Below are 117336 nucleotides of genomic sequence, written 5' to 3'. Positions count from 1 at the left end.
CTTTCCGCACCTTTCCGCACCTTTCCGCACCTTTCCGCACCTTTCCGCACCTTTCCTTTCCGCACCTTTCCTTTCCTTTCCGCACCTTTCCTTTCCTTTCCGCACCTTTCCTTTCCTTTCCGCACCTTTCCTTTCCTTTCCGCACCTTTCCTTTCCTTTCCTTTCCTTTCCTTTCCTTTCCTTTCCTTTCCTTTCCTTTCCTTTCCTTTCCTTTCCTTTCCTTTCCTTTCCTTTCCTTTCCTTTCCTTTCCTTTCCTTTCCTTTCCTTTCCTTTCCTTTCCTTTCCTTTCCTTTCCTTTCCTTTCCTTTCCTTTCCTTTCCTTTCCTTTCCTTTCCTTTCCTTTCCTTTCCTTTCCTTTCCTTTCCTTTCCGCACCTTTCCGCACCTTTCCGCACCTTTCCGCACCTTTCCGCACCTTTCCGCACCTTTCCGCACCTTTCCGCACCTTTCCTTTCCGCACCTTTCCTTTCCTTTCCGCACCTTTCCTTTCCTTTCCTTTCCTTTCCGCACCTTTCCTTTCCTTTCCTTTCCGCACCTTTCCTTTCCTTTCCTTTCCGCACCTTTCCGCACCTTTCCTTTCCTTTCCGCACCTTTCCGCACCTTTCCTTTCCGCACCTTTCCTTTCCGCACCTTTCCTTTCCGCACCTTTCCGCACCTTCCCATTTTCTATAGACTAAACCTACATGTCACCTCCTCTGAGAGCTGCAGATATCCTTACAGGTGTTGGCTCAGAGATGAATTTGCTAATAAATATTATTCTGTTAATTATATATCTACCATGAGTTTTCCTAAAATACCAGATGCTGCCATGTAAACACCACAGTTATCTAGATAGGTTATCTCACACCCTGCCTCCCCCTCTTTCCCATTTGTCTCCATCTTGTGATGCCCCACATGCCCACGGATGCTGGCCATCCATCGCCCATGGATGCTTGGGACAACACAGCTCTGGAGCTGCAAGGTAGAAGGGGAGCTACTGGGTGCAACTCAGAAAAGAAATTATGCAACTCTTAGAAATTAATGATGATGTAGTAGCAAATAGGGCAAGATTGTTTTGAAACAGGAATTAATTATTATTGCATACTAAGCTGGATATGCATCCAGGTTGAGACGTACGGAGTGGGTGGGCTGCACTCAGCTGGGAGGAGCGGGGCAGGCAGCCAGCCCCAGACAATGTGTGTGTTTGTGTGCCTGGTGGCAAGCACATCCGTCACCCCCTTCGGAGAGTACTGCAAATGGGAGTGGGGTCTGCCAGATGGCAGACATCCGGAAAGGCACAAGGAAATAGCACAGCGTGACTGCATCGTGCGTGGCAGCAAGCACTCTGGGGCTGTCCACAGATGGAAATGTGCAAATCACAGCCCTGGGCAGAGCTCAGGGAACACTGACAAAGTCAGACCTCAACTCCCCAGACTCCTCTGAGAAACTGAAAAATCAGGATGACAGTCCAGATCAATCTCATCTTCTAAGGTTGTCCAGATCTGGAGAAAATGGCGTGCCTAGATGTGGCTGAGCTGATCTTGGTGCAGGGCACACAGAAGGGCTGTAGGAAGACAAACTGATTGACAGCTCATTAGTTCTGGAGCTAATTAGAGTCTGGATTAAAATATGAAGCATTTTTCTCTCTGTAAACCTGTCTATGCACTAGAAAGAATAAAATTCCAAAATGAGAAAGCACAAGGAATGCAAGTATGTTCCCTTTTCCACCCCCAGCCTCCTTTGCTAGTCACTCTCCCTCAGCAGCCACAGGATAAGGTATCCTAGAGCAGCTGAATGCCAATGTGGAATAGGGAGGGGAAATTTTTATGTAGCTGTTTTCTCAGTTGCATCATGCTACTGCTCCCAAAAAATAGAATTCCATGAAATGAAGACAAGAATGACTGGAATAAAGCTTTTTCTTTATTTATTTATTTTTTAATTTGGTTTTAGTTTGTTTTGAGTTTTTCATTGTGGGTTTTGTTTTTTTTCTGTACAGCATACAGTCTGTATTTAACTAAGTTTCTTGCTTCTTTACAAAACTTTTTTGTCTTTTTTTCCCTCTAAAAGCAGGCTGAGGAAATATCAACATGGGACTCGTGCCTGTGTCCTCCTCCCCTGCCAGGCCTGCCTCAGCTCAGCACAAAGGTGAGCAAGGATGAGCTGCAGCTCCCTGAGGAGAGGGTCCTTACCTGAGACTTCTAGCTTAAGCAACAAGCCTCTGTGCAACACGCTGAATGACTCCTCTGTGTGATAAATTGGGCCAGTTGTTTAGCTTCACATGTCCTTTAAGTCTTTTTCTTATCTCATACAAGCCCAAATAAGAGAAGGCTGAGACATCTGTCTCCATCCAAGCAAAACCAGATAGCTCAGAACAATTGATTTAATTTACAGCAAGAAACAAACGTGCTTAGACAAACCAGTAAATGTTTTTGAAGGCAGCTACTGATAAGTTTTTCTGAGTTCCACCTTATTCCAGAAACAAAAAGACCTTGCAGAAACACCATGATTTGGGTGTTGCTCTGTGCCATATTTTAATATCTTCTGTGCAGTAGCTCTTGAGACCACGTTGGGGTGTGTGTTTGTGTCAGAGATCGACAGAAAGGTGCTTTGTAAAGGTACAAGGCGCTCCCACACTGCCATGATATAATGGGTTGTTAGTGACTTGTCAGTTCATGTATTCAATTACTGTTATTACTATTATTTCTAAACTCTGGGGGTTTCTAAAATTGCTTTATATCAGATAATAAGTATACTCATTCTTCAGTTACACTAATTAGAGTTCTGAGCTTGATTCTGCCACCTCGATGGCTCCAAGAGACTGGTTACCATATGCACAAAGCTCTTAGCTCTTTTCCAAAAATAAATTACAACCTTAAAGTTTTAACTCTCAATGTCCCAAATACCATCTTTCCTACCTGTGGCTTTTCCATGGCTCATTCCTGTTATTTGTTTAGAGTTTCTCTCCCATCAAATGATGTGTCCTACAAAAAAATGAATCTTTTTGTCTGAAATAAAAGTGCAATCCCTAAGCAATATCCATCCTGTGACATGTTGTTGTAGAGCACATTTCTTTGAAACTTCCTGAGTGAACAGCTCCCATATTATCTTCTCCTGAGCCACTCTTGTATTTCCTCCCAGTTGTGTACACATTTCCTAGCCCCGGGAGGGGACACTGCTGACCATTGCCAGGCTACAGTCTGGAGCAGCCTAAAAATGCTGTGCATGCCCATCTAGCTGAAAACAAAGCTGGTGAGCAGTGTGTAGAGCTGAGAAAAATCCTGCTTTTAAATATTGCCTTAAAAAATATATATGAGTCTGGCCTAAAAAGAATCAAAGTAGCAGAGCAAGTCAGAGCAAAGAGAGGGGGGGATTCAATAGTGTGGCACTACTGCATGCAATAAAGCTTAATGTAGATTATTATACCAGAAAAAAAAGTTTTCCTGAAAATCTTATGGTATTCCACAGGACAGAGCTATAAAGGGGCATTGCAAAGGAAGAACAAACCAAAGAAAGAGAAAAAAAAAATCCAGACCACATGAAACCTTGTAAGATTGTCTACAAGGACTTGCATTAAAGTGGGTGTAAAAGAGACTAGGTTAACTAATAGAAGTGGCTGAAAAAATTTTAAAGCCTTGTTTAGGAGACTGCGTATGCATTTTATGGTCCAGCTCTTGTCTGCAGAATATCATTTTCTCAGAGAAAATCTAAATCTGCCTTCTTAATGACTGGAAGTTAAGTAGAGCCCAGAAACTGTGACATAAACAGCTCTATTTCATCAAGTTAACTGTCTTGCTTCTCATTAGACTATACTTGCATGTCATTCACTTCCCTGATTATCTTCTCACACAGAAATTTTCTGCTCTCCTATTGCCAGATGAAGCATATCATCTCAACTTCTTACAGTATGATCTTAAAGAAGCTGCTGCTGGATATGCATTATTATGCTCAAGTCACACCTTAGGTTTGCCATCAACCAAGTGCCTTCATATCCCAGGCCTGCTACAAAGCCTCTCTTTTTCTCAGCACTGATGGAGGGTTTCCTATCTGTGCAAAAGCTTGAATTGCTCACATAGCAAACACATCCTCCATGGAACCAGCAGCGTGGGGAGAGATGAAATGGGCCTCTGGGAGCTCAGGACTGAACCAAGCCTGGATGGCTGCCTGTGTGTGTTGGCACACAGGACACCTCACTCAGCTGGGGTCCAACCCCTGTGAACTGGTATGTGGCTTTACTAAAGATTAAGAAAGAGCCAAAAGGATTCTACCTTTAAACATACCATGGTTGGAACACAGTGGGATTATTTCAAGGAGAAAAAGATACAAATTTTCCTTTTTCAAAGACATTTCTTTGACATCTATTTGTAGCAAGTGCTTCCATCAACACTGAGACAGCTCCCCAACCTAACGTATCAATGGTCCACTTACTGCATAGAATCAATACATCCTCCTTTCTGAGGTACTTGGATGTATTAATAAAGCAAACAACAACCAAATCATAGAATTGAGCTCAAAACACTGCTCCTGGCTTGGTTTCTGCTGGGGCCACACTGTAGATGTGATGAACTCAGACCCTTTCCCTTGGTTTTTCACCTGCTGAGAACACATGTCTTGAGGTGCCAGAAATGCCAAAGAAGCTGTTTAAGTCTTCCTTGAAGGCTGCATCCCAAAATAAACGCCCTGTCTTCAGGAGAACATTACTCACTGCTGTTGAGGGAGATTTTAGGTGATTAAGATTCAATGAGTAATATGTTTGAAAATGCAATTTAGAAGTTTTTCAATCATTCATGAAAACCCTTTCGATGCAGAATAAAGCTTGATAATGTCTGTGATTGTGCCTTGACCTGATGAAAGATCTGAATGGAAACTTGTACAGTAGGTAATATTTATTCTGGCAGTGTGTCAGTAGGCAATGTCTACTGCTTTTATTGCTTTGTGGAATAAAAGTTTTGAATTTTGCTCAGTACTGAGCCATTTATTGTCTTGAAATTGGCAGCAGTAACACCCAGCTGGATGCTGGTATGTTTTGTGTTTGCGAACAGACTGATCCATGGGAAACAATCTAGCAGACAAATCAACTTCGTTATGAATTAAACAAAATCTTTACTTGGGTATGAGACATTTGAGCCTGAGGGAGCTATTATTTTGGAAAAGGCCCATAAAAGGACTTTTTAAGACAGGGACTTTGTGAGTCTTTATGATATTCTTAGACTGCCTTTAGTTATGACTTGCTTTGCATAACACAGTGGATTTTTGCAAAACAATAACTTCTATGTAAATGGTACTGGGGTCCAAAACTCTGAGATGAAAGTCAGAACAGTGACTCAGTGCCTGGCCAAACCAGTGAGATGCTTAAATTGTTCTTCTTCTGCCTGTCCCCGGGACAGGAACTGGCATTTCCTATCTGCATCTCTATTGCATAGCACTGAGAAAATCCTTCTTATAAGCAAAGACAGAGGTAGAAAATTTACCCAGAAATAACTGAGTGCTCAGTACCAGAACTAAGCATAGTATGAAGAGATAGCTCTGTGTGCTTAAGGCCAGTCCTATCAACTCTCACAGCCTTGTGAATGTCATGGGATCTAATGTTTTCTTAATTCCCCAGCTGATGATAATCAAGGAACCACATGATAACCTTGACTTCACTAACACAATGAAAAAAATCACACGTAAATAACTCACTTTGTGATTGCTGAGTAAATATGAAGCCAGCCTTAAATCCCGAAAGTAAATAAAATACCCTAATGGTAATTCTGACCCTTTATTCACTCTTCATGGGTTATCATTCCATTGCTTCTTCATGCTCCTGTAAGTCTTAGCATTCACCCCCAGTCAGCAACCTTTATGATTAATTTTTTGCCAGGCTGGGCCAGAGGAGATGTGACAAAGGGAGGAAACAGACACCATTTGTCCCCACAGCTGTGCACAGGCTGAGTGCCAGCAGTTGTAGCCTGGACACTCACAGGTGAGCAGCCTTGCACTGGCTTACATAAAACACCGACTGAAAACAGCTTAAGGCTGTTAATGCTGCTCTGAGCTGGCGCTGGCATAATAACCTTTCAGGGGCATTTTTAAATGGAAAAAAAAATAAAAGAATAACCAGGTTCAGTCTATAACCCATGTCAAAGAATATGCTGTGGGAAGGACTTTTGCCAATGATTTGGATGATACCATTTGCTCTCTTGTAGCACAACTTTCAGAGATGGGCAAGCAGATTCTTGTTAAGTGACTTTCTCTGGACTATGGTAAGCTTCAGAGACAAAGTTTCCTAATTCTTTCCTTGAATTCATATAGCTTTAGGATGTCGCTTAACCATAGCTTTTACCATGTTTCAGAGTTTGAATGCTTGATATTTTCAGGAAGAAATGTGAAAAAGAAAGAAAAACATAATAGTTTCCGATCATCAAATATTTTGAGTGAGTCATTCGCCTGCATCGCCAGATAAATGCAACAGGACATCCTGTGACCGTTGGGCAGTTTCTTTAACTTCTCCCTTTTTTTTCCCTACAATATAAATAGTGAGGTAGGAAAGAAAGTGTCAGTAGAGTCCTGTCTAGGTGTTCCTCTTTGCTTGGATTCTCTCCCACATCAGGAGAGGAAAGTCAGTCACCTCTGGGGTCACTACCTACACTGGTGCTGGGATATACTGATGGATTGTGGTCTGCTCCTGGTCAGCAGCAGGTAACTCAAAGGCAAAGCCTCCTGAATGAGTTCAGAGAAGCTGATGTTATTTCCCTGAGCCTTTTGCCTTGTGGAGGAAAGTCTTCACTGGAGCTCTTTTGGGAAAGACCTGGAAGGGGCATTTTCGTGCCGCCCGTCTTTTCTCTCACCCAAATTCAAGACTAATCATCCCCAGCTAAATTTTTAGGTCTTGCAGGCCCAGTGGAAGAATTTCTAAGAGATTTTACTAATTTCTTTTGGATGCCAGTAAAAGGATACAGATGGCCAGAATACCAATAAGAGTGATGTAACTGAAATCAAACAAATGCTGCTCCCAACAGAAGAAAGCAATAAATCATATTGATATATTTATTTAATATAAATATATATATTCAACACTATAATTCTGGTGTTCTGGATTGTTTGGAGAGTTGGCAAATTTAAAGAGACAGAAGAAAAAGCTGAATAATTGGCAAAATAAAATACTTCTTTCTACTCTATATGCAAGTACAAACAGAGCTTTGAACCTTAGATCTATAAAAAGCCAATCTGATCTTACGCAAAGGCCTTGGGGAAAAAAAAAAGTCTGATCCAAGGAAGATAAACATCTAGTTGGAAATCTTAGACTGAGCCTGAGAGATGGCTTGCATATGTGTGAGTATACATATATAATCACCAAAAATTAAGCAGACATCTTTATGTTGACAGATAAAGTGAGAGGGAATTAGTGGAGAGAGAACAAATCAATAAAGCACAACTTTCAGTAATAGTTCTTGGCAGAATTGGAGACATGACTTCACATGAAATAACTGGAATCTCCTGAAATTTATCTCTGTCCTTTTCCAAACTTTTTGCTCCTATGGCACTTAGAAGCTGAAAAAACTGGAATAGTCATGCATTAAAAAGGGTTTTATTTGATTTTTAATTGTCTTCTATCATATATTCCCTTCACATCATGTCAGGAAATGCTCTACTTTGTTTATACAGTACCTAGCACGGTGGTCTTCTATTGTGGCCACGGTTTCAATTAACCCCACTAATAATTACCAGGAACCAAATCTATCAATAAATAAGTCTCATAACTTCATGATCTGACAGTGAAATGAAGAAATACCGAAGTCTAACTTCCATCATGGATGTTTAATTGTGGCACTGTTCTTCCCCTCTCTCCCATACACACAGAGCTTCAGCAGGCAGAACAATAAAGATAAGGCTCCTTGGTTTCATTTGATATCTACAGCACCATTATCTTCAGGGTGAGAAGTTCCCCATAGTTCTTTTACACACGTCTCATCTGGATTTCTCCCACTCCCTCATTCTCTGAGTATTTTCCTGATCTGGTCACAGGTATGCTGGCAGCAGGCATTCTGTTCTTTGTATTGGCAAACTTTTTTTCCCCCATTTTTCAATCCCTGATTCTTTTCTTCTTCCAGTTTCATCTATTTCATAACAGTTTTTGTCAACAAAACACCTTCTACTCCCTATCTGCTTTCCACATCAGATTCATGCCTTAAGTCTAGACTGGAAGCCTTTAGGGCAGGGACTGTCTCTAGGTTAACATTTATATATGTTTACTTATCCTCAAAAAGCCCCAGCTTCAAACCTCGAAGTCCAATTAGAGTAACTAATATTGGTGTGGGGGAAAAGGTTTTAGCCTATTAATTCCAGGAACCACTCTAAACACTACTTTCTAGCCTTAACCAAAAGTTGAAGGTTACTATCCATTTCTTCCTGGCCCTCCTAACCCCTGAGCTCTTCATTCATCCAGCTTCAGGCCCTGCACCTTCTCTTGAGACTGTTCAAAACTAGTAGAGAGCTTTTTATTTCTCTCTTTTATTTGCAATAGCCTTCCTGAATAATTTGGGCATTCCTGGCTTTTCTTCAAATATTATCCGAACCATATCTTCCTCTTCTAATTGCTCTCACATGATTGTTTTCTACAGCCTTTGATTTAGCTGGCTTAGTAAAATATGCTACGAAAAAATGCCACAGGAAAAAAAGTGTTCCTTTCTCCCAGATGTTATTTGTATTTCTGTAATAGCTGGGAACTCTGTATATAGTTTACCCAGTAACCTGCTTTCAATGTTTGTTGTTGGTGATTGTGGTATCACTTTTCTATTACGTTCTTATCACCTAGTCTGGTGTAATCACTGTAATACTTTACTGCTCTTTGTACTTCAGAGCACACCTAATACTCCAGTTTAAAGTTGTACTTGTTTCCTTTATCTCTGATGACTGATACAGTTGAACCAGTTCACAGAAATAGTCTTTTCTGAGTAGTTAGTTGAAAAATTTTTGTTTAAATCATCCCAGGAAATAAATAGTGGAGCTGGGAAGTTTAAGTGTTTACAATTATGTTTATAATTTTGTGTATTTATTTTTGTAAAACCTGTTTCAATGTAACCCACTGTGGGATAATGTCAAAAAGTGTAACACTCACAAAGCATGTGCAGCAGCACGTTCAAAGGTGACATACTTGTTTTTGTATGAGGATTGAGTAATTCTCCACCTACTGCCTCTATCTAGCCTGCTTTGTCTGGCCAAAATGCATGTCTGTCAGAGAACTGGTGGATGGCTTACATGGAGGTCACACTGCCCCTTGCCTTTAGTATGGCACAAACCATCCTCAAGGTTTTGTTTTCAGGCAATGCAAGAGAATGACGAAGGAGCAAAGGAAGCTGCCTGTGCATGGCTTGGCTTTGCCCCAGTCTCCTGGGGCTGGAAGTCTGGCTGATGGAGCCTGCAGCTGCAGAGCAGGGATGTCCCAGGAGGTGACATGGTGTGGCCTCCCAGAAGTTGTGGCCTGTGCCTGGGGCTGCCTGAGGCTCTGGCAAATGCTGCATGACCACCCTGCACAGGAGTTTATTCCCAGCTGATGCACTCAGCCTCAGAGTGCTGCAGACAGCCGCTGTCAGAGGCAGGTGCACAGTGTGGTGGTCCTGGGCAAGTAGTTCTGACCACCCTGGAGCTGAGCTGAGGCATAGCCTTGCCTTCACCCACCCAGTCAGCTGAACAAGAACCATCAGACTCTCCTACAGACAGCTTTGTGCCTCGCAAACATCGGCCTCTGCCTCTCTTTGCCTTCACACCCTGCTGCAGTCCAGTGTGGCAGACACACTCCCCCTCTCTGTGAATTCACACGTACACAGGTAGCAGGAGCAGCCCTCAAACCACAGCCAAAATGCAATGAGTGGATTTATCTCACCACCTTGCTGACGAGGCCTGGCCACAGAGACGCAGGGACACAGGCTCTGTTCAGCTAAGTTCATCCTAGCTGGCAGCAGGGAGTGGGGCTGGCTGCCTGCCTCACTACGACAAAAGATGTCTGCATGTCCCTGACAGGAATTCTCCTCAAAACAGGCAGAGGATGAACAACAGTAGCCGTAAGAAGCAGTGTTTTCGCACACCAACAGTTTTAATGTTCCCAGGTTCAAGGTCACTTTGAGCAAAACTGTTCCCTCCCTGTCAATCTTCCTGTTTTAACCCTTTCCTCCCAAGTGCAACACCCAGGAAAGCAGTCTTGGAATGCTGAGTGAAGCTCACCTCCGTTGGCTGGGGGCTGTTTTTCCTCCCAGGCCTCCTCACATTTACACACTCCCCATTTGAAGGTCCAAAAAGTTTTGGGATCTCCTTGTCAGCTCCCTCCTGGCACATGCCACTGAAGTGTGGCTGTTTGGTGGTGAAGCCCTCTACACTACCAAGTTCCTCTTTCCTCTATTTGTCTCATGCAACCTGGCAGTTCCTTTGAGCACTGGGAATCCCATGGGATTTCTTCACAGAGATTTTCACCGTTTTTCTTTTTAAAGAAGTAGCCCATGCTGGTTCCTGTTTCTCCTCATTTGTAGTCTCCACTGTGCAGATAAGGGGGAAGCCACGAGATCAAAAGTAAATGGGCTGCTTAGTCCCTGGAGACTTTATCTGCTGTGCCTGAGGGATCTGTCATTTCAGTGACATTTCTAAGTGCCAAAATTAAATATTTTTATCACAGAGTCAATTAGGTTGGAAAAGACCTCTAAGATCATCAAGTCCAATCTTCTCATTCTAAGCAGTTTGTATTCTGGACCAATTATTTCACGAAACACCAGGTTTCTTTAAACATTCTTTTCACATAAAGAAACTTTGCACACCAGGTGTGCAAGGTTTCTTTATGTGTTTACAATTAATGAGCAGCCTTAACTTTGCTCTGCATGCCATAAAAGCAAGTTAATACCGCTGTTGGTAGTCAAAACTTGCCAAAACTGCTATTTATAACTCTCCTTTCAAAAAACAATATATTAGTGACTGCAGTCACCATGCAGTTCTCAGATATTTGCTACTTGGATTTTTGTTTATATGCAATTAAAATATTTATTTTAATTATACAATTATTTCAATTATTGTAATTTTGTCCTTTTTTCATACATTTTGCCTCATACACAGGACAAATGTGTCTAATATCTCTGTTGCTTTTGCGTCATTTCATCAAGATTTTGCTATTCTTGTCATTACATTATATTGGATGTTAAGAGCTATATTTCTAAATCTGGCTTTTAAATATCAAATAGCTGCACACAGTGGAAGTGCTGTCCTATGCAGACACTGGACACAGCATCAGGGTACAATTTCCACGGGTGGGCTCAACCTCATGGGCATCAAGTTGGGTGTGACTCTTCCATCAGATTTCTTCTTCAATAGATTTCTTCTAGTCACTATCTGCAGATCAGCAAAAAGCTAAAGCAACTTCTTCCCTTTCAAAGACAAGCAGGCATGGGAGACCATGATGGAAAATTGCAGAGTGGAAGGTGTGCACATGAATAAAAAGTGTGGTCTCACTTTGGGGCTAGGTGATGATGGCTGACCAGGTAGGAAAAAAACCTTGAATGGGGTGGGTTGAAGAGACACTTATTTGAGAAGAAAGCCTTAAGGAAACAGAGATTAACAGGTAAAAGACATTTAATGTTCAACTTCCCACTCAAATCAGGGCTAGGTTCAAAGTTGGATCAGGTTGCTGAGGGTCCTGTCTAGTATTTCTGAGTGATGGAGATCCTACAGGCTCTCTGGTCACATGTTGCTTTAACTATCCCCTTTGAAGAAATTACTTTTCCTTAGATCCATCTAGAATTTTTACAGCTGTAACTTTGGCATCTTATCAATTCATTCTGCACATCCAAAAACCTTCTTCCCTATGACATATCTTCAAGTAGCTGAAGACTAAAATTAGACCTTCAATCAGCCATTTCTTCTCCATGATGAACACAGGAGTCAGCTTTTCCTCATGCATCATTGTGATGCAGTTCTCTAACCATCTTTGTGGCCCTCTGCTGAACTAGCTCCACTCTGCAAATTTTTCACTGATGAGGAAGAGGTGAAAGATAATAGGGTAGGAGAAAAAGTAGGAGAATAAAGAGGACAAGGAGGGAAATCTTCAAAAAGCAAGGCCCAGAGCAACTAGGATACCACGTGCAAAAGAAAATAGAAGGTAGGAAGGCAGAAAAATAGCATGAGAAAAGTGGCCACATAGCTCCAGCTGTGCTCTGTAGTAGCTCTTTTACTAGATTACTAGAGCATCTCAAGATTTTTTTTCTAAAAGCTTTCATCAGAGAGAGCTGTTCTTCCATTGATTAATTTTAAAGGTTAGCATTGATGTGGTTTTCTCACAAAAATGGCTTACTTAAAGTGTAATTAATTTTGCAGTAGTGTGCATAAATTATGGACAATGTGAAGTAGGAGGTTATTCACATAAGATAATTGCCCAGAAAAGTGAGTGATACTGGTTTTTGCACTAGACTTGTTCTCTCAGAAACACTCATGTGACAAACAACCCCTAGATAGAGATGTAGGAGTGACAGCTAGTGATTCCCAGGTTCAGATTCCTTTATTTTTTTTATCACAGAAGGCATGTCCATGAACTTTCTGTGCAGCTACAATTCCCATTTGTTTTGAAGAATCCTCATCTTCTGGAAGCCACTCACAAAAGGGTCACCTGACAGTTTTTGCTCAAAATTGTCATCAGGGCTGTAGCTGTCACTAATAGAAATGTCTTCTACTGCTCTGGGACTACTTTGGACCTTTCCTCTGATCATGAGCTTGACAGATCAACTGGCTGTTGCTCATTGACCCCGTTACTGTAGCTGGCAGACATTGATTTGACACATCAGGGCAGGCAGGTTCTTTGGAGGCTGGGTAATATCAGTCCCTGACAATGCACTGCATTCATCCAGAGATGATAGCAAAGCAGAGCAACATTTGAGTAATGTCGTCAAGCAATGGGAAAACAGCCCCCATGATTTAAAATGTGTGCATGTTTGCCTTTTTAGAGGAAATATTTAGTGTATTACTCAGTCAATTAGATATTTTACATTTTCAGCAATACCTGCAAATTATGAATCACCTACCTCTGCTGTGAGTATTTTTTCCATTTAAAAAAAATCTTCCTGACTAATCTATTTGATTAGTCATCTAAGTAGATGTCAATAATTTTCCAAAACTGTGACCTATATTGAAATAATAATGTTATCAATACGGGATGGAATTTCACCAAAGGCAAGTCCTGCCTGACCAACCTTGTGACCTTCTAAGATGGAGTGACTACATCAGTGGACAAGGGAAGGATTACAGATGTCATTTATCTGCCATGGTCCCCCACAACCCCCTTCTCTCTAATTTAGAGAGAGATGGATTTGATTAGCTGGATAAAAAATCAACAGGACAGTTGCATCCAGAGGGTAGTGGTCAATGGCTCAAAGTGTCACTGGACATCAGTGACAAGTGAGGTCTGTATTGGGACCAGTGTTGTTTAATGTCTTCATTAATGACATAGACAAAAGGATTGAGTGCACCCACAGAAAATTTGCAGTGCAAAAGCAGTGCTGCTGACACACCTGAAGGACAGGATGCCATCCAGAGGGACCTGGACAATCTCAAATATGGGAATCTCAATTAAATGATGTTTAGTAAGACCAAGTTTTTGGTACTGCACCTGGGTCAGGGCAAACCCCTTCCTCAACACAGGCTGGGGGATGAACAGATCCAGAGCAGCTCTGCAAGAAGGACGTGGGGGTGCCGGTAGATGAGAGACTGGAAATGACCCAGCAATGTGCACTCAGCCCAGAAAGCCAAAGTGGCCAGCAGGAACAGGGAGGGGGTTCTGCCCCTCCACTCTGGTGAGACCCCACCTGGAACCCTGCATCCATCTCTGGAGTTCCCCTTAGGAAGGACACTGACCTGCTGGAGCAAGTCCAGAGGAGGCCACCAAGATAATTAGAGGGATGGAGCAGCTCTCCGATGAGGAAATGTAGAGAGAATTTTTATTTAGCCTGGAAAAGAAGAGGCTTGGGGGAGACCCAGTTGTGAACTTTCAGTATCTGAAGGGAGCCTGCAAGAGAGATGGAGAGGAGATGAAGGATCTTTTTTTCAAGAGCAAAAAGTGACAAGGTCAAGGAGGAATAACCAAACTGAAAGAGACCATGTTTAGCTTAGACATTAGGAAGAAATTCTTTTCTTGGGGGTGGCAAGGCAGTGGAACCGGTCACACATAGGAGTCACAGGAACCCCATCCCTGGAAGTCCTGCCCCAGGCTGAATGGAGCTCTGAGCAATCTGTTCTAGTGAAAAGTGTCCCTGCCCATGCCAGGGGGTTGAAACTTGATGATCTTTAAGGTCTTTTTCAACCCCAACCATTCTGTGATTCTATGGCTCTCTGAATCCAGCTGAACTCTTGGTGACAATATCCAAGGTGCTGGGAGTCCTTCAGTAGCTACACATCTTCTGGATGGTTCTGATACACTCCATTCCCTTTGTAGCTCCCAATTTAGTAGCCTTCCTGGGAGGTGAAAGACTTGGAAAACATATATTATCTTTTTTATTTTTTGAGCCCAAAATAATGTAGTTTTTCCTGTTTATTTTCACCAGCTTTATTTAGCACAAATGTAAAACTGGAAGAACAGTTTCTATGATAATTTATGTAGAAATTGAAACAAAATTAGAATCTACTGTGTATCATATTTTAGTTAAGAACATTCAAAATTGGGTTAATTCAGTTTATCTCTGGGACTGCACATTTCATAGACCACTCACAACTGCATCTGAAGAAATTTTGTTATAGAAAAGCAAATAGCAAATTAGCCATAATTATCATTAAGCCTAATGCATGCCTAATGCAATGTATACTTCTCTGTTGGTTTGGGGACTACACAGTGCACATCTGTGTTTCTATCTGTGAGTAAGCTTGACTTACTTCTGAGTACCAGGAAGCTAAAATTTAACCCTCTATGGGCAAGAGGGCTGCCTCAGCAGCAGCAGTGTGTGCACATGCATGGAACCTAATTTCAGGTTGCACCAATGACCTCGTGTTAGTAGTATAAACGGTTCAACTTGTTAATGAAAGTCATTAAATAAAATGTAATGTTACTGAATGGACCACAGGAAAAACATTGCCAATATGCTTCTCAATTTACTTCATATGGATGAAAATTAGTTTAAATAATCTGACATTTCTTAGCAGGCATGCCCTCTACAACAACAGCCTAATCACTCCACAGCTCAGTCTAAAGTTGCTTTTGACATTTGAGTTGTGTTTATAGTGCCACCCTTGCCTCCAAGGCTGTGGTCCAACACAACAGTAAACCTCACTTTAAATACTACTGGACCTACATTGCAGTAGCTGCCTAATACAAAACACTGCTCTGATACATACAGTGTAATGTTTTGATGCTTTAACTTTTTATCAATGAACTTTAAGCTGGCTTTAAATTAAGATGGTTGCAAGTATAAATTCAGCGGCTCTTTCACAGCTAGCACCATTCCAAGGTTCTGTTCAAATGCCGTGCTGTCTCTGCCCTGTTCAGGGACAGCCATCCTTGGATATCAGCTGCAAGCTTGCAGTTTTACTTGTGTTGGTCTCTAATGGTCTCATCTCTAATGGACACTTGCCAGTCAGATTTCTTTGTCATGGATCTTACCCTAGATTTCTGCCTTCCCTCACATCTTTTCTTTGCCTCAGCATTCTCACAGTCTGCTAATACAGCACCATCACTGACTCACAGTCAAGCCATAAACCTATGTAAGCCTTAAATACAGCTGGTGTTCCTCAGAAATCACCCCTTAGGCTGCACTATACAGAAACTGCGCACAGCTGAGCTGATCCAGCCAGGGCAGAAGCTGCTGGTCTAGACTTTCAAATAACCTTCGTAAAGTTTCATGACTTTTTTAGACAAGGAAAGGACAAGGATTACTTGTATTCACCTGCTGAACCAATTCAGATGACTGTGTCCAAAAACTGAACAGCAAGAACAGGGTGTGCATGGTAGCCAGTAAACTCAACATTGTGGCAGCAAGTGGGTGGTTGCAAGAAAGACTTGGCTGTGATACTAAACAGAGTATCCTAGGTCATCAAAGAGTGGATCCAAGTGACAAAACTCACATCCACTAGCATAGACTCAGAATAGATTGATAGCAACCACAGAGAATATCAGCAATTCCTACTTCCTCGGAATTTCCTGCTACCTCAGACTTACCCTTCCTGACTGCTTCATGTCTCATCCTAAACACTTCCACACCAGGCAACTTTACCCAAGGCTCAGCAGCTGCTAAGGAACAACTCCTACCACAGCAGGCAGTGCCAGCAGGAGACACTGCATGAACTACTCACTACAACCTGATCCAGGAAAAGAACTCTGGTAGTGCCCATCCTCCACACTCCATGTGTGTATGGAAATACAGCCTGTGTCCAGTTTTCTTCAAGATATGATTTTCTCTTTGTCTTTGCTTTTCAATTACTTTCCACTTTTGTTTCCAACCCAGACTGTTTTTTGGGGGCTCTGACAGAAGGGCTGGATGACATCAGAGATATCCAGGGCTAAAATTTCAAATATTCCAAAGTCTGGGGCAAAGAGCTGCAGAGCTGAAATGGATGGGATGGCACAGCTGGGATTCCAAAGCCACTAGGGCCCGTCTCCAAGAATAGGATACAAAGAGCTTCATGGGGAAACAAGAACTGGGAACAGGAAAGTCAGAGAAAAGATGATTTACTGCTCATGTCCGACATATGCATGATTTCAAGTTACAGCAAACAGCTGCCAACGTACACTCAACAGAAAACAATTAGCCAGGTTGTCCCTGACAACGTGACCCTCACAAATTTCACAGGAAATGATCAAGCTGCAGCTGGTGGAGGGACTGGCTGTAGTTCCACTTGTTACACTCCTACCCTGCCACCATCTGCTCTTTTGGCTCTCTGAGTTTTTGTGAAGGACACAGCCTGCAGATGGGAGCCTGGTTTGGAAGGGCAGTTCTGAAGCCCTCCAGCAGCCTTTTAGACATGCTGCGCAGCCATTTGGAAACCCCCACCCTGAGGTGGTAAAGCCAGAGGTCCTAGCAACAGCTAAGTTGCTGCTAAGTGCAAGAACAGGTAAGCAGGCTCATTCGAGATGAGGGTTATTCAGCAACTCTACTGCTCCAAATGGTCTCAGCAGCAGGTTTGTACATGGCATGGCTGCACAGCGTCAGACAGGCAGGAGATATGAATGATGTGAGTGCCATATGTCCTGCTAGACCAGCCAGCCTCACCTGACAACAGTAAAGTATCTGTAAAATGACCCACACTCAACATTCCTGATGGTGGAAAATTGTGCCAGGTCAGGAGACAGGGAATAAAGAGATCACCCCTATGAGGTTGCCCTTACAGGTAACACAGCCTTGCAACACATTTTCCATGTCCACAGAGAGTGCAGGCTGAGAATTTTATGGATTGCAGGTGTCACCTTCCCAAGCCCAAGGTGATGGGTAACGCACCAGAAAAAATTTAGGTGTTTCTAGGTTTCATGTAGCCAAGGCAACCTTCTTCTTGATGTTCGGAGTTGCTCCAGTGATAAGTACTTTCTGTCCCAGACAAGAGCTGCTCTCACAAACCCTGTGCAACAAGGGGAGGGGTTTGATAACTTCAATTGGTACCAATTGTTTACTCAGCGGTACCAGCTGTGACTTCATTAACTCAACGTCCACATGTTACCTGAAGCTCTGTGCTGTCCTGGAGGAAAATGAAAGCTGCATGTGGTCTATGGATGCTTCATACAGCTGTGTGTCTGTGATCAGCAATGGGATTACCTGCCCACTACTGCAGCTGTTCAAGGGCAACCTTGAGGGCACTGCCCTGCCCTTACACGGCAACAATGCTAACAATGGTTCAGTGCCTTTCCACAGGGAAATTTCCTGCAGCAAGTAGCTGATCCTGGGAAAGGAAAGCTACTCTTCAGCAACAGCCCACTGTGGAAAGTGCCCCCAGAAACACCATGCTGATCCTGAGCTAGCAATCTCTGTGGTGCAGGACCCGCAAGATGAAGGCTGACTGCCCGTCCAGGCTGGCAGCAGGAGGTGCAATGCCCTGAAGGCAAGGCAGAAAACAAACAAGCAAACCAAAATATCACCACTGTGTGATCTTGCTAAATTGAAATTATGACACACACCTGCTCCTGAATTAGCTTAAATCTGTTCTTTCAGGTAATTCAATATTTGAGATCACAGAACTGGGTACTAAATTAAGCATAAATTAAACACAGTCTTTATTAGTGTGGACAATCTCTTCAGACCAATGAGGATATCTGCAAATGGCCACATATCTTTAAAAGAGGAAATTCCTGGAATCACTGGTTGTCAGCTCAACCCTCTCACTGACCACCCAAATGAACTATGAAGAAACCATCAGTCCAGCTGCTTTTCTTGGCTCTGTAGGATGATATTCATAAGAACCACAACAACCCTTTATTTGAGCTGTCATTTCTACAGAAAGGCAATTGGGATATTCTGTAGAGTGCACATAGGCCATTTTCAGTCTCCATGAGAATACTCAGGGTGCTGTCCCACCGACACAACCTAGTTCATTGAATTTGTGGTTCTCAAACGGCTTCCAGTGTTGGACCTGCTTTGGCCCACTAAATAGCAACTTTTCCACTCACAGCCATGAAACAAGTGGAAACAAAATGGGAAAGACTTCTATGTATAAAAACAGGTAATGGCAGATGAACAAAATATTTTAAGTCAGCAAAGATGCAGAAGAAGCAGATTTTACTAACTTTCAGAATTAGGGGATCTCAAGGTAAATTTCTAATAATTTTTCTATCTGCTGTATTATTATGAGTTGTTCACAGAAACTGGAAGTAACAAGATGAAATTAAAAAGGCTGAATTGAGGATTTATGGGCAGAATTTATCAGTGTAATAAAATGCAAGTGGTTGTGCTTTAGGCAGACCACTGCCTCCAGGAAAGATGCCAGCTTTCCCAGCTTTAGCCTATTTAGTATGTGTATTGTTAATCTGAACACCGTGTCAAATGCAAGGATCTGTGCATTATTCCCCAAAGTGATTTTAAATATTTTCCAAAATTTTAATCACAAAATTAGTCAAGGTTATAAATTATTGTGTGATACATTTAAAATAATCATAACAGAATACCTTTAAAAACTAAGATTTTGTTTGTTTGTTTGTTTGTATTTATTTTTAGTGTCACAAAACTTAATTTTCCCAGGCTCCAAACTGGAAATGAGAACAGGAACTGATGAATATCCACATATAAGCTGCATTAACTTGTTGTGACATATTTGAAAATAAAATTAATTTTCTATATTTTTCTTTGAACAAAAGCAACCCATCTTTAGCACATGAAGAGCATATTTAGAATAAAATTTATAAATACTCTTCTAATAGGTCAACATGACTTTCTTTAAAATAGTAGGTTACAATAAGAAAGGAAATGATGAAAAAAATTAGTGCTAAAGAATATACTGCTTTTATTTTCTCCATCAACACTGAATGAAGAATGTCTGCATGACTTGTATCATATTTTTTATAATCCACTCTTTACTACCTGTTTAAAAATTGCAACATTATTATAAAGCATGCTGACAATATGCAATTTACTTAATGATAATGTCTTCAGGTAAAATTATGAGAAAAACAATAGTGATGGTGTAAGTGCTGGAACTTCTAAAGAAAAGACATTTTACTGTGTCTACTGTGCTTCCAAACCTCTGGCTCATACAAAACAGCCAGATGTCTACATGTTTTCATTTTAAATGTGTCTGTACTCTATCTTTCCCTGTGTTTTTTATAAAGAATTGAAAGCCTTGCAAATCTATTTTTGAACAAAGTGATCTTTTCCCTGCTTTCTCTTTAATTGAATGAACCTAGGTATTCCTTGGGATCTCCCTCAAATTATTTCCCTGGTTATGCCACTTATGCTTTACAGACTACTTTTTAGTCTTCTATTAATGCTCTGCTTTTGTATTCAAACACATTGCAGAAAGAGCTCAACAACAATGAGATTAAGGAATATATAAAATGTAGAGAGAAGTTTGTTGCCAGTTTTCATTGTCCATGACAAAGTTTGATTTACTGCCCAGAGTCACTGTTCCCTGCAGTTTGTGCCTCTTCATGCTCCCAAACACAACCTAACCAGGGCAGCAACAGCTGCCTACACAGGTAGGTAGAGGGATTGGTGTGGACTCTACAAGGCTCATTAAATCAGTAATTAACAGTGCCCAACCAAATATCATTGGTTAATAGACTCCTCTGAGTCTACTGACAAATTGTTCAACTCATTCCTGGCCCAGGCCACTTAGCACACTCAAAAAATATTCCAGAGCTGATCTGAAAGTGTACATGGTGTTGTGGTTTAACCCTGGCTGACAACTAAGTACCAGGCAGCTGCTCACTCACTGCCTCCTTCCCAACAGGATAGGGAGGAGACCAGGAAAAAAGTAAAAACTCAGGAGTTCACGTGAGAACAGTTTAATAATTGAAACAAAGTAAAAAAAGAATAATAGTAGTAGTAGTACTACTACTACTACTGCTACTAATAATAGTAGTAATGAAAAGGAGAGAGAGAGAAAGGAATAAAACCCAAGAAAAAACAAGTGTTTTCAAATAGAGTTGCTCACCACCCACTAATTGGTGCCCAGCCTACCCCCAAGATATGATCAGCCCTGTCCTGGCCAACTTCCCCAATATATAATAATATATATAAAAACTGGGCATGACAGTTTTGGAACATCCCTTTGGCCAGTTCAGGTCAGCTCCCTCCTGCCTTCTTGTGTACCTGTTCACCATTGGAGCATGGAAAACTGAAAAGGCTTTGACCTAGGGTAAGCATAAACAACTAAACTACAGTGTGTTACCAACATTATTCTCATACTAAATCCAAAACACTGTACTGCACCAGCTAGTAAGAAGAAAATGAGCTCTATCCCAGCAGAAAGCAGGACACATGGGCCAGTTTGGGGTAGTCCCCATGTTCTGGATGCCAAGAGCATGGACGTGGACTCCTACATTGCCAGCTGGCCTCCATATTGGAGCCCTGCTTTGCAGCCATGCTTAAATCAGCAGCAGAGACATTGTCTGGGAGTCAAATCTTCCCAAAGTGGGAAATCAATTTCTGGGCATGAACACTGGCTGGCTAAAGTGACTCACAGTCCTTCCTGCAAGGACTTCCCCTTCAGTGACAGGCTTGAAGTTCCAGTCTTGCCCCATTTTACACCATCCCCCAACTCTCTTGATCTGTGCACAAAGGTATTTAAAACATGATGAACAGCTGATCTACAGATGTAGTGAGGCTGGAATCAGCTTTTTTTCCCCTTTTGATGAATATATAATGAGAGAGAGAGTTCCTTTCCTGCTTATGCTTCCTTAAAGTAGATTTTGTACATGTTCTTCTTAAGAGTGAGAATAAGGATACATAAACCTATGACATTTCAAATTATACTAACCTGTCTTTTTTAAAAAAAAAATTATAAAGCACAGTGTATTTATTCTCCTCTAACCCTTCTTCATATTAATTCTTTTAGGGCAGACCTGATGAGTTTGTTCTATTACTAATTAACAATTGCACAGCAATAATAATACCTCTATTAAGGGTAATTCAGCGTCTCTTGTATTTTTCCAGATTACTCGCATTATAGATAAGATTGCGTTCTTCTAGACTTCTGGAATCTATTGTGCATTTATGAAATGAAATTTTATTTTCATCAATGCTTTGTTAGAAGAAGAATTTTAAACTCAGTGGAATACTTGATAATGGAATGAAGAAATAAAGAGGAAAGGGGGAAGAACTAGACAGATACGGGAGCTATGTACCATTTCTCAAAGAGAAAAGGTACAAGATCAGGGTGCTTCCCTATAGAGAAAAATGGAAACATGAGGTACTAACAGTGCTCTTCCAAACAGAAATAGCTCATTTTACATAAACTTTTGGAATCCAGATTTCCTACCAGAAGAAATCCCCAAACCCAAGACAATGTATATTTAGTCAGATCTTTCCTTTCTGCATAAACTTTTCATTGGGAAAAAGGTTGTTGTCTGGTTTTATTTTTATGTTTTATGTTATTTTTTACTATTGTTTTCATGAAATACCTTTACCTAAGTTGGAGGAAAAGAGAAAACATTTACCAACTTTTTATTAACAGAACTTGAGGAATTCCCTATTGTCTCACCCTACAATACTTTTAGAGGCTGGTCTGAGCATTTACGCAATATTATTTTAATCATTGATGGTACAATTCAAAGAAGATAGAAACAACTGCCCACTAGATTTTAGAGCTCCACAGATGCCCAGGGGCATCTGGGACTGATTAAGAAATGTAACAGATTATGGTCTCACTGCTTCTATGGACTGAGTCTTCTAGAGCATCAAGGCAGGGGCCTGTTCTGGAGCCAGGGATTGGAGATGGGATTGCAGCACACACCAAGGAGAGTGAAGTGATTGTGCCAGCTGCACATCACTGTGACTGGCCGGCCTTTGCATCAGCACCGGAGATCTGTGAGTCCTATGGACTTTAGGCAGGTTCTCCTCATAAACCCAACAGGGTGTGAGCTGCACTGAGCTTTTTTGAGCTCTTTGGGTGTCCTGTTAGAAGTCTTCACCAGCTCCCGAGTCCACTCCAACCCACAGTTAGGCCATACTGGTGGACTTTGAGAAATGTACAGAGGTGCTTTTGAGTGTCTTGCATCTTGTAACACTTTGACTGTTTCCCAAACTTGATCCATTATCTAAACACTTTCATATGGAAAGCTTAAATGTTTTTCATTTTTAATTCTGCCTTAGAAATCTCCGTGACCTGAACTCGCCCACGTGGTCTGGCAGTACACACATGACACCCTGACTCTAGTTCTTGCAAAGCTTTTCACCTGCATCCTCTGGTTGTTTTGTCCGTGCATTCATATTTCCTGTTTTGCTGACCTGGGAGATTTTTATTTCACTTTTCACCAGGCTAGTAAATCATTCTTGATAGAAAAGAAACATTGAAAGATAAGCTTACTTGTTCTTTGTTTCTCTCAACCAAGCCTCCAACGGACCTTAGAAGCTGCTTACAGCGGATTTTTGAAGTAAAGATGTTTTTTTGGCTGTCGGTGGAGCAAGACAGCCTTTTTTCTGCCTCTCAGACTTGGCAAAGACATGGTTTTATTTAGCTCTAAGTTCTAGAGATGGCTCGTTCTGAGGCAGTCCGGCGGGGCTGACCCCCCGACACCCCGGCTCGGGCTCCAGCCGGAGGAGCCGGGGCCGCCCCGCGCTGTCCCCGCTGTCCCCCGCATGCAAATGTTCCCCGGCAGCAGGAAGTGCCCGCGCTGGGAGCCAGCCGCGGCCGCGCCCCGCCCGCGCAGCGACAGCGGCGCAGCGAGAGCCGCGCTCCGGCCCCGCCGCCGGGACAGCCCGCTCCGCGCTCCGGCCTCACGCTGCGCCTCGCTCGCTGCCGCTCAGCTCGCGCACCCGGGAAAGTAAGTGCCTTCCCCCGGCGGCGGTCCCGGCTCGCCCCCCTTCTCCCGCGGCGTGCCGCGGGGCCCCCCCCGCCGCGCTGCCTCCCTGTGCGGTGAGGTGCGGGGCGGCGCGGTACGGAGCGGTGAGGTGCGGGGCGGTGCAGTGAGGTACGGAGCGGTGCGGGGCGGTGAGGTGAGGTGCGGGGCGGTGCGGTGCGGTGAGGTACGGAGCGGTGCGGTGAGGTACGGAGCGGTGCGGAGCGGTGCGGTGAGGGGCGGTGCGGTGAGGGGCGGTGCGGCGGGACCCGGCGCTGCCCGGGCGGCTCTCCCTCGCTTCTGCCCCCGCGAGGAGGTGCCGCTGCCGCCCGACCTGCCCGGTAGGACTGGATTGGGTCTTAAGGGAAATAACCGCGTCTGGGGTAAAATAATCATTCTCAAAAGCATGATTTATCTCACACCCCTCCCCCTGGCTTCTGCTGGGATCCGGAGGGCTCGGGTGCCTTTTGGCTGTTTCGTGCCGGGGAGCGTGTGATATTAGCTGGTTAAAGTCTGCAGCCGGCGTTTCAAGCCAAAACGATAGCCTTGACTGAGGTGAGGTGATGTGATCCCTGGGTATCCCTTCTTACACTGCTTTCTTTCTAGGAGCGTAATTTCTGGTGCATTCTGCAAGTTAGAGCTTCTTCCTCTTAACTCTATGTTCATGTGTGCTTGGAATTAAAAGAAAGATGAGAAAATGGTATTGTGATGTTTGGTGCCCAGTGTTTCTTGCAGACTACTCTTACAGGTACCGTGTTCCTGAGGAACGGTCCTGAAGGGTTTTCTCCTTACAATTTTAGTTTAGGAGCTGATGCTGTACCTTCAGTAAAGCAGTTAAGAGTTTCTGTTGAAATTGCATCTTTCAACTGCTTGCAGTGAATGGGTTGGCACAAACTCATCTTGCTGCCTTACTCCCCTCTGTTGGCACTAAAGACCAAAGGGATTAATGCTTAAAACTTGTTTAGCCAGGTTATATTCCCACGGATATATCTAGGGAGCACAAAGCTGGTTTCATCTGAAACCCCAAATCAATATCTCCTGCCTTTCATTCCCACCTTTGGAGAAACACTGACCAATCTTAATGTATTTTAGGACATTGGAATACAAATTGGAAATTAAAATTTTTAAGCTTGGTCCCATCAAGTACCTGTAAGACTTTTGCAATTTAGGAATAGTAATGTTAATTGAAAGTATCTGTAAAGTACAAGTACCACATAGATAAATCTGCACTCAGCACAGTATCACTGTAGAGTTAAAACAAAAAGCAGAAGATAAGTGTTGAGAAATTGCAAAGCTATGTTGGGAAGACATAGCTCAGTTTTACCAAAAGGAAAGTTAAATTGTGTTTGTTAAATTGTATTGTGTTTGGATTGTTTCCAACCCAAGGACAGAATAGGTGTTATCTTTTTAATATGTACTATCAACAGCACTGGAAGTATGGATGAGGAAAAAAAAATCAAATTGTTTTCTCTGAAAAAGTAGCAACAGGCTAGAAATTAGTTAGATACTGTTAATAGGATGTTAAGAAACCTTGGAGAAGGATTGAATGTAATGAACTGTGAGATCAAAAGATGTATCATTTTATGGATCTCTTCTGAGATTTAAAGCTTTTTTTCTTTCTGTTTCAACTTTGTGAGCTACAGGCTAGTTAGGAAAGAATTCTTTATTTAATAACATAAAAATCTATTTTAATTGTGTTGAGAGAAATTTCTTTTTAACCATGAAGACACAGAACGATTATCTCTGTACAGTAGCTGTCTGACTTCAAGTTATCCTGCTTTTCTCTATTTTTAGAGGTGTTTCCTACAGAAATATACAGAAGACATGGTAAGGTTTAGGTTTTCCTTTTTAAGCCCCTTGACCAGTGGGGTTGTGCAATGACTCTTTCTGACAAAGCAATCAACTGTGAAACTTTACAACGCAAAGTTAAACCCTGTTGCCTTTAAATTGTTTAATACTATGGGGGTTAATGTTACCCTTTCCAAGAGAGTTTCCATAAATGTGAAACTATTCCTTGCAGGTATTTATGAATAGATAGGTGTTTATGAATGTGTAAGTAACTATTTCATAGTACTGTCCCCCCTCAGTTTATCTATGTAATTGAAGTGACCTCTCTTCCTATGGCCTTTTTGACTCCTGTGAGCTAAATGGCAACACAGAACAAGTGTTGCGGGAAAAAATTCCTGTGACAGGCAATGAAAACAAATCCAAGGTCTTCCTGGCTCAGCTTAGTACTTGTTCCTCAGTGCAGTCTGTCACCAGATCAGAGATGCTACACCTGGCCCTTCCTGTGGGGCAAATCAGGGAGCAGCATTGATCTCTCTGCAGTTATTTGGGAAAGTTTAAGTGCTGCCGTATTTAATCTCAGACGTGATTCCATTGCTGTTACAAAAAGGAGGTGTTTGCCTACCTCTATTCTGCATGTTATTTTGAACCTTAATAGGAATCTTTGAGGTTGTGGGATGAGCACATGTTGATCATGAGACAATTTTTGTTCTTTTCAAAGGGCTAGACAATCTGGGAAGGAGATGAGACCTTTCCTCCTTCCCATACGTGCATATCCTGAGTAACTGAGTGATTTTTTTTCTTCTGTCCAGGGAGTTGTAAAGCCATTTTTACTCTTGGGGTTCAGGGAGCCCTTTTCAAAACTGATTGAACACAGAAGACAAACACATGGGGAATAACTAACTAACTTAACTAATTCATGGGGTGGGCGTTAAGTATAACCTAGGATTCCTAGAGATCTGCTGTGGTCAAATGGCTGTGCATGGAGGTGGATGTCTGCTGCCACAGAGATCCCAGAAGGGTATGAGCTGTCATGTGCTAATGCAGGGGATGTGAGGAGAATCTGTGGGCCAGGGATCCTGAGGGTTGTGTGACCTTTATGTGCAGAGAATGATACTTCCTCTTGAAGCTATAGAGCTGAGTGTGTAAATAATTACACCAAAGCAGCATTTATAAGCAGCATTTATTGTAATATTGCCCCTGTAGGATTTCCATCCCTAAGCAAAAAGGCTTCATTCTATAGAAAAACCAGTTGCCCAGCTGAGAATTGGGATTTTTGTCCTGTTGATCACATTCCCACTTCCTATTTCTCCCGTTTATTTTTGTCCTCTCTTTAATGAGAGTAGAGGAATGCTAGAGATGGTGTAATAAGAAAGTCTTCCAGACTTGCTAAGCCATACCACAGGAAACTCTAGATAAAAATGTAAAATTACATCTGTATGAAAACAGTCTTTAATGACGCAGAGAGGGTGAAGGAGTCTGCCACCCTGTAAACAGTGATGGTGCCTCCTCAAATAAATCAGCCTGCACTAATAAAAGACAAATGCAGTGTAACTGTCCTTAGTGTGACTGTTCCTAGTTTAAACTTCATTGTCCTTTGGGGAAGGATGGAAAGGTCTGTGCTTTCATATTTATTTTTGCCTGATTCAGATACATTTCCTGTTGACATTGTCATTAAATGCTGTAATTTCCGAGACTGAATTATTAATGTTTGAGTTCAGCATCTTTCCTGAAAAACGTTGAGTTCATGGAACAAAACACGAAGGCAGAACTCATCATGTGCTGGAAGCATTTCCTCCAAATATTTATGAGATACTCGTATTTGTTTTGTGCCCTAAAGAACTTCTCATAGAGGTAAATAGATCGCTTACTTTTGTTAGGCAAATGTCAGAAGAGAAATGGTATTTTGACAGTAACACTTTGCTGGAGAGAAAAGAAGGAGGACACTAGGGAAGGGTAGAGGGAGTAATGGGAAGGTCTCATTTCTCTGGTGGGTTAAAAGGCTGGACTAGTACTGTGCAGGCCAGCCTTTGCTCTCCCTTAGGTCAGCACTGCCTATCTTTTTCAAACTGCTGGCATCTTAAGTATCTACAATTGGTTCCTGTGTTTGCGCAGCACACTTGTCTTACGTCTTCAGTTCAAAGGACTCCAATGATAAACAATCTGAACAGTGTCCTTCTTCCTCTATGGTCTCTGCTGCATGTGGCTGAAGGCTACTTCTTCCTGTGGTTGACCTATTGTAGAGTTTCTTACTTTAATTTGCAAAGGCCAGCTGTGATAGGAAATAGTGCAGTCTTGAGCTGGAACACGTGATAGTTCACCAAAGGTGTTGAACTATGGGATGCAGCTACCCTTCTGCAATGGCACTTTTTTCAGTTTTCTCTGCTCTAGAGGGCTGCTCTAAGTATGGAAATGATAAAATTTTGAAGGGAAAGGACTCCCTCTGCGATGTACTTTTAACTTCTCCTTTGTTGGTTTAAAAAAAGCTGTTTCAGGAAGTTCATAAAAAAAAAAGCATAATCAGTTAAGTGGGCTTTCTGATGTGGTATCTGCATTCTATTGCTCTTTTTTCATGTTTCCTTCATTAGTTTGTACACATAGGTGAGTACAAGTCTGTTGGTTTGGTTTTTTTTTTTTATGAAATCTTATTCAGGTTTTAACGTAGGTTTAAACTGAAGTAATATGGTATCACAGGAATTAGTACAGAAGTATATTTGGCTGCTAAGTAGGTTTTTTCTTTCCATGTATGACTGTACGAGGGGCTTAGAACAAAATTAATAGCAAAAGTTAATATGTATGAGTGAATTCTTGCATAGTGGTAACACATTTATAAATCAGTAAGTCTGACCTATGGCTAAGTTCTACTCTATTCAGACAAAAGGAATATTTCCTGGTAGTGTCAACTGAGTAGGGAAAGATCTGAATAGTAGCACATCTACTGCATATATTGAAATTGTCTGCTCCAATGTCCCTTGCCAGAATCATGAGGTATATATTCATTAGATCCAGTGCACAGAAAATTATTTTCTCCGGGGCAGCCCCAGTCTTACCATGTGTTTTGATGGATTTTTAAAATCCTTCAGTAAGTACTAAATGCCCTGGGGAGCTGTGATTCAGGTGTGAGTGAACAAAGAATGGAGAACCAGGGTTAAGACATTGCCGGAGCTGGTGTCAGTTTCACTGAGGAAGTGAAAGTTTTTGGTAAACAAACAGGAAGGGGATGGGCAGGAGAAAGAGGAAATCCTATACTGGATGTTCTGTGTTTGCCTTGTTCAAAATACATTGCAAGAGTCATTTGAATGTGCTGTTGTGATGTAGCAGAAAGTGCAAATGGGATTCAAAGCACATTTTTGTAACTCCAGGCTTACAATTGCAAAAGATGTGCTGAGCTGTGCAAAGGCTGGAGGGAAGCATTGCAGCCCATGAGGGGTGTTGGAAACCCTGCCTTTTAAGCAACTCTTCTGCTGGATTGCTGGTGTGGCAATTTCTCCTCCTTTTTCAGTCCAGCTGCATTTGCACTGGCTTCAAGAGAGATTGCAGCAGCTGTCCTGGCACCAGTGGAGAAGCAGCAAGTGATACTGAGGTGAATTCTAAGCCCGTTTCTCTTGGGATGTAGATGGCATGATTGATGGCAGACACTAGACAGCAGTGCTCCCACTATGCCTGGCCAGGAAAGCTTGCCTCATCTCAAGACCTCCTCCTAAATTTCCTTGGGAGCAGTTCCCTTCCCTCTGCCATGATGCTTACCAGTGTTTCCAAAAAAGTCCTTGACCACACTGCTTCAAATGTCTTCATTACTAATAATTTGCTGTTTGTCTGAGGCTTTTTCTCCCCAATTTCCTGGAAAAATCCACATTCCAGTTTTCACACTGCTGTAGGAGTACTCTCTACCATGATTTCCTTGTCTTCTCCCATCATTTTTTTAATTTTTTTTTTTCCCCAGCATCATTCTGCTGTTGATTTCTCTCCAGCTTTGTCTTCAGGACTGTCAGTGTTATAAACTCGTTTATTTCATCTCTTGGTTTAGACGTCTGCAGCAATTTTTTTTTTCTTCCTTTCTGGAAGAGTAAGCCTTAGCTCCTTTCATAATCCAATTATCATTTGTAAACTACTTATCAGGGAATACTTATCCAGAAATACATACCCCCAACCTCTTGAAGAGATATGAAGTCCAGTGAGTACCAACCTGGCAGTACTGACATGGTCTTTGAAGTATTTTATGGCTGTGCATTGTCTAAGGGCAACTTTGTACTACTGTAGGTGGTCAGCAAGACTCTTCTGTGTAGAGTGCAGTTTATGTGTAGGTGTAATTGATCTTTAGAGACAGCTAACTGCTGTTTGACACATCTAATTTAAAATTATGACCTCAAACTGACTTAAAGTGGGTTTCTATTCTGAAAATGGTCAGTGTGGATTGTCCCCTGCTGCTTTGTCTGCCCTTCTTGTGATGCTGCTTTCACCTTCTCTGGCCAAGTTTTTTTTCTGTTGCATGCAGGTTTTTGTGTGCTGTGTAGTGGTGCATGTAAAATGTTTTTGAGCCAGCATTGACCCTCCTTGTATACCCTTCTGGTTCAGGGAAGCAGAGCATGGATTTATCAGCATGTGTGCTGGCCTGTAGAGAAGAAATCAAGTCTTGGTGTTGTGGGGATGTGGTGCTGAGACAGCAGCTCTTGCTCCAGGATTATCCTCTGTCCTCATTGGTGTTGGTGTTCCCCATACACTGACCCCACAGAAAGTGAAGCTTAAGGAATTTAGCTTTGAGAAGGCAGTGCAAGTCTAGAAGGACCTAGTTCGATAGAGCTGGCACTAGCAGAAAAGAGTTTTGGTAGAGTGAACAAGTGGGAAAAGGATGCTTCAGGTAGGATACTTCTGCTCTTAATAGAGCATTTAAGCAAGGCTGCAAGTTTCAAAAATACATCTGAATAGGTTATTCAAATCAGATGTATTGGACTAGGTTTGGATGAATGAAAGGTCCTTTTCCCTGCTCCTGCAATAAAAGCAGGTAGTTTGTATGGTGTGACACAGAAAAGCAATTTCTCCTTGGAGCACAGAATCCGTATGTTTATTACATGTTCCGTATCCTGTCATACTGATTGAGAATATATGTTTTCCTTGGAACTATAATTGTCTCTACCCAATGAGTTATTTTTATCCTTTGCATTCTTATTTGATTGTTTTTTCTCTTTTTGTCTCTTTGCTTCTGCAGTCTTCCTGCTTGATTTGTTTCTCATTATCAACTCGAAATCTGAACTCGTAGGGATTTTGGCCTCCTCTCCTATACCTTTTCTCATATGGTTTGTGTTGTCTTGAGAACTTCCCATGCATGGCCAAAAAAATGAAGAAGTCTTACCAGCTTTTAAAACATCTTCTTTGCACAACACTTAATATTGTGGAATTAAAATGCAAGTTGTGGACTCATTACTGTTCTCTTGAAGCAAACCTGGCTAACCACTGTGAGCACCGATTTGGTTTTAGTTCTTGCTTTGAAAGTCAGCTGCATGGGCCATGGGTGCTGAAGTCACATTTAAACATTGGGGTTTGTGCACAATCTAAGGCAGTTTTTCAAAGTATAGCATAATCACATGTCCTGCCTGTGAGCTGCATACTTGAGCTATGTGGAGTTACACAGGTTACAAACTTTAATGAGCAGCCAGTATGGCTGTAGGAATAGCGCTATGAAATTCTTGCAGTTCGCAGCATGAATATGAAAATAATTATTTTTGTGGTCCTGCAGCTTAGTGTGAGTCTAAATCTGCTAGAGTTATTGTGAGTGCTGGCCTATTTTTTAAGGTCTGTGTGCTGCCCTTTGTGCAGAAAGCCCTGGTGTGAGTCTCCTGAAGTCTGTCAAGCTCCTGTGTGCTGTCACTTGCAGGATCAGAGCCTGGTTCAGTGAAACTTGCTGTGGTTGTCACTGCTAGATCTTCATCTGCTGCCAACTGACCATTAAGCAGGACTAGAAACAACACAAAATACTAAGTGCTGCACAATCCAGTAGTGGTATATTGTGAATACAAAAATGTTGGTTGTTTTTAGAGTGAGAAAACAAGAAATTTCAAGGCAAAGTTAAAATAGTAGCAGAGGTCAAATTATTAATCAGCTTTTGAAAATGAAATAAATTAGCATATTGAGCAAACGCAATGTGCATTTTTAAATCAGACCCTTAGTCAGATCTTCTGTTTAGTATAGAATAATTTCTCTCAAATATAAGAGAACTTTAATCAAGTTAATATACTTGCGTAGCTGCTGTCCTGGTAAGATGAGAAACTGTTCATTCTTGCCCTTGAGAAAGATCATCTGCAAAGACATACCTGTGTTTAAAATTGGAGCACTCCAGTTCTTAGAACCTTTGCAGCAGGAACAGTCAAATGACCTGTCACACCAGGTATTTGCAATCTGTCCTTCAAATAGAGGTTCCAGATTCTCACTCTCACTCCTTTATGAAAATAGAAAGCATGTAAAATATTTCTAATTTTGGTTAACTTTAGAGAAACTTCTTATTCGTGCTCATGTGTGCAATAAATGTGAAAAATATGCTTAGAAACTTGGATATGAATTCTTAGTCATGTTCATTAAGTGACATATTTCCTTCAGGGAGGTATTTCCTTTTACACTCTTACTGCCACCCCAGCTTGAGCATATAGTTTTACAGGACTTCAGCTAGAGTGTGCTTCCCTCTTTACATGACAGGCTTTCAGACCCAAGTTGGTGAAATTTTACAGCCTCTCGGGATATGTTTGGTACACTTAAGAGAAATGTCCTTGTATCTATTAAAAAAACCCTCTGATCTCAAGGACTTAATCTTAAAACCTCCCAAAATAGCTAATCATGGAGCTCTTTAAGTTCTATTTATCATGTTTGCAGCAAGCTGTTGGTTCAGATGATACCCTTTGGTGCTACTCTATGTGTGACAAATTGCAACAGTTGCTTGAAACAGTTTACTAAGCTGGGTGAGAAACCAACTGGTACATTCTTGGTTTAAATTCGTGTGCTTGAAGGAATATAATTAACACAGAGTTTAAAACTAAATAAAATAAATGAGTTATAAATAGGCTTCTGTAAAGTGCCAGAACCTGGAGAATATTCTTACACCCTTGAAGTTAAGAAAGGTTCTGCTACTTAACATCAGTGAGAACAAGACAAGGTGGTTCCTCCTGTGGATTCTTCAACAGTTAGTGCTGAATGCTGATCTAGTATCTCTGCAAAGATTAAACAGAAAAAAATTTCATTTCTGCCATGTAATTTAGTGGCACCAGATTTGACGCTGATTTTTTTTTTTTTGAGAGCTCTTGCAGTTTCCTCTTGCAACTTGAGTGAACTTGTCCAATGTTTGCAAACTTTCAGGAGGAACTCTGAGTGTTAGCTGACACCAGCATGAATGATTTAACCCCAAATTTTTATCTGAGCATAGAATTCATTCTTGAATCCATATTACATAACCCAGTACAATGCCCTCTATTTCAGAAGAGTTCTGTGTATATCGAGTGCTGTAAAGCTAATGAAACACAGTACAATCTGCTGGAGGAGTAACTTTTTTTTTACAATTTAAATGTATGCTGGTGTTTGAAGATAGTGAAAAAAAAAATCTGCTTCTCTTTTGTGAAATTCAGTGCTTTAGACATGCTCAAGACATAATATGATGGTGTTATAACAAGAATGCTATGTTTTAGTTGCAAGTTTAGTCATGAGTACATATCAGCTTTCAAACATGGAGTTGACAGCAGATAGAGAAGCCTTCTGACCAATGAATGACAAATGCAGTATGGGGCAAAGTAATATGAGTTACACAGTGGCAAGGGTATTCCAGTTAGGATCCATTGACACAGAAGTCATTCTGCCCTGATTATGACATGGATGTCATAATCAATGATGAAAGTGGATTGTAGAATACATGAAACCAGGTAAGGTTTATAAAAATTGATTTATTCCCTAGGGATATAGTTACCTGAATTTGAAAGAACAAAAGTTAGTATGCACTTACGTTCTGTTCCCCATTTCTCTCTTTTATTAAACACACTGAAAACAGAAGATAAACCCAAAGGAGAAGTGGCATGCTTTCTGTGAGACCACCCTCAAACCCTTCATCAGGGCTTGGTGGCTGTGAATTTGCTGTCCTCCATCATGTTTTTATTGACATGATGAGGGATTGGGACAGACTGGATTGATGGTTTGCATGAGGTTCAACAATACTAAATAGTGGGTGCTGGTGTTGGATCCCAACCCCACATAGCACTAAAGGCTGGGGTGGAGAGGCTGGAAAGTGGCTTGGCAGAAAAGGACCTGGGGGTGCTGGTCAGCAGCTGAACATGATCCAGCTGTGCCCAGGTGGCCAAAAAGGCCAATGGCATCTTGGCCTGTATCAGCAATAGTGTGGCCAGCAGGAGCAAGGCAGTGATCATCCCCCTGTACTCAGCAGTGCTGAGACCACACCTCAAATCCCGTGCTCAGTTTTAGGTCCCTCACCACAAGAAACACATTGAGGTTCTGGAGTGAGACCAGAGAAGGGCAACGGAGCTGGGGAAGGGTCTGGAGCACAAATCCTATGAGGAGTGGCTGAGGGAGCTGGGGCTGTTTAGCCTGGAGAAAAGGAGTCTCAGAGGAGACCTTATCACTCTCTACAATGCCCTGAAAGGAGGTTGTCTGCAGGTAGGCTTTGATATCTTCTTCTAAGCAGCAAGTGACAGGGCAAGAGGAAATTGCTTCAAGTTGTGCCAGGGGAGATTTATATGGGATATTAGGAAAAATTTCTTCACTGTCAGTGTGGTTGGGTGTTAGAACAGGCTGCCCAGGGCAGTGGTAGGATCTCCATCCCTGAAATACCTCTCTAAATGTGACAGTAGGACTTGATGATCTTAGGGGTCTTTTCCTACCTTAACAATTCTGTGATTTTACATTGTGATAATTTCATTATGTTCATGATCTTTGCATTCTATTTACAATATAGCAATGGGTTTGAATTACAGGCACGCTTCAAAGCAAGAGATCACATCTGCATAGTAGCTGTTAATAATTTGCTTCAGCAAGAGTCCCATCAATCCATTTGTCCGGGCATGTGGAGGTTGAGCATTAGGCTGCCTTGCTTGAAGGAGAAAAAGGTTTCAAGTATCAGCTGCTACCCGCAAATATACCTTCCTTTTCACCTTCTGGAGAAGGCAGAGTAACAAATTTCAGCTGATTCCCCAAACTCATTATAAAAGTTGCTCACTTTGTCCCTTCTTATCTTCTGAGGCTCAGTGAAAAGAGAGAGAAGCTCTCATTTCTCTTTCATGTGTAAACTGTAATTGCAGGTATGGGGCTCTGCACAGTAATACTCAGATGATTTGTTTGGCTGTACCTTTGCTTTCCAATACATCAAACAGTATATTGAAATCAACACCTGAGTAACACCACTGTGGGCACGAACCAGGCCTTTTGGACTCATAAAATGGATGGGTTGCATATCTCTCTACTCTGCCTTGTTTTGGGAGACAAAGTGTTTGTCAGTGAAGGAGAAGGGGGGGGATGAATAACTGGGTAAGTGGGGAGTGAAGAAGGATAGTTCCCAGGTTTGTGTTCTCCAGAGAAACTGTGCGAAGCTTGTCCTATCCTTCTATCATGTTGCTTGTTATGAGGATGAAGACCTTTGGGCTACTTCTGGACCTCACTGTAACGCCTTTGTTTTTTTATAGGTAGTTTCTCATTTTCCTGTACCACAGTTACTGCTCTAATCACTAAAAAGGAGTGAAAAAGGATCCTTATCCTAGTGGCAGTCATAGACATACATAGCGTACATAAAGTGCAGGGCAAATACAGACTACTGAAAGTTTAGCACACTACCATTATTGGCCAAAATCATCAATTCAAAGCTAAAAAAAACCAGTATGTGAGTCATAGATACACTCAACTTGGAAAGTAGATGTCGTCCTTGGGGTTTGCTAGCTGGACTGGGGCACTTCCTAATAGTTAGGAAGAATGTTGATCCTTTTCAGTGTAGTGGTTTGGCCAAATTTTTGTTTGGAAATGGAGATTTGGTTTATATGAAGCTGCTGTTTGTCATTACTGAGAGTTTCTACCAGTCAAGAAAATGACATTTTCACTTATAGCTTGCATTACGATTTAAAGTCTTTAAAGTATTTTGGGAACCTTTGCTTTTAGTTGGTTAATGTGTTGGCACAGCTTTTCTGTTCCATGTCATATGATCTCTTTGAAGAATTTGATAGAAGTATTTATTCTGTTATGTCAAATTAAGATGTTATTTGACCTTTTCCCCTACCTTCAAAAGATATAGTACAGTGGAAAAAAGTTGAGGAAATGGAAGATGTGGTTGCCTGAGGCTGGCAAAGTGAATTAATTCATTGTTGATATTGATTGAAAATCCTGGAGGATGCAGTTGAGGCAAATGATTGTAATAAAATGAAGCAAGTATTATAAGGTCAGAAAACAGATGTTATTTTAATGAAAGACTTGGCTTAAAATTAGTGCCAAAAGTACAGACTAAATGAATCTGGAACATTTTCATAATATATAAAGTCTATTATGCAATGTTAGCAAAATTACAGTCTTCTGTTGATTAACTTTCTTGTGTTTTGGTAATTTTTTTTTCTTCAGTTGAATAAACAAGGATCAGTGGTTTGTACAAATTCCACTTCGTTTCAATGTGATATTTTGTTTCAGGATTTTATTTTCATCCTTCTGGAAGCATTATAACATCATTATACTACCAGAGTGACATTATTTTCAGTGTTTCTTGTTGGTTTTTATTTACTTTAATGTGTTTTTTTTTAACCACTGCCAAAATTCCTCCATGAAACTAAGATTTTAACTAATCTAGACAAAACTGTAGTGAATTTACAGAAAAATAGAAAATTTCTTTTTTTCTTGGCCAAAGCTTCCCGCCCCTGTTAGAGCTACCTTTCATGTCATCAACTATGATGATATTTGTTATATGTGCTATGCTATCATTTATGAGCAAAGAGTCTGTATTCTAGCCAAGCACAGGATAAAGTTACTCTCTCCCTGGACACTTAAAGGCAAGGCAGGAAAAGGTTGGAAAGTGCCATTTGAATATAGAAAAATGTTTACTTTGATAGGATTAGTTTTACCAAAGCACTCCTTCCTATTGGAAGTTTGAGATGCAATAACTTAAGTCACTTATTTGCCATTTAGTATAGCAATGTGTTATATGTTAGTTCGTGTTGATTAGTGCATCACTAAAGAGCCTCATCTAGTAAGAAAAGAAAAATTAAATAGGGAGTATAGGAAAAAAATATTTATATGATATATGGTATGATATATGATATGATATTGCTGCTCAGAACGGGTCTGCCATTTCCAGAAATACATCAATACAGCATCAGTACAGCAACTCCAGATATTTTATCTCACCAAAAGTTTTCGGTTCTTGTGTCAGCTGTTGTGGGATTTTTTGCTGAATGACTCCTCCCGTCCTGTAAAGACAGGCTGAGTGATGTGGGGATGTTCAGCCTGGAGAAGAGAAAGCTCCAGGGAGCAGCTTTCCAGTACCTATAGGGGGCCCACAAGAGAGCTGGAGAGGGACTTTTTATAAGGGCATGGAGTGACTGGACATGGGGAAATGGCTTTAAACTGACAGAGAGCAGGTTTAGATTAGATATTAGGAAGAAATTCGGTACTGTGAGGGCAACTGAGACACAGGTTGCCCGGACAAGCTGTGACTGCCCTATCCCTGTAAATGTTCAAGGCCAAGTTGGATGGGGCTCCACTTGGTCTAGTGGAGGGTGTCCTTCTTCACAGTGGGGTCTTGGAACTAGGTGGTCTTGCAGGTCCCTTCCAACCCAAACCATTTTATTGATCCTAATCCACAGCCTTAATCTTCCAATTAAGTCTATAATCTTCCAATATAGCTGTATGGCAAGCTGTATTACAGTTTGGCCCTGTTGTAACTCGAATTTTTATTTTAAGGAAGTGGACTTGAGGTATGAATATTGCAGAGTCCTAACCCCTCATTTCAGTACGAAGGCAATTGTGGGAAAGAAAATCAGGACACCAAACAAGGGAGGAATGGGTGGTGAGAATTTCATTGAGAACAGTAGTCACCTTGGTAAAGGATTCAGGGAAGGTGTCTGCCAACCCAGATTGTTTTAGTTGGACTGAGATATTTGCGCATTTCTGTTGGGAATCAGGGCTCTGAAGAGGAGAAACAGAAATACTGGTGCAGGGCTCAAAACTGAGCCCTGTTGCAGAGGAAGTAGAAATGTGATAGGTGTATGAGTGTAGTAGGAATGCAGGTGTTTGGGAGCATGTGGTAGGGTCATACTTTCTGTAACTGATATAGGAAAGCATAAAAATAATCTGAGCTAGCATGGACAAAGTAGAATTTGTCTTGGTCTTAATTGCTAAGGAAGGAATTGTGAAAGAAGTGGAACAGGGGGAAGTGCAGCAGACAGGAACTACCAGTCTCTTAGCAGTACCACTTTCTGTTTCCTGGTGTTATATTAGCATTACATTGAGACTTTTAAAAAGTACTTTCATTTGCAATGAAAAAATATGGGGCCCCCTGTGATATTAAGAGGTATTAGAAACACACAGGTGTCTGAGAATACCGTGCATAATGAATAGCCTGGGAAAACAATGGGGAGAAATTTAATATCAGGGTGTAAGATAATGCCACAGGAGATAGGAAAGTCTGCTGTAACAATAGTTTGTTGTTATGAAAAGTGATATAAACCTGGATGTCTTATTGGATGGCCATATGATTATGAAAGGCCAATATGATGAGAGTGTGAAAATCATAAATTAATTTCTGGGATTTATTGAGTGATGTATTTCAGTAGATGGAAGAAATAGCAATACTAATTGATTCAAGGCACTGCTGAAAATCATCTTGAAACACCTGGGCAGATCCAACCTCCTGTACTTAAGAGGGATAGGTTCAAAGTGAACAGATGTAGAGAATGGCTGCTAGAGTAACCAGTGGAAGTGGAAAAAAATGAGAGGGTTTGGTCTTTAAAATCTAGAAGAGAGGCTGAAAGAGATGTGATGTCTTCCTAATCTCCCAAGAGAATGAAGGCCTAAAAGCCATTATAGTCTCCAAAACATTTTTAAGACTGGGACTTGACAGCTTCCAAGCCAAGTGGAATGAGGTTCTGAAGCCTTTCAGCAATCATATTTTGTTCTTCTCCCCCATCACCCATTAATCTTTCTAAAAGTGGGTCATGGCAAACTCACTTCTGAGCTTGTACAATGTGATTGTGCTTCCTAGAACAGCTCTGTCTTTCCCAGTGTAATTTGTAGTCCTTTGCTCTAATCATGTTTGATAAACTAGATAGCTATGTTGTCTTGCTCTGACAGACATGCACCCTTGGAAAATTTGAGGGATTGACTTAAGTGAGACCAGGTATGAGGAAATTTTACAGTAAAGTGCATGTTGCATACTTTTCCACCACAGTAATGTTAGTTATACTGGGGGTTAACTTGTTTCTCTTCTTCGCCCGTTTATATAGATATGTATGTCAAAATATTATTTCAGCTTTGTCTCACCTTTTCCACAAAGAAGATTGAAGCAGTTAAAATAATTCCCCCATTATTTTTCCATTTTCTTTTAAATGCTGGCAGTTGGACTATGGCTTCCCACAGCTGAGGAGCAGTGGAAGTCTACACAAGGGAAGTCTGCCATAGCCACCACGGAATAGATTCAGGTTATCTGAGCTCCTTTCTATAAGCATTGCAGGGAGCACATGGTGACTTGTGCCTGTATGTGTCTGTGCCCATGCTTATATGTATCATATAAGGGATAAATTCCATCTGGGGGACACAGAGATGAGGTAATCCAGACCTACAGAAATAAGCTAAATTTAAAAAGATACTAAAATACATGCAGCAAGGATTGACAGGGATGCACAGAACCATTTTAGCAGAAAGGCAAGGGAGGAAGAAACTGCTTAAGTTCCCCTAGCTAGTCACCAGTGCAAGAACAAGATGTAGGAAGTGAAACAAGCTTGAAATGAAAGCTGACCCCAGATTTCTGCATTTGCATGCATCTAATTTGATGAAAGTTATCAGAAAGTCAGGACTTACAGTAAAATTGAAATGTGTATCTATGTGTATCTAAAATATGATCATATTTTATATTATTAAATCAATGTATAGCTATAGATATATATGGTGAATTTCAGGTATAAGAATAAGGCTGAACCAGCTTAAATATAACAACTTCTGAGACCAGTGAGGAGCAGAAAACAACTTCTCTTCAGTTGCTCTCCAGTTGATGCTTTCATATTGCTCCCAGCCACAAATAATTTATTTTTGTCACTCTTATTCTCACTGTGGTCTAGTGGTAAATCTTCACCGGCACAAATATGTGTAGATCAGTATTGATAAGCCATTGCTGAGCTTTACCACCTCTAGTTAAACTCCTGCTCTGTATTCCTTGGCAGTTGCTTTGCCATGTGATGATGGGTCAGAAATGAACCTAGGTTTCCCAGAAACAGTCCTCGTAGTCCAAGTAACAGAGATAAAGGAGATCCTTGAAACACTTGGGTAGCACAGATGATGTGGAAGCAGATCAACATAAAAAGAAAGTAAGCACTGGAGGTTAAGGTAAATTAGGTCCTTTACAACATTTAATCATTAAAACATGAACATCTTTACAACATTTAAGATTCCTTAAAATTTTTTTTCATAGAATTATAAATTTGAACAGTTGATTGAAGTGACATAGAATATTTGATGAGCTTCTAAGAAAGCAGGTGTTTGTGAGCAGAGCAGGTTTACAGTCCTTCCTGCCCAGCAGTTTTAATTTAAGTTGATCACTCTGAGTTTTGAGGCACTTCTGCCTTGACCTTGAGGGAATACACAGGAATTCAGGAGATCTGATGAAGGATCACTGTGTTACCTCTGACTAAACTTGTGAAGTAGTAGCAAACAAACTGGCATTAAAGGCCAGACTGAAACATCTAAAACAGAGGAGGGCAATGTTATTGTTTTCAAGTTTTGAAAGAGGTATTAAATAAAACTGTTTACTCCTCTGCTCTCTAAACCCCCTTTAAAGCTCCAGGTGGGAAACCAGTTGTGTTTTTATATATAGATGTAAACACTTGCTTCCTGTTCTTCGATTCAGAAGTTTAAATATAAAGCAATATTCAAGACTCAGAGTAGGCTGGGGGTTGTAATATTGTTTTCTTATTCTTTTGCATGAGAAATTTGTGGTTTAAATTAAGAGTTTACTCTTCGTACTCAATTTAATACAAATTAATTTTATTTATGTACCTGTTAAAATGCGTATGTATATGTCTGTTAAAGCCCTAAGCCATAGAGACAATTGGTGTTTAACTACATGATTACTGACCATTTCAAAAACAGATATTTTTTGGATAAAATACATACTTCTTTGATAAAATAGAGCTTATATGCTCGGTGTTGTAGTTCTAATTATTTTAAAAGTTGCTTTATTATTGGAAAAGCTGAAATATAATTGATGAAGATTTGAGAATCATTGCCATGAAGACATGACTTTGATCAAGAAAAGACCAGACATGTCAAGTAGGTTTTTTAGGAAACTATTTCTAATATGCACCATATATGTTGTATGTAACAAAATCACAAGGAAGAGAATTGTTATGAACACAAAACAAAAAAATGAGATCACCTTTTTAGATGATACGAAGGGTGAGCACTGGGACAAAGTGAAACCCCAAATGCTGCTGATGGTGGTGGATGGACAGGTGATGGTCACATGAAACTTGACTACTTGCAGTAGGAAGTCTTGTGTCTTTAGACACATTACTTTGCTGGAACTGTAGAAAAAGGCATATAAAGCAATTCTGTTTTGGGGACAGACAGCAGCTATTAGCCCTGGAAGAATGCTTCATTAGTTTCTGACTTCCACTCCTCCCAAACCATTTTGGAATTAAGACCCAAGTGCTGTAGTAGCAAGATGAGATAGGGGATTCAGAGGGAAAATTCAAGGCAAATGTAGACATCAAAATCAGTGTCTTGGAAAAAAACCTACTGCAGAGGCTCTGTGTAACTCCTGTGGATACTCCTGTGGCTTTTTGAAGGGTGCCTGAACCCAGGTTCTTGTCACCTTGCTGCAGCTGTTAACCTAAGTTCGTGTTTACCTTTTAGCCATGAACTACAGTATGCTCTCTGTTAAAAGAGAAGCTGTTACTTTTTTAGTTATCTATTTATAAAGATTAGCAGCTATGTTAGATAGAATTTCTTTCAATTCAGTGTTTATCTTCCATGTCTAGAGATGTGGACAGGACAATAAATGAAAAGCATGAATAGGAAGTAGTGTCTCCTGTATTGCAGAACTGTTGGAATGGGAAACATCTGAGTAGCAACTAGCAGCATTTTCTCTGATGTATAAATTATTTTTATCTCTGATAAAGAATAATGGAGTTTGGTTTGTAATGATGCTGGGCTGTCTGTGCTCTTTGCTTACTGTATTCTCTTTCTATCTGCACAAAACACTTCCTTGTGACACAGCAACAGAGCGCTAGGCAAATAAACATTTACTGCAAGTGAAATGTGTCATTTATTTATACACTGCTCCCTGCACTGTCATTTTACTTAGGTCAGGATCCCACTCCTGGAGCTGTTGCCCTCATGCTAAACTGTAATCTGTGTTATGGAGCAGAATTGGAGTGCAAGAATGGGGATGCTTTGGGAGAATGCAGTGTGGGGCTCACCTTTGGGTAAACCCTTGTTATCAGCTGGCTCCTACTAGATGTTCAATTCTTGGAGATATACTGGAATAAAAAAGGGCAGTAACCCCCTTGAACCAGCTGTGGGGCTTCAGCATTGACTGTTGGGGCTTTTTGCTCATGCTAAATCCTGTGGGGACTGTGGACTTCCATCTCTATGAGGAAAAGAACCCAGAAAAAACAGTGCTTCATGATGAGGCTCAGGATCTTTTCTTTGTTTGAATCCATCACAAGGGTGGTCTTGCAAACTGTATTTGTGTGATTTCACATGACATCAAGTAAACTTCTGTGTGATTTCATAGCACCTCTACATAGTTATTACTGATCAATTGTTACTGTCATGAGCAAGTGCCAACCTTGAGCTTATCAGCACAGCCTCACAGCAGGTTTAACTTACAGCTGTTCATGTGCTTTCAGCTGCAGAAAAAAATCTGAGTAAAAAATGCTTTTCTCTGAGTTTACACTGACACTGAGCATGCTGCAGTCTCTAAAGATGTGCTCAGCTTTCTTACAGGAATAGGGAAAGGGATTTTTGGCTGACAACTTAGATCAAATTACTTCATGCCCTCCACTTCAGCTGTTTGTTCTGTAGAAGCAGAACTATTCAAGAGCAAAAAGGTTAGAACTTAAGTGGATAAATACCTGATCTTGCAGATACAGCAGGTAATTAAACACTGGCCTTCCTGATGTCTGGGGTGAGTTTGCGAACACCCTGGTCTGCCCATGGGTGTACAGAAATTTCCTATGAACCATTAATGACAGAACAAGAGTCATCTACATACCCACAGTTATAAATAAATAAAATAAATTAGAAAATCCTTCTCAGTACTGCAAAACAGCTAGTCTGTAACCCGTATGGAGCTGAACATTGTAAAAATTAATGCGTTAAAATTAAGCATTAAAGATGTTTGCTTCAAAGGGAAGCTCCTCCATGAAAATGTGCTCCAGTGCTTTCAAGTAAGTGTGGGAACACTGAAATGTTGGCACTCAAGACGAGAAAACTTATTTTCTGCCTGATCAGTGCCTATTGATTTTCTGTAGGATTCCTTTTATTTTTAGTTCAAGAGAAGACAAGAAGGGGAGCAATGGGTTCTAACACTGCTTTAAAGCAGGATCACAGATCACTGCTGAAATCCTATGGACATCCAAGATGTGTTGGCAATAGGTGACAGATAATTTGCAGAAATGGTAGGAGAGGAAGTATCCTCCTGTCATATTTAGAAGAAAACACTCCATGTGGATAGGACAGTGCCATTATGTTATTATGGAGTGCTTCCTCAATGGCGGGATAGGACATTGAATGAAGGTGATGTTGGAATTTGAGACTTGCCATGTGGGAATGCTTGTTGCCTTGGTTTATTTTTGTTAGGATTGTGATTATCATAGGTATTGTTACAAAAGTATGAGTCTTAATTTGAACCCAGATTAATCTGGTTAATTTTTGTAGATGCAAGGCCCCATCCCATTGAAACAGTTGTGTCTGCCAAAGGACACTTCTACTACTACTTTACTTCTTCACTACCATCAGCCTTTTCTATCCTAGAGATGAAGGTAAAAGTGGGATGAGAGTCTCACAATCTGCTTTAGCTTCTTCAGCTGTGTTTGTTTACTTGAGCCTATATTTGCACTGAGCTCTTATTTTAGGTTTTACATTGTTCTTCAAAGAACTGGCTTTAAAGATTAATTAGGGCAGGGGGAGAGTGAGTCTGTGTGCCTGCAAGGGAAAATGTGACTGTGAACCTAGCATTAGAGCACTGACCTGAAAGGAGGGAGAGAGGAAGGAAGGAGAGAGTTGAAAAGCATTCATAGTGGATTCTTTGAAGAGTAAGTATAATTACTCTCCTTGGAGGGAGGATTGTAGAGATAATGTTGTATATATATTTGCTGGAGTGCTATGTAATTGTATCACAGGATTAGCAGTCAGGTTCCAGTCATGCAGATGCTAACAGCTGTATCTCATCTGATTTAGCATGGATACACATCCTGAGAGAAGGATTAGCCTTCTAAATTATGCTGAAAAGGAAATCCTTGTGTGGTGATTTGCCATCACTGGCACACACATCGTCTATTTTAGGCTGCTGTAACACGCCTGTGTGAACAAGGAGATGCAGTACTGAAGGTCACAGTAGCAGCATGTCTGCCATGGAGCTGGGACTACACAAGTCATCAGCCTCATGTGAGACAGGGATTTGAATCAAACAGAGCTCCCTGCTAGACTGGCATCTGCAGAACGAAGTGGGGAGATACCGGCATTACTAGTTCCAGCTGCAGTTCTCAGAATTTGGACAGGAATGTTTTCCTTTGTCTTCCTAAAGAGTCTTTCCTTTAAAATGTACAGATAAAAGTTATCCCTACAATAATTGCATTTTTGTTATATCTATTCCAGAGCTCAGAGAAGTATCAGAAGGATACAAGGGGTTTGGGCAGGGAAGGGTAGATGGGGAGAAAATATAAAAAAATCTGAAGAAATGGTAAATAACTATTTACTTCATCTGTTGATTGAGACAAGGTAATTTCTTTCCCTTGCAACAGAAAAGAGATATCAGTGTGTGGGCCTAGCCTTCAGTTGTTTTTTCCATGAACTTTTGTGTATTAAAATTAAGCACATTTTTACTGTGTAGCCCAGATGATTTCATGGGAAAGGGCTTGGTTTTCAGCACAATGATTTTGTTTAATACCTTTTTTATTTCAACAGGAAATATGGGGTGTATAAAATCAAAAAGGAAAGAGAATCTGCATGGAGATGGGCTAGATTTGAAGAATCAACCAGTACGTAAAACTGAACGAACTATTTATGTGAGGGATCCAACGTCCAATAAACAGCAAAGGCCAGTAAGTAGATAGTCTCAGGAGAGAATTCCTGTAGCAAGAACAAAGCATGACTGGCATAACTTAAATTTCAGTCCAAAGCATATGCATGGAAAAATTCAAATTATCATTAATCCACAGCTGGGCTTTTAGTGTTGGGTAGTTCACCCTCAATGAATAAATACCTAGAGGAATAAAAATTAAAACATGGTGGTTTGCTACTTTATGTTTGTTTTAGTTTTCTGCATAAAAAAAATAACTTGTCAATGCTTGAGAAGATATAACTATGTCTGTAGAAGAATGCTAGATGACATTAGAAAACCTGAAGTAGTTTAGATCCATTTTTTAAAGCATTAGTGTTGGGTTTTTAGTAGCTATGGGATCCAGGTGTTGGTTATTCCAGTTAAAGGCTGAAGTAATCATGGGTGATTCTTTACCACCTCTAGTCAGCTTTACTCACTGAAGGCCACCACTGGGCCTTGCCTGAGGTGTGTACTTATTTATAAATAAATTAATTATTAAGGCTGGGAGGGGAGCACAGGGTGCACCGGTGAAGTGAGCAGCAGGGAGGAACAGGCTAACATGTTCCATGTGTGCTGCCTGGCATTGGAAGGAAAGGTGCTGGGATGGGGAATTCTGCTGGGAACCAAGTGGGTTTGCTTATTTGCAGCGTGACTGGTACCTTTTTTTCCCCCCCACCTTCTCTACTGTGCTGAGGAAACTGTGTCGCCTGCCTGCCCTTGTTCAGGGACCTGCTCTCTGCAGGTGTGAAAGGCTCCCTGCTTCCCTCTCTCCCCAGCTGACACAGTGAACTCAGTGTGCACTCAGTCGATGAACACACATCACAAACTACCTTTTTTTTTTTTTAAATTACGTTTTTTTTTCCTTGCACAGTCTTAGTGGCATAACCATGCTTGTAGTTCTTTAGCATGACAGCTACATGGTAATAACTGTCCTGCTTAAGTGCCCTACCTAAAGCCTCTTCAGCAGAAGTCCCAAAGCTGTGAACTTCCTCCCCATGGCTTGTGCCACACCTTCACAAGGTGTGAGCTGCTCAATTTAAAATCTATACATTTTTATACTGTCATATGAATAATTTATGTTTTTATATATACTACATACTTTGAAGAATGGTGGGAAAAGATCTGAGCATTTCCTTTTAAGACACATGAGATGACACCAAAGCAACTGTATAATATGTAATTGTAATTTAAGATCATCACAAAGATCTAAAACTGCTTAATTAAAGACATATTTTATTGTAGGCAAATCCAGAAGCACAGCTCTTACCAGGACAGAGGTTTGTCAGTCAAGGTATGTTTCTATGGAAATCTCACAGCTGCGTGCTGTGCCCGTGTCAGCCTGCAAAGTGATGTGAGTGTGCCTTTATCCTTCTACTTTTGCAGATGCAGAGGAGCATGGAGTCATTGTGGTAGCTTTGTATCCCTATGATGGCATTCATGAAGAGGACTTGTCCTTCAAAAAAGGAGAAAAACTGAAAGTTATTGAGGAGTAAGTATGACACTATTGTTGTATTGCAGATTTTCTTTGGGCTCATCTAATTCCCTCTGCAATGCTTTGATATCCTACTTATACTATGGGTGTATGCTTACATGTGGTAATACAAATGCTTTATGGTGTTATTCCAAGTTGGATAGGATTTTGACCAACCTGCTGCAATGGAAGGTGTTCCTGCCCATGACAGAGATCATCTTTTAGGTCCCTTCTAACCATTCTAACCATTTTTGAGTCTATGGTTCCCTGATTTGGGAGTTGGCCTCAGTAACAGTGACCAAAGTTTGATCCAGTGGAACCAGTGGCTACTCAGGTTGCTTGACTTCAGAGGAAAGATTGTGCTTCTCTCTGCAGCCTGGGCAAAGCTCTCAGCAGACTAGAACCTAAGTAATAATTTATCATTTTCTTTTCATGTGGATACTACTCTTTTTTGTTTTTCAGATCTGGAGAATGGTGGAGAGCAAAATCTCTCACAACAAGAAAAGAAGGTTTCATTCCCAGCAACTATGTAGCAAAAGTAAACACCCTGGAAACAGAAGAGTAAGTTCTCCCAGTCTCCACATTCTGGCAAACTTCTTCACCTTGGTAGTGTATCCTTTGTGGGTGGGGAAAGAGGTGGTTCTAATTCTTTGAAATACTTTTCAGATGGTTCTTCAAAGACATAACCCGCAAAGATGCTGAAAGACAGCTCCTGGCTCCTGGAAATGGTCCTGGAGCTTTCCTTATAAGAGAAAGTGAAACATTAAAAGGTAGGTTTTGGGGTGGTACTTTGGAATTGATAGAGAGATAAAAACATGCAGACAGTCTACACAAAAATTGGCATTTGGCGTGGAGTAGTTGCAGTGCATCCTATTGTGTGAATTTTCTGCAGTTCCGTGGGAGTGAGAAGAATGAGAAAATTACCAGAAAAAGAGGGAAGAGAGTTGCAGGCTAACACCCAAAGCTGAGATAAGGGGGGCAAAAAAAGTGTTATGTGTGTGATTACACTGACAAGAAGCGGAAATGAATGAAGCGGCATCTTTTCTCCTCTTAGCATTTGTGACTCCTTTATTGAAAGACATATTACTGTAATGGTAGCTGCTGCATTCTATAGTCTTCCATTATTGGAAGTTTAAAATTGTAGCTAGTGTATAATGAGGGTTTTCACTTCTACAGTGTAGTGGGATTCTTTTCAGAAAGCTTTTTGGTAGAATTTTGTGCTGTAAACAGAGCACTTTGTGCTGAAAACCTTAGTGAAGTCTCCAGGCTCTTCAGCCTTTGAGGAGAGCTTGGGAAGTTCTGCCCCAGCCTGTGGACACTGACTGTGAATCTGGATGGATATCCCAGCTGGATGCTGTAACACTGCATCCTCCAGAGGAAGACACGTGAAGCATTTCAGCAGGTCATGCCTCTCCACAGGGTAATTTTTTTGGCTCTAATGCCACAGGTTCTTGACTAGGTATCATCTGTAATGGGCTCATGTCATTGTGCTATCAGCCGAGGACTCCTAAATGAAGTTCTCAAGGGAAGTGTTCTAAATTCTACATAGAGTACTGAGAGTAAGGCAAAGTACCCCCCAGAGTCACTGGATATGTGTGAGGAGAGACAAGGGGATGAGGTCCTTTTTTATCCTTTGAAAATGGACAAGAATTGTACAAGTAGAAGAAGCAGAGTGCTGTAGCTAAAGGTAGATGCTCTCCTGCCCCAATTTAAATCTCAGATGATGTTAGGCTCCCTAGGACTGCCTTGGGATCAACAAATATAGCAGATCAACAGATCTGATCTCCCTGCTCTGTGCCTGAAGCCATCTCCAAACTATCCTTTTGCTAGTTGGCCCATGACAACTAGCATGTTCCTTTTTCAAAATGCTGATCTCCAGGTTTCAGCTTCTGCCTGAGTAGGGTGACAGCCCTGGTCCTGCTCTCCCAGCCACTTCTACTCGAGCTGGGGGCTTTTCTGAAAAACTGGGCACTGAATGTGGAGCTGCCTGGAATATGAAACAAGCAAGTTTGTTGAATAAGACTGAAAAAGAAAGTGTGGCTGTAAGCATTTTGGTGACCAGTTCAAGGCTGGTTTTTTGCAACTTCCTCCTGTGGATTGCAAAATTCTTTCTGAGGAAATAAGAGAGTAAAAAGAAAAGCAGACAAATGGGTGATTTTCTTAGGCTCAACTGTGCACGTGTGGGCTCTGTAGATTTTTGCTATCTGTTAATGAGCATTCCTTCTTTATCCACAGGCAGCTATTCTCTCTCCATACGAGACTATGATCCAGAGCATGGCGACGTTATTAAGCACTACAAAATCAGGAGTCTAGACAATGGAGGTTTTTACATCTCTCCAAGAATAACTTTTCCTAACATCAATGATATGATCAAACATTACCAAAGTAAGTTAAATCATTTAGGGAATTCCTTTATAGAATGCAGCCATTATTTCCTGTGAAGGAAAATAAATTATTTCTTCTTTTGTTTCAAAGATTTTATTTTTTCCTTTATTTTTTTTTATTAATAAATAACTTGGGCACGTATGTTATCAAAGAAAGTAAAATTGATTGCAACCCAAGTATTGTTACCATAACCAGATCTAGTGCTGATTGCTCTGTGGCTTAGCATTGTGAAATGAAGATTAGCTTTGTAATAAAATTCATCAAACTTAGGGTGATGTGAAGACATAATAATGATTAGCTGCATTGTAAGTAGTATTTTATCTGTAAATATTGTTTATTTTTAAATTAAAAATTATAGTAAATTTTTATTCATAATCAGCAGAAATACATATATACCTGTGAATGTTGTCTTGTACCTAGTGTTGAGTGTGAAATTGATTTTATTTTTCCTGTAAATGTGTTTAATTATTTATTTTTAAAGGAAAAAATATTCCATATACTGCAAAGAAATAAAATTACACCCACATAGAATGTATACATTTATTTAAAAAAATAAGGAGGGGGAGAGGAAAGGATAAGTCTACCTATGTTTGAGCTGCAAAACTGACTTCTCATTCTGCATAACCTCCTGCTGGATACCTCCAAAATACAAGTTTTTTAATCTTGTAACTGGGAAAAAAGATAAGACAAAAAATGTAGGACATAAAATCACATAGAAATTTTTCAAAGCCATTCTGAGGACTTGGCCATGAAAATTTTCTGAATAGATAGATATGTGTGCTAGCTGTTCAGCACATCTGGAAAACCTGAGAATTATTCAACATACATATATATAAAAGTTAGAGCTGGTCAGTGTCTGGAGGAAAAATAATGTTGACCTACTTATGCTTGTATGCACATCTTTCTGAAACCATGTTGCAAGAAAATTTAACTACAAACTCAGAACACAGATCCCAAACCTGCCTCCAATGTGGATCTTAATCAACATAGTGTCAGTAATAAGATCTGATCTTGTATTTACTTGGTGCAAATTGTGCTAAAACCCCTTAATAATCTGACAGCAACCAGATGCATGTGATACTTTTTTATTAAATTTGTCTCTGAATGTGAAATTTCATATCAGAGGCACTTAAAGGCTACATTTTCATCATAACATCTGGTTATTTTGAACATTATTGTGGGCTGGTTAGTGCAATTAAGCAGTGTTTGTCTCAAGTTGTTTGACACAGCAGTATAATGTATTTTGTATTTTTTTTTTTTGCTTTGAAAACCAGGGCAATCGGATGGCTTATGCAGAAAGTTGGAAAAAGCTTGTATTAGTCCCAAACCTCAAAAACCATGGGATAAAGATGCATGGGAAATTCCACGGGAATCGATTAAATTAGTGAAGAAACTTGGAGCTGGTCAGTTTGGAGAAGTCTGGATGGGTAAGTTTATTCTTTTGAAGTGAGTATTTAACTCTGAAGGAAATGTCATTTCAGAGTCATTCAAAAACATAGTGGACATGAACCTGATCCTACATACTTGTAAAACAGCAAAATCAGGCCCAGAATATGCCACCTTGTGAGGAGAGAGGGCTTGTAAAAGGGGGTAGATACCTGACAAGGAAGTGGAACAAATCCTTTGGGTGTCTTCTGAAGGAAAAAAATAGTGAGTAAGCATTGTTATTCAGGAGGTCAAAGACAATAGAGTTTTTTTCTATGTTTTGAGGTAGAAATAGAAGGTTCTAGTAAGATGTGTCTCCTGAATCTCAAAATCAATGAGCCTCTTAGAACTTTGTTTCAAATCAGAAAGTTTTAAAGAATATGAAATAGAAATAAACACTTTCTTTTATTGGATTGTGTTGAGAGTTTTCATTATCTATTCGTGAAGAAGATGCCTCCTGCAATGTAGTGCGTGGGTGAAAAAAGGTTACCACTACTGGGTGAAAAAAGGGAGCAGACTTAACCCAAGAGTGTTGTCGGCCAGTGTGCTGCTTAGAAAGTAGGTGATTTGTGTAGTAAAAAGACTAGAGATTGAACAGCCCATACCCTGAATCATCAGGTGAGACCCCAATAATAAAATGGTCATAAGACCTACAAGTTGTAAGCATTAATAATTACCCAGCAGAAAATGATAGCATTAAGTATAATAACCTGAATAAGATGCTTTCTTGGCTAATAAGCAGTATTTCCTCAGCCTTAGTGACTTCCTATTGGCAAGGGGCTATGTCCAGTGTCACATTCAGGGAAAATCATCTTGCTTTTGAAATGCTGTCTATTCTGACATCAGAGTAGTCTTTTGGCTCCCTCATTGCGTGTTCTGTGTACTATTCGTTGCTTACACACTTTTTTGCCAGTTACCATCTTATTTGAGTTGAACTGTCTTCCTCCCAAAGTCTTCATTAAGATGTTTTTTCAGGCCAAATCGTTCTCTTAGCCTTTCCCCCATCTCTTTTTTGGGACGTTATGTTTAAGTAGGAATAAATTTGTTATAGTTAAAATAAAAGATCAGATTATGGTGATGATGATCATTATTCATTTTAAGACCTAAGATTCTATAGGCAGAGCATTTCTTAGCAACTTAAAAGTGTATCCCAAATCTGGCTAGAAGACACAAAGCTATGAAGGGGTCTGTGATAATCCATGGGAGTGTGTCAGTCTGACAGGAATGTCATTGCTTTGAAGAGATGTTCTCATTTAGAAAAGCAAAGCACTGACTGGTGCTGAGTGGCAAATTATACACACACAACTACAGTGTCAATCAGAAAGCTCTAATTGAGTCTTAGGTGCAATCTTTTGGTATAAATCATGTAAAAAGTGCAAGCAACACATCTCTATAATATAATATAGCCAAATTCAGCCTTTTATCTGCCTTCAGAAGAAAAGGCTTAAGAAACCCTCTAGCTATGATATATATGATTGACAATTTAGATACTAGTCAGGACAAGTGTCAACCATTGTGTAGTTATTTCTGTCTCATAAACCAGGGCAACAAATGTTTAACTTACACTGAAACACTGTGGAAGTCTGTGGTAGGTGCTAGTTACCTGCCTTAAAATGCAGATCATTTTGGGAAGTGACTACTTCTGCACATAGACACAGAAAAGAATAAAACTTTAAGAGGGTGTTTCTGCTTCAAAATGCTTCCTCTTGTTTGTGTCATTATTTTAACATCTAAATTGGGCCTGAACCCTATGTCAGAATATGTCACTGTGAGAAAAACTAACGTACTGTGAAAGCAATTGCTGCATTTCCTCTTCTTTGCTTTCTTTCTTATGTGAGAGAAGATGATTTGCATGGCACAGATCCTCTCAAATCAGGAGCATGGTTCATCTTAGAACCAAGGAAGTTCAAGATGGAAAAGCATATTAGGTCAGCTGTGTGGTGCAGGGTGTCAGCAAACGCTGAGTATTGTAATGATTTAGGGATTTAGGGAGTTATGTGGAGGTACTGAGCAATAATCTGGTTGCTTCACTCTCCTGATTTGAGAGCTGGTTGTTGCACTGCCTCCTCACAGAGAACAAAATTATTTTTCAGCCATCATGTGAATTAGAGAGAAATATTGTTCCATGGTTAAATTACTAAATAAATTTCTTCTTGATAAAGGATACTTAGAATTGTGATTTCAGAGGGAACAGTGTCCCACTCAGAGGAATTATGCTTTTGAGTAAAGAAAGATGTGGAGCTGCTGGACAAAATCCAACAAAGAGCCACAAAGATGATGAGGGGACTGGAGCATCTCTCTTTTGAGGAAAGGCTTAGGGGGATCTTATGTATTTAATAGCTGAGGGAGGTATGCAAAGTGGATGCAGCCAGGCTTTTCTTGGTGCTGCCCAGGGCCAGGGGCAATGGGCACAAACTGGGGCACAGGAGGGTCCTTCCCAACACTCGCTGTGTGAGTGACCAAGCACTGGCACAGGCTGCCCGGAGAGCTTGTGGTGTCCCCATTCTTGGGGAGAATCAAAAGCCAACTGGACACAGTCCTGGACAGCCAGCTCTTGGTGTCCCTGGGGGTGTTGGGATTTCTCAGAGATATGGGAATATAGAGATAATGCTGACACTGCAACGTGAAGATACAGAATTATAGCTTTTATAGTCTTTTTAGTATCTTAATAACTACTTTCTGGGCTTCCATGTGGACATCTTCCTCTTGAACAGTTTGGAGGAAATTAACTTATATTACAGAATGAGTAAGAAAATCCTAGGAACAAAAGTCAGGCCTCCCGTGCCCCAAGCACTTGGCTGTGCTCCTGTATGACCTGTGCAGAGAATCTGTTTTATGGAATGGGCAGGTGAATCTGCTCCAGCTCTGAAGAGTTGCTTTTACATAGAGAAAAGTTGCCATCAGTTTTCCAGTTTTTTCTATCAATACAAGTGCTATTTTATGCATTTTATAGAAATTTTCTGGGTTTGGGCTCCCAAGTTAGTGTTTATGTGTGCATTTTGGTCATCAGTTGTGCAGCCTGGGCTTTTTGCCTTCACGGGGAGCCCTTTAATGGGCTGTGTGGAAATGAGTGAGGGATGGAGCTGCTGCTGCATTTTTCTGTTCTGCAGCTGAACCATGGCTGTAGCAGGTGAAGGAGTGAAGTGCTGGCATGCAGTTGGATGCAGAGAAGCTGCTGTTCCTCAGACTCTTTCCCAGTACCTCCTCCAATAGTAACTGCTCCAGCCATTGTCTGCCTTCTAGCGGTGTCACATCTCCATAGCTCAGACAAGTTGTTCCCAGTTTACCCTGCAGGGAATTACTGGAAAAGTAGAGGAAGGAGAAAGCTGAATATTAGAGGCTTGTTCACAAAGCTCTGCATCTTGAGTCCTGTTCAGAAATGGTAGGTATAACCTCAGTTGTCTATTATAAGTTCATCACACCTTGGCTTGATTAAGCCCATGCGAGACTCTGGGGACAACCTGGCTATGCAAGATACTACTACTCTGTCAAAATAAGAGTAATAAACTCCAAAATAAATACCTGAAACACTAATTTTTTTTGAGAATTCTATTCTAACATGTAGAGAGGAACATGGCTCGTTGTGTGAGACATCATCACACAATCCACAGACTTTCATACTATTGGTTGCTTTACATTTGGTTTTTAACAGTAGCTAAAACTGCAAAGAAACTGATGTCCTCCCATGGTATGAAAGGTTTTTAGACCATGGAGTTGAGTGCATCTGGGCAGCTACTTTAGTGATGAGACGAACCAGAGCAGCACTGCAAGAGCGGGGTCTATGTTTTATGCATTTTTGCTCCTAGTGTGAACTGATATGATGTGAATTATGGTGTTCTGTGGTATTAATAATCCATGAAGAGGATTCTCAAGCAGGGCTAAGAGGAAAGTTAACAAGGCAAATGCAGCAATTATGATGTAGTTTATTAATGAGACACATCTTGCTTGCATCTCAAGTGTAAAAGATTCTCTTATTCAATAAGCTCTGAATTAGAATATAAGTAATATGTGCTTTGGAAGTGTATTTTCTTCTGCAGCTGTTAGAAGTACCAGAGTGTGCTCACAGAGCTCATGGCCGCATTGTTTTTGTGTCCCATCCTTCCTTTTCATCATACATGATGAAACAAATGAACATGAGAGAAATCTGAGATCAGGTATTTCTAGTGCTCTCACCAGTTATTTATTTTGTACATTACCACCAAAGGGTCAAGGTAGACTTTTTTACAGAAGAAAACCTCAGTATCACAGAGATGTTGCAGTAAAGCAAACTATCTGTAAGAAAGACCTGAGTTTGATGGATATCTTTAGTGAATGTAAAATACTGTTACATAGTTAATGTTACATGTGTTGGTCATAATTGCTTCACTGAAATAGTTGTGTGTTCAGTAGAGAATTCAACAAATTGAGAGTGGAGCTCATGCTCTGTTTTAGGGCGTGGGATGGAATAGTAGAAATTATGCAAATAATCTCTTCCTAAACAGAGAGAAATATTTTTATTATCTGTTTTTCTGATAGTTATAAATCATAGACCTGAGCTTTAACAGCAGATTTGACCTGTAGCTGTAATTTCTTACTATTAGGTAACTTAGAGAAATGTCTTTGCTATGTTTTGACCTGACCATGTTTGGAAAAATAGATTTGATAATCATGCAGGTGAATATTTTGTGATTGTGGCATAGTGGCTTTTCTCAGGTGTTGATCCTTCTTCAAAAAAGATGCAGTGCTCAGAGCAATCACTAAAGATCTGGAAGCTAGGTCCTTGCTTTGCCAGTGATTTCTTTTGTTGGATGATAAATAGCATAAGGAAATGGTGGGATTCCAGTGTAGAGGTGCATCCATCATGGAAATGATCCGGGTTGTTGCTGAATAAGGAAATGAGGCCATTTTGTTGAGTCAGGAAGGATTTACCTCTTCTGAGAAATATTTCTACGATGTTGCCTTGGGTATGGTGGGGATAAAAGTTGCATTTATATCCCACTCACTCTTTTATTTCTTTTATTTTTCAAATTAAATTGCTTCATAAGATAAACTTTAGGATCAATGCTTGCTGCTCTATTTCTTAATGCTATTTTAACATTTATTTAATGTTTGGTAAGTATTAAATCTGAGAAAAATTCACTGCTTTTCTCTTAACTGATAGTTGTTTTTTATATAATTAGAAAGTTATATTAGAAGGTTTGATAAACAGAGACATGAACCACAGCCACAGTCCCCTCCACTCCTGGCATGGGCTGTGTGATAAGGAGTTATCACTTCTTAAATCTTGTGCTGAACACCGCAGGATTGCAGTCCTGGCAGCGTGTCCTTGTTGGTCACGAGAACCATTTGACTGCACTTTCCTGTAAAGCTCCATTTTGAGCACTAAGGGTTACAGGAAGGATTATAAGCATGAGACTGGCATGCATGAAATAAGTGTAATCATGGGATTTAAGATACTTCAGAATCTTCCAGCCAGTCCTTGGACTCTTTTGTTCTGAGGCAGTTTTAAGTGGACATTCATTGAAATACACCTTGACCGAGTATTTTAGGGGCTACTTGTGAATGGAAACTTCGTATGAAGTAAGATCATTTGCTTGCTTTATTTTTTTTATCTAAAAATAAGGAATGGAACATTTTTCTCTGCAGTGCTGTATAAATTGCAAAATAAAAAGGAATTCTAGCATAAATATTTGTGCTACATCTGGTACTTGCTTTCAGGCTCTTAGCTATTCCTGGAATCCAACCTCACCTGCTTGACAGATTCCTTGACTCTGTGGGCTGCAGAGTGACTTCAGCACACTGATCGTATCTCCTCCTTGTAGGTTACTATCATAACAGCACCAAAGTGGCTGTGAAGACTCTGAAGCCTGGAACAATGTCTGTGCAGGCCTTCCTGGAGGAAGCCAACCTCATGAAAACACTTCAGCATGATAAACTTGTTAGGCTTTATGCTGTAGTGACCAAAGAAGAGCCTATTTATATTATAACAGAATTCATGGCAAAAGGTGAGCAAAACCTTGGACCTGCATGCTGATTTGGGCTGAAGGAGAGTTTATTTTCTTCCCAGTGGCTGTATGTGGCTCTCTTTTGGGTTTGTGCTGAACACAGGGTTGATAATTCAGAGCTGTTTTTGTTGTTGCTCAGCAGGGCTCACACAGAGCCAAGGCCTTCTCTGCGTTTTGTGCTGCCACACTGGTGAGGGGGGCTGGGGGTGCATGGGAGGGTGGGAGGAGACACAGCCAGGACAGGTGACCCCAACCGACCAAAGGGATATTCCAGACCATGTGGAATCATGTTCAGTATATAAAGCTGGGGGAGGAAGGAGGGACATTTGGAATGGCAGTGTTTGTTTTCCCTAGTAAACATTACATGTGCTGGGGCCCTGCTCTCCTGGGAATGGCTGAGCACCTGCCTGCCCATGGGAATCACTGAATTGATTCCTTGTTTAGCTTTGCTGGTGTGCACAGCTTTTGCTTTTTCCTCTTCCTATAAATCTGTCTTTATCTCAGCCCATGAGTTCTCTACCTTTTACCTTTCTGCTTTTCTCCCTGGTCCCACTGGTGGGGAGTGAGTGAGTGGCTGGCTGATGGCTGGGGTTAAACCATGACAATCTGCAAACAATAGTTTAGTGAATGCTTCTGGTTCTCCTAAAGTAGGTCCCTTTCTTTTTAAAGAAAGGAATGATAAAGTTATTTTTAAATGTTCAAATATTAAGGGAAGGAGCACCTATCCTTAAGATGGGCTGGGGCTTTAATTTTCTGACTCATTACTGGATTTGTGAAATAAACCATTTTTACCGATTTCTTAAACGCAGCATTTTCTATTGTTTCTGAACCAGAGGATAACCCACAGAATAGCTCTGGGTCCTTTGGACTTGCTACCTAACTTTTTTTCTGGTATCATAGCAAGGCAATTGAAACAAATCTTAGGAGTTGCCTTATGTGGTTCTTGAATTGATAAATGTGTGTGTAATGAGGTGAGTGAGGAATGGTCAAGAGTGGCTGCACTACTAGGAAAGGACTCTATAGAGCATTAGTGCACAAAATATGCGAAGTTTCCTTCTCAGATTATCTCGGGTAGTAGCTTTTCTTGTTTTGTTCTGTTTTCAAGTAATTTTGCTGGTAATTTAATGAGCAAACATTGAGGCACTTAGTCTGTATGACTTGTTTTGATGTGTGTGATTCTCCAAGACATCTTTCCTGATGGTCCATACAGTGGGGTCCTTATCAATCTCAGCACCACTGAACTGAGTTATGGTCTCATGGGAGTTTCCTACAGCTGGGGAAATAGCAAAACTTGAATGTCTGACATGCTGATTTGGGTGTTCCTGTCGTTAAATCATGCAAAGAGACTGTCTTACTGTAGTCATGTACTTGAAAATACATCAAAATACTTCACTGCATTCGTTTTGTCATCCAGAAAACTGGGGAACCAATGTGACTTTTATTTTTGTAATAAGATGCACTGATTTAATCTTTCTCTGTTTTAACAGGAAGTTTGCTGGATTTTCTAAAGAGTGATGAAGGAAGTAAATTGTTGCTTCCAAAGCTAATTGACTTCTCTGCTCAGGTAAAACTTAAAAAAATACATTCAAAATTGTAGGGGGTTACTTCTCCTAGAGTCTGAAACTCATACTGGGCCATTTTATCCTAAGGATTTTTAACATTAAAAAAATGCAATTTACACATCAATTTTGAGTAAATACGGATCATTGAAAGGAGGAGATAGATGGAAGAGGTTTCAAAGGGAATATATGGTTAAGCTTAACTCTTAGATACTGCTGGTGATGTGTTTAGATGGCAGCAGAACCCAGCTGCCTTCCTTTGTGAAAGAGTTGCTTTCAATTTGAGTGGCTATGAAGGACAAGTCTGAGTTTTTGCTTAGCAGATTTCTTCAGAGTTAATAAATGTGTCATTTTTTTACATCTTAGGTTAACTGCTCAAACTTCTCTTAACCTCAGTGTACTCTTTTTGGTTTCAAATTCTTAGGTAAATTATTGTGAAATGGTGTATCAGGTACTAGTCTATGATTTGTGAACCAGGATGATTGCTTAAAAATATACAAGTTACCTCTGTCTTAAATGAAATCTGAAGAGAGACCCCAGAGTGATTTGTGTGTCACAGCCTGAATCAAAGGTCTCACAGCCTGGTGTTTTGTCTTGGACAATTATCAGAATTAGGTGTCCAGGGAGACATGTAACAAAAATAGAGGAATAATTCTACTTTTGCAGGTTGTACTCCATGTTAATAGTAGGTAATTACGGCATTTCTGGTAGGTTATTGTTAACCAACCTTTTTTGGGGTTGTTTTTTTATTGCATTAGAGTTTACAGATTATTTTACCCTATTATGTTAACTTGTTATAACTCGTGAGGAAAGATGGGAAAACATTAAAAGGTATAATAAAGCATTAGGAATCTATACCAAAAATTCACAATAAGAATATTATGTAAGTGTTTTATGTAATATTGCTACACAAATAATTATGGGACTAGATATTAAGAAATATTTCTTTACCAAAAAGATTTCTCAAACACAGGAACAGGCTTCCTAGAGAGCCCCAAACCTGTCATATTTTAAGTAATTTGGTCAGTGTCCTTAATATATGCTTTAACTTCTGGTTAAAGTGGTCTGAAGTGATCCAGAAGTTGGACTAGATGACTACTGAAGGTCCTTTCAAACTGGAACTATTGTATTCTATAGTATATATCACATATTGTTATGTAGATGTTCAGTATATCAGATATAGGTTTTTATTTCACATAGACTCAATGGAAGAGCTATTTTTCCTATAATTGTTGGTTTAGTGTGGTTATAAGCTCTTTAAATTTTTTGAACTCTTTAGGTAATTTGTCCTTAAGAATTTATTTTTAGTGGAGTAAAAGCTTTGCAGATGTGGAAAACCTGCTGGATCCCAGGTCGTTGTCCGAAAAGATGAGTAACAGTGGGAGAATAGAAAATAAATAGCTTTGAAAATAGTGTGTAAAATTCAAGAGAGAAAAGAATATCTGTGAGCATTGATATGAAAGGAGACCCGAGATGGGGAGAGAAAAGCACATGTGGTTTCACAGCAGACCCTTTTATTTGAGTTAGGGATGTTGCTTTCATTTTAAATTGATACTGTGTTTTCAGAAATTTAAGGCTTGAAAAGGGTAATGAACTGAAGAGAAACTCTGCGTACAACTTGGGTAAATCACTTCAAGATAACAGGGGTCAGAGATTGTCATTCACAAAGCTTTGAAGGTCACTTCAAATGGACGTCCCTTGTCACCCTGATCTGACAGCAGCCTCTCAGAGCCAGTTCCTGCACTGGGCCCCAGAGGCCAAGACCTTGTGCTGCACAGGTGATGTGACAAGTCCCTCTTGTCATATAAGATGTAGACCATCAAGGGAAATTCCTGTGACTGGCTTGCAGTCACCCTCAAAGGATGTTCAGGAATGCTTCTGTGAGGATTTCTGGCTGAGGCCCAAACAAAACTTCGTAACAGAGATACCAGGATTTTTCTTACGGAAAGAATTTGTAGGGTTTTTGAGCACATTTTTAAAGAGCCCTTATTGCCACTGTGTGATAAGAGGCCTGTGTGGAATAGACTTGCAGGCTCCATGTGTGTGGTTCCAGACCAGAGATTTCCCTCTGAACAACACAGATGTTCCACTGGTCTTTTCTATCTCTGGCAGTCTGAATTAATTATAGGTCTTTTGGGCAAAAGATGGACAAAAATATTTTCAGACCTCTGCTAAAGTAACCTGTGGATCTCACTTGCTCCTGACTGTAGGCTGTGTGTAAAGGAGAACACAAAATGTGTGTAGTTTTTTTGGTGTGACTCTGGTTTGTACAAATGGGACACTAATTTATTCTTACAGAAGTGACGTTAACCTCTCTGCAGAGCGAAGGGACAAGAAATTCGGAGAGATGTGTTTCAGAAGAGGTTAAGATTAACATGGAAGGAAGCTTGTGGTGAAGATTCCTATTCTTAATGACTTTTTTTTTTTCTTGGTGGACATACACTTGAGCTCTTCATTACTCCCTGATCCACCATTCTGGAAAAGCACTTTGCCAGGCTATCCCAGATTCTCAGGAACACTGAAAATGCAAGAAATGGTAGCTGAACATTAGCTTATTTTTGCCCTCATCCATCTGTGATGTTACAAGACACAGGAGGGACTGGGAATGGAGGAAAGGGAGAGGAGGATGTGGTCTCTGTGACTTTTAGCTGGCTAAAGAATATAGTACAGGCAGTTGTACAGGAAACCCCAGCTGAAGCTGATTTTCCAAGAGCACTGTGGGTTGTTGTTTGCATTGCCAGGCTGTTTAGTGCTTCACTCACTGAGTTCATTACAACTTTGCCTTGAAGAGCCTTGAAAAAAATATGTCTTTGCAAGAGGTGAAACATTCTGACTTTGCAAAACGAGAACTGCTCCTCCTCTAGGTGAAATAAACTACTTTTTTAAAGTAAGTTTAAAGAAGTTTTTCAGGCAAGTAATCAAATACACTCCTGCTCTGCTGCTATACTGGTTTAGCTGTCCAGTTAGGTGAACACACCTGCTGATGGACATTTTTGGCAGAGATAGCTGTTGCTTGGTTACACTTACATCTAGTGCCTACCTTAACTTACAGCTGTGGATTCTGGACTTTGGTGATTTACTTTCTGTACTAATGGTTGTGATTTATGAAATTTGGTTTGTGGAGAAAACGCTTGCTAGGAAGGTGGTCCTGTCAGTTTCTAAAGCAACCTGCTTTCTGACAGAGCTGAAGGTATCTCTTGTGTTTTAATCAGCCTATATGAGTAGGGGCAGGGGGAATTTAATGTTAGCTGTGCCTTGGTAGACAATTTTATCCATTGGAGATGAATGTTAGAAGTCTCTGAAATGAGGATGTTTTAAGGGAAACTGAGTTTTACAAACATAGCTTCAAGAACATAGTATCTGCATTAGTACAAAATAGAGCTGTGGCATCTCCCCTAGAAGTCAGCACCAGCCTGGCTCCTTCAGTTCCTGAAGGAACTGGAAGACTTGGGGTTTTGCTAGTTGGTTTCTGTCTTGCCCCAGAGGCAATTTACCAGAAGAGCCTCCAATTCTGTGTTTCACATTTCCTGAATTCATAGTTGTTCCTGCTTGATTAGGTCTCCTAAAAACGTATGACACAAATTCAGCAAACTTTTTGTATGTGTAAACTCTTCCTGCTTCTCATGCAAATCCTTTACATTACCTTCCATGTAGGATACACATCTGTAGTGGCTGTGGTTAGGAAAATTATACCTGTTTTTACTAAACAAACTCATAACTTTCAAAAGGGTCAAAGCTTTGTCATAAAAACAGTAATTTCTTCTTTCTCATGCAGTGCTGATATTTTCTACATCTACAGCTTGACTGGCAACTTCTTTCTGTCTTCAAAGGCTATAGTGCCATTGAAATAATAGTAAACTTAGAATAAAATTAATAGAGATTTTTGATGTAGTGTTTTAATCCCTCTCTACTCTCTCTTTTAAAGTCATAGTAGAAACTCATACCTAGATTACAATTAATTTTAAGTCTTATTTGGCATTGTGACATTTCCACTGTGTATTCCTTTTTATGCTTCTTTGGTTTTTAATGATACACTCTAATGTTCCAGTGCATAATTATATACATTACTTTTATAATATTTTTTTTTCCCTGTGAGTCTGCTTTAACTACATAGCTGCCTGACAGGGGCAAGAGAATTATGATTTTGCAACCTTTCCTGACTTCACCTTTAGAATAAGCACTACTGCAAAATGAAAATTGTTACTACACTGATTTGAAGATAACTGTCTTTTGCAACAGTTTTCAGTGGCCAGATAAAAAGGGTCTACACCCTCTTCATAGACAAAGGAATCACATGAAGATGAACTGTCTTTTTAAAAACTCTGTGATTGAGAAGTATATTTTATTTTATTATGCATCTGGACTTTATTGAAAGGTACAGTTATTGAAAGGTACAGTTATTAAAGGTTGATCCTAGACCTAAGACAGCCCTGTCCAGATCAATAACACCTCCACATCAAACCTTTCAAAGCTGCAGGCTGTTTTTAGTGAGGCTTCTCCCTAGGAGCTGAGAGAATTGCCAGATTTAAGGCAGTGTGAAATTCAGGGTATGCTCCATTATTTCCTCTGCTTAAAATTCACCAACAGGATGTTTGTGTCCACCCTCAGTGTTTTGCACTCATTTCCAGTCTGGTTTTTGGGCTGCTTTACCTGCTTTGGCAGGAGCATCCCACCAAGCTGTGGGCCAGAGCAGCCCACGTGGGCAGCTGGGGGTAGCTCTGAGGCCACTGTCCCACCTCCACCCTGACTTTTAGCTGAAGCTTCACAGTGACAGAGGTTGGCTTATGGAGTGATGTATTTCTCCTGGAGGACTTTTCTTTCATTCCTACCCTGGGTGCATCGCTCCTGGTATGTAGAGGTTTGTTTGGGTTGTTTTTAAAAAGGATTTAATTGGGATGTTTCTAAAAGTGTATGTCAGTAGTTCATTAAAGGTGACAGGGAACTGCTCCCTTCTTGGCAGTAACACTTGAGCAGTGTAGGCAGAAATCTCTTTTAAAGGCCACAAAACATATTCCTGAAGCCCAAATTAGCTTTCCCATCCTGCTCCCAAATAGATGTTTCATGTAGCTGAACAGTCTTGACAGGTACCAATGATCATTAAAAGAGAGGAAAAAAGGCTTTAATTTTCTTTTGTTCGTATGAATTTCTCTAGCATTAACATTTCATTTGGCAATGAAAACCCACCAGTAATCACTAGAAGTTATCACGTGGGCTCTGGCACCCATTCCCTCAATCAAAAAAAAATCTCTTTTTTTTTTCTTTCTTCTTTTCCCATAAGCAAAGTTTTAACATGACCAGTGTGAATTCAATTGTTTGGTTGCTGTGTTTCCCCTCATTCTCTGATTCAAAATTCCTTGTTGTTAATTTTTTCCTACTTTGGAATTTTCTGCATTTTTCAGTGAGTCTAGCACAAAGAAGAGGAAATAAAATCATCTTTCCTTTTCTTGGTTGGACTTGGAAACTAAATATCACGATCACAAATGTTTCTTTTGTGAAGTGGTTCTTCATTCCCCATCCAGCAGTTTACCCAAATATTATATCTGTACAGGGAAGACGGAGAGAAGCTGATTCCTCTGTAGTGTTTGATGTATTTTTGGTGGCATTACCAGACCTGTCTGTATTTTGGGTGTATTTGCCATGCTGGCCACTCTAAACTCAGCATCGATCTTACAGCAAAACCTTCCCTTTCATCTCTGCTTCCTCCCCAAACCCATGTAATGGCATGGAGAGGAGAGAGAGGCAGAGCAGACTCTAAATTAAATACTGCTCTTCTGTTGTGCCTGTGAGTCACTAATAAGGCTCTCTGTGGCAATTATTCACTAGTAGCTACTTCCTTCATTAGTAAATACTTATTTCTAGAATATGTGAAATGCAGGTGTTGCTCATTCTCTTCCATCAGAGTTTCTTCTTGGTTTAGTGTGAGAACCCCCCTGAATTGTACAAGGGCAGTGTCACACTTCTCTGAAGAATGTATCTGACTGTAAGAAGAGGTTTGCAGTGGCAGGAAGTGGGAGGGCAAGTGGCTCTATTTTTCCATTGCTTAAACCGAAAAAGAGGAACAAAGACCGTGCAGTTTTGTGTTGTAAGTGGTGGCAGCATGTGCCCTGGCAGTACCCCTCGGGGACTTTTTAAAAACGAATAAGCAGAAGTGATGTTCATGTTCTCTTCAGATTTGGTCAGCTGCTCTGCCTGCTGAGCTCAGCCCAGCTGAAAGGAGCACTCTGGTGCTGGGGAGGGATGCATGCACTTGTCTGCTCCTCAGGTGGAGAGAGCCTGTGCTGGAGGTACAGGGACTGGCACTGGTGAAGGACCCTCACTGCTTTACTGCTGCTCCATTGGCAGATCTGAGGGCGTGGCTGTTCCCCAAATCATGAGGCCAAGAGGGGTCTGTCACCTCCCACAGATGTCCCTGAGGTACCTGTGGCACGGGTGGAAGCTTGACTGGCAATGTCCCATCACCAGTCTCACAAGAAAGATAGAAACTGATAGCTCCCAAAGACAGGGTTTCCTTTTCTTTTTTCTTAGCTCCTCTTCTACTTTTGGACAGAATACAGTCTACACATCAATTTTATTACTCTGAGTTTAGAAACTATTGTTTCAGTTTCTTTTTTTTACTTTTTTTCTTTTTTCTTTTTTTTTTTTTTTCCCTGAAAAGGAAAATGTTTCTCTTCAGGGGAAAAAAAAAAGTAGCCTAGAAATAAAATCATCCCCTGTGCATATTTTGAGGTTATTAATCCTCTTTAATTTGGCTTGGAAATCAATTTGGGCTGCTGAAATGCAGATTATATTACTTATGATACTATCTGAGAGCTGGCTGTTGCCAAATACTCCTCATGTATGAACAAGTATGCATTGTTGTAGAACAAAATGAAGTTGTTTCCCCTATCTTAGTAATTGCTTCCTGATCATCCAGGTTTATGCTGGGTAGATGGAAAGTTGCTGTGTTTTTTTAATTTTTTCTGCACTGTTGCTTTATCAGCACCTGGTTCATCAGAACACCGATATCCTAAGTGATTAATTCCTTCTCTTTCTTAGTATTTAGAGAAATAAACTGGTTAATAATTTAGGAAAGAGGATAGTTTAATAGAAATCTTAGGAACATTTTATTCAAGATTCTGTTTCAGGAAATGTCTTTCATACGTATCTAATCCTGTCAGCTGTTATTCACCCAAATGATTCTTTCAGAGCTGCTACTGTAAGCAGAGTTTTGCAGGACTGGATCTGTGCATAGGTTTTCCATGGCAATCCCCCCTTTCCTGCCTTCCATCTAAAAAATTCCCCAAAAGACACCAAAAATGAATAAATGGATGTGGCTTTGCTGATATCTTTGAAGAAAGAGGGATCAGATCCTGCTAATGGAGCTGTATGGTATTGAAATATCAAAATAGTTGTTCTTTTGGTTACAGATTGCAGAAGGGATGGCATACATAGAAAGAAAAAATTATATCCATCGAGATTTGAGAGCAGCGAATGTTCTGGTGTCAGACTTACTGATGTGCAAAATTGCTGATTTTGGACTGGCGAGGGTGATCGAAGACAATGAATACACAGCAAGGGAAGGTATGTATTTTTATTTTTGTCTTTAGAACTTCAGCCTCCAGGAGGCAGTGAGGCTGTATCTAACAGAAATATGGTCACCAAGGAAAAAAGTACTGTAACAGCTTCCTAGGGGCAGCATTAGAACTCCTGAAACAAATAAAGGAAACAAATAACCTTTCTGTGCTGCCCAGGCTTTTTGACGAGTTTATTTTAAATAAATTTGAAAGACAAAGTCAACCGAGAGTATTTAACTGCACACAAATTTTTCCTAAATTGAACAAAATAATTTCACAGTCACAGCTACTGTCTTACAGAATTAAAGGCCAAGAAACTGTGGTCTTATATTCTCCCAACATCCTTAAGTGCCATTTGGAGCTCCTTTCACTTAGGGAAAGGACGAGAAAACAGTTCTGGTAACAAGAAAGCAGTTGCTGGTAACAGGAAAAGCTTTAGCAGAACTGGTTACCTTTGGCAGCTGTTTGAGGATCTGCGGCATTAATTTGCATGTTCAGCAGCATAGCAGGGACACTGCAAGGCTGGGTCATGTCCCTGTTCAGCACATGGATGGGAGGTAACAGGGTCAGGACTGGCAAGAGGAAAAACATGCTATGAAAGGTGTATGTCTGGGCTTTGCCATGAGTGTTTTGCTAATGCTGTCAAGGATCCTTTCAAGAAGTGCCTTGTTGGTTGTAGTGAAAAGTTTTTATTTATGCTTCCATGCATAAGGGTGACTTTCCAGAGTGGTTGGTTGGCTGGCTTTCCCTTCTCCTTTTAGAGACACTGCCTCAGGTTTTCAGTCTGCATGGATACTGTGGTAACATGGGGTGAGAGGGGAAGAACTGAAGTATGAAGAAGAAAGAGAACAGTGCACTACAGCTGAGATTAAAGGAAGATGAGCTATTCAGCAGTCACTGAGTTATAGTAATTCCATAGATCAGCGGGAAGGGTCTGATAAGCACTTTTCAGAGGTACAGACCAGTATCTGTGGGTTTTAGCTAGCTCTGGACATTGTATATTGATTAAATTAACTTCTCAGGTTATAAATTTTTTATGTCAAGTTTCTTTGATGTGTTTTCTGCTATCAGAAAAGTTTCCTAGCTCACCTGCTATTTTGTGCCAAAATGTTAGAGCAGGCTAAAATGGGCTTAGAGAGACTCTGCTTGTATTACTCCTCGTTGTCAAATGAATTAATGTAGTGCTCCCAACAAAGGCTGCCTGAATGTTTTTATTTAACTGAAAGGAGTTTGCTTTTATGTGGCAATTTCTGGAATCAGTTAGTTGGATATGAAAGACAGTAGTTTAAGATATGACTTTTAAGGTATGTCTTACTACTGCTTTTGCATCTATGGCTGAATGTGAAATGGATTAAAGTGACTATTTGAGACTGGTTTTTTTTTTTTTTAGGTGCAAAATTCCCTATTAAATGGACAGCACCAGAGGCAATTAACTATGGCTCTTTCACTATTAAATCTGATGTGTGGTCATTTGGGATTCTCCTGTATGAAATTGTTACATATGGAAAGATTCCTTATCCAGGTATGGCCCTGTGGTTTTACTCTGTATTGATACTTTGGTGCTAAAAGGCAAAGGAAGTATTCAGGGAAAAGAGCTGGCATCTGACAGTAGTGACACTGCTGATTGGAAAAATGTCTTACAGGTAATTTTACTGCTTTGAAAACTTAGCCACTGTATGTGTAAAGCACATGCCTCTCCAGGGTAGATTTTAGCAGGCAGACTAGTGGCACCATGGGTATAAAGTTATTGTTATATATTCTAAAAGTTACAGCTGCAGCAAATGCAGATCCTGCATTTATGACATCCCTGTTTTGTGGACAGAAGCACAGTCCCATGGTGAGGATGCAGTGTTGCAAGTTCTAACAGTGCCCTGTCAGCTGCTGGGGATTTTAATAACATCATATGTGAAGATACTAAGATAGCATGTTTTCACAAGCAAATAGGCTGTAAAAATTTGTCAGTGCTAGCTAGCATAAACAAATATGAAAGCAGACCCTAAAGCACTGTTGATGTACCACTAGGAGCGTTTACTATTTGTTGTTCCATACAATCAGGAGCAAGGCCACAGAGATGTGGTCATCAAATGGAGCTGCATTAGGTAGATGTGAGATGGTCATGTGCCTTGTGTTTCATTTTTCATTCTTAAACAAAATATATGTTAAGGTTTCCAGCATGCAGAGACACCTTGTATGAAGGGGTTTTTTATGCACGTAAAATTGTTACATCTCAGGCAGAGATGATTAATTCTGGGTAACAGACTGCATTCATTTAAACCTGCTAAGGCAATAGGAAATTGCCCTAAATTCCCTTCTCTTGTGGGCACATAGGGAAAGTACAGCAGTGTTCACCTGTGCTGCACATCTCATAGGCAGAGTAGCTTCTGGGAAGAACCTTGGGATCCTGATGGGAAAGGGAATCCAGATATTTAATCCAAGCAAAGCTTTCCCAGTGCTTCCAGTGCAGCAGCTCTTGCTGCTTAAACAGTGAAAACATTTTCACCACTTCATGAGCAGCTGGAATTCTGCATCCTGAGCTGCCAGAGGCAGGCAAGAGGCAGACCTGAGTCCCTGAAGTGAGAGTAGGCAGAACACCTCTGGGCACAGGGAGATGGGAAATCTCACAAGACTCGGGCAGTGGGAAATGGGTGATGGCAGCCAACTTTACACTACTGTGGAAGAACATCGTGACTTTCCATACAAGAGGTAGAACTAAAGCAAACATTCTCATGGCACAGTGCTAGGCTAGGAAAACACTTTTTAGCTCAAGACTAGCCCCATTAAACTTCAAGAAGTGATAGGGCTGCCTGCACAGCTAGGTGCTCTGGGTCAGTTTGTAGGTGAGGGCTATGAAATACTTGACAGGCACAGCAGGTCCTCCTGAAGCTCTTCTTAAACAGTGTTCATGTCCCAAGGAAGGATCAGAGGGGAGGTGTGTGCAGCCAAGTAAGGCATGGCTCTTCCCACAGTCAAGATACCATTCTTCCCTGTTAGCACTTGCCTGTGTGTACAGACAGTTCCTGCACTGAGCTGGGCTCACGTGATTATTTCTGAAGAATTTCTGCTTAGAAAATGCTCCTTCTCAGAGCAAACCTACAAGGTCACCTGGAAACCAGCACCACAAAAATACAAAAACCAATCTTTAACATGAATACAAAACCCAAACTTTATTCTGCAGCTAAATCTGCTCTCTCTTTACCTTCATTTGCCATATCATAGTTTTATTCTAAGAACCAAGTCAATCTGCACAGCAGACATGGTACTGCTGCACTGCTGTGGGAAAATCTCTCTTCTAGGGGAAGTCTGGGCAATATTTTTTTTTTACATGTGGGAGCATTTTTATGAGCACCATAAATACTCCATGCACTGTGGATTCATTTATCAACCAGCAGTTACATATGGAAGGCTCTTGACTGCAGATTAGAAGATTTTGATGGTTTGCAGATATTGCTTGCATTAAAATGGGAAAAGAGATATATAACTATTTCAAATAGAAGTATAAATTGAAATAGCCTGTTAGACTGAAGGTTGATTCTGAGAATCAGAATCACAGCAAAATACATGGGTGACCAATCTACTTTACCTGAAGAGAAGTGGCAGATTTGGGCAAATTACCCCAGCATGGCAATAGTATCCTGGTGATAGGTTGTAACCAGTAGCCGCTGGACAGAAACAGTAAATTGATTTTTCACATCTAATGGGAATGCTTCAAAATATTATTTTCAGTTATTAATCAGCTCCAGCAACCAGTATTCAGCATATAGGCTATCTGTATATGAAACAGTTGGAGTTGAAACTGGCAAGTAGCTACTACCTGTACTCAACTTGGTAGGAAGCATTTCTAACCAAGAAACTTGGAGCTTTTGTGATCTTTGTTCTTAAATTACACCAGCCGTTTCTCCTCCTGAGAAACTCAAAGCCATTAGTGGAACTACAGTCTCAGGAATTACATGAAACAAGTATCTGATTCTCTGGGCACATAAGTTGAATTGTTAGTTAAAACCTAATTTCTGGGTAATTACATAGAGTGTCAGTACTGGCAACATCCATAATTGCATTCCAGTTATGTCTGCTGTTCTTCACAAAGTATGACCCTTTCTGACAGTGGCATTCTTCCTCCATACCACTCTGTTCACATCTTTTCCCAGGCCCTAACATAAAGAAACGTGTCTTTGTGAAACCTAACAGGTATCACAGCATAAATTAACAGACATGTACCAAAACTTTAGCATTCAAGAGGGTGTAGGTGTGATAAATATGTATGTGGGATACATTTCTTTTACTGATTAGGATGTAGATATTAGCTACAAAAAGAAAAAAAAATGAAACAATTTTAAAAGGTAAAGTTAAGTAGCTATTTTGAGAATACTGTTTAGACTGTGGGTAACCCTTTTTGTTTTAAATAAAACCCCAAACATATGTTTACTATACTGATAAAATACTGATAAAAATGTTTTCATTTTTTGCTTCTGACCTCAAATGGATATTAAACAGATAGTTTTCCTGCAGGGTAGCTGAAACATGGGTTTTGTCCTTAGCATTCACAATGTAACAATTGGTCCTGCAGACAACAGATCTAAGCATAATCCTATAAAGCACTTAAACCTAAAAAGTCATCCCCATTCTGCACAAAAGCCCAGTAGCAGCAGTCTTCATACAGCAGTACAGTTAACTAAGATTTTCTAGGGTAGGAATAACTGGTTTATTGTATATATTACATTCAATCCATTTCTTTAGGTTCAAGCAGTCCAATCACTGTTCTCTATAACATGCTTTATTGACTTCCTGTATTTAATTTGTCTCTATATAGCAGTAATTCCTTATTCTGTGACAACCTGCCCTTCCCCTACTTTGAAATACTTCTTTTCTGCACACAGGCAGTATTAGTTCAGGAAAACTTCCCTTCTCTTTCCAAAGAGGAACTGAAAATACAAAAGATGCCCAAAGTAAGCACTTTGATCCAGACTCAGGTTACATGGCTAAGGGTATTTTTGGGAAAGCTTAAAGCCAACAGGCTTGAGATGAAGTCAACTATATGAACTATGATCATCTTGAATAATTCAAGTAGTTACACTGGATAAAGTTATCGTTTGGTTGTAATTCAAATGTGTCCTTACCTGCCAAGTGGCTTGAACCATAGCAGTCAGATAATACGAGGTCTGCACAGTCTGCAGCAACAGAGCTGCACCAAGGATTCAGGGAAGCACCACATCTACATCTCCACTCTTGACCTTGCTCAGAGCAGGACCCATCTTGTGTCCTCTCAGCCAAGCAGAGCTGCTCTTCCTGCACCTCTGGGGAGCTGGTGTGTGCAGGAGGCTGTCCTGCATGGACCTGACTAGAGGCTGAATGGCCTGAGAAAACCTGAAGGAGCTGTGGTCTTGGGCAGAATTGTACCACGTGCAGCATTTAGCCTGAGTGGCTGAGAGGCCTGGGATACCCTTCTCAAAAGGCAAAGCCTTCTGTGGTGAGCATGAAGCTCTAGGCTGAAGCACAGGTGCTTCCTGCATGCCCAGGCATCAGAACAAGCAGCAGTCACTGAGTACAGAACAGAGTCTGTGTCCAGAGAAGGTAATGTGACCATTTGGTTTAGATTTGTAGAGGAAGGGACAAGCCCAAAGACAGGTTTCTGGGTAGGAAGTGGTGAGCCTAAAATAGCAAAAGCTGGCTCTAACATAGCTGGCCTTCTGAGAGTAGGTGTTGAAATTGTTCTGTGAACCACTCTCAAGGGTTTGATAAAGGGGGGAGGAGTGACAGGAAATTTAAAAAAGCAGGGAGGAAGATGGAGTCCAGGACAGAACTGTCTCATGTGACATTAGTTGGCATGTGAGACACAGGATGCACTGCTGGTACTTACAGCCCTTATCCCCTGAAAGAAAAACCATAGCAGGGGAAAAAAAGCAAAGCTCAGCATAGCTGGCGAGATGGTTTTGCATAACAGGAATAGGACAAGAGGGGAAATCGCTTATTACAATTAACAATTTCATGAGTGACTATCCAGTATCTTGCAATCAGCAGCATTTACACAAAAGCTGACATAGAAAAAAACCTGAGAGTTTTGGGCAGGCTGACTGGCAGTGTGGTCAAAGAGGGAGGCTGCTCTCCATTCAGCATGGATGGGTCTCCAGCAAGCAGAGCAGTAGTTCTGAGGCTAGAGATGAAGGCTGGTGCCAGGGCAGGCTGTTGCTGAGAGTTACAACACCACAGGAAACAGAATTAATGGGTACAGGACTGATCAGAAGGATGGAACAGAGCTGTTTCTAGATAAGAACTGTGATTTTTCCCACAGCCTTGTTAGACTTGGCACCAAAGAGGTTGTGATGCTCAACTGCAGAAATGGAAATGCTCCCACCAGGATTTTCAGAGCAAGCCTCTTACTGCTGGTGCATACCTCAACCTTGTTTATTGAACTCATGCTGGGAGCTACCTTTAATAAGTAGCAGGGGTCTTATACTAGAGGGTGAAGATCTTTAGAGTGAAGTAAAAAACAAGAAAAAATATTTTCTCTAGGAATGAAGATAATTTCATCAAACCTATTTTTTTTTTTTTTGTTGAAGGGATGAGCAATTCTGATGTGATGGTTGCTCTTCAGCGTGGGTACCGAATGCCACGCATGGAAACCTGCCCGGCTGAGCTTTATGATATCATGAAAACATGCTGGAAAGACAAAGCAGAAGAGAGACCAACCTTTGATTACCTACAGAGTGTGCTTGATGACTTCTACACAGCGACAGAAGGGCAGTATCAACAACAGCCATAGAACAATGAACACTTTTTCTATTGCCATAGACTATCTTTAGAACAGACTGCTCAAACCAGTTACTTCACTGGTAGGACATCTGACTGGTTAAGACATTCAGATGTCTTAACTGAGTGTGGAAGCTGAAATGCTGAAGGAAAGAATAATTCTGCAGAAAAATAATGTTTTTATTTGGTTAAAACAGTTCCTCTAAAGCTTCACGTTCTCCTTAAAGGCTCTGTGTTTTGGATCTGTGGAAACACCCCAAAGCAAACAGGCTTTCTGGGGTGGGGAAGGAGAAGGAAGGAAAACAACCATGCCCTGATAGAGCTTGACAAGACCTTCTTAGGATCTAAGTCACGCAAAATGTTATAAGGAGACCTTGATAAAAGGGTTGAGAGGATGCATGAACAGCTGTTTTCAAAACAAAAAGTTACAAAGGACAACTTAGAGATTTAAGACATGGTGATGTTCTTAAATCATCATTTTTGAAATATTGCAAAAATTATTTTTATATCCTTGTTATTTCACATTAGTATCAGGCATACTGTCATCTCTTGTAAGACTTTCTAAACAGTGTCAAGGTTTCCTTTGAGGAAGAGTTACGTATGTAATTCTTTACACTGAAAAAAGTTCTGTTTTACTGCTGTAAAACCCTAAATTTAAAATCATTTTCAAAGCATTGCATCACAGATGCAGAAGAGCGAGATGAACACACATGACTGCAGATGTGGCAGCACACCTCACCCTGTGTTCAACCTTCAGCTTCCCACAAGGCCAAAGTCATCATCTGAAGTCCATGGAAAAGCACAGGATGTTGAAGGAAGTTAATGCTATCATTGCAGTCACTGACACTGTTACCAGTGAAAATATTTTAATCTTAATTTTTAATCCTCCGTGGTTATTCAAGAATATTCCTTATATTTTTGCTGCTTTAATCAACTAACCTCAAATCTGTTTGAAAGCTAAAACTAGCTTTAGCACTATCAAAAACAATTTGTGGAAACATGCAATAGGATATCAAGTTACATTACAGTGACACTGGCATTTGTTGCTCAGTATTACAAATCTAATTCTTAAAGTGAATTTGTTAGCAATTTGCTAAGCTCTTTACATTGAATTGTTCTATCACCCAAACATGAGCTGGTGCAATTGCAATGTAACCACAGCACAGATTTTACTTCTTTTTCAAAATGACACTGGTTCTTGCAAATGAAACCCAGTACACATCTTTGCCATCCTTCAGCCCAGTTATTTAGGCAAATGGTACTTAGCAGAAGCTTAAAAACCTTTCTGAGAAAGCTTCAGTATGCCTGCAGTTGAAGCTCAGCAGCAGAAGTATTCATGGCTTTTCTTTTCCAGTGGCTTCCTTCAGTCAAACTGTGCAGTTTAAACAGACTATCAGTTAAATATGTAAATAGTTTCTATTGTATGGTGATTTTTTAATTTTAATAAACACTTAATCTGAAGCAAGTTGTATGGTAGTAATTTGAGATAAAACAAACGGCTGATGTTCTATCCAGCAGCAGCTTCACGTGGAACAGGGGAATCTGATTATCACCACTACCAACATTAATGGATTCCGCTTTCCTTAAACCCACTCACTTTTGAGAAACTGAAAAGGACCAAACTAACCAGTGTTGCATCCTTCTGCGGTTTCTTGTTATCCTGGATGGCATGAAGGGAAGAACCAACCCTCAGCTATTCTTGAAAGCAGCTTCTCAAAAGCCTTTCATGTAATAGCTACACTGAGCTTCAGCAACTCTTGGGAAAGCATAAGCAGTTCAGTACTGACCAGTAGTTCACTACAGGCTTCATTTTATTTTAAGACTGAAAAAAAAAAATAAAAGGAAGAAAAAAAAAGCTCAAGATAATGTAACTTTGTCTTTCAAAGCATTTCATGTAGCCAGCCAAAGAGCTCTGGGAAGTTAGAGGGAACATAGAAAGAACAATTGCTCAGGGAATAGGAGATTATAGTTAGTGTTACATAAAGTTGCTAGACAGGCTGCCAAGGTATAGCATGAGGTAGTTTGAAATTATATAATGGAAATTTTCCAGTATTAGCTTGTTCTGATGATTTTTAAGCTTCTGTTTTAACTGCTTTTCCTAAAGCAATTTGTACATAACAGCTTCCTTATTCAAGAGATCAACATTCAGTGTCTCATACAACTACACCAAAATATTTTTTAATAGCTGGAAGTTTATGTGGGAGTAGAAAAATATTTTAGAAATTCTACCTTGCAAGGGATTATATAGGCCTTCAGAACAACTAAAGCCAGATAACCCTGTATTTAACAGAACCAGTCAAAACATGAGAAAAGCAATGGCTGAAGTACAACCCCCCACAGCCTTGTTAAATAGATATCAGAGCAATTACTGATCACAGACCAACCCAAAACTCTCAAAGACTTGACAAGAGGAGTCACAGCAGAGAAGGGCTGTCCTCCTGTCACATGGGAAGGCTGCACGACCTACTGTCTCACCAGGGAGAGTTCTTGCTTGGAACCCCCTCCACTGTGAGAAACACCATTGCAGGGACTGATCAATCCAATTTACTTATGGGTTTCACAACAAGCCTCCAGAAATTACAGGCATTGCACTTCCACACCAGCTAAACCCACCACCTTCACTGACTGGAAAGGGCTATAGAAATACTATTTAAAATTTTATCCTGCTCCAGTCTTCCATCCTTAAGCTATTAGATCAAATCTAAGTAATATAATCAAGATTATGACCCTTTCAAATCAAGATCATCCTATCAATCACTATTATTATTTAGGTTCTAGTCTTATGATCTTTCCTTATCTTGGTTTTGCTGATTTATAGAATCTAGAATCAGAGCTGATCAGGTAGCAATGGAAAATTTTATTAAATACATTTTTCAAAGTTTAATACATATTTCTAGAGGAAATTCAAATTTTATTAAAACAAATTTCTTTACAAAGCCAAGTTAGCCAAAAAAATAGCAAGGAGCCAGATGAGGTTTCATTTCATTGCCTTCTTTAGTGGTTTGCTTAGTTTGGTCCCAAGAAGAGAGTCTCCAGGTCAAAACCAAAATATTAACTGAAGAACCATGCTATTTTAACTACTTAGGATTAAATTTATAAGCCATCTGATTTCTAGGAATCAGCAATGAAATAACATAACTTAAAAACATAACAAACAGCAGATGAGGGGCATCCCACTTTGCTTGAACAACACATTTATCAGTACAGAGGAGCATGATACTTTACTCCAGAATTAAAATATATTTCTCAAATCACATCCCTATATCAACAGTAAAAGCACATGTCTAGACCTAAACTTTTATAGCTCAAAATTCAACACTGATTCAATTAAAGCTCTGTATTAAACATTTTTCTGTCAGTCAACATGACATTGAAGATGGCACCTAAGAGTAAGAAAGAGCTACCAACAGTTTTAAGACTACTAAAGAAGCCCAGTAAATGTACACTTTGCTTTATTAAATATTATTCTTTTGTTTTATGAGGCAACAGTACTTGTTTTCTTGAATAGGGTGAAGCCTCTTCATACCTCCCCCAGCCTTTCCCAAGAGGTATATTAGCAGTGGATGCTACTGTGGATTTCAGGTTAGCCAGCAAACCTCTCCTGGGTTTCTGCTGTTTTGACTCCTCTGCATAGAAATGCTTTTTCCGTTCTTCAAGCTCTTTTTGCAGGGACGACACTGTTTCTTCAAGCTCAAGAACACGTTTAGCCCAGTTCTGAAGACTATTCATTTCTTGATCCTATGAGGTTAAGGTTGTGTTAAGGATGTAAGCACTGCATGGTCTCTCTCATGCAGTTAATTTTCTGGTTCACATTATTTTACTAAACCCATAAACACCCTTGTTATTACCATGTCATGTGGCCATTCAGTACATTTCCTCTAAATTACATCACAGTAATTAAAAGCCCAGCAAACTACAGGCACATAAAATCTAGACAGAGACCAAGTCTGACTAAGAGGCTGAAGCTAAAATGCTTTGCTGCACTATGCAAAGAATTGAAGTTGTTCTAAGAACTAGATAAAAGTGGCTTTCCTGCCTTGCAATTCTTGAAAGCAAAACTGGCCAAATCAAAACTCGTATGGCATAACTGCTATAAATACTGAATATATAGGAATATAAGGGCTGAATAAATGCTTCCAGTGGGCAGAATACAGAGCTTTAAATACACTCTTAAATACACTTGCTAATCTGTGATTAACAAAATCCCCTTCCTATTAAGAATGGATAGGAAGGTAACTTCCAATTAAAAAGTTTAAGTCAAATAATTTTCAGTCTCAGATTTAAACTAAAAAACTAGAAAGTAATCTAATGTTCAAAGGAAGACATCACTAAGCAGTTATTATAATAACTGTAATCTGCAGATTACAACTAAGGCATAGATTCAAAGTGCCAAGAGTTCAAAAGTTTCAGTCTTTTTTGTTTAGGAATCTAGTTGATATCTGAGGTCAGATGCTGCAAACATTAGGAAGTCCCTGCTTTTGAGGGGAAAACATCTGTTTCTGTATTAAACAGTTTATCTGCCTGTATCTCTTATCCAGTTTGGCCACCTCTGGCAGGACTGTCAGTATAGCTTTAAAGGCATTGATCCTTCAGCCTTGCTGCAGTAACATTTGTGCAGTGACACCTTGCTTGCCTTAGCAACATGCCTCATGATGAGTTCTAAGTAGTATTTTCTTTGCTTGGCAATAATTCATGATATCTTTAGACTAGCAGGCTTTGTCAGCAGAGTTACCCTATTGATAGAGTCCATCACTTAAGTTGAAAAATTAGTTTTGTCTTACAAGATTCAGAGTCAAGCAATGATACACAAAGGCTCTGAACTCAATTCAGGAAGTTAGGCACAGAAAAAAATGCTAATATTAAAACAAATCGCTAATTTAAAAGTGGTTTTACATGTAAAAAGATGCAGAAGCATCCAGTCTAACTATAGATACAAGCCATATTAAAGTTGTTTTCAAATCACTGACTAACCTTGAGCATGATTGTGTGCTTCAGTTGAGTGTTCTCTTCTGCCATTTTTCTGTAGCCTTCATTAGCTTCTAGCAGAGCTTCATTTAATTTCTGTATTTTAAACTTCAGAGATTTTATAAGCTGAAAATAAAGCCCATACACATGGAAGCTCAAAACAGCTTTGTAATGTTTTACATTATTGTTTTTTATGACTAGAACAGTGCAAACTGCAAGATCAAAACAAGAAAGTCTGCTTCTTTCAACCTCCTATGTCTCAGCTCATCATTTTAGGTGATAAAATACAGCTAGAGCATTCAAAGGTTGTTGTGTTGAAGCTACTATGATTTACAGACCTGCCAATCAATGAACAGTAGCACAGACTAAGCTACATCTGGAACAGCCTGCTCCATATCAGTAAGAGTAATTAAAAGAACACTTTTGTCTCATTAACACTGTTCATGTAAAGAATTAACACAGAAGACCTCACCTTTCTGATGGGAATATTAATGGATTAAGCCTAAACCCCAAGAGGCAAAGAAATTCTGAGGCAGAAAAATAGATGTTACTGTTAATCTACTTCTATGAAGTTGCTAAAAAAAAATTACACCTTTTGTCCATGTTTAATGGCTGAATGGGAAGAAAAAAGTATTGAATTACAAGTCACACATGCACTGATCTTTGAGGCAAAGCAGAGAAAGGCACTGATAGAATCAACCGGTTTAAACCATTCTCGCTTCAGATATTGCCCAGACTCAATCTCATAATATGAACACTTTCTAGGCACACAAAACCAGCAGTAACTGTATAATCATAACAAGAATAAAAGCCAAACTTTCACCAAAATTTGAAAGTGACATGGAAAAATTATGTAGAGCTATCAAAAACAGGAGCAGAAACCAAATGCTATGGCTATAGCATGAGACATTAAAGATGCTAAGGAAAGTTATTTTTGGAGTATTCTTTCTCAATAGAAAGGGATTTAAGTTCATTTTCCATTTACATGGTTTATTAGAACCAGCTGGAATTATTTCTCCAATCCCTACTCATATTTGATATTAGATAAAGAAGCAAGACCTCTCTCTTCCCTTCTCCCCATCCTTTTAAACATGGGAAATGAGCTGTATCTTTACAAGAAGATCCCTCAAGGAATAGAATAAAAATGCATACTTAAAAATTAATGTTTTCCATAATTCCCATCTCTATATGGTATTCAGAACACAGATCTTGTTTGAAGAACAGAGCTTATTCACCTTAAGTTTAGGGTGATAGTGGAGTACTCCCAGAAGGGACTGCTTTATAAAGCACTATTTTGATTTTAGATCTAAAATCTAAACTATTACCAGATTCTGTAACTGTTCCCCTATGCAGGCAGCATTTCAGGAAGAAAAGCATGAGGTCATGGCAGCAATATTTACAATAGATTCCAACACAAGACTAAACATACTTCCTTTCTTCCAGCTCTCTCCACATTCACCATGACATGTTACAGTAGCAAATGGCTTTACAGACCAGAATAAAGCCAGCCAGAACAGTCTCTGGTAAAAGTCACCCACAACTGAGCAAGGGTTTTTGTTTTTTTATAAGCTCAATGCCTATTTGCAGGAATCTTCATCCTTTTGTCTACAATGCACATCTTTAAGCATTGAGCCATGATAGAGTTTACAATCGTTATCCCCAGATAAATATTAAGCAAGAGCTACCTCTTCCTTTTCTTCACATTGTTTCTTCAGTCCTTCATTGGCCCTCTTCATTGTGCTGTCTGTAAGACCTATAGAGAAAAGTTTGTTTATACACATTACCAGAACTAAACTGAACTTTGGATACCCAGGTTACATTCCTACCTTGTTCCACGTTATTTTCAGTAGTTGGAATATCCGAGCTCAGACTTCCAGGAGCCAACAGCCTCCCTGACTGCTCATCAAGTTGCCTTTCCAACTGCAGTATTTTCCTCTCTCTATCCTAAAAAAAAATAAGGGCATGTGGTAGAATTTTTCTGCACTTCTGCTTAATCTGATGCATTATTGCACATCCTTCAATTATACCACACACACTCATGCAATTTTAAATTATTTCACAGGTTATGGTTAGGAAATCACAGTAAGGGATAACACTCAGGTCACCAGATCATCAAGGAGGAAGTTTCTTTACACAGGAGTCAACTCTTCCAGTCTGAGGATTTCCAAACTGTATTAAAAGTAACCATATGGCAGAAAGAAAACTTTAGTGTGTCTGTGCTAAATATTGCTGTGAGTTAGCTTGCTAACTAGGGAAGAACGTACTTCATAGAGCTACATTTTAATTTCAAACTCTTTTCCAGTATCTGTCAGATTGCTGGGGTGGCATTTCAGAGTGAGAAATCAAGCAAGTGGCATAATCAAGAAAAGTTATTCATCTAATTCTGGTTCTCTGAAGCTGCTCGCTCAGATTCATGCTGGGCTCTCCTTTGTCAATTAACCCTTCTACATCTCAGGGATTTCAATAGTTTCTTATCTGTTTTGCTACCAAAAGCATCTTGCTCTTTGCATCTTCCCTTATGCAGCCTCTTGGCCAGTATAAGAGCGCTATTAAAATTCTTTTTGTCCATGCTAATATAATGTATAGCTGGGATTTAACTGAACATAAAAAGAGAGTCTAAGTGAGGAAAAGGGACAAATGTGAAGGACCTGGAAAACCACAGGCCATTACATAATATGGTGTTGCTTGTCAGCAACTGAATGCAGAGCTGTAAAAGCAAAAACATTTATATACCACAATCTACAAGAGAAACCCACTTTTCATGCCTTGAAAGGAACCTGACTATCCATGGAGTGTGATGCCTTATCAGTTCCATAATAGGAGAGTGCAGTGAGAGCTCCTCTGGTGGACACCACAGCTGCTCTATCCTTCCACTAAAAAGCCTTTTGAAAACAAGACCCACAGGGCTCATCTGGAGCCTGGATGCACTTAACCATATATGCAGAGGTTAGAAAACTGAATTTCTGATAGCTAATCTGGCTGCATTGCAAGAGGAGTAGCAATTTACTAATGCAAATTCTGAGCAATTCTATGTTTAAGTACATTCAGGAGATTCAGTTCTCTCCTGCATCAGTTTCTTATCCTAAAATTCTCCTACCTCCTCCAGACCAGAGGTGAGTTATAATTAAAATGGCTAATATGACTAAAATAGCTATCCTTTAACAAATTACCCATCACCCTTTCAGAGAAGCATTTTACTCCACATCCTATGATCCCAAAGATCTGTAGGAAGCCAGACTCCTGTACGCACTGTTCCCTCAGGTGTTCCAATCATTGCACCACAAAGATAAAGCTGACTTGGATTTAACTGAACTGTGCCCTCAAAGATCATGAGGTTTAGTTGTATATTACAGGTGGTGCCAGAGAGAAGACATCTGTATGCTCATGGTGAGCACTGAGCACAGAACAGCAAGGCTAAACTACAAGTTATTTTCCTTGTTTAGTGTTACATTCAAAATCCCAGAGTGATTCTGTTAAAGAAAAGCAAAATTTACAGTTAAGAGGCTAGAACATATTTTAATGGCAGTCAAGTCATACCTCAACTTTCTCTTGTTCAGCTAGAAATTCTTCTATGGGAACATAGTGGTCTTCAATTTGTTCCATTGCACACATATATGCATGTTTCTTAATGGCCTCTTTATACATTTCAAATTTGCTCTCAAGTTTTTCTTCATAACTGTCTTTCATATCTTCCAAGCGGTTGCTGAAGAGAACATGTTAGTTATTTATGAAATGTTTGCATTCCAGCTATTATATTTGATTACATGTATTCAACTGTCAACATTAAAGTTATTTCTCTAATCACAAATAGTGAGTTCTTTTTGCTTCTGAATTGCAATGATCCTACAGACTTGCACCAAAATGTAATTTCTATTTGGCATATACCAAAAAAAAGTTCTGTAGAAGAACACACACTTAACACCTGTCAAAAAAAAAAAATAAGAAAAGCTACCAACATAGAGCAATAGAATTGACCACACCCATTTAGACATGATATTTGAAGCATATATCCTGGGGGTATCTTTCACTTTGGGTTTTGGTTGGTTTTTCTATTTTTCAATTTAAGTTAAATTCCAAATTTATTTTCATAGAATTATAAAATGGCCTGGGTTGGGAAGGACCTTAAAGATCATCTAATTCTAAACTCCCTGTCATGGGGAAGGACACTTTTCACTGGACCTTTCCAACACAGCCTTTAAACAACTTCCAGGGATGGGGCATCCTCAATTTCTCTGGGCAACCTGTTCCTGTGCCTCATCACTCTCACAGTAAAGAATTTTTTCATAACAACCAATCTAAACCAATTCTCAGTTTGAATCCACTTCCCCTTGTCCTGTCATTACATACTCTTATGAGAAGTCCCTCTCTACCTATTATTTCAATACATTACACATTACTCCATTAAAATTTAAAAACATGCCCCAACAGTGATGCAGATCACCTCAACAGAGGAAAAAGCACCAATGCTGACTTGTGTTTGGCCAAAGGCAACCAAACAATTTTAAAACTAGTGCAGGTGTTAAACCATAATGTGCTCAGCTGGTAACCTGGTGTTAATTTTTGTTAATGATTCAAACAGCAGGAAACTGATTTAAAGAAGAGTTAAGAGGAAGTGAATTCAATGTGAAGAATCTGGACTTGAAAAAAAAATAAATTCCTAAATTAACATCAGTGCAGGGAGCCACAGCAATTCATAAGATAGCAAACTGTGGTTCACAAGGCAGCAGAGGAGCTCAGAAGAGATGTGGTTCAAACTACCTTATGCACACGCAAGCATATTAACATGACAGAGTGTGTTTTGGAAAAATCAAAAGTCTCAGTGGGGTACCTTTAAGAATCTTCCACATCTGCAAAGTAGTAACAACAAGCCAGGACAAGCTCCACTAATTACAAATTAAACAGGAAAGTTCAACAGAAAGCAGCATTCCTCTTTCATTGTAAATGTGAAGAGGTTGCTCTGTACAAGTCCAATGTTCTTTCTTCCCTTTTTTCAGAGGTTTTTAAACTGTTCAGCCCTATCTTCTCTAAAACATCAGTAGGTATGTCCTGAATATACACATATATGTTTACACATCCATATGCATGCATTTATACATGTGGAATCCTTTCAGTCTCAAAGCAGGCTGCAATATGACTTGCCTCCAGGCTTCCTCTGTTTCCAACAGCTGTTGAAACATTGCTTCTGCCATCTCTTTACGTATCTTCACCTCCAGAAGGAGCTTACTTTGCCTTTCTGCAACTACCTTCTCCTTTAAGTCCTCTGCAGCTTTCAAGAGCTCCTAAATTTAAAATATTTCAGATTAAAAACCAAGACTGAAACACATACTGATGTGCATCTCAAACACATTACTCACACAGGCAGCCATCCACAGATGGCTTTTTACAAGCCTATGTTTTTGGGGGTTTGGACCAAGTATTTAATAATATTTAATAAATATTTTCAAACATGGATTTCTACTGCAAATACATCCTGTGTCCATCTTGATGGTGTCTGCTATCAAAAGTTTATTTCTGTTTTGGCATTTAAATATTAGTTTGTATAGCATAACAACATAAAGCATACTTGATTTTTCCAGTTTATTGCTATTAGACTGTATATCTTTGTTTTTAAAATGCTGCATCTTAATGCATTACTGTTGTTACCAAAAAAAAAAGGCAGGAAAAAACTAAATTATGTTATTTTAAAGATATGCACTGCTTCCTTAGTCTTCTTGTTGAGCAATCAGTTGAATTCCAAATTTAACACTTAATTAGAAAGCCACAGGACATCCATCCACAACTACACTGGGCTAGGCCACTCTAAGTCCAGTTAGTCTGACACTGAACAGAAACTAAAACTTCCCATTTGATGCAGCTTCCAGCACATCTCTTATGCTAAAACAATATTAGATATAATAATAGCAATTGCTTTCTTGGGTGCAGTTCTAAGTAGACATGTATTTACCTCATGACTCAGAATGGTGATGTCCACTTCCTCTTCTGCAGAGGTTTCAGTATTGTCAGCAAAGTCATCTACAGATGTGTTAGCATCAAAGTGCATGATAGGTCTGCCATCACCTCCAACTAGCTTTTGTGGAAAATAACCAAAATTTTTGGGCAGGATTTTCTGGATAACCTGAAAAATCCAGAGTTGATTTACCAATGCTGTCAATATTGCAGGAATCAGAGTATCAGGAAGAAGTGGCATGAATGCATTGTTGTATTTACACAATATTTGATGATTACATGAATGTAAACAAAAACTTACATGCCTTTTAGCAGAAAAAAGGGAATCTGTCTATACAACATAATTCTTATATAAATATAAGACTTAAGTGCTCTAAAAAGAGTGAAAATGAAAACATTATCTGCTGGCAAACTTAGCACCCTTGTCTAGACAAGTGGTTTCTCTTCCCCTAAAATATAAGGGTTTTGGTGTAGTTTCCTGCAAAGTTAATGAAAAGCAGAAAATCCCTACAATATTTGCTCCTTCCTAAAATACTGTGACCAGGATTCAGCAATTCATACTATTTACATAAAGATTTTAATTAACTATGTCATAGGATAACATATCAGAGAAGTTTGTCTCCACAGTACACACTTATAACAAAAGTCACACCTGAAGAGAATTAGAAAAATCTTCCTCTCTGAGATCATTTTAGACCTGCTATTAAAGATTTATAATACCACATCAGAGCTAATCTGTGGCTCCAGAATAAAAAGATTACTCTGTTTCTTCCATGAAGCACAGCACAGCCCAGCATCCTACTCCCTGCAAGAAGCAGCTTCAGGGAAACTTGAATGAGGTTAAGGCCAAACATCAACCCTAAGTCCTGAATTCAATGGGAGATTGAGACAGGAGCAGAATGAGGCCCCCAAGGAGGAAGTGGTCACTGACCTGCTCCAGCACATAGACACACACAGGTCTACGGGGCTGGGTGGGATCTACCCAAGGAGATGGAGGAAAAGCTTGACAAGACACTTTCTTATTATTAATTACTTGCATTTAGCCAAATAGGAGCAATGCAGTTGCAAAAGATCTCATTTAGACTACAAAATAAGATGATTCTCCTTTTACTACCACCAAGTGTCCAAGAAGTTGTGAACAACTCATCCTGTGCAATGAATGTTTAACTGCACTCAGGTTAAGTAATTCATCCAAAGTTTGAATTGAAATCCTGCATTTGCTCAGATATAGGGTATAAATCAGTCACATCTGAAAGTGCCCTGTGTTTTACACAGAATATCAGTGGTGTAGAACTGAACAGCAAGACACCTGCAGTTGTCTTCTTACCACAAATAGGTTTGAAGATGGGCAAGATTACTAGAAGCCTTTTAGAGAGAAGCTGCATGCAGAACTAATATGATGAGTCAAGAATCCAAATCACACTCAAATCCATACACTTGATCACTTCATAAATCATTAGTAAGAAAAATCAAAAAAAAAACCAAACAAAAAAAAAAAAAAACACAAAACAAAAACAAACAAAAAGAGCAGAATAGCAGAGAAAGTAGATACACTCTTACCTGTCTGGCTATAGCTGAAAATTTCATTACATGCAGTGTTTCATCATATGTGGAAGTATGCTGATTAATGTTTACAATCATACAAGCTTTGCCTTTCCCACAAAAAAATGGCTGAAACAGACGAGTCAGTTTACTCTCTCTGAATGGAATATAGCTTGGCTTCATCCTCAGGGAGGGAAAAAAGTTAAGATTGTGAAACAAAATAAAAATTGTATTTTATTGTACAATTAGGGCTATTGTAGCTTACCTTAATTTTGTTTCTCTCTTTCAGGAAAGAGAACCAGTAAGACACTTATGTTTAAGGCTAAGTTATTTCACATCAAAGAGCAAGGTCTTTCCTGGATTTTATAGGCTCTCTCCAACAAACTGAACTATTTAGAAGTAAAAGTAGCATAGTGTCTGCATCACAGTTCCCTAGTGTTCTAAAGCAGATAGTGGAACAAGCCAAAAGCTCAGTACAGGTCATCTATCAGCTGCCTGATGAATCTACCTGTATAATTTGCAGGTGGAAGGGAAGAAGACAAAACTAGAGCTTTGTACACAAAATGTGTTGTTCATATACATACACTAAAAACAATTTGGTAGTTTGCTGCAAATTGCCTTTTTTTGCTCTCCACAAACACCAGCTATGGAGAAAATGTTCTTTTTGGGTATTCCAGTGACAACTATAATAAAGAAGACTTAAGAGTTCGTAGATTTCTGTTTTTCTCTGTGCAAACTGCTTGCAGAAACAGAGGTATACTTAGTGTTTCCACCTAAAACTTGACATGTAAATAACTTGTCACTTACTTTGGGTTTTGATTTTGCTTCAGAGCTGCAATGCACTTTCCAAGGATGTGAAGAGAATTATTAATATTTCCTGCTTCTTTAAGTCTGTCTCCAAAGACATGTGTTTTATTACACCTCTCTGAACCAGCCAAGTCACAGAAAGACAACCTGCATGAAAGAGTTACCAGAACACACACATGAAGTCCTTCCCAACTCACCTTAGAGCTCTTTGCTTGGCTATAGCAATTATGTGCTACTAAACTCAGACCACTGAATTGTCCCTCATGGCACTATAGGTTATAATCAGAAAATCATCATGGATAATCAAGGAATTCAATAAATTTTACTTCCTAATAGGAAAGATGTTGAAATACAGGAAGCTCTGGAAACTGGATAATTTATGTCACCAAACCATTACTCACACATAAATTTGCTTAAATAAAATAATTTGTTAGACCGTAACCTTTCATACAGCTGAAGTCCTATACAAATTGTTAAGGCACATATTTCAAAATGTATGAAAGCCCTATGTTCTTTCTAGCACAAGATGAAAAGTTTTTTTTTCTTCCATAAGCAACATACAAACTCTGCCATTTACCTAACAGCTGCTGCAAGCTTTGCCAGGGGGTACACTATGACAGAACAGCAAAAAAGTATGGATGCAGTCATTTTCTCAAGTTACCTTTTCTTAAGAGTATTTATCACTGTAACATCTGACATTTAAAAGTGTTATCTCACAGTGAGGTGTATTTATTACTCTCTGTGCTCAGCAGAGACAAGAGAGAAATCAGTAGGAGCTAGGGCTGAACTAAAACATTCTGTTACAGGCTGTCTTCATTTTTCTGTATCAAGCTAAATTAATCAGAATTAAAAAAAAAAAAGACATACCATCCCAAAGAAAAAGCTATCTAAATGGCTCCAGGCCAGAAGATTAGGCTGCTTCCTCTACACTATAAAAGAGCAGAGACTTAAGTGTAAGGACTTAACACTGCTCTCACAGGGTGCACTTACATTAGCATTTCATATTAATGGAGAACAATTTTTAAGCAAATCATTTGATGATCCACTCTTACTTTACATTGGACCATGGAGCAGACTAGAGACCATGTCATCAGCATTCTTTTGGGATGATGGATCTTAATTTGCATTCTAGGAGCAGACCAAATGTGTTGTCACAAACATTCCACCCATAAAGTCTAGTCTGGTCCCAGAGTAGAAAGACAGACTGGCATAACTTGCACCTTGGGCCTTCAGCACCAGCTGCTGCCCTCCAGTTGTAGAGATCACCCTCTGTCAGCCAGATACTTGAATTCTGCTTCCCAGGATATATAGTCTGGTGCTGCATAGTCTTACTCTGCCATCACCTCCCCATTATGTGAGACAATACACATTTTACTCAATTTACACACTACTGACAGAGTTGCTCCAGCAAAAACCTTAGAGACAGGAAAACACTTCTGTGCTTGTCCCTGTTGAGCTTCCAGTCAGTTCATATGCTCAGTAGAGTTCTGATTTCCTTCTCAACTCTCAGAGAATTTTTTTTTTAATTAGAAAGCTCACCAGTTTGGCATGCTTACACCTTAGTAATTTTTCCAAAATATTTACATTATTGGTAATCACATGAAGCATTCACTTACTCAGATACTCCAAGAACACGTGGTTGATGCTCATCAGTTAGCTTGAGTAGCCTGATGGAAAATATACTGTGACTGGAATGGAAAGAAGTCCTTTTTAATAATCAGTTATGAAAATTAAGCAGTCACTGAAGCAAAGTAAAATTTTTATGCTACAGAAAACTCAGTGCTGAAGAAAGGAAATTCACTAGTTACCTTAATACAGTAGCTACTTTTGCAATGCATTCATTAAGTAGCAAAAAACAGCAATAAAAGCTGTATTTTATGACTTTTTATTTCTTTCCACATAGGAAAAGGAAAAAAATCACATATTATATCATAATATCAGCCTACAAACCATCTTGGAGAAAAAAAAAAAACTAAGCCAGTTCACTAAAGTCTACAGATCAAAAGATGAGTAGTCATGAAGCCACTTCATATAGAAAACCTTAGGCAGTATCTGAACTCAGCAAATCCGAAGGATTAACTTAGAAACAAATGGTGGGGAGAAGGGAATAAGGTCAAGTTTTACAGTCCTGTAATTTTGCCTACTTCAATATGTATAGTTACTTGTTTGGTTTTGAAATAATCCTGTTTTCCAGAGAAGTTGAATTTGTAACACTTGAAAATCCAGTAACTCTGGTTTAGACAACAATCTACACAGGCAGTGGACATGCTGTCTAAAACTAAAGAGAAAAGTCACAAAACCAGAAGTGCCCAGTTTTTCTGATTCATCAGGAAGCACAAACTTCTTTAGTATATACCTTAAGCAGTGGGCATTCTAGGCATAAAGCTCTGTTAAGAGGAACATGAAATGTAACAGCAGCTGTCTTTAGCTACTACAGAACAACACAATTCTTGCTTCTCAGAGGAAAAAGTAGGCTTAGTAACACTATAATTGCATTAACTATAAATAAAACAATGCCCTTCCACACTTAAAGAACAAATTATTAAGATGTCATTAAAATCAAGAAAGGAGGTGTTTTCAATAGAAATTATACAACCTTCTCTATTTCCTCTCACTCCATCAAAAGTCAGATTCTCCCTGATCCCTGTCTAGAGCTGGGTAAAACTAGGAGTTTAATTCTTTAAGATACCAAGTAAGCTCAGCTTGAACACATCAATCTAAAAGCATCTAGAAAATCTAGCAGCACTGCAAGATATCACATGAATTGCTCCTTCCTATATCTCCTAATGACAGGATCCAGGTTTCCAAGAATTATACTGCCAGTTATGAAAAATTAACCAGCTTTTCCTTCAACTTCCTCACACAGCCATTCTCACTCAGCACCACAAGCATTTGCTAAGATGCATAGCCCTGTTGGCACTCGAAAATTAATATTATTCCATCATTTTGGTTGTCCAAAAGACATGTATAGCAACCTGAATCCAGCTACTATTAGTCACAGAGTCTCTCCTAGTTTTCCTTCAGAGAGAATTTCATAACAAAACCAGAATAATCAAGGGATGTATTAAACTATTATTGAAGAGTGGTTTATTACACACATATTTTAATTCCCCACCCTTCCCCTCAAAATGGACAGCATATGCTTATAATTAAAAGAACAAACCTTCTACTTGATTGCTCATTCATTCTAGTACAGGCAAAGCTTCGGTTCTTGTTTCCTATTTTTAGTAGTCTGCAGGCTTCTTCAGGGCTCTGAACATTAATCCACTTCAAATCTGCAAAAAGAGATCTTTTACATACATTTCTGATCATCAGAGAAATTCTGTGAAACTGCCTACATCATAAAACAGTATTATTACCTTTAATGTAAAAATTTCCTCCTTGATCCTCACAAATTCTTAAAACTCTGCGCCTTTGAGTTTTTGATGTAGCTAAAATATTTAATAGGTCGTACACATACTCATTATAAATTTCACAAAAGGAAATCCACACAGATGCCTGTGTTCTTTGGTGCATACTAGTCCTTTGAATGTCAGGTGGAACCAAGCTCTTCTCTGCTAACCCAAAACAGAGGAAGAGTTCAAAGATCAACTCATTGACATATTTTAAATAAGTATATAGAATCTTCTAAAAGGACCTATAGAATCTGCTAAAAGGAGAAGGCTTAGATACATCTGTTGTACAGTTAGATACACATGGATGACTTTAGCTTTATCCAAAATGAACAAACTTCTCAGCAGTCATCTGCTACAAGAATATGCCCAAATTCTAAGCTGATGACCTCACTTCATCACAGACTTCCAGCAGTTTATACACTATATTTGCAAAACAGTCTCCCCCTTCCCCCAAAAAGGGGTGAAACTATTAAAATATTTTTATATAGTTGCCCTTTCTCCAGAGGAAAGGGACAAAAATTTGGTCAAAACCTATATATATTTACTTTGCAGTATAATACAGTGATTTTTTTTTTATCCACTGGTAGCTACCCACTAGTATTTCTTAATTCATATTATGTTTTACCCCCACACAACAGTTTTCCACTTTACCTAGTGAGTTAGAAGGGTGATTGTCTGAAGTACAGCTAGAAGAATCCAACTTTGCATCACAGAAATTCGCTACAGTATTTGAGATGCTCTCTGCCTCCTTAAGAAAATAAGAGACTGTTAAATCCACATCAACAGATGATCAGAAAAGCAGAAGTTAAAAATTACAGCAATAACATTATTTAAGAACTGAATATCGAAGTAGTATTACGTGTTAGGCCATCCTTACTCTGGCTGAAGGTGAAATGTTTTTAATAATACTGAACTATAATCAATAAATGCTCTTTCCGTCACATGAATTATTGCTTGCTGCTACTCCCAGCAACCAATTTTGGTGGCCAGTTGCTGCTAACACTGGAGACTTAACTTGAGTCCTAGGAGGGAAAGGATTCTGTCAGACTGCAGCAGCCCAGAATGCCTTTATGAGCTATTGACCAAATCTGAACAGTGCTTCAGTCATCCAAAAGAACTGGAGAAATTTCCTCCTGGAGTAACTGCCAAGGTGGTAGTACTTAAGTTATGATAAACCAACACTGTATGTTGCTTTAATTCAGTCTGAACTAAAAGGCCATGAAAAATAGACAACAGCATGATTTCTTTAAGTACACACATTTGCTGAATTTCTTTACATCAACAGAATTGTTTTAAACCTGCCAAGATTCACCAAAGCACTGCCTTTAAGCTACCTCTGGAAAAACTAATGTAACAAGGTAGCAACTCCCACTAGAGTCCAGCATCTTTATATACTACTTCTCTCTCCATATTTTATTGGCCCCTATGAACTAGGACATTCACCCTGATTTCTCTTTCCTGAGATTCCCGATTTCTCTTTCCTACACTGCTCTTCAAAAGAAATACAGAAAAAAGCATGAAGGTGACTGCCTAAAAAAAAGTAGGAACAGGAACTGACTTTGTTTGCCAACAACAGAAGCTGACATTTAATAGAAAATACAAGAACAAGTGAGAATATGAATGCACATAAAGCATCTTTTAATCCAGTAAAAAACAGTATTTAATCCCATTAAGGCAAACAGGAAAGGGGAGGAAAGAGAGGGTATGAGCCATGCTAACCAAGAGTTGTTGCAGCAGTAATGCATACAGAACAAACAGTAGGACATTAAGTGATGCAGTAACTCAGAGCAGCAAAAATGGAATGAAAGGAACAGCAAGCTCCTTCTGTATGACATGTAAACTGAGCCTGGGAAATGGGCCTACAGGAATCCATGTCAACCAAAGCCAAGCCCACCAAATTGTATCTGCTCTCAGATTACAGCTTGAGAGAGCATCCAAACAGTGATGCTATTCATGCAGAAGCTATCAAGAAGCACAGCTTCAGAACTGGGGATCACTGAGCTATCTTCTATGGAAGCATTGTAATACATAAACAAGGTCCTGTCATGTAATAGTTTCCTGGTTCATTTTTACCTGTCCTTCCTGATGGTGGAGTGCTGGCTGCTCTCTTTTCACTGCAGTGCATCAGCATCTAGATCACCTACTGCAACATTCAGTTACTGAGCTATAAGTAAGTCAAACTGTGATTTAACAGAAGGAAATATTTTTATGGAGTTATCTTCAAAATAAGATACTGACTTTTTGCTCCAGACCCTGGGCTTCTACTTGCTCCTCTTTTCAAGGCTGCAGGTTCCATAAAATTTTTAAAGGTATTTACTTACTATCCTCCTAACCATCTCAACTTTTAAGACCCCCTCATTCTCTCTGAGCATGCAAATACACAGAGACACTTTCAAAATAAATATGTAATCTTTCATATCTTTCAGATTTTTCATCCGAGATATTTCCTCAAGAGTTAACCAGACTCAGACTAAACAAAGTTTTGGGTTGCACAGTTTAAATTAAGCAACAGAATTTAGAGTGGAACTTTACAGATGAATTTGAGTCATAGAAGGATATTTTTTCAGGGTTAATGAGAGTACTTCAACAAGGTTAGTAGTAAAGACCACAAGAAAAGAAAACAAATCATTATTTCTATACATGACAGAATTAATTTATAGTTGCTTTGAATGATAAGCAGCTGAGCCTACTGCATTCTGGGATTAGGTGCACAGAAATACAGTCCAGGAGAAAATGTTCTGAACAAAAGGAATCTGACAGCAAGCTGCAATTGGATTTAAAAGTATAAAATAGTCCCAAATGCATGGATGCCCCTTTTCTGGTGAGACAGTTTTTTCCTGTAGAAACAGAAACTACTGGATAACAAGAACAAGAGTGCACCACAGGAAAGACTTCTCTATTCTACTTACAGTTTTCAGAGACCAGCCTTAGTCACATACTATCCCCTAAGGCAGACAGAAATCCTTTTAGGATATTCATTTTGTGGCATCTCACTTCACTGGCTGAATCAGAAAATTTCTTTATGAAGTTACATAAGTCACAGGTTTATAAACTTTTTCATCTGCCTCAAGGCTGTCTTCCACCAAAAGGAACTCTCTCTGCCCTCTTCACTGCCTCTGCTAAGACAGTGTCATCACCTCTCCTGAGCTAGTACAAGCATTTGAATGACTGCACCAAGATCCAGCCTTAAAGAGCCCAACCTTAAAAAAGAGCTGCTTAACAAGAACCAGGTTTTAGATAGGTCCTGTAGCTCTCAAATTTTTCAAAGGCTATGTCACCACAGTGTCAGAAGTGCTTCCCTAAAGAGGAGGCTTCTTCTCTCTAAAAACTGAGATTTAGCTTTGTGATGGTTTTCGGTTGGAACTGTGTGCTGCACAAAGTTCTTCCAGTTTACCCTGAGCTCCAAAACTAGCCAATTGTCTTATTATTCCAAGGTTTACCAAGTACGTATACTTTAGATTTTTATATATAAAGAATCAATAGTGGAATAAAGACTTTTAAAACTTCCTGTCTGACAGAACAGCTTTAAGAAGCATTTGATCACTGACCTCTTTCAGTGATGCAAGAATAGCAATTTTTAAGGCTTCTTCTTGCTTAACTTGTTCATCTTCTAGTTTCTTAACATCGTTGCTCAAATATGGTTTGAAGTTCATCTTCGGGTAATGTCTTCCTCTTATGTGGTTAAAAATCACATCAAGTGAGCGAGGTAAAATACCAAGATCTTTTGAAGTCCCTTAAAAATATTTAAAAATTAAGTGTAGACATTCATGTAAGCTTGTCATTGGATTTTACTTGGTTTTTATACATGCAAATATTTTATACCTTGGATAGTGAATGTCTTGCCTGCGTTTGTAACTCCATAAGTAAACACCAGTCCATTCACTCCATTAACATATCCTCTTACAATATCTTTCATTGAGCCTTCAAAAAATTCACTCTGAGTAGTTTCTGGTCCAAAGACCTAGGATAAGGGGAAGAAAGAAAGAAAAAAAAGAGTGGCAAATGGCACAAAGAAGTTTAATAAGGCAAAATATTAAGTACTGATTAGAAATTACTAATTTTTCAGAACAAGCTGGGTAGGAGACACCAGCTTAATTTCCTGTCTTGCCTGAACACCTTCTGATTCAATGTTTTCTGTTGGGTTCTCACAGGATGCCTGCTTAATTCTGAGAGGCACTCAGGCTTGCACTAATTTTTGAATATTTTCCTACTCCTAAAATAAACTGCTCAGAATTCTATTGGGCACATGCCGTTCAGTGGATACTTTCAAGAGCTCTGCCAGTGATGTAAATCTCCCTCTTCACTCTTCACCAGTCACCCACAACTGATGAGAAAATCAGCATTTTAATGGTCTAAATAACTCAATCCCTGGAACTGTTTGTCTTTTGGTACTGCAAAAACAGGACTTTTTGCAGTAGGCAAAGTTAAGAAATTTGCTTTCAGTATAGAAAGTTTAAGCAGTTAAGCTGCTATTCTTTCAAAAGGAGGTTACTAAATACATGCTTACATAAATTCCTACAAACACAAGGCTTCCTGTAACACTTCCGAAATAAAAGCATCTGCAGGAACAGCAGAACCACAAAGTTTGTGCCTACAAGAAGTTTCTGTAACATCTAATCAAAGAAAACCACAGACCTGCCAAAGAAGCTTCCTTGTCTCATCTAATAGGCACCTCCATTGTAATACAGCTTTCCTGACAGCTTATCAGTAATTATTAAGCACTTTTTAAAAAAAAAAATATAGGCAAGTACCACCACACGCTATTAAAAGAAGAAAAATCACATTGCATGACATAATACAAAATTCAACTTTCATTAGAGTGAAAAAAAACAAAACTAAGAATTTGAAATAACTTGGCCTACCTGAGAAAAGGTGAAGCTGTGCACAGCATGACCAATCCCTCTTTCACTGTTTTTCATTGCAGAAGACTCTTTGGGTGCATTAAGAATTACTGTCTGGGCATCTTCAATAGTTACACAACTCTTAAAAAACAAAACAAAGTAAACCAAAACAAGACACAAAATTATTCAGGAAGAAAGCCATCTGAACAAAACAAAAAAAAACACCCACTCCAACAACCCCAAAAAATCCTTTTGTCTTCACCCATTTACCAGAGCTACAAAAAGTCTCACAATGTACATATATCATCTTGAGGCATGTCACTACAGAGATATTCACTTCACATGAAAGCCAGAGTATAACCAGAGAGCCAAAGTCAAGGCAATCCTCTGGGATTTTCTAAGAGATAAAAACTTTTACTAGCATTCCTTCCAGCAACTTTTCCTTGGGAACACTTTCTAAACCCTCATATTTTGTGATTGTGAGTTGCAATCACTACAAAAACAATTACATAGAAATCAACTGGTTTTCCATATCAGTCATTTTCAGTGTGAAACAGACTAAGAGAAGAATTAACAAAGCAAAGTCTGAAGTATTATCCTTTGACTGATAAATAGTTTACCAGTAATGAAAGAAAGTGAATTAGTTTCAAGAAATTTGATTGTTATTTCTTGATTAAATAAAGGTGAAATACAATTACCAAACACTCACTAGCTAGATAAATGTAGGATGCAGTGTTAAAGGAAAATTCATTTTATACCAGATTTGCTACCAAAGAAGCAAAGTGAACTCCCAGTATAGCTTAATGATATCTTGATGCATCATCTAAAAGGACTGACCGTAACTTAATCTGACATTTATGTTCAGAGACTGGCCAGAACTTCTAAAACAAATAATCCATGTGTGGTACATACACAGGAACTACTGTTGTTCCTAGGAGCCTCAATTAACAAGTCTGATTATTAATTGATATAGAAGATCTATGCCAATAATTAACTGGTACAGGCCTTATAGCAGCCTACAATTTGCTCGTGAAGAAACAAGAATAGGCAGGCACTGATCTCTTCCCTCTGGTGACCAGTGAGAAGATATGAAGGAATGACCTGAAGTTGTGTCAGGGGAGGTTTACTTTGGAAATTAGAAAAAGGTTCTTCACCCAGAGGGTGGTTGCACACTGGAACAGGCTCCCCAGGGAAGGGGGTCACAGTACTAAGCATGACATAGTTCAAGAAGCATTTAGACAGCACTCTCAGGGCACATGGTGTGACTTGGGGATGTCCTGCGCAGGGTTAGAAATTGGACTTTGATGATCCTTGCAGATCTCTTCCAATTCAGCTTATTCTGTGATTCTGAGAGACTCTAAGAAACTGCTTTCTAAATTTATACCAATCACCTGCTCACTATGCCAGGATCTGAACCTATATAGTCTTTAACATTTCTCCCACATCACCAGTGACAGGAATGCAGGTCAGAAGTACTAAACCCTAGAGAGCTACAGAATAATCCAGGATCTCCAGCATCAGCTGCCACCAACCTCACAGAAGCCTATAGTGTAGAGGCTCAGAGTAGTCACATCTGCAGAGATGGAAGCCAACTGGTAACAATTCACTCCACTTGTCTCCCCCAACTAACCCTGCAGGTAAGTTGGCAGGAGCTGGTCTATTTCTGGCACTGTACACATAATTTATATCCAAAAAACACAACTTCCTGCTTTCCCACAGGTGACTCTGGAGAGTCGCTGGCAGGAGTACAGAATTTCACCCAGAGCTCTTAAGCTTTATTTCCATAAATCATTATCTCTATAAACATCAACTGATCAGTTAACCAGTTGATTGTCTTTGTTTAAAGCATCAGCCTCCAGCTATAAGAAATAGATCTTGGGTTCTACTTTTTCTTTTTGTGCCACATATTTGGAACAATGGTGCTTTCCTGAAAATTATGCATAGCAGGGAAGAATAAAGGACCTAAAAATTAAATTGACCCATTTGATTTAAAGATTAGGAAGTAAGGTTTATTTGACTGTTTTGTGTAGGTTTCTTTCATTCGTTACAAAGCATTTCCTTCTTGGACTAAGGTGGTAGTAAAGAAAGTAGAAAACACTGAAAATGTCAAAAAACTTTCAATCATTCTGTTTTTGAAGGCTGGGGAAAAAGACTTAATCCCATACAAAACAGATTATACATATTATATTATTAATTATAATTATATTGTAATAGGTTGGAAGTTCAACTATTTCAGCCTGAACAACATGGAAACAAAAAAATTAGTACAAACTTCAATGTTCACTTTTTTCCTCCCTGCTTTTAAGAAATGTCTCACTCCAAAGAGGAATGTGCTAAACAACTCATGAAACAATTTGATTTTGCAAATCAGTTTACACTTGGAGCCAGCTCAGACTGTGGAATTTACCAAACTGGAAGCACTGTAGAAGTACTATTCCAGGAGAGCTGACTATGCAAAGGCAAAGTGAAGTTTGAGTGGAAGAAAATGCATTGAGAAAATGTAGAAGAATTATCCAAGTGAAAATGATAGAGGTTCCATCTCTGGCAGATCAAAAGCAAGAATGCATTTTTAAACAGCAATTTGCAAGAAGCAGACAAGGACTAATATTAAATCCTTCTTAGAGCTCTTCAAGATGACCTCTCTTCACTCAGAAAGCCTGCCAGATAAGGACTGAGAGATGTGATATAGAGACCTTGTCCTCCAAAGACAGCTAAAGGAATTCTTTGTGTTGGTCATCACAATGAGGGGAAGGGGAACACTTCTAAATGTTTGTACATGTGTGTGCATAAATTCTGAAGCATCTGAATCTGACAGAGTAGAGGTTTTGACAGGCTGAGCAGAAAGTCACCAGGATGAGGAAGGAGGTTATTCAAGCATTTCAAAGAAACTAAATGGTCAGATACTCCAGTTATACCTTGAATTGCATAATCTCTTCCATGGAACTCCTTTGTATCTTGAGCACTACAGAGTTGACACCAATTCTTAAATAACATACCCAGTGGAAATTTGAAGAGCCACAGGTGTTCATGTCCATACCATACAAATCATTAAAAGTTGGAGGATGGAAAAAAAAAATAATTTGCATCTATCCAGATGCCAAATAAATCCATGTGGGGGCAGTACATGGCTTATGTAAAAGAAAGTTCTGCCTTACAATACTATGTGTTGTTCAGGGGAGAAGAAAAATATTATTTCATAGTTTTACAACGAACCTGGGAGTCATGGCTTTCAAGCTCTGCTATAGAAAAGGGCCTCACTCTCAAGAAGACTTTCAAAGGCTCATATACCTATTCATTAAAAAGAAGAGACAAAACACAATTATAATTGCCACTTTTAAAAGAGAACAGCCCAAAATCATATCAGCATACATATCTGATAGCGTTTCCTATTTTATATTAATGTGGCACATTTTCTTTTCATGTCGAGTTCAGACTCTAAGCCTTTATTTGCTTCTTTACCTTCTACTGTCCTTAAGTAACCCTTTTTTTTGTGTGTGTGCCCCCCCACTCCTCTCCCTTTAGCATTCTTTCAGGACAAAGCCAGCAGTTTGATTTTAAAAGAGCGCACTGTCAGAGGCACAAATTGCAGTGCTTCCACCTTCTGGTCTCCTGCTGTACTGAATTCAAACTGTGCTAGTCTAACAGCTGCTACATAATCCTGCACTTTCATTTCGTATGGAACATGTTCTAACACTGACACATTCTTAGCCTCAAGAGACCACTTCCTTACCACCATCCAGGCACCAGACCCTCATCTTCCTCACAGTAACAAGCAGGCAGCTGTTCTCAGTTGCTCAGGTGGCCTTTTCCATTCCCCAACCATTACAGAACAGTCTCCCCACCCAGGTAGAGCAATAATAGCAGGGAGCATTTCAGAGGGGTCCCAGCACTCCTTCCTTTCTCAAGGAGCTTCAGTTTTTACTTTCCTTCAGCACATGGACTTACTCTCCACAGCCCTGTCATGACTAGCACTAATCAGAGAAAATGAAGTCACCTGAGGAAAACTAACCCAGGAAACATATCCCTCTAAAAAAAGCATAGTTGGGTACATACTCCTCTGCTCGAGCACAGCAGGGCATTATAGATTGTTATTTCCAAGCACCTAATGAGTTTTCACATCAAGGACCCATGTATTTTTTAAAGCTTATTAAAAAGAACAGTACAGTCTCATTACACTTAAATTGCAATTACGGAAGTCCTTTACCTTTTTTTCTCAGAGTTTAGCACATCTCATCGCATAGCACTGACCATGTATCTGCATTTGGCGCAGGCTATGATCTTTGTGAAAGCAATAAGAAATAAGCAGGAGACTCAAACACATCTCAGGGGCAGAGTACAGCAGCTCTCACCAAAGATTTGTTAAAGCTTAAAAAGAACCCCAAAATCCACTTAAAAAACAACCCAGCATCACCAGAAGACACTTTGTAAGACCAATCCACACCTGCTGTTCCTCTGTATTAGACAATACTGTTGACTCCAAGGGTGAAGGTTTACCCTCTACACTCAGAAAAGAAACCGATTCCAACACATCACACACTTTCGTGGAAACATAGCTTTTCCCCTCATCAGCCATCGTTCTCTGCAAAGGAACTTGGAAGGAAAGGAATAAAAAATTGTGTATATATATATATATATATATATAAACAAAAACCCATCATTTTCTCAGAGAATGGGCAAAAATACATATAGAGCAAAACAAAGATGGGGCCAGCTCGTATGCAATAAACAATCGCTTCCGAAGAACACAGGGTAATCTAGAGAAGTCTGGGGAAGTACAACCTTTAAAAAAAAAAAAAAAACACCTGGCAGGTTATACTAGGAAACACTCAAGGGAAGGTGCGCTAACAGCCTCAGCTGGGGACTGCTCTCATCCAGCTGCAGCCCCCTCCCCGGGAGGCTGAGCACCCGCAGGCAGCCGGGCTCCGAACGATCCCCGCTCCCGAGGCCGCCGAGCCCCGCTCGCCCTTCACGGGAGCGCCGCTACCTTGGCGCGCGCGGGAAGCCACAAGCCGGGCCCGCCCGGGCGGGGCATTTTGGGTGGGGAGCCGGGCGCTGATTGGCCGAGCGCGAGGGGGAGGCGGGCGGTGATTGGCCGAGCTCGGGGGAGCGGGGGGAGCGCGGGCAGAGCTCCCTGCGCCCGGCAGGGGGCGCCGCCGCACAGCGCACGGCAGTGGAGCCGCCGGCTCGTGAGGGAGGGAGGGAGTGGCGGGGAATGGGGGAACCGGGATGGAGCGGAGCGAGCGGGAGGGAGCAGCGTGTGCTCCAGACGCAGGGTTTGCTTATCGTCCTCAATAAGGCACGGCGGTAAAGAAGAGGTTTGGTCCGACAGCCGGGCGGCCAGAGGAGGAGGGTGTTCTGCCTGACAGAGGGGGAGGAGGAGGGGCGGGGAGACGTGGGTACCTAAATGTTTCCATCCGAGCGAGTTACATAAAGTTAGCTTGGGTGTTGCGTAACCGTTCCTGCACGGCCTCCGTGTAGAAGCAGAGAACGATGTAGAAAATAAATAAGATCGCGGAACGTGCGCGTCACGCGAAAGGCAGGAGTGTGCAGGCCAGGGACGGCGTGCCGCGGGCGAGGCGGGATGAGCCTGGAGCAGCTCCGTGGCAGCGCCTTCCCGGTAACAAATGTACAGCCCCTCCTGTGTCAGCCGGCCTGTTCACTCCCTAGGCGGGCAGCAGTATTTCTGCACCCAGGAACAAAGGTAAAGTTGCATCTGTGTTCATGGGTAAGTTGGAGATGAGTGAAAAGATGACAAAGGAAATTGGTCCTTGAAATGCCACAGCTGAAAGGTCAGTGGGACTTCAGCTTGTTTAGATGTGTGTCAGAGGTACAGCCAGATGTAAGCAGATACAAAACTTCCAGACCAGTTTTGACCAACAGGGAAAAACCAAAGGCAGAAATGGTGTCAAACCCAGCCAGCCATGCCTGCATCCATCTAAGTGCTTTCAGTCACAGGGCTACTCTGCTAGAAGGAAGACAATACTTGTGTGCAAGTAACTTATATCAGTGAGTGTAACCTATCTCCATGTGCTATTTGTTTGCCCATTTATTCCTGTAAAGAGCAGCCCATATAATACAAATAATTTTAAAATTACGCTAGAAGTATTTGTCAGGCAGCTTCTATTTGTGGCATATTACCAGAAATAGGCTTTAAGGAAGACACAGGTGTTTTGTGTTGGGGGGTATTTTCCCTTTTGCTCAGTCATTTCTCAAGGAAGTAGGCTTGACACAATCTGTTCACATTAACTGGCCTTCCTTCCACCAAAGCTCCCAAGCCTACCAAATGGAGTGTCAGAATCCTTGTAAGGCCTTAAATTTAAGGAAATTGAAGGCCTCTTGTATCTCTTGATTAAGAAAGCTCAAGCTTTGGTCAGTTTTAGGTCTTAGAAAACAAACAGGACCTGAAGCTGCTTGCAGAGAAGCACCACTGCTTGTTTTAATTAGAATTCAAGTTCTCTCCTATGCTTGAAGCAGAAGCAGCAACCTGATCCTTAATGGATTAAACAAAACTGTTTTCTGTAACTCTGGGGTTTTGGTTTTGTTGGTTGAAGAATTAAGCACAGTTCCTTTGAGAGACTTAAAAGCAGCAATAAAAATGGCTGTTTTGTTGCTTTACATATGAAGCTTACTCTGAACACTAATATCTATGGAAATCTAAACCTGACAAGACAACTAAGTAGTCCCATAGTTCAGTTCTGTGACTCTACATGCATGTCAAAATAAACTTATTAAATTCAATGTTTTCACAAAATTTTGAAGTTTTATAACTAGCACCCCCAGGATCCTTTGATTGTGACACACATGGAGGCAGGGGGGGAAATCAAAATAAGCTAAGCATTAGCTCAGTCTTGCACAGCAAGAATCAAGAATTGAAAATTTGGTAATTTTACCTAAATATCAATTTTAATGCAAGTACTTGTCTGTGTATAAACTAAGATTTCAGCCTAAATCAAACCCTTAAATTATTAAAAATATGTTTTTCATAAAGTGCTGCACAACCATATAGTTGCCAGCCTCCAATGAAACCAGGATGCCCAAGTTTAATTTTCCTGGTATTTACAGCTGGCATACAGTCCTCTCACACAGCATTCTGATCGTGGTTTCTTCACAAAAACCATCACAGAACTATCTCTTGGCACACATAAGAAAAGAAACGAGTTATGAAAAGTTGTAAATCAACTTTATTCAGTGATAACCATCATTTAGGCATCAGCAATAGTAACTTCAACTTCTACGCCTGGTTCGATGCTGATGGAAGTGATCTGCTTGACGATCTCGGAAGGGCTGTGCAGGTCAATGAGCCGCTTATGGATACGCATTTGGAAGCGATCCCACGTCTTGGAACCCTCACCACAAGGCGTCTTCCTGGTAGTGATCCGCAGCGTCTGAAAAGTCAAACACCAAGTATTTAGCTGATGCACTGAGAGGAGTCATCTACAGTCGTATAAAAAGATGATCGCCTACAAATACTGTGTGGTATCTATGCCATTAGAAAGTTACCTATTGGGTTATGGTCTACTGGTGTTAACATTCCTTCCCTACATATTTAATTTCATTTTAAAAATGAGTTCATTATCAAAATTAAGAGAAAAGCCCCTTCCATATCCAACATGTTTTGCACTTAACTGTTACCCTAGGTGTCAGAGCAACTTGTCAAAACATCTTTTTACACTGGGTCACCTTCAGTTTAGTAGCACTGCTTTTCATCTCATCTTTTGTTCTTTAAAAAAATATGTTTTTAAGCACACAGTTGCAGAAAGAAAATCAACTTTTAAGACAGGAAAACAGTGTCAAGTACCTTGGTGGGCATGCGAACGGGTCCCTTCACCTTCAGGTTTTTTTCCTTAGCACCTCTGATCAAGTCAGCACAGACTGAAAAAAGACATGCAATAGCTCAGGTTTGCAGCTATTTTACTTGCTTGATTTTTTAAGCAAGTATTTTAAGCAAGATGTTGGCTCAGAATAGCGTATGAGTGATCACTGCCATTCATTTACAGCATTATCCTCATAGCCAACCACGTACAACTGGAAGCGTTGTGACATGATGAGCAAAATCATGGTGCAACAATAAGCAAAAGCCATTACTACAAGTTTATACCGTATTTATCAGCCTGAAGCTCCTGCAAATATGAACTTTTCTTTACATTTTTGTTATATGATTAAACACTGGCTAAGCTAATTCCTAAACAAGATTACATTTTTTTTAAAGTACATTATAATGAACTCTTCATAACACAAATGACAAAATATCAAGAAACCAGTGCCTTTCAGCTCTTACACATTCAAAACATGAGAACTACTTCAAAATTCTCCGTAAGAACTAAAGGGAAGAAGCTGCACTCTCTTACACTAGTCATTATGACATAAGTTTTCTTCATAATGAAAACCCCCAAAACACTAACTTTCATTAAAAATTAAATCAGAATTTACTTTTTGATGTATTAAGCACCTTGGGTTGGCTTTGCGAGCCAAGGCACATACAAAAAGGCAAACAGTAACATCTTTAATTACAACTAGTTTCAATATATTTTTCAATGCCTTACATGGCACCTATTATTCATTACTTGACAAGCCACCCAAGTAAACAGAGAAGTACTACTCACCCTTCTCCAGTGATTTTACATTGCGACTTGTCAAAGTAATTCTGATGCGATGAATCGCCACCTCTTGTTCCACAGGTGCTTTGCCAGTATCTTTGAACGCCTAAAATGTTGAAGTTACAAATATCAAACACTACAGTGAACACCAACTAACGCTATCCACTGCCTCTTGAAAATAGATTTCCAGAGTAAAGAACAATCTAGCTATGGGACTATTTAACACTAATGACTAGAACAGCTACCTGAAGGGCATGGCAGCATAGTAAAAATAATGGGAAGAGAATGAAAGAGCAAAGTCCCAACTCTAAGGTAAAACAGTTTTTTAGCGTCTAACTGCTTCTCAAGGTGGGAAGCTGGAAGCTCACCCTTCCCTGGTTTGCCTGTATACAGCTGGGACAAATATTCCTTTTCCTCAAAAAAAAAAAAAAAAAAAAAAAAGTATTTCAGTCATCATGTATCTTTCATGTCAACACAAATGAAAGACTTGATCAACAAACCTGCAACAACTCACACTAGGAGAACAAAAAGGGGCGCTTGGCCAGAAAAACTAATTCGGCCACTCAGGAAACTGATTTGAGGAGCTTATGCCATTAAATACTTGCAAATAATGGGGCGCTAACGCGAGTTAAGTGAGCTGATGAAATAGGAGTAAAAAAACAGACACAGGAAGGTCTTAACAAAAGAGGAATTAATTATATATACATATGTCTCCATAAAAATATAAATAGGGGGGCTGCCCAGAGGATGGAGCCAGACTCTTCTCGGTGGTGCCAACCAGTAAGACAGGAGACAATAGGCAGAAACTGATGCACAGAAATTCTACCTGCACATGAAGAACTTCTTTACTGTGCGGGTGACTGAGCACTGGAACAACTACCCAGAGAGGTTGTGTGGCGTATCCCTCACTGGAGCTATTCAAGAGCCGTCTGGACTCAATCCTATGCCATGTGCTCTAGGATGACCCACTGCGGTTCCTTCCAACTTGACCTATTCTGTGACTGTGGAGCATGGGATGTCACACAGACCATGAGGTGCAACCTGCCGCATTAATCGACCACGTCCCCTAAACGAGGGCCGCCTGCAAGGGCAGAGACACGAGGCCGGATCAGCACCGCTCACGCTGGGCTGCGGCCGCCTCCCCTCGGCCTGCGCTTCCCCGCGGTGCCACTCCTGAAGGGACCGGCACTGCCGGGCCCAAGGCCGCCCTCCCTGCCCGCCGGCTCGGGCTGAACCGCGGGAACCGCCCCAGCGGCCGAGGAGCCTTCGCTCACCGCCGGGAAGCGCAGCGCTTTCCCGGGGCAGAGGGCCTGCACGCCCGGCCGGGCGCGGCGGCCCCGCTCCTTCCCCCGTCCCCGGCTCTCCCCCGCCTCACCATGGCGGCAGCGGAGCCTTCCTGACCGACTTATTCCCGGGCTCTGGCGGCGCGGGGCCCAGCGAACAGCGGTGAGCCAGGAGGCGGCGGCGGCGCAGGAGAGGCGGGCGCGGTGGCGGCGTGCCCTTATATAAGGGGGCGGCGCCGCCTCCATCCGGGCGCTGCGGGACCTTTCACCCGGCCGCCGGGCGCGGAAGCACCGGGGCGGGGAGGCCGGGCCGGGGAGGCTCTGCTTCCTGCGGGCATGGTGGCCCTGGAGTCCCGGCTGGTGGAGAGTGGCCTGGGGTCGGCAGCTGCTGTGCCCCCTCCTCGGTCTTGGCCCGTCCTGAGGGACACAACGCCATTCCCGCTCGGGTCCCGCGGGCATCTCGGGCTCCTGTTTGCCTTTCCGGGAGATTTCGGCATTCTGTGGGGGGGGAGGGCCGGGACTGGCGCACAAGCGAGGCTGTATCGCTTCCAGAGATAGCGAGCCCGTTCCTGTCTGAGCCTTTGGGTCTTTTTGTCTTCTTTCGTTACTGAAAGCGACAGGATGAGAGGACACGGTCTTAAGCTGTGCCAGGGGAGGTTTGTGTTGAACATTAGGGATTTATTCGCAGAAAGGGTGATTAGACACTGGAGAGGGAGATGGTGGGCACTGTTGCTGGAGGTGTTTAAGGAAAGACTGGATGTGCCACGGTCAAGTGGAACGTGGTGGTGTTCGGTCACAGGTTGGCCTCGATGGTCCCAGAGGTCTGCTCCAGCCCAGCCGATTCTGTGATCCTGTAAAGTGGAGGTGCGAGAGAAGTTTTAAATAAAAGCGCTCGTTTTATTCATGCCTAAATTTAAGAACTTAGATTAATTTTATTTATGGAAGTTCCATTATCTGTTCAGGTTGGGCGTTGGAGGGATATTTCTTACTGAACATTTTCTTTGATTTGGGCTGGACGGTGGTAATTTTAAGTCCTAAACCAAGCGTTTTGCTGAAAATAATGTCTGTTTCAAGTTACATCACTGGAGAACCAGAGAAACATATTGAAATTATGGCCTATAATAGGGTCACTATGACTGCCTTTTAAAATTAATAATTATATTCTAATTTGGAGTTCTGTCTAGGAATCATAGATGTGTATTATGTTAGTATAACTGCTGCACCTCTGGAAGCTTAGTTATTACTACAGTTATTCAAGAAAGCTTGCTTCTTATTTTAAGATGAGCTTACTTTCAGCTATCCCACTCTGTTTTAATACATATAAATATTCTTCTCCTGCCAGTTGCTTTAGAGGTTTTCATTTGGTCCTTAAACCTCATGTGATGCAGTTATCTTTTATGTGCCAACTATTCCATTGTTTAGGCTTATTTTCAGTTGGATTATTTGTACTCTTTGAAATCTCTAATTTGCTAAAATATTCTAATTCACTAATACCTACTTTGAAAGTATCAGGCTGTATTCTGATAAAGCAGCTCCAAGAAATGTGGGTACAGAAGTTGTCATCCTGTTGCTGTTTCCTGAGATGCAGCAATGTCTTTTGCCAATGGAGATCAGTACTTGAAAAATCTGTTTTGATGATAGTTGTGTTTCTCTGTTCTCTTCCTCCCTGCAATGAAAACATTGTTTAGTTCTAGTGGTTTGTTTTCTGAGGCATTTAATAATTACATATATACTGGGTTTGAACTCATACACAAGGAACCCACATTTATTCTGTTACCAGCTATTCCAGCTACTTCTGAGGAAGTTTTCCATCTAAGTGTTTTAAATTCATCACTTTTAAATACATGACCTCACACTGATCATGCTGAAGCACTTAGTTTTCCAGTAGTCCAGATGGTTCCCAATCAGCAGTCCTGCTGCACTATTTACTTAGAGCTTTTATGAATGTTCTTAGTAAACTTTATTTCCAGATAAAATACTGAGCACTTTGCTGCCAAGAACTAATTCCTGTGGGATTCAATTAGAAGTATGTCTGAGTGACACAGACCTGTAGCCTTAGTTTTAATCTGCTTGCTATGAACTGTATGTGCACAACTGTGCCGGTTTCTCTGTGTCCTACTGCAAAAGTCAATGTGCAAATGTGTTATATCAACACTGTTCCTATTGTCTACCAAACAAATTCTGTAATTGCATGAGAAAAAAAATAAATTCCGAAAATATACGTTTTCCATACATGTAAGCTGTGTAATTTAAGTACAATTTGCTCATTTATTTCTTGTTCCTATATGAAGAAGTTGGTTTGGGTTTGGTTTTTTCCCCCTGGGATTAAGGCAAGGTTGACTGTTAGTTCCTGAATTTGTTCCTTTCTTACTTATTTTCCTAGTATTGGCATTACCTCAGCTTTCTTTGAGATTTTTCTTTTTTTTTCTGAGCTTCCCCAGATTTCTCAGAGCTTATGGAAAATCCACATTAACAGCACACAAGTTGCCTTTGCCAGCTCTTAAAATTTTTGGATGCAGGCTATCTGGAGCTGCTGATTTAAAAACCGCCTCACTTCTGTTCCTATGTTTAAGGCTTTCCATGGCTATTGTTGGAATTTTCTGATATATGTTGTTTTTCTCCACAAATGTGCAACAGAAATTTATCTAAACTTTGTTTTCTTTGAAATACACTATATATCAAAAAATGCTCCTTCTTGTCATTCATGTGAGTAAAAAGCTGTTCTAAATACAACTTTTTGCTTATCTTGTATTTTGTCATTCTGAACTTCTAATTAATATTTTGTATTCTGCCTGGTTTTCCCTTGATTACATACTGCTTTTCATGTAGGTTTTTCTCCCAAGACAATGCTAACTTTAGTTAATAGATTGTGATTCTGTGACTTAAATTAATACCCAGCATCCTCTGCTTTTTAGATGAAGCTTCTAGAAATGTTTCCCTGATGTCAAGTAATTATGAAGATAAACGATTAAAAAGCAAGGCATACTTTTGACATGATTTAGTAGTCTGTAGCAGAAACAGTTTGATACCTAATTTAATGATTTATCATGCAGAGTATTAGTCCATGTGCATTCAGGATACTTTCTGACTTTTGTTTTGGGGTTTACAGATTACTGTTTTGTTTTTTTTCTGTCTCTTCCTTTGACTAGTTTGTCCTTCAGAAGAGTAGATCCTGGGACGAGTCTATCTATGTGATAGAAGGAGCTTGTGTGCATGTAGTCCACCAAGTCTTTTGCAGTAACTTAGTGAAATGCAGATTTTTGTTGTCATCTGGTGAATGTTGAACCTTTCTCATCCACCTTGGGCTGGGTCAAAGGACAGACATACTCCCCAGGCTTTGCAGCTTGGGTTGTGAACACCATTCATTTTTTTGGAATAGATTTATTCTGCTTATTTCACACTGGTGGCAGGTGCCACCAATGGATGGTTTTGGCTGGGCTCAAAGTAGCTTCCATAAATCTGTTGTGTCACTTTTCATAGTAGTTATTTCATGTGGGCAGCTCCCTGGAAGCTGTCTTGGTTATGCCAGCCTAATACCTCTAGTATTTCCTTTCAGTGGTGATTAACATATTGTTATTTACTTGTAAATCATTTCCTTCTCCAAGGTCATTTGGATCTCGCCACACTTTTAAGGGTTTTGTTTGAGTGTCTGGTCTTCAAACACCTGTGAAGCAGGATCATACAAAGCAGGCTTCCACAAAGGTCATCAATAGATGGTTGAGTCTCTAAACCAGTCGGGAGAAAGCCCACAAAAGCTATTTTCAACCCTTTTAAGAAAGGCTACAGCATCTGTTTGGTCTTAATTGTACCTATCTGCTGATCCTCTTGTGTTAAGTTTCTCAGTTATATCTTATTGTAGAACTCTCATCCAAGTTTGTTGCTCAGCACTTAGCTTTCTCTACAAGTGTCCCAGCTAATGGAACTTCAGAAAAAAGCCTGGAACTGAAAAATACCCCCCTTTAAAAGACTGATTTGTGTAGATGGGTAGCTGCTAACTGGCGTTGTTCTCTGCAGGTAGCAGGCAGACAGAATGCACAGCTGGCATTCTCATATTGCACCTGGCCTGTCCATTTTACATTTTCTAAATTTTCATGCCAATTTTAGTATAAAGCTCAGCATATAAAAATGCAACCACCTCTCAAAATACAAGGCTCTCTTTACCTTAGAAATTCCTCATGTAAGCATGGAAAACATGAACTAAATCTCTGATTCATAAAAAAGAGCAACTGTGCTTTGATGGAGTCCTTTACTGTTGACAAACATGGCCACAAATATTGATTGTTAGGAGATGTTTTCAAGTGGGCAACTTCATCGTTATCACCGCAAGCTCTTTCCTTCTAAACGTGTGCTTTATGCCTGGCAGTTAATACACTTGGCTTCCATTATCACTGATGTGGTTAGAGCAAAACTTCTTCCTTGTCAGCCTGGTTTGCCTTGTTTTTCTGACAGATCACTGTGACAAAAAATACAAAGCTGCTGATATGCTACAGCATTTCTAGTGTCATTGAATTTGTGATACATCATTACAATATCTCTTCAAGCACTGAGGGCTGAAACAGTATTGTCTGTCTGGGAAGCTTTCAGGAGGATATTTGAATTCATCCTGTTCTAGTTCGATCTTAATTTTATTTTATTTTTTTTTCAAATTGATGAATTATGTGTTCTCTGCTTTCCTGGAAGACTGTTTTCTCCCCACTCCTTGCTCTGCAGATGTGATACTTCTGTCAAATCTGTAATAATGAAAAAAACACCTTTTGGAGAAAACTACTGTGTAACTCACGCAGCCTTGATAGCAACCAAGGTTGTTTATTGATTAGCAACATGTAATTTTCTGGTAATCAATTAACTATATATTGTGGATCAGTATCAGTACTACAACAGAAATCACAATACCAGAGGCTTGCAAACTGCTGGTAAGCACTTCAAACGTTCATACCCTTCTACAAATGATCCTACTTACATAATCACATATTTCTTATATGCACCTCCACTCTTGCAAGAAGTGTGGGTTACAATACACAGTCCCACTTCTAGAAGCCTGTGCAGCCATTCCACATACCAGAAGGGGTGAGTTCCTGCTATTCCTTCATCCTGTCAGTTCCCCCAGTCTGTGCCAGGAGTGGGGTGGCAGCTACTTACCATGTCTGATGAGGAGGGTCTTGGAAATATTAGCACCTACCACAAGTTTTATTCTAATAATCACAAATTCTCATGCTGCTTTTCAAGCTTTTTTTTTTTTTTTTTTTTTCCTCCCCCTCAAAAGGCTCTTGTTAATCTAATTCCCTGATTACCATTTAATCTGGGTGGTCATTGTCTTAAGCAAGCTTTGTTATTTATTTCCTCTTAGTTTTATCAGATTTTGGGCAAACATCCTCTCAGAACATACCAGTTTGGGTATTCTGTTCACACACACTATTTATACTCTCATTCCTACCCTATCATTGTTGTTACCCAGGCCAGGTTCACAAGAGTGGGGGCATGCAATTCCTGTACAAAAAATCCCCAGCATCAGCCCAGCGAAAGCAGAACTAGTGAGCATACAAACAGAACCGTGTTTTTTTTTGCATCCAGTCTTCATTTTGGAAATCGCCTCAGAAGACTTCATGTGGGGTAAAGTTAATCAAGTATAAAAAATAATAAACTACACAAATCTCTCCAGTCTGGATTTGGCCACTAGAGGCAGCACCTCTTGGCTCTGTTTGTTGTGATCTGTTTCACTTTGTGAAAGTAGTCCAAGAAGACTGCAGTATTTCGCAGAACACGTTGAAAACTTGCACCTACTCAAATAATATCTATGTGGCTCTTTGAACAGAACAAGCTGTTTTAACACCAGAATTGGAAATGGCTTCCAGGACAGAGGTCATTTTGCTGCTCTTACCTCGCTGGCTTCTCTATAGATGCTTTGTACTGAGAGTATTTAGGAACTAGTGGCACAAATTGATGCATACAAACTCTAACAATAATGTGCTATGAAAGACTTCGGAGTTGTCTTTCCTCCTCATATCTGCCTCCTGCAAAGACTTTGTGGGAAGCTGCCAGCTGCAGGGTATTAGCATGGTTGGATGTGTGTCCTGGAGGAAAAAAATGGTGTTTAATTTTACAGCAACTCTGTTTTTCCAGTATATGTTTGCCCATACGTTTTAGAGCCCAGTTAGGAAGTCACTTACCTTTTTTTTTTTCTTTTCATCCAAAGACTAGTTTAATCTAATGTAGACAGAGTGTTAGGGAATTGTTTATCGGTGTTTATGCTGCTTCTCTGTCATGGAACAGGGATAATTTAAAGAATGGTTCTGGCCTCACACTGCCTTATTTTTCTAAGAAAATTTTCTCTTGATTTGGAATGCATCACTCCTTCATGGCTAGGTTTTTTGTTCCTGAAGTTTTTCTTCATCTCTTTAGGACTGGTGTCCTTTTGAGATACTTTTGATCCAATGGGTTTTCAGATGGTGAATGTTTGCAAGCACAAAATTTAGCAAATGCTTGCCACAGATGATGAAGAGACTTAAAGCAAGGGGTGATTTCCACCTTGATGTTACAGGACTATTAGAGCTGGATATTAGTTGCAACTTGCAATTTTATCTAGATTACATCCAGGTGTTGGCCTTCTGTGAGATTTGAGGTGCCCTTCGCAGCCCTGGCATCTGGAAAGAAAGATTAAACCAATTCAGCAATGCTTCTCCTGTTGTGACCTGACCCTCTGTGAACTAGCCAAGCGAAATTACTCAAAAGCTGACAGAAACAGGAATAGTAACATAGAACTTAGGACCTGGAACTAAAGGAGATACTGTGGTGTTAAGGATGTGCTTTAGAAACAGGAGTTAGTAACCACTGAAGAAATCACACTGTGATTGCTCAGAACAGCTGGTCAGATCCACAGCATAACATGAAAGTGATCCAAGAGGCATCAAATATGAAGAAGTTCTGGTTTCAAAGGGTTTACTAACTTCTCCACAAGGCTAATGTGGCAAAGTGGCAGCTGCAGCTTACTGCATGGAAGTTAGGAGGTTGCACTAGCAGGGCAGGAACAAGAACCATAGAGTTCGTAATATTATTCATAGAAGACACAGAAGTTTTGTTTGAGAGAACATCTTACTAGGAGATTGTAGCAAGTCTATTAAACTTATCTTTCACCTAAATGCATGCCAGAAGTTCCTACTTCATGAAAATGGGGCTTGTGCATGGCCTTTCACACCAGTCTACAAAATATGGTTGTAAATATGGAATATAGTTTGCTATATTTTTCCCCTAGGAAATTATGTAAAATAGAAAAGCCTTTTTCCCCTGCAGCAATCACTTAAATAACGTAAGGGCAACTATATGTAAATTAATGTGCACTAATGTGCAAACCATTGCACATCCAACATTCCTGCCTCCGTGCACAGTGAAACCCCCAGCAACAGGTTTTCCAGATGTGAATCAAGGGAAGCAGTATTTTCTACAGGTTTAAAACTGAGGAAAAGATAGTATTAACATTTAACAGGGTTGTAGTCAAGCGCTCAATTTTTAGGCAAATAAAATTAAGTATTCTGGTAAACATAGAAGGTGGATTTGAGTATGGTATACATGTCCCTTGGAAAAAAAAAACAACAGAAATACTAATACTTGTCATTTTTCCAGCATTATGACCTCGTGTTTTTAGTTTCTGTATGAAAGACATATGTTTAAAAATATACTTTCAATAATTATGATTGTTGGAAGTTGTTTCTGAGAGCTGTTTCTGGAGTTGTTTCAGCAGTCACTTCATCCTACCAATAGCCCCTTACCACACTGCCACAGGTGTATGTCCTTTTTGAGAGTCCCTGTACAGAGGAATAACTTATTCTCATACACTCTTGTGAAATGTTCCTGGTGTGAGGTAAAGCCAATCCCTTTGTTCTGGCAGGAACAGATGCTTATGTTAATACCTAGGAATTGTTTCTCATTTTTCCTAGGAAAAAACAAGGCGAAAGTAGCAACACACCTTTGATACAGAAAATGGAATTTCTTACTCTTAAAATCTTCCATATAAAAATGAAATTTCTTTTCCAATAAAAAATCTACCATTACTTGTGTACTAGCATACATTGCTAAGTCATTGGTGCTACTTATATATAGCACTAACTAATCATAATTACTAATAGTGAAATTGTAGAGAAAAGGAAATAATCAGGCAGTTTGGGGACTGGTAATGGCATGCAGAACATTTAAAGTTAAATAAGTTTTCAAGACCAGTTGGGGTTTTGGGGGGCTGGGAGCGAGAATAAGTCTATGCTTCTTTCAACAAACCAAGAGACTACTTTGACCTGATGGAAACACATGACCACTCTGAACTGAATCAGTGGCCTTGTCTGATTTTAAGCATTAGTTCAAGATCCTAGTTTAAGTCATGCAGGTTCCTGACAGTCCAGTGGGCAGATATCTCCAGCATACAACACAGAAAGCCTCATGTTGGTATAAATTTATTTTTCAGTGAGAGCTTCACCAGTTGAAAAGGTTGTAGCAAATAGGTTTGGATTTTGGGATGTCTCCTCTCCCTGTTTCTGGCTTATCTCCTTGCCTCCTCCAGCCCCCTCCCTTGTCTCCCTGGGCAAATGCCTCTTTTGGTCAGGTAGTGCTGATTTTTATGATTAGGACACTTTTTCAAATGATGTTTGCAATTCAATATACAACTTTTTAAACAAACTATGTGACCATGAAAACATTTTAAAAAATGTAACTACATTTGTTTCCTCTGAAAGTCAGCTGTTGGCAGGAATGATGTATTAAACTTTAGGAATATCTAGTTTTCCCCTTTCAATCAGAAAACATTTAATAGCATTCATTTCACTCCCAAAAGCTATACAAAGATTGACAACTTTAGGGGAGGTCTGGAGTTCTGTCACTTTCTTAACAAAGAGAAATCAGTGTGACATTCATCTAGTGGCATGTTAGTGCACTGATATATTCCTTCAAAAATTTTGCATGTAGCTTTTGTGTTAGCTGTAAATAATTTTATTGGAACTGTTGGATAAGAGAAAAACAACGATGTGGAAAAGGTGTATGGTATCTCTCTAAACTTATTGTATTTTGTAATATATACTATTAACTACTGTTAAAAAAATCCAGCCTCCCCAGCCTATTAGTTCCCTTATTTACATTCAGGTTTTTTACAATCTCTGTTCAGGTGCAACTTTCTATACTTGTCTCTGGAATCAGCTTCATTTGTGCCATATCTGAATCAAAACCCTTTCACCATTTTTAAGTGGCTGAGAAAAATACATAGCTTGAAAATAAAACTGGTTTTCCTTCTGCCCATTTACATTTCCAATTTGCAGCCTACTTTGCTCTTTGTAGCCTGGCACATGTGCAGTAGAATATTTATTAAGTTATGAATTGCCCTATTATCCCAGGTGCCCTGCAAAGGCAAATGCAATCACCTCCCTGCTCTGCTGAACACTCAGGCTATTGAACTTCAGGGTGGGTCGACAGCAAAACTCAGCCTCGTGCTCAGAGAAGTCCAGGGGTGGATGGTGGTGCCTCTACTGTCAAATTGTCCCATGGCATCCTTAGCTACTGGCAGACTGGGAGAGATGCCAGTAAAATTTTTTGTTCCATTTGCCTTCTTTAACTGGTTTTAAGGCTTTTCTTTGACAGGCAGACAAATATTTGGCAGCTGGGTTAAGTGAAGCATAGAAAGACCCTCTTTGAGCGCTGCATGAAGGTATTTGCAGCAGAAAAATAGCTAGAACAAAGTAAAAGTAGAATATTCCATGTACAGTGAATTTTAAAAATAACCGTTCATTTCCTATCCCTATTTTCATCTTGTTGTAGCAGATGTACACAGATGCAAAAATTGATATACAAATCAAATAGTAAACATCCACTTAAGTCCCACTGAATTTACAAATATTTGTGGTATATTGTTTTAAACAGTTTTTGTTTGTTTTCTTTGCTGTGGTATATCTTACCACAGAATACAGAAGCAACCCATACTTCTTCAGACTTATGTTTTCATGCTTCCTATCCTACCTTCTGAATTGAGGATGTTTCCCCTTCCAAGTTATGGAGTATTTTTATTATTTGAAAATAGCCATGTTGCCACTTTCTTTCTGGGTTGAGATTAAGCATAATTTTAAAAAAATTAAAAAAGTAGAAAGAGGAGCAAACAACAGAACAAGCCAAATAAAAAGCATAGCATCAAGCATTGTATCTTATGCTAACTTCTTTTAAAACCTATTACGAAATGTCTCTTGATATTTCTACTTGGGATCCAAGACATTAAATCTTCAGTAATAGCTAGAGTAATTTAAGATTAATACAGAATTATAAGCTTCCATGCTTTTTCTTTTCCTTATTTCTCATTTTTTGTAGAAAATCTTTATTACAATCGCATGGTTCTCATACTTCTATCCATTTTTTCTCATCTTTCTTGCAATCACTTAACTGCTAAAATAATTGTTGCACTTCACAGAACTCAGGATAGCACGCAGAAGTTGCTTTTCATTGTAAGGCATGAAAAAGAAATAATTTTGACCTCAAACCATTCCAGCACTAATTAGTATTGGCTCTTATCTGAGGATGCAGTTTGAATTAGGTAAAATTACATAAAATCTCTTAAGCGCGTCCTGTCAAGCTTTACACATGTGCCCTTTGGAGGAGGAAGAAGAGACGTGTATGGGGGGATTGGGATGGTGAATGCCATTTGTTGCAAAATGAAAGAATAAAAGGCCAGAATTAACTCATTTTAACTCATGCTTTCCTTTAGTGGACAATGCTGTCTGTATAACCAAGAAAGCACAAAATGCAACGCTCTAATATGGGTAATGTGCCCAGGGCTACTGCTGTTGGTTACTACCCATGAGAATGCAAGCACTTCACAGTATCTTCTTTAGATGTACTTTCCAAAATTAGGGAATGCAACCAGGTTTGGTAGTTAGCTACTGGGAGATTAATGAGAAAGGGCTGAAGTTTCCTTGCAGGCTGTGGTTACCCCAGACTGCTATGAGGCAGGAGCTAACCCACCCAGATTTGAATAGTTAGCTCTCAGTGCTGCCAAGCTGGAAGATTGAAAGGCAGCTTGGGCTGCTTAGGGACAGAGAACACAAAACAAAACAAAAAGCAGCTCACCTTGAGAAGCTGGCTACTGTGACATGGCATCCCAGGGTCCCAGAAACAGCACTTAGGTTGCTGCTGCTAAAAACAAAACCCCAAACAAACGAAACAAACAAAAGTAAACACCAGAATGGTTGAGTTTCCACGGAAAATAATGATATCAAGCTGTGAAACTCAGTTAATAGTAAGACATGAGAGATCTGAGCTTTACATTTACCACCTGAGAGAAATGAGGCTTTGTTCCTTCCCCAGAACACAGTCAAGATGCAGGGTGATTCGTATTTGAGGAGTGCACTGTTATTTGATGTTCTTAGCATCAGATAACCTATGTCTTGAATAGAGCATACCTGGCCATCAAAGACATTCCAATACCACCATTTCCAGACTTCCACCGATGCTGCATCATCTGACTCTGTGCAGTACTTCAATAAATTTTCTGTTTAGGATGATGAAGCCACTGGCAATCAGTTCCAGAAACAAAGAGAATAAATAAACTAGGTACAAGTAGCCCTTAAGGTTTATAACTTATAACCATGTCTTGCTAAACATCTGGAACTGTGTTGCATACATATTTATGGGGAAGGAGAGATAAAGGACAAAACGAGTTTATAGAAAGGAAAAAACCTGGATGAACAGAATCTCCTTAAGAGTTGTCACACAATTGTCTGCATCTGCTCTGCTAGCATCATGTGCCTACTACTAACACTTTATTTGGAGGTACGCAAGTGTGACAAAATTAAGAGCAAAATGCAGCTACACTCATTAGCTCATTCCAACTTTAGAAGCAGGAAAGAATCTTTTAAAAACCTGAAGCTGGGTCCAGATGAAGAAAACAAAAAGGATAAAAGTCTGGTGGGTTACATATAAAAATAGAGGGGAGAAACATCTTCAAGGATGTTGAACATAAACTAACATAAACTCCATAATTTTTTATTTTCAGAATATCAAGAACAAGATATCTGCCAAGACTCTCTGGGAGGTCTGTTGTCAGGTTTTTAAAAGAAAAACCAAACAAAAAAACCTCCCCCCAAAAAGATCAAGACTACCCCCACCTAAACATTTTAACCTGTTTCCCCCCCAAGACAAGGCCATGGAGAAGAAGCAGAGTGATCCTTGTGTGTACGTTGTCTCTGAAGGAAACACAAAATAGGCTCAAGCTAGAAGGATTTCTGTGGGACAACTCAGGAGATGTCTGAAATTCAACCATCTAAAAATGTTATTATAATTGCGGAACATCTGTGGTAAAAGTGACCTCTGGAGGTCATGTCTAGTCCAGCCCCCTCCAGAACAGGGTCAACTAGAGCAGCTTATTCAGTACCATGTCAAGTTGGGTTCTGAATATCTCCAAGATGAGGACTCCATCCTTCTGAACAACCTGCTACAGTGTTTGATCATCTTCACAGTAAAAATGTTTTCTCTTCCATTTACATGGGGTTTTCTGTCCTTCTGTTTCTGTCCACTACATCTAGGTCTGTCACTGAGCAGCACTGAGAAGAGACTGGCTCCATATTTACTGCCTCTCATCAGTATTTCTACAAATTGGTAAGATCCTCCTGAGCCTTCTTTTTCCAGACTGAACGGCCCCATCTCTCAGTTTCTCCTCTCATACAGAAGTTGAATCCTTTGATCAACTTAATGGCCCTTTGCTGCACTCCTGGTCCAGTACATCCCTGACTTTCTTGTTCCAGCAGAGTTCTGAGTCGACCACATTGCCCCGGATGTGTCTCACCAGGGCTGAGTGAACACCGGGGAATAGTCTCCTCTAGCAGTGAGTGCTCTGGAAGAGCTGGCAGCAGTTTTTGGAGTGCACCCCAGATGCTGTTGGCCGCCTTTGCCGCAAGGGTGCATTGCTCGCTCATGTTCAGCTTGGTGTCTGCCAGCAGCTCCAGGTCCTTCCTGCAGAGCTCCTTTCCAGCCGGTTGGCCCCGGGTGCGTCCTGGTGCTCGGGGTTATCCAGCACCACGGGCCAGGCGCTGCAGTTCCCTGCACTGCCTGCCATCGGCAGATATCTCCAGCTTGGGAAGGTCTGTCTGAACACCAGCACAACCATCCAAGACAGCGACTGCTCCATCCAATTCTGTATCACCGGCAAATGTGCAGGGGGTGCTCCATCCCATCAATCTCTGGCATACACCACTAATGTCTGGTCTCCCACTGGACTTCATGTCACTGATCACAACCCTCTGAGCCGACTAGCTCAGCTAATTTTCAGTTTCCACTATTTAGTCAGTACTCTGTGAGGATGTAATGGGGAACAGTGGTAAAAACCTCCCTAAGGCCAAGATGAGCAACCACCACTGCCCTCCAGCAGCCAGTAATCTCATAGCAAAAGGCTACTAAGTTGGTCAAGCATGATTTCCTCTTCATAAATCACTGATGACTACTCCCAATCACCTTTTTGTCCTTCGTATGTTTACCAATGATTTCCAGAGTTATTTGTTCCACCAGTTTTCCGAGGATTTAGATGAGATTGACTGGATTTAAGTTTTCCAGGTCCTCCTTCCTGGCCATCTTGCAGAAAGGAATTGTATTTGTTTTCTTTCAGACTTCAGAATTCTCTCCTGAGCACCATGACCTTCCAAAGATAGGCAAGAGTTGCCTGGCAATGATATTGCCAAGCTTTCTCAGCATTTGTGAATGGATTGCATCAGGGCCTATGAACTTTTGTGCATCTTGTTTGTTTCAGTGTTCCCTACCCTGATCCTTCTTTACCAATAGTGAATCTTCCTTGCTTCAGACCCCACACTGTTCTCTCAACTCTTGCATATTTATTATTTATGTTTGAGTTTAATCAGGAGCTCCTTGTTTATCCTTGGAGGCAACCTGTCACCTTTACCTGATTTCCTGCTCATAGGGATGGACCAATCTTGAGCTTGAAGAAGGCAATCCTTGAAAATCAACCAGGTGTTGTTGGTGCTTCTTCTCTCCAGGATCACATCCCAGGGAAGTCTTCAAAAAAATAAATTTTAAAAAAAGACTTCACAGGGAAGTCTTAAAAAAATAAATTACATGACTGACATCTCTACAAGATACATTAGCAGATTCTGTATTAAAGGAAATAAAGATACATAGACATGATTTGTTTAGAAGGAGCCAATATTTC

At 40.1% G+C, this 117336-nt stretch overlaps 3 protein-coding genes and 1 non-coding gene across 9 annotated transcripts; 1 reads left to right on the top strand and 3 right to left on the bottom strand.

The window, feature by feature from the left end:
- Window positions 1-23248: 23248 nt before the first annotated feature.
- Window positions 23249-73248, top strand: LYN (LYN proto-oncogene, Src family tyrosine kinase). Of its 2 annotated transcripts, none has more exons than XM_005517149.3 (13): window positions 23249-23374; window positions 44531-44604; window positions 45909-45957; window positions 46050-46155; window positions 46600-46698; window positions 46804-46907; window positions 48373-48522; window positions 49797-49949; window positions 55749-55931; window positions 57419-57495; window positions 64897-65050; window positions 66434-66565; window positions 71598-73248. In XM_005517149.3, the coding sequence occupies exons 2-13, from the start codon at window positions 44536-44538 to the stop codon at window positions 71798-71800; spliced, it is 1479 nt and encodes a 492-aa protein (XP_005517206.1). In that variant the 5' UTR covers window positions 23249-23374; window positions 44531-44535; the 3' UTR covers window positions 71801-73248. The 2 variants fall into 2 exon arrangements, with proteins under 2 accessions (XP_005517206.1, XP_005517205.1); XM_005517148.3 differs by having other exon boundaries at window positions 44531-44667.
- Window positions 73249-74621: 1373 nt separating this feature from the next.
- LOC102103775 (kinesin-like protein KIF20A) lies at window positions 74622-98271 on the bottom strand. 5 transcript variants are annotated; one of them, XM_088066634.1, is made up of 19 exons: window positions 98086-98271; window positions 97725-97873; window positions 96497-96571; window positions 93305-93424; window positions 92265-92403; window positions 91991-92175; window positions 89094-89190; window positions 88407-88604; window positions 88211-88322; window positions 86664-86735; window positions 85048-85194; window positions 84259-84424; window positions 82697-82867; window positions 81892-82031; window positions 80290-80455; window positions 78579-78696; window positions 78438-78505; window positions 76759-76878; window positions 74622-75525 (listed from the first exon to the last, which is right to left on the bottom strand). In XM_088066634.1, the coding sequence occupies exons 2-19, from the start codon at window positions 97854-97856 to the stop codon at window positions 75250-75252; spliced, it is 2502 nt and encodes an 833-aa protein (XP_087922760.1). In that variant the 5' UTR covers window positions 97857-97873; window positions 98086-98271; the 3' UTR covers window positions 74622-75249. The 5 variants fall into 5 exon arrangements, with proteins under 5 accessions (XP_087922760.1, XP_087922769.1, XP_087922772.1 ...); XM_088066643.1 differs by having other exon boundaries at window positions 88407-88601; XM_088066646.1 differs by lacking the exon at window positions 88407-88604.
- Window positions 98272-100441: 2170 nt separating this feature from the next.
- Window positions 100442-103409, bottom strand: RPS20 (ribosomal protein S20). Its single transcript, XM_005517146.3, has 4 exons — window positions 103256-103409; window positions 101887-101986; window positions 101082-101155; window positions 100442-100668 (listed from the first exon to the last, which is right to left on the bottom strand). Exons 1-4 carry the CDS (start codon window positions 103256-103258, stop codon window positions 100486-100488), a joined length of 360 nt encoding a protein of 119 aa, XP_005517203.1. The 5' UTR covers window positions 103259-103409; the 3' UTR covers window positions 100442-100485.
- On the bottom strand, window positions 101234-101297 carry LOC148185059 (small nucleolar RNA U54). The gene has a single exon (XR_015774579.1). It is a non-coding gene; the product is annotated as a small nucleolar RNA U54 (small nucleolar RNA).
- Window positions 103410-117336: the final 13927 nt, after the last annotated feature.

This window comes from Pseudopodoces humilis, chromosome 1 (genome assembly GCF_049639895.1).
Source record: "Pseudopodoces humilis isolate 2021_Gansu_Grassland_sample_001 chromosome 1, ASM4963989v1, whole genome shotgun sequence".
Classification (NCBI taxonomy): domain Eukaryota; kingdom Metazoa; phylum Chordata; class Aves; order Passeriformes; family Paridae; genus Pseudopodoces; species Pseudopodoces humilis.
This window is presented reverse-complemented; position numbering and strand designations above follow the sequence as displayed.

Bases quoted from the DNA above. Each gene is read 5' to 3' on its own strand.
- LYN (XM_005517148.3), top strand. From the start codon at position 44,536: ATGGGGTGTATAAAATCAAAAAGGAAAGAGAATCTGCATGGAGATGGG. The intron at 49,950-55,748 runs GTAAGTTTATTC...TCCTCCTTGTAG, and splicing joins GTTTGGAGAAGTCTGGATGG to GTTACTATCATAACAGCACC. The intron at 55,932-57,418 runs GTGAGCAAAACC...CTGTTTTAACAG, and splicing joins AACAGAATTCATGGCAAAAG to GAAGTTTGCTGGATTTTCTA.
- LOC102103775 (XM_088066634.1), bottom strand. From the start codon at position 97,856: ATGGCTGATGAGGGGAAAAGCTATGTTTCCACGAAAGTGTGTGATGTG. The intron at 86,736-88,210 runs GTTTGTTCTTTT...TTTCCATTCCAG, and splicing joins AATGAGCAATCAAGTAGAAG to TCACAGTATATTTTCCATCA. The intron at 80,456-81,891 runs GCAAGTCATATT...TGTTCTCTTCAG, and splicing joins GAAACAGAGGAAGCCTGGAG to CAACCGCTTGGAAGATATGA.
- RPS20 (XM_005517146.3), bottom strand. The intron at 101,156-101,886 runs GTGAGTAGTACT...GTCTTTTTTCAG, and splicing joins TGTAAAATCACTGGAGAAGG to TCTGTGCTGACTTGATCAGA. The intron at 100,669-101,081 runs GTACTTGACACT...TTGACTTTTCAG, and splicing joins CCGTTCGCATGCCCACCAAG to ACGCTGCGGATCACTACCAG.